The following is a 144,179-nucleotide window of genomic DNA, read 5'->3' as shown; positions in this document are numbered from 1 at the left end:
TCTCCTCATAAAGGCGAGGTCCAGAGAGTAGTTGCTGATCAGTGTAGCACGCTCTCGGGAAATGTTACAACAGCACGGCTGGATTCTGAATATTCCAAAGTCGCAGCTGATTCCTACGACGCGTCTGCCCTTCCTGGGCATGATTCTGGACACAGACCAGAAGAAGGTTTTTCTCCCGACGGAGAAGGCGCAGGAACTCATGACACTGGTCAGAGACCTCTTAAAACCAAAACAGGTGTCGGTGCATCACTGCACGAGAGTCCTGGGAAAGATGGTGGCATCATACGAGTCCATTCTCTTTGGCAGGTTCCATGCGAGGACCTTTCAATGGGGTCTGTTGGACAAGTGGTCCGGATCGCATCTACAGATGCATCGGCTGATCACCCTATCCCCCAGGGCCAGGGTGTCTCTTCTGTGGTGGCTGCAGAGTGCTCACCTTCTCGAGGGCCGCAGATTCGGCATTCAGGACTGGGTCCTGGTGACCACGGATGCAAGCCTCCGAGGGTGGGGGGCAGTCACACAGGGAAGAAATTTCCAGGGTCTGTGGTCAAGTCAGGAGACTTGCCTTCACATCAACATCCTGGAACTAAGGGCCATATACAACGCCCTAAGTCAAGCGGAGACCTTGCTTCGCGACCAATCGGGGCTGATTCAATCAGACAACATCACCGCAGTGGCTCATGTAAACCGCCAAGGCGGCACAAGGAGCAGGGTGGCGATGGCGGAAGCCACCAGAATTCTTCGATGGGCGGAGAATCACGTACGAGCACTGTCGGCAGTGTTCATTCCGGGAGTGGACAACTGGGAAGCAGACTTCCTCAGCAGGCACGACCTCCACCCGGGAGAGTGGGGACTTCATCAGGAAGTCTTCACGCAGATTGCAAGGCGATGGGAACTGCCACAGGTGGACATGATGGCGCCCCGCCTCAACAAAAAGCTATAGAGGTATTGTGCCAGGTCAAGAGACCCTCAGGCGATAGCTGTAGACGCACTGGTGACACCGTGGGTGTTCCAGTCGGTTTATGTGTTTCCTCCTCTTCCTCTCATACCCAAGGTGCTGAGAATCATAAGAAAAAGAGGAGTGAGAACAATACTTATTGTTCCGGATTGGCCAAGAAGGACTTGGTATCCAGAGCTACAAGAAATGCTCACAGAGGACCCATGGCCTCTGCCTCTAAGACAGGATCTGTTGCAGCAGGGGCCCTGTCTGTTCCAAGACTTACCGCGGCTGCGTTTGACGGCATGGCGGTTGAATGCCGGATCCTAGCAGAAAAAGGCATTCCGGATGAGGTTATTCCTACGCTAATAAAGGCTAGGAAGGACGTGACGGCTAAACATTATCACCGTATATGGCGAAAATATGTTGCTTGGTGCGAGGCCAGGAATGCCCCTACAGAGGAATTCCAGCTGGGCCGTTTCCTTCACTTCCTACACTCGGGAGTGACTTTGGGCCTTAAATTGGGGTCCATTAAGGTCCAGATTTCGGCCCTATTCATTTTCTTTCAAAAAGAACTGGCTTCTCTTCCTGAAGTTCAGACGTTTGTAAAGGGAGTGCTGCATATTCAGCCCCCGTTTGTGCCTCCAGTGGCACCTTGGGATCTTAACGTGGCGTTGAGTTTCCTGAAATCACACTGGTTTGAGCCACTTAAAACCGTGGAGTTAAAATATCTCATGTGGAAGGTGGTCATGCTATTAGCCTTGGCTTCGGCTAGGCGTGTGTCAGAATTGGCGGCTTTGTCACATAAAAGCCCCTATCTGGTTTTCCATATGGACAGGGCAGAATTGCGGAATCGTTCACAATTTCTGCCAAAAGTGGTGTCATCTTTTCATATGAACCAACCTATTGTGGTGCCTGTGGCTACTCGTGACTTGGAGGATTCAGAGTTACTAGATGTAGTCAGGGCTTTGAAGGTTTATGTAGCCAGAACGGCTAGAGTCAGGAAAACTGAGTCGCTGTTTATCCTGTATGCATCCAACAAGCTGGGTGCTCCTGCTTCAAAGCAAACTATTGCTCGCTGGATCTGTAACACGATCCAGCAGACTCATTCTGCGGCTGGCTTGCCGCTTCCAAAATCAGTAAAAGCCCATTCCACTAGGAATGTGGGCTCTTCTTGGGCGGCTGCCCGAGGGGTCTCGGCATTACAGCTTTGCCGAGCGGCTACTTGGTCAGGTTCAAACACCTTTGCAAAGTTCTACAAGTTTGATACCCTGGCTGAGGAGGACCTTGTGTTTGCTCATTCGATGCTGCAGAGTCATCCGCACTCTCCCGCCCATTTGGGAGCTTTGGTTTAATCCCCATGGTCCTTACGGAGTCCCCAGCATCCACTAGGACGTTAGAGAAAATAAGATTTTACTTACCGGTAAATCTATTTCTCGTAGTCCGTAGTGGATGCTGGGCGCCCGTCTCAAGTGCGGACTTCTTCTGCAATACTTGTATATAGTTATTGCTTAAATAAGGGTTATGTTATGGTTGCATCAGGGTTATCTGATGCTCTGTTGTTGTTCATGCTGTTAACTGGGTATGTTTATCACGAGTTATACGGTGTGATTGGTGTGGATGGTATGAGTCTTACTCTGGATTCCAAAATCCTTTCCTTGTACTGTCAGCTCTTCCGGGCACAGTTTCCTTAACTGAGGTCTGGAGGAGGGGCATAGAGGGAGGAGCCAGTGCACATCAGTATCCTAATTCTTTCTTAAAGTGCCCTGTCTCCTGCGGAGCCCGTCTATTCCCCATGGTCCTTACGGAGTCCCCAGCATCCACTACGGACTACGAGAAATAGATTTACCGGTAAGTAAAATCTTATTTTTGTCAACATGCCCACGGAACACATCCTATGTGCAAATGCCATGTTACTGCCCAGTAACACCCACTCAGTCTCAAGTGAAGATCCCTCAGAAATTCATACAAGTCTCAATCGCTGTAGTTGTTCCACAGTATGTTGCGTTTGCAGGCCCAGGCTTATAAGCAGTCTGTTAAAACCTGGACTCATGCTCATAGCCTACATGCAAATGCTCAGTTCCCAGTTACCAGGGCCAAAACTAGGATTTTCATCACCCGAGGCAAGGCTGTAATTTGGCGCGCCCCCTCCTCCCCATTAAAAAACAAAAAACACAAACCCTGTCAGACTAAAATAATCAGATTATCAAAAATGTAAAAAAAGGGGATACTATTGGACAATATTCCCCTATGTGCCCCAAATGCCATAAGCATCACAAGCACCCCCCATCAGCGTGTTCCACTACATGCCCCCCTGTGTGTCCCCATACATTGCACTATATCACTGCACTATGGGGGTCATTCCGACCCGATCGCATGCTGCACTTTTTCGCAGGCGTGCGATCGGGTCGGAATTGCGCATGCACTGCGGCCGCAATGCGCTGGCGCGTCATTATCCAGCGACGGCTGTCGCTGGGCAATGACCAGAACTATGAAGAAAGACTTTGCAGCAGCGTACGCAAGAAGATTGACATGCAGAAGGCGGATCCGGCCGTCAACTGACCGTTTTCGGGGAGTGGTGAGTCCAACGAAGGGGCATGTCGAGGCATTTGGAGGGTGGATGTCTGACGTCAATTCCGGGACCTGACAGGCTGAAGTGATCAAAGTGGGTATGTAAGTCCAGACCTACTCCTAAACTGCACAAAATGTTTTTGCATAGCTCGGCTGCACAAGCGAACGCAGCCTTACTATGCAAAAATACACTCCCCCATAGGCGGTGACTGTCTGATCGCACGGCAATTAAAATCAGCTACCGTGCGATCAACTCGGAATGAGGGCCAATATCATAACACTTCATCACTCCACTACATTCCCCTATATACTGCACTACATTACTACACTACATCCCCCTACACGCTGAACTGCACCACTATACTACATGCCCCAATACACTGCACTACATACCCTATATGCTACACTACATCCCTACACTACATCCCCTTATATTCTACACCACATCAGTGCACTACATGCCAGTATATACTGCTATACATTACTACACTACATAACCTATATGGTACACTACATCACTACACCAAATCCCCCCATCTGGGAGGCAAAGCGGAGGTTGATACTGCTAACTGGGAGCACAGTGCCGATAATAAAGTCTGTCTTTAAACTATCAACAAAGCTGCTGTAGTGATACTCGGTGAGAGTTGGAGGTTGTCCAGGCTCTTAGTTTCCACTGTCAAGTGGATAGCTAGCAATGTGAGACTTTGATTTCTGTAACATCGGTGACTGCACCTGTTAACAAATAAAAGCCTGGGGAAGTGTGTCCTCACCAGAGCCGGCCCTAGCCAATTTGATGCTCTAGGCAAGATTTTGGCTGGTGCCCCCTAGCACCGCCTCTTGTTCTGCATCTGACCCAGCAGCACTCAGGCAATGGGGCCCATCGGGGGTTTAGTCTGTGCCCCTGTGGGCCAGTTCAACCCTGCATAATGCCACACAGTAATGCACCTTACACATATGCCCCACATTAGTAATGCTAGTAGCTTTTTTTATAAAACATACTTTTGCTTGCTGGCAGTCAGTGTGTGCGCGGCGCTCCCATGCAGCTCCCTGGATCCATGACTGCGCTATGTGAGATGGGGGTGGTAGGATGGCTGGGTGCATGCTTGTATTCGCACCCGTTTAAGGGGCACCGGTACAAGGGACGTAACCTCACAGGGTACGCCGTCCTTTGCAAGCCTCACTCTCCCGGCAACTGCATGCCCTTTATTTTATACTGCAGGAGCGATATTCTCTGCTCACCAGTCTAACATGTCCGAAAGTCACGCTGCACTGATGTTTCATATAGAAATAGCGCAACGCAACTTACTGACCACGTTACAGTGCTGGGTGACAGGGGAATTTTAAGGCATGAACTGACTGAGAAATAAAGTGTGGGAAGAACACTACCCATGTTACGTCCCTGCAGACACCTGGGGTTTGCACAGGTATAATGGACACACACAGGATGGAAGGGTCCCCCTCCCCCATGAGATGTCAGTATTAATGTATGTGGAGCAGTCAGGGGCGGATTGGTATGGCGGGAGACCGGGCAAGGTCCCGGGCGGCCGGCACATTTGGGCCAGAACAAGGCCGCTCACAGTGCTCCTGGGGCCGCCGCCCGCCGCTACCGCGAACGCGCCTTCAGCGGCAGCAGCGGCTTGTGCGCATGCGCAAACGGGTGTTATGCCCTTCGTCAAAATGGCCGCGGGAGTGCTGCTGCGCATGCGCGCCCGCAGCAGCTCCTCCCAAGGGCCTTTGCGGAGCTCGTCGTGAGTGACGTCTCACGGCTCCGCCTCCGCCTCTGCCTCTAATCTCTCCTGTGCTGTTTAGCCGGGAAAACTGGATGGGCGGCGCGGCGGTGTCAGGCGGGTGCTTTACATTACAAAGTAAGCTATTATTAGCTACAGGCAGTAGCAGAGCAGTACACAGTGACAGCACTGAAATATAGTCAGCTCCTAGAGAGTGACCCCAATGTCATAGACTGTATGTGTACGCTGACTGCATTTAGGGATTGTGTGTAAATTAATCCTCCTCATTATAATTATGTATATGTAGTATGTGCCAGTGTGCCTTACAGCTGGGGTGGAGGGTGCTATGTGTGTATATTGTATCGGATTTGCACATGTAGGGTACCCTGATGGGGTCATCCTGCTGCCAGGTGTAGCATGCAGCACTTGCTGGTACTGGTGAGAGAGATCTATGCCCCCTGTAGTTGTGCCCCCAGACACTGTGCCCCTTGTAGCTCTGCCCCCAGTCACTGTGCCCCTTGTAGTTATCCCCCAGTCGCTGTGCCCCTTGTAGTTGTGCCCCAAGTCGATGTGCCCCCTGTAGTTGTGCCCCAAGTCACTGTGCCCCCTGTAGTTGTGCCCCAAGTCACTGTGCCCCTTGTAGTTATCCCCCAGTCGCTGTGCCCCTTGTAGTTGTGCCCCAAGTCGCTGTGCCCCCTGTAGTTGTGCCCCAAGTCACTGTGCCCCTTGTAGTTATCCCCCAGTCGCTGTGCCCCCTGTAGTTATCCCCCAGTCGCTGTGCCCCCTGTAGTTGTGCCCCAAGTCACTGTGCCCCTTGTAGCAGTACCCCTTGTGGCTGTGCCCCAAAGCCCAAACACATTAAAAAAAACAAAAACACACACACATACTTACCGCTCCTGCAGCGCTGTCCTCCATCTCCGTCCGCCGGCTCCTCTCTACTATGGGTGAGACGTCATGACTCATGATGTCTCTCCCACTGTAGCGCCGCTCAGACACCAGGGGTCAATTATGACCTCTAGTGTCAGTCAGCGGCGTTGGCTGCAGTGGGCGCCCACACAGCCCACGGCGCCTGCTACAGCCAGGAAGGGGGATCGCTAGTGATTGGACAGCGGATCCAGCACTGGATCCGCTGGTCCAATCACATCTGGGGGACTGACAGGGGCGTGCATTCATCGGGGCTGAATGCACACCCCTGTCATTGCGGCACCAGTAAAGGTGCCGCTTCCCCATACATCTTCAATGGGCTTTCACAGCCCATTGCTGCGCCCTGCCCGCCCCCCGCTGCCCGGACTGTAATGGTATCAGCGGGAGGCACCTCTCCCGCTGCCTCAACCCAAGGATGCAGCACAGTGACAGTGGACAATGGTTAAAATAATAGAAGATATTTATAACAGACGCTGTGTCATAAATATCTTCTTTTTATTATTTTAAACATTATGACAGGGGAGGCACTGCCTCCCCTGACTGCACGTCCCTGGTTTTGAGCTGCCCGCTAATTGCAGTAAACTCCAGCACTATAGGAAATTCATATTGCTTACATGACTACACAATTTTATATATATATATATTTCTCTGACGTCCTAGTGGATGCTGGGGACTCCGTAAGGACCATGGGGAATAGACGGGCTCCGCAGGAGACTGGGCACTCTTAAAGAAAGATTAGGTACTATATCTGGTGTGCACTGGCTCCTCCCTCTATGCCCCTCCTCCAGATCTCAGTTAGAATCTGTGCCCGGCCAGAGCTGGAGGCACCTAGTGGGCTCTCCTGAGCCTGCTAGAAAAGAAAGTATTTGTTAGGTTTTTTATTTTCAGTGAGATCTGCTGGCAACAGACTCACTGCTACGAGGGACTGAGGGGAGAGAAGCCAACGTACCTGCTTGCAGCTAGGTTGCGCTTCTTAGGCTACTGGACACCATTAGCTCCAGAGGGATCGAACACAGGCACCTGTCCTCGGTCGTCCGTTCCCGGAGCCACGCCGCCGTCCCCCTCGCAGAGCCAGAAGCATTGAAGTCCAGGATAGAAGATCAAAATCGACGGCAAGAAGACCCTGTCTTCATTTTAAGGTAGCGCACAGCACCGCAGCTGTGCGCCATTGCTCCCACCACACACCACACACTCCGGTCACTGTAGGGTGCAGGGCGCTGGGGGGGGGAGCGCCCTGGGCAGCAATTACATTACCTTTGGGCAAAAATATAACATATATACAGTCCTAGACTGTATATATGTAAAACCCCCGCCATTTTCAATATCTGAGAGCGGGACAGAAGCCCGCCGCTGAGTGGGCGGAGCTTCTTCCTCAGCACTAACCAGCGCCATTTTTTCTTCACAGCTCTGCTGGAAGAGGCTCCACAGGCTCTCCCCTGCAGTATACAAGGTACAACAAGGGAAAAAAGAGAGGGGGGGGGGCACTTAAATTTAGGCGCATATTTACAGTATCAGCAGCTAAGGGGAAAAACACAGTTATCGTGTAAATCCCTGGGTTAATTAGTGCTGTGGTGTGTGCTGGCATACTCTCTCTCTCTCTGTCTCCCCAAAAGCCCTTGTGGGGTCCTGTCCTCAATTAGAGCATTCCCTGTGTGTTTGCGGTGTGTCGGTACGTCAGTCAACATGTTTGATGAGGAGGGATACGTGGAGGCGGAGCAAGTGCAGATGGATGTGGTGTCGCTGACAACGGTGTCGACACCGGACTGGATGGATATGTGGAAGGTGTTAAGTGAGAATGTTAACTCTTTGCATAAGACAGGGCTGGCCAAACCGGTCCTCGAGATCTACCAACGGTTCACATTTTCCAGACCACCTAGCTGGTGCACAGGTGTAGTCATTACTAATTAAGATGTGCTGCATTCATTCCTAACTGACAATTCTACAGATCTCCAGGAGGCCTGGAAAACATGAACTGTCGGTAGATCTCGAGGACCGGTTTGCCCTGGCATAAGAGGTTAGACAAAGCTGAATCCTTGGGACAGTCAGGGTCTCAAACGGTGCCTGATCCCACAGCTCAGGGACCTTCAGGCGCTCACAAGCGGCCGCTATCCCAGTTAGTCGACACAGATGCCGACACGGAGTCTGACTCCAGTGTCGACGAGGAGGAGGCGAGATTACAGCCTAAAATGGTTAAGGCCATACGTTACATGATAATTGCAATGAAGGATGTTTTGCACATTTCAGAGGAAACTAGAGATGTGCACCGGAAATTTTTCGGGTTTTGTGTTTTGGTTTTGGGTTCGGTTCCGCGGCCGTGTTTTGGGTTCGAACGCGTTTTGGCAAAACCTCACCGAATTTTTTTTGTCGGATTCGGGTGTGTTTTGGATTCGGGTGTTTTTTTCAAAAAACCCTAAAAAACAGCTTAAATCATAGAATTTGGGGGTCATTTTGATCCCAAAGTATTATTAACCTCAATAACCATAATTTCCACTCACACCTCACAATATTATTTTTAGTCATATAATTTGCACCAAGGTCGCTGGATGACTAAGCTCAGCGACCCAAGTGGCCGACACAAACACCTGGCCCATCTAGGAGTGGCACTGCAGTGTCACGCAGGATGGCCCTTCCAAAAAATACTCCCCAAACAGCACATGACGCAAAGAAGAAAAAAAAGAGGCGCAATGAGGTAGCTGTGTGAGTAAGCTAAGCGACCCTAGTGGCCAACACAAACACCTGGCCCATCTAGGAGTGGCACTGCAGTGTCACGCAGGATGGCCCTTCCAAAAAATACTCCCCAAACAGCGACAAACAGTGAGTATATTGATCTTTTCTTTTCAGGTATCCGTGGATTCTACATGGAGAAGAGGACCGATGTCGGCGTGTGAACATAGGTAAGTATGTGTGTGTCGACGTATGAATTAAAGTTTTACTGTCACGGTGTGTGTGTCCTGTTTTTATTTGGGTATTTTTTTTCCAGTAGTACTACAGGTACCAGCGGGCCCGTTTTTCTCCCGCATGCTGGTACTTGTTGTTCTCCAAGTACCAGCTTGCGGGGGAGGCTTGCTGGGACTTGTAGTACTACTGTAAAAAACAATATTCAGACATTTTACTCCAGGCTATCAGCCTCCCATCCGCAGCCCATTGGATGGGGGGGACAGCCTCGGGCTTCACCCCTGGCCCTTGGGTGGCTGGGGGGGGGGGGACCCCTTGATTGAAGGGGTCCCCACTTCCCCAGGGTACCCCGGCCAGGGGTGACTAGTTGGATATTTAATGCCACGGCCGCAGGGCACTGTATAAAAGTGACCCCCGGCTGTGGCATTATCTGTCCAGCTAGTGGAGCCCGATGCTGGTGTGAAAAATACGGGGGACCCCTACTCGTTTTGTCCCCCGTATTTTTTGCACCAGCACCAGGCGCAGAGCCCGGTGCTGGTTTTAAAAATACGGGGGATCCCCTCTCAATTTTTCCCCCGCATTTTTAGAACCAGGACCAGCTCGAAGAGCCCGAGGCTGGTTATGCTTTGGAGGGGGGACACCACGCCGTTTTTTCCCGTTTTTTAAAATCGCGGCAAAATCCGGCAAATCGCCCGTTTTTCGCCCGCGGGAATGTCGAATCCGTTTTTCATTGAGCCGGAATTCACCTGTCGAATTGTGTCGAATTAAAAAACGGCGATAATTTGCCGCGATTCGCCGTGAATTGCATATACCCCTAAGTATTTTCATTTTTCTAGCGAGAGGCTGAGTGCTTCCATCCTCATATGAAGCTGAACCACTAGCCATGAACATAGGCCAGGGCCTCAGCCGTTCCTTGCCACTCCGTGTGAACTACTAGTATGAAGAAGATAGAAAAAAAAACCCCACCACTGGTAGGTATACAATTATGGACGAGCACTGACGACACAGAGGTAGCTACAGCCGTGGACTACCGTACTGCGTCTGCTAGTATAGAGATGACAATGATATAAAAAAGATATATATATCACTACTGCAGGTATATATATAATATAATGAGGGACCTGCTGGACACTGTCAGCAGACTGCTGAACTACTAGTATGAAGAAGATAGAAAAAAAAACCCCACCACAGGTAGGTATACAATTATGGACGAGCACTGACGTGACGACACAGAGGTAGCCACAGCCGTGGACTACCGTACTGCGTCTGCTAATATAGAGATGATAGAGATGAACAAAAAAATATAACACTACTGCAGGTAAATATTTATATAATATAATGAATGACGGAACTGGTTTTCCATATGGACAGGGCAGAGTTGCGGACCCGTCCACATTTTCTGCCAAAGGTGGTGTCATCTTTTCATCTGAACCAACCTATTGTGGTGCCTGCGGCTACTCGTGATTTGGAGGACTCCAAGTTACTGGACGTAGTCCGGGCTTTGAAGATTTATGTTTCCAGAACGGCTGCAGTCAGGAAGACTGAATCGCTGTTTATACTGTATGCACCCAACAAGTTGGGAGCACCTGCTTCAAAGCAGACAATTGCTCGCTGGATATGTAACACAATTCAGCAGGCTCATTCTGCGGCGGGATTGCTGCATCCTAAATCAGTAAAGGCCCATTCCACAAGGAAGGTGGGCTCTTCTTGGGCGGCTGCCCGAGGGGTCTCGGCACTGCAACTTTGCCGAGCAGCTACTTGGTCGGGGTCAAACACGTTTGCAAAATTCTACAAGTTTGATACCCTGGCTAAGGAGGACCTTGAGTTTGCCCATTCGGTGCTGCAGAGTCATCCCCACTCTCCCGCCCGTTTGGGAGCTTTGATATAATCCCCATGGTCCTTACGGAGTCCCCAGCATCCACTAGGACGTCAGAGAAAATAAGATTTTACTCACCGGTAAATCTATTTCTCGTAGTCCGTAGTGGATGCTGGGCGCCCGTCCCAAGTGCGGACTGTTTCTGCAATGCTTGTATATAGTTATTGCTAATTACAGGTTTTTTTGTTATGAGCCATCCGTTGTGTGAGGCTCCATTATATTCATACTGTTAACTGGGTAAGGTTATCACAAGTTGTACGGTGTGATTGGTGTGGCTGGTTTGAGTCTTACCCTGGGGTTCAAATCCTTTCCTTGTAATGTTAGCTCTTCCGGGCACAGTTTCCTTAACTGAGGTGTGGAGGAGGGGCATAGAGGGAGGAGCCAGTGCACACCAGATATAGTACCTAATCTTTCTTTAAGAGTGCCCAGTCTCCTGCGGAGCCCGTCTATTCCCCATGGTCCTTACGGAGTCCCCAGCATCCACTACGGACTACGAGAAATAGATTTACCGGTGAGTAAAATCTTATTTATTTATTTTTACATTTAATCTGTGACCTATACATTTAGATGTCTGTCTGTGATTGCTTAAAGTTTTAATGAATTTACAGATATGTTTTCATACTGCTTTTATACTTACTGGTTATTCAGCTACAGAATTGCCATGAAGGAAAGCTGGTATGAGACGGCATAGAGTAAATAACTGTTATCAAACCCTCTTCTTGGCTACAAAGTACTATCATAAATTGTTGTGCAGTCTGTGTCAGATATACATTGTAGTAATGACTGTATTAGGCTACATTTTGCTAGTGGGTCTCTGACCTCACCTGTTGTGCAGGAACTCTGTTTTTTCAGCCTGATGATCCTGACTGTGTGGGGTTGCTTCTATTTAGTCAGTCCATTGGCATACAAATATTTTCAGTCCAAAGGACACATTGCATTTTCATTTTGTCCATTGTTTGGGTGCATTGTTTAGGCCTCTGTTAAACTCTAAAGAATGTTAATAGCACACTTTTTTTTATAATATACATGCATTGACATATTCTAGTTAATATGGACCATGAATCATCCAATATCTTCAAAAACAGATAGTAGAACCTAACTTTATCTAAATCTGTCTCTGTTAAGGGCCCATGAAGCTCTGATGTAGAGAAACTTTATTTCAGACTGTAGTTTGAAAGCTTTTTTTAAGCAACCCCACTGATGTCTGTGTGCTGACATGTTACAGTAATATAGTACATCTTAATGGAAGTCTGACTCTGGGGGTTTATGATTTGTTTAGGGGTTGGGTTTCAGTACTGTTTCAGCTGTTGAGTTTTACGGCTTGTTAGCCGGGGTTTGCCTTGTATGTGTGATCTGGTATGAATCTCGCCACTATCTGTGTATTTCCTTCTCTCGAAGTATGTTGACTCCTCAGGCACAGTTTCTAGACTGAGTCTGGTAGGAGGGTCATAGAGGGAGGAGCCAGCCCACACTAAACTCATTAAAGTGCCAATTGCTTTTGGTGGACCCGTCTATACCCCATGGTACTAATATGGACCCCAGCATCCTCTACGGACTACGAGAAAAGGATTTACCGGTTGGTAACCAAAATCCTATTTTCTGCAAAGCAATATCAGATTTGCTGGAAGAATAAATGTTTTATGAAATGCTCTTTTTAAGTTGGTTTAAAGTCTAAATTCCCACGTACTGTAACACATGTACAAAAGTAAAATGTAGTCAACCTCAAATTAACATACTAAACTGTTTTTTGGAGTGCAGGAGGACGCTACTCCAAATTGTGTAGACTCCAAGTGAGTAGCTAAGCGATTACCGGCAGGCACAGAGCAAAGTCAGCAGGCCAGGAGTAGAACAAACAAATCTCTTGCTGGAGAACAAGGCCTATTATAAATTATTTCCTTCCTTCTCAGCCAGTAAAGGTATTTTCATATAAATAATTAATTGGCTATTAATTACTTGGGCTTGTTTTAGAATTCAGTGTTGCCTTTTTTCCTTTATACAGTTGCCAACTAAACTGACCGTGAAGTGTCAGCGATTCAGTGGCAATGGTGAGTCTGCTGAATATTTACTTTTTTCAGAAAAAATTGCTGTGCACATGGTTCTGCACACAGTTTTGTACTGTACATGTAACACGAACATAGATGTCTCAAAACTACATCTCTTTAACATCTATGTTCATCCTGTCCGTAAGATATGTGAAGGCAGCCATATGCACAAACATAGCCAGATTAAGGAGGGATGCGGGGCATACTGTACCCTGGGACCCCCTTTGTTATATTTATATAATAGTTGTCTTTCAATTAGGTGGAGCTATAAAAAGTACCCAGCCATTATTAAACTATTAGTTTAAAACAATGTATCACAGGGAAGTGTGACCGGCATTCTCAGGACACTCCCAGCCCCCGTAGCCCTCTATCCAGCCCATTAGATATATCTCATGTTACAATTGTATGCCGTATGATATATTGCATGCAGTATATAGCGGCTTCATCAATCGCATGCGATATTCTTATGCAAAAATAGTGCAAAAGTACCAAATTGTATGGAATCACTCCGGGGAAGGTCCCGGGGGAGTTCAAAGGAAATGACATCAGACTTCAGCCTCAGACATATCGTTGTAGTGTATGGGGCCCTTTACAATGACAGCATTTTAGATGGCCTATTGTAGCTACCTTGACCTTTTGCCAAAATTAATCTGCTGTTTTATTTACACACACTTATAGGACAGTATACACCTTATAGTAAATTATTGTATATTGAATGTTCATTGTATAAAAAAAATATTTAAAACATTTCTTCAAAGGAATCAAAGAAAGTTAAAGGGGGTGCAGAAAAAGAACGAGAAAAAAAAAGAAGGAAGTTGCTAGAAGCTGCTAGTCAGTGTGTTAAGTTGGATCGTTTTACTGTAAAACAACCTAGCGCTACTCAGTCTGTTCCGTCAGTAGAAGTGGAATGTGTACAGCCAGGCGAGCTACAGCCGTCAACTGGCCCTGTTGCTGCTTCATTGCTTGAACATTCTGAATCTGAAACACCAAGTAGCTCCGCATCTCTGTTAGATATCTATGTGCATCCTGATAAACCTGGCCACTCAACAGTTCATAGTGATATTATGTTATCTGTAGGCTCTGCTGAGCCTGTAATGGGGAGCGGGGAGAAAGTTAAAAGTTCTGCCATGGCAGTAGAATGTGTAGGTAGTGTGGAAGATGTTGAGGCTGTCTGTAATCTTTTTGCAAGACCACGGGTAGGTGAGAGGCCATTCTTTTTTGAAAAACATCCTATTCAACCATTTGACAGCTCTGATTTGCCATTTGCAGCTAAAAAAGTGTTTAAAAGAAAAGATGGCTCACAACGTTTTTGGGTTACCTATGACAAAACTTCAAATGCTCTGTATTGTTCTGTATGTTTAGCATATAGCAAAGATACAGAAAGCAATGCGTTCATTCTAGGTATGAAGTCTTGGACACATGTTTATCAAAGAATTGATGAACATGAAAACTCTAAGCATCACAATAAATGTGCTGAGGCCCATATGTATACTGTAATGCACAAAGATGTTGGAGAGCTGGTATTCTCTGTACAGAAAAAGAAACATAGAGAAGAGGTCATAGGTAACAGGCAAGTTGTGGAACGAGTGATTGATGTCATTAAGCTTATAGGTAAACGAGGTTTGAGCTACCGTGGTAAGACTGCAGAAGCCGCGTATACCTTAGATGATCCTGTTTTAGATCATGGTAACTTTCTAGAGCTAATTATTCTGCTTAGCAAGTGTGACCCACTGCTGAAAACCCATCTAGATAAGGTTATTAAAAGCAGTCAAAAGGCACGTGCTGCAGGCAGCAAAGGCAGAGGAAATCTTGTGACATTTCTATCAAAGACCACAGTGAACCAGATCATAGTTACTGTTTCAACTTTAATCAAACAGTTTATCTCTAATGAAGTTCAAGAAGCTGGAATGTATTCTGTACAGTTAGACACTACCCAGGACATTTCTGTGAAGGACCAGTGCTCTGTGATTATTCGTTACGTCACTGATCAAGTACATGAGCGACTTCTGTCTTTAGTCAGCTGCACAGATTCTTCTGGGAAGGGATTTTTGGAATTGTTTAAAAAAGTCCTTGGAGAAAATGGATTAGATATTACGAAGTGTGTGGCAAATGCGACAGATGGTGCAGCAAATATGCAGGGCACATACAAGGGGTTTTCAGCTTGGCTAGGCAAAGAGTCACCAAATCAAGTTCACATTTGGTGTTACAGTCATGTTTTAAACCTAGTTATTGGTGATGCAACTCGTTCCCCCTTAGCTGCTGCATCATTCTTCTCCTTGCTTAATGCAGTTGGTGCCTTTTTTAGGGAATCCTATCTCCGTATGGACATACTAGAAAGCTTCATGACTGATAAAAGTGGAAACCAAATGCGATTACAGACCATAGGCCAGACACGATGGTGGGCTAAAGATGCAGCTTTATCCAAAATTTTTGGTTCCTATAAAAACATAGAAAAAGCACTCTTTGTGGATGTCATACTAGCTTTGACCAATGTTGAGGAGTCAGAGAAATTTTCACCTGAGCTACGTGCCAAAGCCAAAGCACAAAAAGAAGCCCTATTAAAATATGAAACCATCATGACTGCATTTATGTATTTACGAATATTTCAAATTACAACACCCTTATCTAAGTATTTGCAAACAAGTGGCCTTGATTTGTTGAAGGCTCAACAAATGGTTACCTCTTCTCTAGAGCAACTGGTAGTGATTCAGCGAGACCTTGCTAATATCAAACTTGTTGTTGACAACTTTATCACACACGTAAAAGAAGAACTAGTTAGACGATTACCTGAAAACATAATAGAAGTCCAGGAGGATTTCCCTGAGAAGAGAATCCGAAAGAAAAAAATGATGCCTGGAGAACAGATTCCAGATGATGTCATTACTGATCCTCTGAAGGATTTTGAGGTTTGCATTTACAACAGGGTCTTAGATGCAGCAATTGAAAGCCTGAAAAGCAGGTTTGCGAAGAATAGTGCAATTTACAGAGATCTAGCTTGTTTATCTCCTACACAGTTTGATGAGGTGAAAGTGCATTTGCCAGCCGATGCCTTGGAGAAACTGGGAGATATTCTGACACAATATGATGAGGAAGCAACCAAAGCCAATCTGCAGTTAGAATTAGTTAGTTTAGCTAAAAACTGGGATCGGTTAAAACTTACGCTACCAGAAGAGTATCGTCTTACCAGGCTTGATGAGGAGGTAGATGAAATTGAAGAACTGTCATCCACACATAGATCTGAAGTGACTTCTGATCAGCAACAGGTAAATTGCAGGAGATGCCTAAACTGTGCTATATGTGTATATGACACTCTGAAACGCTACAGTTTATATTCACTGGCCTACAAGAATATAGGCCTAGCTTATAAGTACTTGCTAACACTCTCGGCAACACAGGTAGCTTGTGAGAGATCTTTTTCAACATTAAAAGTAGTTAAAAACAGGCTACGGTCCACTCTTGGAGCAACAAATTTGGAAGCTTTTATGCTGATGGCTGTTGAGAGAGATGTTTTGATGAACAATGTGGACAGTGAAACTGTCATTGACAAATTGGCTTCCCAGAGTTCATTATTACGAAAAGAATTGTTTTTGGATTGAGCTAATGGAGACCAGGAGGTATATATTTTTGTTGGCTGTTCTTCATTGGTTTCTAAATCTGCTGCTTAGTAAATACAGGGTTACAATTCTGAAACATTGCTGGTTAGCCGATGTTCAATTGTATTCTAATGCCGGGATACGCCACATTTTTCAGTCATTTTGGGTTTCATTAAATCTATGGCATGCAATCACACAAATAAATTGCCTAAAGCCAAAAGCGACGCATAGTAAATATACCCCTAGGTAAGACTTGTTTCTTTAATTTGCTACTAAAAGGATGAAAATGGGTTGGGTTTTCATTTTTCTGCACTTTTTTTTATTAAAAATATTGCTGTTTTGAGGTTTAAAACAGTAATTTTTTGTTGATTTTAGTTACTATGCACAGTGTTTACATTTTTCAGCACTTTATTGGTATTTTAATATTGCTGTTTTGAAGTTTGAAATGTTTGTTTTTTATTACTATGCACAGCGCGTTTTCAGTAATTACCAACTGTTATTTATATATTGTTATGTGTTATGTTTAACCTACATGCAAATAAATTATTTTATCTGATATCCATGTCTGGGCAATAATTATAAGAAATATAGTGTTGATGTAGATCAGAATAGCTATTGATAAAGATTATTGTGTACAGTTTGTACCACTGATGCACCCTACATGGGGGAACACATGTATACCATCAGATTCCAGGAAAACAAACAATGGAAGTTTCACTTTTGACAAAGCTTTTGCTTCTGAGAAGAGATCATCCTGCCTTGTCACCAGGCCCCGCCCCTCAACAGACTCCTCCCCTCAGCAGACTCCACCCGCATTAGGGCTGCTTTGAGAAATTTCCCGGGCTGGTTTTCCAACCCAATCCGCCCCTGGGAGCAGTCTTCCAAAATAGTTACACATGTGGTATCATAAGGAGCTGTCCACTAATAACCTTATATAGTAATTGAAAATGTCACAGGTCCAGGAATTGCTGTTACCGGGCTTCTGCTGTCTGAGGTCTCACAAGTCAGGGGCATTCAAGCATGTTAGAGAGAGTTTAAGGGACTGTCTGCATTCTACTTGACAAATGAAACCAGCAGTGTATACAAGTACTGACTGAATACATTTGGAAAGTAACAGTTTGCAGACTGTCCCAGCATGAGATCCTGCAGAGACATGCTTGGATGCCCTAGGCAAATGCCTAGCCTGCCTATAGCTAAGGCCGGCTCTGGTCCTCTGAATGGTGTGTAGCCGGCAGCTTGTTATCGGTTGGTGCTGGGCAGGCAGTCGCGATCATAGCCTGCTGAAAAACACAGCACCAACAGTTCGCCTCTATAGCTTTTACGGTGCCCTGCACGCTAGTCGCAGCACTGCATGGCAAAGAAGAGAGTTTAAATCAGTAGCCGGCATAGGAGAGATCCCCGGTACTGGAGCTCACCCACACAGCATCGGAGCCAGCTGCGGGCAGACAGGTGGGTCAGAGACACTGCACTGGGAGCCGTCTGCTGTCTCACTGGAGCAGCACAGGACTGCCGGTTAGAAAACAAAACAAAAACCCTGCTCCTCTGTAACACATGCCCCTCACCCCCCCTAGCTGCAGCCCTGCAGTTACAATCATTGAGGTGGAAGTGGAGAAGTGACTGAAATGTTTGCATCTCTGAATCGCTCATTTGCAATACCAAAAATCCCTCCGCAAAACATACAGACATGCAAGTCTAACTCTGGCCCTTTGTATATTATTTACTTATAAACGGTTATAACGCAGCAAATTACGTTGCACTTTACATGAAAATTTGTGTGTAAGTAAGAATACAACATTATTGTTATTCCTTTAATTTATTCCTTGAATTTAATATGAAACTCACAACAAAACAAGGTTTGTCCATCATGTTAAATGATAATTGCCATATTATATTGTGATAACTAGTGTGCATCTGTGTAATAAAGGCAGATAGAAATGACCAGTGCCCACATCAATACATTTGGGACATCAGCAGAAAAAAGGACTGCCCAACATTTAGTAAGCTTATAATATCTTATCTTCGCTGGTGGCTGCCAATCAGAAATGGCGTGGACAAACTGAAGCGCACCCATGTTCTGCATCACATAATTTATCTTAAGGATGGCAGGTTAGCACAATTTTGCTTTGATACAATAACAAAGATATAGAGGGCCATTCCGACCCATTCGCTCGCTGCGTTTTAACGCAGCAGAGCGAACGGGTCCCGGCTGCGCATGCGCAGGCGCCATAGTGCGCCTGCGCATGCGGGACAGCAAAGGGCCGTAGCAGGATAGCGTTCGCCTCTGCCTGATTGACAGGCAGAGGCTATCAATGGGCAGAAGGGGTCGAAACGGCGGCGTTAGGCCGCCGTTTCGTATGCGCGGTCCGGCCAACGCAGGCATGGCCGGACCAAACGGGGGGAGGGCCGCAGTAGCTGCGTGACGTCACACGCAGCCACTGCGGGCCGGTGAGCGATGAGTAGCTCCCGGCCAGCACGCTAAAGGTGCGCTGGCCGGGAGTTACTCATGCAGTGCAAAGGTATCGCCGTTGTGCGATGCCTTTGCACTTCTGCAAGGGGGGCCAGACTGACATGCGGGGCGGACAAGCCCCGTGCTGGGCGTCCCACCGCATGTCAGGAAAGATAATCGTAGCTGTGCAAAATTTTGCACAGCTACGATCAACTCGGAATGAGTTGATCGCAGCAGCAAATTTGTTAGCAGTTGGGCAAAACCATGGGGGTAATTCCAAGTTGATCGCAGCAGGAATTTAGTTAGCAATTGGGCAAAACCATGTGCACTGCAGGGGAGGCAGATTTAACATGTGAAGAGAGAGTTAGATTTGGGTGGGGTGTGTTCAATCTGCAATCTAATTTGCAGTGTAAAAATAAAGCAGCCAGTATTTACCCTGCACAGAAATAAAATAACCCACCCAAATCTAACTCACTCTGCACATGTTAAATCTGCCTCCCTGCAGTGCACATGGTTTTGCCCAATTGCTAACTAAATTCCTGCTGCGATCAACTTGGAATTACCCCCATGTGCATTGCAGGAGGAGCAGATATAACGTGCAGAGAGAGTTAGATTTGGGTGGGGTGTATTCAAACTGAAATCTAAATTGCAGTGTAAAAATAAAGCAGCCAGTATTTATCCTGCACAGAAACAAAATAACTCACCCAAATCTAAGTCTCTCTGCAAATGTTATATCTGCCCCCCCCCCCCTTCTGCAGTGCCCCCGGCAGATATAACATGTGCAGAAAGAGTTTGGGTGGGTTATTTTATTTCTGTGCAGGGTAAATACTGGCTGCTTTATTTTTACATTGCAAATTAGATTGCAGATTGAACACACCACACCCAAATCTAACTCTCTCTGCACATGTTAAATCTGCCTTCCCTGCAGTGCACACGGTTTTGCCCAACTGCTAACAAAGGGGCAGATGTATTAACCTGAAAAAGGCATAAGGAAGTGATAAACCAGTGATATGTGCAAGGTGATAAAGGCACCAGCCAATCAGATCCTAACCTTTAATTTACATATTGGAGCTAATTGGCTGGTGCCTTTATCACCTTGCAAATTTCACTGGTTTATCACTTCCTTACGCCTTCTTCAGGTTAATACATCTGCCCCAAAATTCCTGCTGCGATCAACTTGGAATGACCCCCTAGGTTTTGCCCAATTGCTAACAAACTTGCTGCTGCGATCAACTCAGAATTACCGCCATAGTACAGCGCTTCCACAATTAGGATTTGGTGCAGTCTTCTGTCATTCCAATTAAGATTCACATATTTCTTTTCACCAGCAACTCACATAGGCATTTCTTGAATGGATGCCTGCAGCAACTGCTCCTCCTCACTCTTTGCAACATATACAAAACATTACAAAAGGCTTAGAGGATCATCCACTTTCCGCACATTTTAAGACGATTCATGCAAGTGGCCCCTCGAAACTCACATTCGTGGGAATCAGGAAAGTTAAACAAAATTGGAGAGGAGGAGACTACACACAACAAATAAATAAAGAAGAACTAAGGCTCATTATAAACATGGACACCCTGACACCTAGAGGTCTGAATATCGACAATGAAGTTAGGTCCATCATATGTAAATGACAGCTCAGATGCACTCTCAACCATCCACTGTGTGGGACAGAAATTAGCCACCAAACAGAACAGTACACAAATTGATACAGTATACATATTGGTTTTAGTACACATATTGGAATATTCACAGAGGAGACTAGTAAAGTAATATCCACCTTAAATTAAAGATATCTTATACAATTAATGAAACTAGTCCCAATAAATTAATATATGTTTCCATCTCTTTGATTGAACTTATTCTAAATAGAGTGCCTTTAGAGATACAAATATGCACTTCCACCAATGGATCTAATTACAGCCGGCCTGAGATTTATCTAACGTATACAGTATATATATTTTTAGTGTATCACTGATAGCAGTGCATTTTTATACTTTATGTGAATGTCCTATTTGTTGAATTTTGAAACTGTATATTAAATCTAGATATATATTTTTTATCTTCAGCTCTTTGGATATGTTCTTTATGAGAAATTTTGATCCCATGAGCACCGCTATTTATCCTCCACTCTTGTTAGCTCTAAGCTAGCCAGTGCTTGAGTCCTTAAGGCAATTGATGACTGGTTAGCACAGGTGGTGTCCGGTATGCAGCCTGATGACCCATCCGAAGCAATACAACTAGCAGAACAGATCTCAGAGGCGCTCTCATATGTCGAGGAGGCCTTACTGGATTCTGCCTCCTTGCAATCATGTGTCTCTGCACTAGCAGTTACAGCAAGGAAATCTCTTTGGCTTTGCGTTTGTAATGCTGACGCTGACTTCAAACATACCTTGACATCAGTTCCCTTGGAGGGGGAATTTTTATTTGGTCTGGAAGTAACCAAGATTATTTCAAGTACAACAGGAGGGCAAGAGTCCAGAGACTTCCAGTGGCCACTCAAAAACCGAACCCAACTCGGTTTCGATCTATTCGTACCTAAGGCAGAGTCCTTTTGGAGCTTCTCACAATTCCCACATAGAAAAACCTTCCGGGGTAGAGGAATTTTGGGAATCTGTAGACATGCCGTCAAAACTACCAATAAGCCTACCGCATGATAGTTCGGGGCTCACGGAGGGATCACTGGTGGTTGGGGCCTGGTTACTTAAATTCAAGAACATTTGGCTTCAGTCGATTCCAGATCGCTGGGTGACTGGGATTCTTATGAGAGGTTATATTCAGGATATGGAGGAACATCCTCCCAACCGGTTCTTTGTAACCCTCTTTCTTCCAATCCTTCTAGGTGACAGGCCCTACTGCAGTACATTTCCTCGCTTTTGGGAAACTGAGTGGTTATCCCAGTTCCCAGACACAAAGAGGGACAGGGGTTTTACTCCAGTCTTTTTCTCGTAACCAAACCGGACAGCTCGTTTCGTCCAATCCTCAATCTCAAGTGTTTAAATCTGTACCTTTCGTGGAGAAGTTCAAAATGGAATACATTCACTCAATCATAGCCTCCATGGAACAGGGGGAATTCTTAACATCTATTGACATAAAGGATGCATACCTCCATGTTCCCATTTGGAAAGGTCACCAACACCTGCTGCGCTTTGCAGTAGGTCCTTGGAATTTCCAATTTCGGGCTCTACCATTCGGACTCTCCATGGTGTCCTGAGTGTTCAGAAAGATCATGGCTCACATGGTTGCGAATCTGAGATGTCAAGGAGTAAATATCACTCCATACTTGGATGACCTATTACTGAAGGCTCCGTCTCAGTTGCTTCTTCAAAAGCACTTACAACTCATGGTGGACACTCTTCATTCCTTTGGATGGATCGTGAATCTTCCCAAATTGTCTCTTCTCCCCTCTCAGAGAATGATTTTCCTGGGTCTCCTGTTCAACACCGAAACACAAAGGGTTTACTTACCGTGAGACAAGGTTCAGGATCTCCAATGCAGGATACGACCCCTGCTACAGTCACCTCTGGTATCAGTCCACAGATGCATGCAGGTATTAGGCAAGATGGTGGAGGCATTCGAGGCAGTACCATACACAAGATTCCACTCTCCCCTCTTCAGGCTCAGATTCTCAGATGTTGGTCAAGAGCGGAATCGAATTTGGAAGTACAACTCCTTCGTCTGTCAATTCAGACCCAACAGTCCCTTCTATGGTGGCTTCACATCCCCAATCTGTACAGGGGTGCTCCCTTCATCATTTGGTCCTGGATGGTGGTTACCACGGATGCCAGTCTCACGGGTTGGGGAGCGGTGTTCCAATCTCATAATTTCCAGGGTCTCTGGAGCAGTCGAGAGTCGTCTCTTCAGATCAATATCCGAGAATTACAAGCAATCCGATATGCACTGGTTCAGATGCAGCTCCTTGTTCACGTCCATCCTGTTTGCATTTAATCGGACAACGCCATTGCAGTGGCATATTGTATATCAACAAACAGGGTGGAACAGGGAGTTGGAGAGCCATGAAGGAAGTGTCTCATATCCTTCATTGGGCAGAGACTTGCATTCCGGCCATCTCAGCAGTTCACATCCCAGGGGTGGACAACTGGGAAGTGGATTTCCTGAGCTGACACACAATTCATCCGGGAGTGTGGGAACTTCATCAAGAAGTGTTTCTCACACTAGTGTCTCAGTGGTGGAATCCAGACATCGACCTCATGGCGTCTCATCTAAACAGAAAACTGCTTCGGTACGGGTCAAGATACCAGGATCCTAAAGTAGTTCTGGTAGATGCCATGACAGCACCTTGGAGGTTTTTTTCTAGGATATGTGTTTCCACCATTTCCTCTCATTCCTCATATACTCCAAAGGATTCATCGAGAAGGCCTTTCAGTAATTCTAACAGCGCTGGATTGGCCTTGCCGACAGTGGTACACTCTTCTTCGCAGCATGGTGAATGAGGAGCCCTACCGGCTACCACTGCACCCAGACCTTCTTCTTCAAGGACCCTGTCGTCAGCATGATTTACCTCGTCTGGCTTTGACAGCTTGGTTCTTGAAACTCGCATTTTAAGAGCTAAGGGTTTGTCTCGTTCGGTTGTGGCAACTATGCTTCAGGCTCGGTAGCCAGTCACTTCCTGAATTTACCATAGGGTCTGGCATATTTACATTGCTTTGTGTGAACAACGTAAAGTTCTGCCACAGGTCTTTCGCTTGTCATGCCTTTTGTCTTTTCTCCAGGATGGTCTCACAAAGGGCCTTCGCCTTTCTTCACTTAAAGGACAAGTTTCGTCTTTCTCTATTCTTTTTCAAAAAAGGTTGTCTGTTATTCCGGAGGTCCAAACATTTCTTCAAGGAGTGCTGAGGATTCAGCCTCCATATATTCCTCCGGTCCCTCCTTGGGATTTGAATTTAGTCCTTACGGCTCTTCAGAAACATCCTTTTGAGCCTCTGGAGTCTGTTGAGTTGCGATTTCTTACGCTCAAAGTGGATTTTCTTTTGGCCATTGCATCTGCCCGCCCTGTGTCTGAATTTGCGGCCCTTTCTTGTAACCCTCCATTGTTGATTTTTGATGATGATAGAGTGGTTTTGTGTACGAAGCCATCTTTTCTTCCTAAAGTTGTCTCGGCCTTTCATCTTAATCAAGATATTGTTCTTCCTGCTTTTAATCCACGCTTATCTTGGATGTTGTTTGGAGACCTTGTTTGTTCTCATTGATGCACCCAAACGTGGTTGGCCAGCATCTAAGAATATGATTTCTCATCGGGTCACATCATCCATCCATCAGGCCTATGTTTCGTCTGCTGCACCTGTTCCTGACCCCCTCCGGGCTCATTCAACTAGGGCTGTTCATGCCTCTTGGGTTGTTCTTGGGGGTGCTCCTGTAGAGCGGCTCTGCAGAGTGGCGACCTGGTTGTCCGTGCATACCTTCACCAAATTTGACCATTTCCATACCATTGGTTTTGAGACTGCCTCTGTTGGATGGCAAATTTTGCAGACTGCGTTACTGTCTGCTTCTCCCTCCTCTTGTTTCCTTGCTTTGGGATATCCCACAAGTAAGCGCGCAGCGTCCCCCAGATTGATGATGGAGAAATAAGGATTTTTTGCTCACCGTAAAATTTCTTCCTCCGAGTCCATCTGGGGGACGCTGCTGTCCCTCCCTTTTTCTTGTTTGGTTTATTTGTTCTAGTTTTTGTTCTGTTCTCTCTCGGCTCTGCTAAGCGTTAACTGAGGTAATGTCTGTGGAGAGACAGTGTATGGGAGGGGTTACAGGGGGGAGGAGTTAGTTTTTAGTAGATTCGGTGCCAAATTCCACGCCCACACACTCTAACCCACAAGCAGCGTCCCTCAGATGGACTCGGAGAAAGAGATTTTACGGTGAGTAAAAAATCCTTATTTTTTTTAAATCAATTTATTGACAGGACAAGAAAACAGAACAGTACCGATATTTTCACAGCTTTGGAGTACAGAAGACAATACATACAAAGTGGAAAGACACGACATGTAATAATGTAATCACAACAACATAGAACAATGGTGTAGATGGTTGTCTCCTCATGGCCCATAAGGCCGGGTTAATTAGAAGTCTGAGATAATTTCTGGACTGATCAAATAACACATTATAGTTTTCCACTCAAGAGCAAAAGAACCCCAGAGACATATAAACAAGGTGACTGTAGCAAATATGCACACCAAGTAAGAAGAACTGAAAAATAACATAAATCCGATACCAATCAAAAAGGCGTTCCATTACCAATCACTTCCAAGTGGTACTAGTAAGTGTCTTGAAAGCTATTCCTCACAGCGTCTTTCAGAACTGTAGACAGAGTTTGAACACAGGGGAGCCAAACATGAAAAAAATGTCTCCGTTCTTTTCTCTTTACAAAAAGAGGTTTCAGCCCAGTCCATAGAAAACGAAAAGGCAATTCTAGTATGTACTAGGATGATTGGGACTGGGACTGGAGATATCCACTGCGACAGGATGGCCTTTTTAGTGGCCGCAGCTATTTTTATAAGCAGCATGCAGTCACTTTTAGATAATATGCCCATATCTTCTTTAGAGTAAACCCCCCAGAAGGCCCATGTTTTAGCAAACGTAAAGCTCAACCGTAAGTCAGTGGAGACATAGCTCTGGAGATCCAGCCACAGGGCTTGTACCTGAGGGCAACCCAAAGGCAATGAACTATGGGGGTAATTTAGAGTTGATCGCAGCAGCAAATTTGTTAGCAGTTGGGCAAAACCATGTGCACTGCAGGTGTGGGAGATATAACATTTGCAGAGAGAGTTAGATTTGGGTGGGTTATTTTGTTTCTGTGCAGGGTAAATACTGGCTGCTTTATTACTCTGCAATTTAGATTTCAGTTTGAACACACCCCACCCAAATCTAACTCTCTCTGCACATGTTATATCTGCCCCCCCTGCAGTGCACATGGTTTTGCCCAACTGGTAACAAATTTGCTGCTGCGATCAACTCTGAATTAGGCCCAATAGCCGAACCTGCACTGCTGCATTTATAGCAGTCAGAAGATGGGGCTCCACCAATGAGAAATTTCAATTTTGGCGTACCTTTTAATATTCTAACTACAGCAACCCTAATAATCTCATTCATATCTCTCCCACTAACTGACACCCCCTATACTGTGCCCTCTGGAATGCAAGATCTGTGTGTAACAAACTGGTCCCCACACATGACCTTTTCATCTCCAACTCTGTACACCTCCTAGCTGAAACCGAAACCTTTATTACCCCCTCTGACACTATTTCTCCCGCTGCTTTCTCTGCTAGGGGCCTCACATTCTCACACAAACCCGACCCGGGGGTCGCCATAGTGGTGGTGTTGGGGTCCTTTTACCAGAACTGTCTCTTATAGTCTCTACATTTGAGGTCCTATACGCCTCTTCCAACCTGTTCATTTTCAAGTAGCTGTCATTCACCGTCCTCCTGGCATTCCCACCAAATTCCTTGACAACTTTGCTTCCTGTCTTCCTCACTTCCTCTCTTCTGACATTCCCTCCATTATCTTAGGCAATTTCTACATTCCAATTGACATCTACACTTGGTCTTTCTAAGTGGACCTCCTCACCCTCCCATGTGAATGAGAGATCCCTGTATCTGGTCTTCAATCACCATTGTGATATTTCTGATTTCACCAACTCCCCATTTTCCCTCTCTGACCACCACCTGCTCTCTTTTAACCTATCTCTCTCTGCTTCAACTTCTCTATCTCCTAAGGTTACCATTGCTAAGTACCATTGGGCCTAATTCAGATCTGATTGCAGCAGCAAATTTATTAACTAATGGGCAAAACCATGGGGGTCATTCCGAGTTGATCGCTCGCTAGCTACTTTTTGCAGCCATGCAAACGCATAGTCACCGCCCACTGGGGAGTGTATATTAGCTGTGCAAGGGTGCGATCGCATGTGCAGTCGAGCGGTACAAAAATAGTTTGTGCAGTTTCTGAGTAGCTCTAAACTTACTCAGCCCTTGCGATCACTTCAGCCTGTCTGGGACCGGAATTGACGTCAGACACCCGCCCCGCAAACGCTTTGACACGCCTGCGTTTTTCCAACCACTCCCTGAAAACGGCCCACAAGCGCCTTCTTCCTGTCAATCTCCTTGCGATCAGCTGTGCGAATGGATTCTTAATTAAATCCATCACACAGCAACGATCCGCTTTGTACCCGTACAACGCAACCTGCGCATTGCAGTGCGTTCGCATGCATATTCGCATTCGCATGCGCAATAGTGACCTGATCGCTGCACTGCGAAAAACAGCAGCGTGCGATCAGATCGGAATGACCACCCATGTGCACTGCAGGGGGAGGGGGGCAGATATAACATGTGCAGAGAGAGTTAGATTTGGGTGTGGTGTGTTCAAACTGAATTCTAAATTGCAGTGTAAACATAAAGCAGCCAGTATTTACCCTGCACAGGAACAAAATAACCCACCCAGATCTAACTCTGCACGTTATATCGCCCTCCCCCCTGCAGTGCACATGATTTTGCCCATTAGCTACCAGATTTGCTGCTGCGATCAGATCTGAAATAGGCCCATTGAGGCTTGTTCCTTCAAAAACGGTGTGCAAGTTTACCTAGAAGAATTTATGCTGTTTTGAAGGTAAAGGGGTATATTCAATAGGAGTCGGATCCATTCTGACATGCAGTTGTCGGAATGGATCCGACAACCCCTATTCAATGGACGGCCAAATCCGACTGTCGGATTTGGCCGTCCTGTCAGGACGCTGCTGTCATCGGCTGCGGATGCGCTGACAGCAGCGGCCGGGGGAGCAGAGAGCGGCGGTCGTGAGTGGGAGGGGCTGGCTGTGGGGGACCTGTGTGGAGCCGCAGGCAGCAGGAAGAGAGGTGCTGCGGGTGGCGGGGGGGAGCAGAGATCGGCGGGAGGTGCTGGCAGCGGGGTAATATGTCTGCGGCGGCGGGGGGATGCGCTGCAGGGAGAGAGGTGCCTGGCCGGGGGACGGCCAGGCACCTCTCTCCCTGCAACGCCTCCCCCCGCCGCCGCAGACATGTCCCCCTGCAGCCTGCTCCTCCCGCCGGCCGCCGATCTCTGCTCCCCCCACCGCCGCAGCACCACAAGTCTACTCATCTCAATCCGACTTTTTTTTAAAGTCGGATTGAGATTGTTGGAAACGGGGCTAAAACCTGTCAGGTTTGGCCCCGCTTCCGACAATGCACGCTGGTCGACAGCATTCCGACAAGTCGGGTTTCCCGACTTGTCGGAATAAATGGGGCACTAATGAATAGGTCGGAACCCCTTCCGACCTAAAACTGTCGGAAGCTGCCATCTTTCCGACAAGACGGCAGCTTCCGACAGTTATCGAATATACCCCAAAGGGTGATTTTAGGCAGGTTTGGAAAAAAATGCTGCAAAGTAAGAATGCTTTAAAAAATAGAAGTGTTTATAGTACAGATAAGCAGGTTCGAATTTACTCAGGTAAAGTTCGGTTTTCTGGATTTTTCTTATTGGCTATCCAAAACACGTGACATCCGTGAGCCAATAAGATGCCGTTTTGAGAACCGAGTACATCTGAGTAAAACCGAACCCACTCATCTCTAGTTTATAGTTTATTTTTAGAAATTAACAAAATTCAAGGTGAATGAATAGAAGATAAATCTATTACTTCCCATGAACAGGAAATATCAACAGCATTGCGCCTGAAACGTGAGCAAAGTAGACTACAGAAAAATTGTTAGGGGGAACCAGCTGATTGAAAGAATAGATCATCAGAGCTAATTAAAGCTCCTTCTGGCAAGTTTGGTCTTCAGTTCGCAAATGCAGTGTGGATGGTGTAATGGTTAGCATTACTGCCTCACAGTACTGAGGTCATGGATTTGATTTCCACCATGGCTTTAACTGTGTCTGCATGGGTTTCCTCTGGGTAATCCAGTTTCCTCCCACAATCCAAAAATATAATGGTAGGTTATTTGTCTTCCAAAAAAAATAAAAATAACCCTATTGTGAATGTGTACATGTGGTAGGGAATATGGGCCTCATTCAGCATGGGTTGTAGATGTGCGAAAAAACGCGCATCTATGATCCATTACCCTGACATGCGGTGGCACAAGGCAAGTCCACCCCGAATGCCGGATCCAGTACCCCCCCCCACACACACATCCTCGCAACATGCAAAAGCATCGCACGGTGATGATTATTTTGCATGTTTAGGGTATCCTGCTGTCTACGCAGCCTAGCTGCGAAGGTAGATGGGTACATGCCATGTTTCGGGTCGTACCGACTGCATGTGACGTCATGCAGCCACCGCAGCCCACCCTGCAAACGGTCCGGACATGCCTGTGTTGTCCGGACCGCGCCACCAGCGCCGAGTCGATGCCCCTTTAACACCGCCGCGACGACCCTCCCGCAAATGCCTCTGTCTGTCAATCAGGCAGAGGCATTCGCACAAGTGAGATGCTTTCACATCTCACTATGTGCACACGCGCAGTGTGGCTGCTGTGTGTGCACACACTTAACAGGGCTTCAGCATGCTAACGCTGCCGCAACAACATTCCATACTGAATTAGGTGCATGGATTATCAGGTCCACTGGGGCAGGGACTGATGTGAATGACCAAATATTCTCTGTAAAGCGCTGCGGAATATGTGTGCGCTATATAAATAACTGGTAATAAATAATAATAAATGCAATGGTTGGCAATTTGGAGGTTGAGAAGTAAGGCTGCTGGTTGTGTGCGTAAGGTTTATAAACCCACACATCACTTGTCTGGATTTGTAACAAAATGTATTTTTTGTGAAAAAATGAAAATAAATAATGCACTGATAGCAGTGATGGCTGGGTGGGGATGGGGGGTTAGGAGAACCATGGTTAGGATAAGGAGCTGTGGGGGTTATTCTGAGTTGATTGCTCAGTGGCTACTTTTAGCAGCCGTGCAAACGCATTGTTGCCGCCCACTGGGGAGTGTATTTTCACTTTGCAAAAGTGCGAACGCTTGTGCAGCAGAGCGCCTGCAAAATCATTTTGTGCAAAACAAGACTAGCCCTGTAGTTACTCTTCGTGTACGTTGATTCTAACGACGGAGGGCGTTCACCCAGCCACGCCTGCGTTTTTCCCGACACGCCTGCGTTTTTCTAAGCACTCCATGAAAACGGTCGGTTGACACCGAGAAATGCCCACTTCATGTCAATCTTCCTGCGTTCGGCCATGCGACTTAAAGCTTCGCTAGAACCTGTACAAAACCACGATGCTCTTTTGTACCTGTACGTTGCGCGTGTGCATTGTGGTGCATATGCATGCGCAGATTAGCCATTTTTTTCACTGATCGCTGCGCAGCGAACAACGGCAGATAGCGATCAACTCGGAATGACCCCTTTAGTGTCAACCTGCAAAAGCTGCTACCAGCACTAGGCTCTCACAGGCTGAGCATTAAACAAAATATACAGCTGGAAATAAAACCACTGTTAAATGGAGCCCTTTGTCTGATACTTTAACCACCTATTTGCCAATTGATGCCTGGATTTATATTCCAGTAAGGAAGATCATATGCTTGTGTAATCTGCTTGGTTTGACATCCACTACTCATGGAAGCTAAGTACAGTATATTTATTTTAAGCATTGTTTTGATGTCATGTGTTAGAATGTACATATGGATAGAACTCTCAACAGCTTTGAACATTTGTACTAAACAGATGTTATGGTGCTAATTGAATTCCTTACTACATTGGAAAATGTCTTAACTAAGACAGTTGACCAGTCCTAGATTTCATAGTTGTACACACCCATTATCCATTCCTACCACTTAATCATCCTGCAAGGCTTGATTCACCATATTCCAGAAGGCAGTTAAATCATTTCCATCCTTTGGCCATATGAGGTATGTCTTCTCTTTTAACAATCTTCTCATCTGGTGATAAGGGGAGAGCCGGTGATTGGGGATTTTCTCTAAAAACAACAAAATGAGTACATCAGCATGCTCATCAAAAAGGCGATAGCTGGCCACCTGCATTTCCTTTGAACACCATTCACTGGCTAAGTAGTGTCTACTGATGACACAAATTGTTTTTCGGCTGCTGTAGATGCTATCAACGATATTGTCCACAATAGCCTTTCCTGGTTCAAAGTCCCGGTGATGAAGACAGAGCTTCCAGTTATTGGTTTCTTCTAGGTTTGGTACGAGTTGACTAAAAACCCACTCTTCATCACTACAGTTATAGGAGATGAAAGCATCAAACTGATGCTCTTGTTTCTTCCCTTTGTATTTCCTGTCGTACAAATAACCTTGGAGCATGTAATAGTAGTGCACAATTTGCCGACTCAAAAACTTCCACACTGTCAAAGACACCAATAGAATGCTGATACACACAGATGTGGACACAAAGAGTATAAAGTCATAATTAGGCCTACAGGAATCCGTGTTAAAAGTGGAAAATTTCTGTTCCCTTTTGGATGGAGGATAAGCACACTGAAAATCATAAAAATAGAGTACTTGGGTTTTTACATCAGATTGTACCCAATTTAGAAACCATTGGTTGTCACAGCTGCAGTACAGTGGGTTACTGCGTAGGTCTAGGAACTTGAGAGATGGTAGTGCCTGATGTTGCTTGTCAGTGAACGTGCTTAGCTCATTACCTGCGGCTCGAAGGACCACTAGTTTGGAAAAATTCAATGAATTGATAAAGTCAAGTGTTTCAAGCTTCATTCGATTGAGGTGGAGTTCAGTCAAATTGCATACAGGCTCTAACAGACTCTTATGCAGGGTCTGGATAGGATTATTGCTCAGGTCCAGTTCTTTGAGCTGTGGAATATATAAAAGCACATTTTTGTCAATTTCGGACAGGGCTAAATTTCCAATTAGGACTTTATTTAAAGCCACCAAGCCTTCAAAAATATTAACTGGCAAATTCCTCATGCCATTGTGACCCTGACTATTAAGAGTAAGAAGCTTTAAAGATTTCAATATTTGGAAAGGTGGGACATCAAGTTTTTTGGAAGATTCATATTCTATATAATTTCTAAAGAGTTGCAGTTCAACAAGTGACTTCAGTCCCCGGAAAGTATTACTTTGCAAATCATTTCTTGTTATCTTATTGCTGCCGAGTAGTAACGTTTGCAAGTTTTCAACCCCTTCGAAGGCTCCCGGGTATATGATTTCTATCTGATTATCTATCAAATTTAAGGCTTTCAAGAATGTTAAGTTTTTAAAAGTATTTGCAGTGATAGAACTTAATTTGTTTGTCCTCAATATCAGGTCCTGCAGATTTCTGAGATTAGCTGCAAATGACTCTGAAATATCAAAAAGGTAATTTTGTCCCAGGTTCAAATATTGCAGACTCCAAGTTATAGGTGATGAGGAGTGAAAAAAGAAAATCTTGTTTTCAGATAAATCTAAATATTTTAGTTGACTATATGACTTAGTGTCATTAAGATAGACTGTTGTAAGCTGATTGGAGCTGAGGTTTAATCTTTCCAAAATGGTCATCTGTGATAAGTCATCTGGAAGTGCTGTTAATTTGTTATTGGCCAATGTCAGCTGCTTAAGTGAAGATAAATGGGAAAAAGTTTCTCTAGGAACATGGACAAATGTATTGTGAGATAAATCCAAATTTTTTAAGGAAGTACAATTTTGAAATGTATTAGATGTAAACCTAGTGTAATCATTACCCTGGAGATGAAGAGTTTGAATGTTGGGGTGTTTAAGGCATATTTCTTGGATAATGTGGTCAGAGTCTGCTAGGTTTAAATGACCAAGACTAATTTCCTCCAAGGAGCTGCAACTCAGGCTATGGATAACTTGTGATACAGCAGGTGGTTTCAGTTTTATACCTTCCATGAATAATCTCTTTAGCCCCTTCAGGAAGCAGGGGTCCTGTATTGTCCACACAACAGGTGGTCCACAAAATGATATATCCAGGGAAGTTAGGTTCTCTAGGATCTGGGTTGTAAAGTTGATTGCAGAAAATGCATTTTTTGAAGCATCAATAATATGAAGTGAAGTAGATATATTTTCAATGTCTGAAGATGAAAATAATACAAGGCTACAGTTTCCAATATAAATCTCTTCCAAGCTGTGTAGCTGAAAAATAGTACCTAGAATTTTAAGTGTGCGGAGAGGGTTAGATGAGAGACCAAGAACTCTTAGATTTCCTAAAGCAGAAAAAGCCATAGGCTGTATAATCACAATGCCATTATTGTCCAATAACAGAGTACTAAGGTTTTGTAGTCCTTCAAATATGCCAGCACTTAGAGATTCTAATTTATTATTACTGAGGTTCAGTAGCTCCAGTCGAGATAGTTTCTGGAAACTTCCCATCTCAATAACCTGGATTATATTGGTTGAAATATTTAATTCCACCATGTAACAAACATTGCTAAAATCTGCAGCCTTTATAACTTCAATTCTATTAAAAGAAATGTCTAGAATGACTGTCTTTGGTGGTAGTTGCTCAGGAACATGATCTAAGTCCATCTTGTAGCAAAGAACTTTAGGTTGATCTAGATTGTGAACTTCACAGCCCCGTATTGCATAGCCGTCTCCTTGTTTGATTGAAGATAGCAATATTAACAATGTTAGTTGAATGAATATCATCTTTGTGAGTAGGACCATATGATGTATAATAAAAACAACTAGATAAAGAAACTAATCCTTGCTGGATTTCAGTCTAAACATAAATTAATTTCCAAGATTGTTTGGAACCATGCTAACTAAGTATTCTTGGTGATATCTTCAGCACTATCCATTCCAACTGTGATCATGTAGTGTTCCTCCTGGAAGATGAAATAAAAAGACAATTCTAAGGATTCCATTTTAGTAGAATGTAATGCATGTTAGTATCTCTTTTTCTCTTCTTCTCAAAAATATCCTATCAATCTTATTCATACATGCTAATCCACTCATAATATAGTGGCATGAAGAAACCTCCAAGGGTGAGATGTAATAGGGTCCGAGATCGCCGGAGGTGCGGGATGCCGGCTGATCTCAGACTTTTTTTTAAAGAGGCACTCACTACAAGGCAAGGTTTTCTTTTGTAAGTGATTGCCTCTTTAAAAAAAGTTTGAAATCGGCCAGCATCCCTCACCTCCGGTGATCTCGGACCCTACTACTCCTCACCCCATGTGTCAGGTGTCATGTAGCTGGGTATGAAAGCAATTTGTAACCTCTATGTACCTCAACCTGTACAAAGACACAAAGACTTGTTATAGCTTGTGACCATATAAAAAGCATGCTGATACGTTGTTATTATTACAGATACATGTCTTTCTTTGATTAAGTTTCTTTGTTTTAAGTTATTACTCTTAAGGGCAATAGTGGTCATTCCGAGTTGTTCGCTTGCTAGCAGTTTTTAGCAGCTGTGCAAACGCATTGTCGCTGCCCACCGGGGAGTGTATTTTCACTTTGCAGAAGTGCAAACGCCTGTGCAGCAGGACACTTGCAAAAACATTTTGTGCAAAACAAGACCAGCCCTGGACTTACTCTTCGTGTGCGTTGATTCTAACGTTGGTGGGTTGGCTTTTGACGTCACACACCCGCCCAGCGTTCGCCCAGCCACGCCAGGTTCCATTTTAAATGGAGAAAACCACCAGCAGCTGCATGTTCCACATCAGCTACACAGGCCCTATGCTTTTGTCATGGCCCTTCAACCTAAATGTCCTGTATGATGGTGATGTCGTACATATTTTTCTTCTGAACCAAAAAAACCTGATGACAATGTGTCATACTTGACAACTATACACATCATTGCAGCCCTGCCCCCCGCTATGCAACATCTACATTACCGGCATTGCAAAGCTGGGGTTGGGGGTACAATGACACGATTCACCAATCTCACTTTTCCTCTCGCTGCAGATGGGTGCGGGCTGGTGCAGTCAGTTGTGGGAGTAATCAGGGGTTTCCACTAAGCTCCGTGAGACTTGCCTCCTTTTCCGGGTGGCCGGGAGTGCCACGCGATTTACGGGAGCCTCCCGGCGATTCCGGGAGAGTAGGCAAGTATGCAATGTATAACCATGTTAAACATTATTTACAAGCAGACACAACAGTCTCCCATTCTGTATCAACCCCAGTGTCATAACAAGGGTGGGGCAAATGGTGCATGTGCCCTGAGCACCAGAACAGAAGGGGCATCAGAACAGATCTTGCATTGGAATTATAGCAGACCTGACCTTGCTCTCTTAAGCTGGCTATATACCTAAAGATTGATTGTCAAATCTGGCTGGTTGTAATGAAAGCCTGGTAATGTCTGGGACCAAATGACAAAGGGGGTCATTTTGAGTTGATCGCTCGCTAGAAGTTTTTAGCACCCGGGCACACGCTAGGCCGCCACCCACTGGGAGTGTATTTTAGCTTAGCAGAAGTGCAAACGTTTTTATCGCAGAGCGCCTGCAAAAAAATGTTGTGTAGTATAAGAGTAGCTCAAAACCTACTCAGCGCTTGCGATCACTTCAAACTATTCAGCTCCGGATTTGACGTCACAAACCCGCCTAGCCACACCTGCGTTTTCTCTGGCACGCCTTTGTTTTTCTTAGCAGTCCCTGAAAATGGTCAGTTGACACCCAGAAACGCCCCTCTCCTGCCAATCTTCTTGCGGTCGCCAGTGCGAATGAAAATGTCGCTAGAACCTGTGTAAAACCACAAAGTCCTTTGTACCCGCACTTCGCGCGTGCGCATTGCGGTCCATACGCATGCGCAGAAATGCCGATTTTTAGCCTGATCGCTGCGTTGCGAACAACGGCAGCTAGCGATCAACTCGGAATGACCCCCAATATGCAGCCTTTATGAAGGTTATTGAGCATCCAATGAAGCCACTGAAGTGTATCAAGTTGCCTATCAATGGTTTAGGTAATGTTTCTGTATGGGTTGCAGTTAATATACCGGCTTTCGGGATCCCTGCATTTAGGAGACCAACGCTGGAATTGCGACAGACGGTGAAATGCCGCCGGTCAGAATCCCGACATACGCATGTTATTCTCACTCGGTTGGTGAGTCCACGCTACCAACCGAGTGGGAATATAACCTGTTGGGAGCATAGCAAGCCACTGGTCCTGAAGCGTAGCGAGGGGACTTGCTACCTCGATGCTGGAATTCTGACAGATGGGATGCCGCTGTCGGTATAGTCACAACCAGCATCCAGTCTGCCGGGATATCATATGTAGTCCCACTGACCAGTAACATCAGGAAGAGCCCAATGCTATTCGCTAGGTGTTGGGGGATCCCTGAAATAAACACCACCCTTAGACTGACTTGGCTCAATGATGAGTAGCACAGACCTTTACACAAGGGGACGGAGGTTTTTCTCTTGACATATCTTTATTTTATTGAACACATGCTGACAGACAAGATATTTATATTTCTAACTTGGGATGGTGATGTCTAAAGTAGCCTTTAATTAAAAAAAATAAAAAAAAATAAACATTTGATGAGACTACGCTTGGATAAATTTTGTCCCTGTCTGTGCTTATGAAGGATCAGAGAAAATAGATCATTCATAAAGCACTACAAGTAGAGTTGCCATCCGTCCTGGATTTTACATGATCAACCTGTAATTGTCAGAGACATCCAGCATCACGTATTGAGTCAATGCTGGATGCAGTTTGTCCCATTTTGTGGGTCTGTGGCAGCTCATTTTGCATATCCAGATAGGGGTGTAGGAGTCCAATAATGGGGGGTCATTTCGAGTTGATCGCTAGCTGCCGTTGTTCGCAGCGCAGCGATCAGGCTAAAAATGGGCATTTCTGCGCATGCGTATAGGCCGCAATGCGCACGCGCATCGTACGGGTACAAAGCCCGTTGTGGTTGTGCGCAGGTTGTAGCGAAGTTTACAGTCGCACTGACGGCCGCAAGAAGATTGACAGGAAGGGGGCGTTTCTGGGTGTCAACTGACCGTTTTCAGGGAGTGTTTGTAAAAAAATCAGGCGTGTCTGAAAAAATGCAGGTGTGGCTGGGCATTCGCTGGGCGGGTCTATGACATCAAATCCGGACACAAATAGGCTGAAGTGATCGCAAGCGCTGAGTAGGTTCAGAGCTACTCTGGAACGGCACAAACTTTTTTTGCAGAGCTCGGCTGCAAAAGCGTTCGCACTTCTGCTAAGCTAAAATACACTCTTCAGTGGGCGGCGGCATAGCGTTTGCACGGCTGCTAAAACTAGCTAGCGAGCTATCAACTCGGTATGACCTCCAATGGGTCCAAGATTAATCAAGAACAGATTTACGTCTACTGGTGTATCCCAAAAGTCATGCAGGAATTGGCACCAGGGAGCCATAGCAGGGTATATCCGGAAGTACTCTGCTAACACCGCCTGCGGCTCCTTCACCAGATTTGGGTATGATCCATCTCATTGTTGGACCAATTTATTATTGGTTTATTTTACCTGTTTGCCATCATCATATGTATATTCATTGCTTCTGAGTTTTACTACTGCAGCTTATCTTTATTAATTTAATGTTTTACTGCACATCAATTTGACAATTTTTTATACGTATAGTCTCGTTATTATCTATTTCAAGAGGGTTCAGTATGACCTGACAGCAGCATCCTGACACTGAAGATCCTGACATTGGAGGGGGGTAAGTATTTTAACCCTCCTCTACCCTAACCGTCTGGGGATGGCGACTAGGACTAGCCCTCTGGGTTTGGTGGCTTGGCTAACGATCCCCCTAGTGTCTAACCCTAACCTCTCCTAGTGTCTAACCCCAACACCACCACTCCCATCTCTAAGCCTGATACTTACCTTTGGGTTTTTGGCTGTCAGTGCTCAGGGGCCGGCCTCCTGAGTGGTGTCGGAATTCCGGGGTGGGTCACATGACCACCGGCATCCTGATTGCATTCCATTTCAATACACACTGCCATTGGACTTCTATATGTGTTAGTTTAACATTGTCGAGTTTCGAATAAATTCGTGTATATTCACCTTTGAATTGTATCCTGATAAAACAAATACCCATATGTGTATACATTGTGTTTAGGGTTAAAATTGTGCACTTTCACAAAGAAGTAACTCAGTATAACCACTTCCACCACGTATGAGCTTACACTGGTTCTAGCGCCCATCCTGGCACACAACTCCTCCCTTTCTGCAGTGTGTGTATGTTTGCAGTGTTTGTGTGTGCAGTGTGAGCAGTAGGGGGACAGTGTGCAGGTGGGGTGGGGATGGGGGGTGGTGAGCTGTGATGGGAGCAATGTGAATAGTATGGGGATGTGAGGGGTGGGAGAGTAGTTATGTGGGCAGTGTGGTATAATAAGGTAATCAGCTGGGGTGGGGGACCAATAATGTGTGGGGGCAAGTGTGAGCTGTGGAAGAAAGAGGTCAGTGAGATATGAAAGGAAATTGAGAGTTATATAAAAGGGTAATGAGAAGGCTATGGGAAGATATGGAGGGAGGTAACAATAAGATATATATATATATATATATATATATTTATTTATTTATTTATTTTGAGATGGGGGTGGCCAATAATGTGCCTAGGTGCAGCCTGACCACTAAATCTTCCTCTGTCTGGACCCAGCCAGCCAGCCAAGCCATGCTGATCTGGACCTGGCCAGCCAGCCAGCCAAGCCATGCTGATCTGGACCTGGCCAGCCAGCCAAGCCATGCTGATCTGGACCTGGCCAGCCAGCCAAGCCATGCTGATCTGGACTTGGCCCCAGAAGTAAGTAAATTTATGAATGTCTCTGGATGCAACCATCCCACAGTGGACACTGACTGCCACCCCAATTACCCACTATCTCCCTGTTACCCCTGCCTTCTTGTCATCCACTATCTCCTTGTCACCCCTGCCTTCCTAGTCACCCACTACCTGTCACCCACTATCTCCCCGTCACCCCTGCCTCCCTGTCACCCACTATCTCAGAGTCACCCCTGTCTCGCAAGTCACACACGATCTCCCTGTCACCCCTGGCTCCCCAGTCACCCACTATCTCCCTGTCAACCCTGCCTTCCCTGTCACCCACTATCTCCCTGTCAACCCAGCCTCCCCATCACTCACTATCTCCCTGTCACCCCTTCCTTCCCTATTTATTTACATCTCCCTGTTACCCTCCACCTCTCCCCGTCATCCTCATCTACACTTGGGGGGTCATTATGAGTTGTTCGCACGTTATTTTTTTGTCGCAACGGAGCGAATAGTCGCTAATGCGCATGCGCAATGTCGGCAGTGCGACTGCGCCAAGTAAATGTGCTATGCAGTTAGGTATTTTACTCACGGCATTACAAAGTTTTTTCTTCGTTCTGGTGATCGTAATGTGATTGACAGGAAGTGGGTGTTTCTGGGCGGAAACCGGCCGTTTTATGGGAGTGTGTGAAAAAACGCTACCGTTTCTGGGAAAACGCGGGAGTGGCTGGAGAAACGGAGGAGTGTCTGGGCGAACGTTGGGTGTGTTTGTGATGTCAAACCAGGAACGACAAGCACTGAACTGATCGCAGATGCCGAGTAAGTGTGGAGCTACTCAGAAACTGCTAAGAAGTGTCTATTCGCAATTCTGCTAATCTTTCGTTCGCAATTTTAATATGCTAAGATTCACTCCCAGTAGGCGGCGGCTTAGCGTGTGCAAACCTGCTAAAAGCAGTTTGCGAGCGAACAACTCGGAATGACCCCCTTGGTCTCCTCTATTGTATACCACACCATTTCCCTTCCCCAGCAAGTCCTGCTGCCTGTATGTTGACAAATGTGTGTCCAGACTGATGCCTGAGGTGAGGGGCACGAAGGGGAAGCAGTGAGGCACCTGTAAAAGCACCACCATTTGCTGACCGGCTGGAGACTGAACACATGCATTCTGCACGAAACCATCACAGGAGCAGGTAAGCAGAACACGTCTCCCTCTCCACCATTTGTCCCTCTCTCCCCATGTCTCCTCTCTCTCTCTTCCCCTGGTCTCACTGTCTCTCCCCCATGTCTCCCTCTCTCTCTGCCCCATGCTCTCTGTCTCTCTCCCATGTCTCCCTCACTCTCTGCCTCTGGTCTTTCTTCACCATGTCTCCATACCTCTCTCTTAGATGTCTCCCTCACGCTCTTCTCCTTGTCTCCTGTTTGTCTCCCCTATGCCTCCCTCTCTCTCTGCCCTGGCCTCTCGGTCTTTCTCTTCAATGTCTCCTCTCTCTCTGCCCCTGGTCTCTCTCTCCCATGTCTCCCGCTCTCTCTGTCCCTCTCCCTCACTCTCTGCCCATGTTCTCTCTGTCTTTCTCCCCATGTATCCTTCCCTTTCTCTCATGTCTCCCTCTATCTCTGCCCCTGATCTCTCTCTCCCATGTCTCCTTCTCTCTATCCCATGTCTCCTCTCTCTCCCATGTTTTCGTCCCTCTCTGCCCACGGTCTCTCTCCCATGTCTCCCCCTCTCTCTGACCCTGGTCTCTCTATCTCTCTCTGTCCATGTCTCCCTCTCTCTCTGCCCTGATCTCTCTGTCTTCCTCTCCCATGTATCCTCTCTCTCTGTCCCTGGTCTCCAGCCCCCCCATATCTCCCTTTCTCTCTGCCCTGATCTTTCTGTCTCTGTTCATCTCTTTCTCTCCCAAGTCTCCCTTTCTCTCTGCCTTTGGTCTGTCTCTCTACCCCATGTCTCTCTCTCTATCTCCCCTATATCTTCCTCTCTCTCTGCCCCTGGTCTCTCTGTCTCTCTCTTTCTCTGCCCCTTGTCTCACTGTCTTTCTCTAATGTCCTAGTGGATGCTGGGGACTCCGTAAGGACCATGGGGAATAGACGGGCTCCGCAGGAGACAGGGCACTTTAAGAAAGAATTAGGAATACTGGTGTGCACTGGCTCCTCCCTCTATGTCCCTCCGCCAGACCTCAGTTAGAATCTGTGCCCGGACAGAGCTGGGTGCACTTTAGTGAGCTCTCCTGAGCTTGCTAATAAGAAAGTATATTGTTAGGATTTTTTATTTTCAGAGAGATCTGCTGGCAACAGACTCTCTGCTAGGTGGGACTGAGGGGAGAGAAGCAGACCTACTCACTGTGGATAGGTCATGCTTCTTAGGCTACTGGACACCATTAGCTCCAGAGGAATCGAACACAGGAACGCACCCTTGGTCGTCCGATCCCGGAGCCGCGCCGCCGTCCCCCTCGCAGAGCCAGAAGCCAGAAGCTGGCGTGTGAAGCAAGAAGACTTTGAAAGCGGCGGCAGAAGACTCCAGTCTTCATATGAGGTAGCGCACAGCACTGCAGCTGTGCGCCATTGCTCCCACATTAAACCCGCACACTCCGGTCACTGTAGGGTGCAGGGCGCGGGGGGGGGGGGCGCCCTGGGCAGCAATTAAGTACCTCTTGGCATAAAAGAGCATATATACAGTTGGGCACTGTATATATGCATGAGCCCCCACCATTATTTACACAAAATCGCGGGACAGAAGCCCGCCGCTGAGGGGGCGGGGCTTCTTCCTCAGCACTCACCAGCGCCATTTTCTCTCCACAGCTCCGCTGAGAGGAAGCTCCCCAGGCTCTCCCCTGCAGAATCACGGTAGAAAGAGGGTAAAAAGAGGGGGGGGGGGGCACATAAATTTAGCGCAAAATCAGTATACAGCAGCTACTGGGTAAACACTAAGTTACTGTGTAATTCCTGGGTCATAAAGCGCTGGGGTGTGTGCTGGCATACTCTCTCTCTGTCTCTCCAAAGGGCCTTGTGTGTGTGGTGTGTCGGTATGCTTGTGTCGACATGTTTGAAGAAGAAGGCTATGTGGAAGCAGAGCAGGTGCAGATGAATGTGGTGTCTCCGCCGACGGCGCCGACACCTGATTGGATGGATATGTGGAAGGTGTTAAATGATAATGTAAACTCCTTGCATAAAAGGTTGGATAAAGCTGAAGCCTTGGGACAGTCAGGGTCTCAACCCATGCCTGATCCTACAGCGCAGAGGCCGTCAGGGTCTCAGAAGCTCCCACTATCCCAAATTGTTGACACAGATATCGACACGGATTCTGACTCCAGTGTCGATGGCGATGATGCAAAGTTGCAGCCTAAAATGGCTAAAGCCATCCGCTACATGATTATAGCAATGAAGGATGTATTGCACATCTCAGAGGAAAACCCTGTCCCTGACAAGAGGGTTTATATGTTTGGTGAAAAAAGGCAAGAGGTGACTTTTCCCCCTTCACATGAGTTACATGAGTTATGTGAAAAAGCTTGGGATTCTCCTGATAGGAAAATGCAGATTTCCAAACGGTTACTTATGGCGTATCCTTTCCCACCAACGGACAGGTTACGCTGGGAGTCATCCCCTAGGGTAGACAAAGCTTTGACACGCTTATCTAAGAAGGTAGCCCTGCCGTCACAGGATACGGCCACCCTAAAAGATCCTGCGGATAGAAAGCAGGAAGGTATCCTGAAGTCCGTTTATACACATTCAGGTACCCTACTAAGGCCGGCAATTGCGTCGGCCTGGATGTGTAGTGCTGTAGCAGCATGGACAGATACTCTGTCTGAGGAACTTGATACCTTGGACAAGGATACTATATTACTGACCCTGGGGTATATAAAAGACGCTGTCCTATATATGAGGGATGCCCAGAGAGACATTTGCCTACTGGGCTGTAGAATAAATGCCATGTCAATTTCTGCCAGAAGGGTCCTGTGGACTCGGCAATGGACAGGTGATGCCGACTCAAAAAAGCACATGGAGGTTTTACCTTATAAGGGTGAGGAATTGTTTGGGGACGGTCTCTCGGACCTAGTTTCCACAGCTACGGCTGGGAAGTCAACTTTTTTGCCATATATTCCCTCACAACCTAAGAAAGCACCGTATTACCAAATGCAGTCCTTTCGATCACAAAGAGGCAAGAAAGTCCGAGGTGCGTCTTTTCTTGCCAGAGGCAGGGGTAGAGAAAAGAAGCTGCACAATACAACTAGTTCCCAGGAACAGAAGTCCTCCCCGGCTTCCACTAAATCCACCGCATGACGCTGGGGCTCCACAGGTGGAGCCAGGAGCGGTGGGGGCGCGTCTCCGAAATTTCAGCCACCAGTGGGTTCGCTCACGGGTGGATCCCTGGGCTATACAGATTGTGTCTCAGGGATACAAGCTGGAATTCGAAGTGATGCCCCCTCACCGTTACCTCAAATCGGCCCTGCCAGCTTCCCCCATAGAAAGGGAAGTAGTGTTAGCGGCAATTCACAAATTATATCTCCAGCAGGTGGTGGTAAAGGTTCCCCTCCCTCAACAGGGAAGGGGTTACTATTCCACATTGTTTGTGGTACCGAAACCGGACGGTTCGGTCAGACCCATATTGAATATAAAATCCCTGAACATTTACCTGAAAAGGTTCGAGTTCAAGATGGAATCGCTCAGGGCAGTAATTGCAAGCCTGGAAGAGGGGGATTTTATGGTGTCTCTGGACATAAAGGATGCTTACCTGCATGTCCCCATTTATCCACCTCATCAGGAGTACCTCAGATTTGTGGTACAGGACTGTCATTACCAATTCCAGACGTTGCCGTTTGGTCTGTCCACGGCACCGAGAATATTTACCAAGGTAATGGCAGAAATTATGGTGCTTCTGCGAAAGCAAGGAGTTACAATTATCCCATACTTGGACGATCTCCTCATAAAGGCGAGGTCCAGAGAGCAGTTGCTGATCAGCGTAGCACACTCTCGGGAGGTGTTGCAACAGCACGGCTGGATTCTGAATTTTCCAAAGTCGCAGCTGATTCCTACGACGCGTCTGCCCTTCCTGGGCATGATTCTGGACACAGACCAGAAGAAGGTGTTTCTCCCGGCGGAGAAGGCCCAGGAGCTCGTGACTCTGGTCAGAGACCTCTTAAAACCAAAACAGGTGTCGGTGCATCAATGCACGCGAGTCCTGGGAAAGATGGTGGCGTCATACGAAGCCATTCCCTTCGGCAGGTTCCATGCGAGGACCTTTCAGTGGGATCTGTTGGACAAGTGGTCCGGATCGCATCTTCAGATGCATCGACTGATCACCCTATCCCCCAGGGCCAGGGTGTCTCTTCTGTGGTGGCTGCAGAGTGCTCACCTTCTTGTGGGCCGCAGGTTCGGCATACAGGACTGGATCCTGGTGACCACGGATGCAAGCCTCCGAGGGTGGGGGGCAGTCACTCAGGGAAGAAATTTCCAGGGGCTGTGGTCAAGTCAGGAGACTTGTCTGCACATCAATATCCTGGAACTAAGGGCCATATACAACGCCCTGAGTCAAGCGGAGCCTCTGCTTCGCGACCAACCGGTGCTGATTCAGTCAGACAACATCACCGCAGTGGCTCATGTAAACCGCCAGGGCGGCACAAGAAGCAGGGTGGCGATGGCAGAAGCCACCAGAATTCTTCGCTGGGCGGAGAATCATGTGCAAGCACTGTCAGCAGTGTTCATTCCGGGAGTGGACAACTGAGAAGCAGACTTCCTCAGCAGGCACGACCTCCACCCGGGAGAGTGGGGACTTCATCAAGAAGTCTTCACACAGATTACAAATCGATGGGAACTGCCACAGGTGGACATGATGGCATCCCGCCTCAACAAAAAGCTACAAAGGTATTGCGCCAGGTCAAGAGACCCTCAGGCGATAGCTGTGGACGCACTAGTGACACCGTGGGTTTTCCAGTCGGTTTATGTGTTTCCTCCTCTTCCTCTCATTCCCAAGGTGCTGAGAATCTTAAGAAAAAGAGGAGTGAGAACAATACTCATTGTTCCGGATTGGCCAAGAAGGACTTGGTATCCGGAACTGCAAGAAAGGCTCACAGAGGACCCATGGCCTCTGCCTCTCAGACAGGATCTGTTGCAACAGGGGCCCTGTCTGTTCCAAGACTTACTGCGGCTGCGTTTGACGGCATGGCGGTTGAACGCCGGATCCTAGCGGAGAAAGGCATTCCGGATGAGGTTATTCCTACGCTGATAAAGGCTAGGAAGGACGTGACAGCAAAACATTATCACCGTATATGGCGAAAATATGTTGCTTGGTGTGAGGCCAGGAAGGCCCCTACAGAGGAATTCCAGCTGGGCCGTTTCCTTCACTTCCTACAGTCGGGAGTGACTATGGGCTTAAAATTAGGGTCCATTAAGGTCCAGATTTCGGCCCTATCCATTTTCTTTCAAAAGGAACTGGCTTCTCTTCCTGAAGTTCAGACGTTTGTAAAGGGAGTGCTGCATATTCAGCCCCCTTTTGTGCCACCAGTGGCACCTTGGGATCTTAACGTGGTGTTGAGTTTCCTGAAATCTCACTGGTTTGAGCCACTTAAGACCGTGGAGTTAAAATATCTCACGTGGAAGGTGGTCATGCTATTGGCCTTAGCTTCGGCTAGGCGTGTGTCAGAATTGGCGGCTTTGTCATGTAAAAGCCCCTATCTGGTTTTCCATATGGACAGGGCAGAATTATGGACTCGTTCGCAATTTCTGCCGAAGGTGGTGTCATCTTTTCATTTGAACCAACCTATTGTGGTGCCTGCGGCTACTCGTGACTTGGAGGATTCCAAGTTACTAGATGTAGTCAGGGCTTTGAAGATTTATGTAGCCAGAACGGCTGGAGTCAGGAAAACTGACTCGCTGTTTATCCTGTATGCATCCAACAAGCTGGGTGCTCCTGCTTCAAAGCAGACTATTGCTCGCTGGATCTGTAACACGATTCAGCAGGCTCATTCTGCGGCTGGATTGCCGCCTCCAAAATCAGTAAAAGCCCATTCCACAAGGAAGGTGGGCTCTTCTTGGGCGGCTGCCTGAGGGGTCTCGGCATTACAGCTCTGCCGAGCAGCTACTTGGTCGGGTTCAAACACTTTTGCAAAATTCTACAAGTTTGATACCCTGGCTGAGGAGGACCTTGTGTTTGCTCATTCGGTGCTGCAGAGTCATCCGCACTCTCCCGCCCGTTTGGGAGCTTTGGTATAATCCCCATGGTCCTTACGGAGTCCCCAGCATCCACTAGGACGTTAGAGAAAATAAGATTTTACTTACCGGTAAATCTATTTCTCGTAGTCCGTAGTGGATGCTGGGCGCCCGTCCCAAGTGCGGACTTCTTCTGCAATACTTGTATATAGTTATTGCTTACATAAGGGTTATGTTATGGTTGCATCAGGTTGGGCTAATGCTCTGTTGTTGTTCATACTGTTAACTGGGTAAGTTTATCACGAGTTGTACGGTGTGATTGGTGTGGCTGGTATGAGTCTTACCCTGGATTCCAAAATCCTTTCCTTGTACTGTCAGCTCTTCCGGGCACAGTTTCCTTAACTGAGGTCTGGAGGAGAGACATAGAGGGAGGAGCCAGTGCACACCAGTATTCCTAATTCTTTCTTAAAGTGCCCTGTCTCCTGCGGAGCCCGTCTATTCCCCATGGTCCTTACGGAGTCCCCAGCATCCACTACGGACTACGAGAAATAGATTTACTGGTAAGTAAAATCTTATTTTCTCTCCCATGTCTCCTCTCTTTCTCCCCATGTCTTCTTCTTTCTGTCTCTCCCATGTCTCCCTCTCTCTCTACCCCATGTCTCTGTTTCTCTCCCGCTCTGTCTCTCCCCTCATGTCTCGATTTCTCTCTAACCCTGGTCTCTCTGTCTCTCTATTGCTCTGCCCCTTGACTCTCGGTCTTTCTCTACCATGTCTCTTCTCTGTCTGTCCCTGGTTTCTCTCCCCCATGTCTCCCTCACTCTCTGCCCTGATTTTTCTGTCTCTCTCTTGCTCTGCCCCTGGTCTCGCCCTCTTCCATGTCTCCTTCTCTCTCTGCCCCTGGTCTCTCTGTCTCTCTTTCTCTGCCCCTGGTCTCTTTCTCTCATGTCTCCTCTCTTTCTGTCCCTGGTCTCTCTGCCTCTCTCTTCCCTGTCTTTTTCTCTCCCCCATGTCTCTCTCTCTTCCATGTCTTCCTCTCCCATGTCTTCTCTCTGTCCCTGGTCTCTATGTCTCCCTCTCTCTCTGCCCCTGGTCTCTATCTCTCTCTCTGCCCGTGGTCTCTCTCACACATGTCTGCCTCACTCTCTGTTCCTGGTCTCTGTGTCTCCCTCTGTCTCTGCCCCTGGTCTCCCTATCTCTCTCTCTGCCCCTGGTCTCTCACACGTCTTCCTCACTCTCTGTTCCTGGTCTCGCTCTCTCTTCCATGTTTCCCTCTCTCTCTCTTTGCCCCTGGTCTCTCTCTCTGCCCCTGGTCTCTCTCAGACATGTTTCCCTCTCTCTCTGTCCTTGGTCTCTCTCTTTTCCATGTCTCCCCCTCTCTCTCTGCCCCTGGTCTCTCGATCTTTCTCTACCATGTCTCCTCTCTTTTTGTCCCTGGTCTCTATGTCTCTCTCTTTCTTCCATGTCTTTCTCTCTCACCCATGTCTCTCTCTCCTTCTCTCGGCCCCTGGTCTCTCTCTCTCTCTCTCTCTCTATCTATCTCTATCTGCCCCTGGTCTTTCTCACACATCACCTTCTCTTTCTGCCCCTGGTCTCTCTGTCTCTACCATGTTTCCCTTTCTCTCTGCCCCTGATCTATGTGTCTCTGTCTCTCTCTCATGTCCCTTTCTCTCTCTGCCCCAGGTCTTCCTTTTTCTCTACCCCTGGTCTCCCTCTTTCTCCCCACTCCCCACTTCTTCCTTTCTCTCTCCCCCATATCTACCTCTTGCACTGTCCCTGGTCTCTCTCTCTCTGTCCCTGGTCTCGCTTTCCCCAGTTGACCACATCCCTTTCTCAGAAGAGCAGGTATCTTCAGCACACGCAGAGATACTTTTTTTAGGGATGAGGATGGCCTGGGTCACTGCACTATATAATATGGGCTTGGAAAAATGAAGGCCCACATTGATGTGGATTAAATTAAGAGTTCATATTTACTTCAGTAGACTTTTAAGAATATTTACCTTCCTTCTACCACCCTGGAAGGTTCACCAATTTGTGTTGGTTTGTGTTGGTCATTAACATTCTACATGAAACAGATGGACCATTATTGGAAAAAACATGGACATAGACTTTTTAAGGCCAGGGTCGGCACACCCCATAAAGGATATTGACATACTGCAGTAAACATTGCATCACCATCAAGGATATATATTTCCAGCTCCCTTGAGTTCCAGAGGATAACCTTAGCAATGGTACAACTGATGTACCTATATATTGCGCCGACCAAACTCATTGCACGATATATATCAGTACATCACAGTTACCTGCATGCTGTGGTCCTCGGGGTTGGCCCATCTGATGTGCAGTGCATCAAATGGGATAACCCCACTGACAGTGGCCGGAAACGCGTAACCACAGGTACATACTATGCAATGTGGCCTATACATCGTTTCAATCCATGTCGGAACAATATACAGTATATCATCCGATATGTTGCATAGTGTGGACTCAACTTTACTCAAACACAATCAGTTTCTGTCCCAACATATCACATATTTTCAAGGACAGATGATGACTTTGGGTGTACAGACTTTGCACAGACTTGAACCCTTACAGTATCCACACTTGTATCGTATTCATCCTATACTGCTTTAGGAGGTGATGGGGCTCTTGAGACAAACACTGTAAGCTCACGTGGTTAGAGTGAACAAAAGTCCCTTGGCAGCAGCTACTGTGCTGTCATGACAAAAAAGGCAGTTGGTTGCAGTTGTGTGTGTATTACTGCAAATAAGGAGCCACTGAATGCACTTGGTGAGGCGAAATCTTTGTCTACTTTGTACTTTGTAAGTGTATATTGGCAAGTACAGATGGCAGAGCATAATAGAGAGAAAACTATGATTGCTGTCCAATATGTGCGACTTTTACATTGGTATCTACAGTAGATGAGCTAAAACTTAATAAGTAAATAAAAGTAGCATTGCAAAGTGGTTTGACCTTACTATTAGGAGCAAGCCCATTTGGCTAAAGCTGCGTACACACTAGACGATACGCTACATGAGCAATACTGTCAGTGTTTCCCCTTTAACTCCTAGCTGAAGAAGGTAGTGCATACACACTGAACAATATCGCTAACGATATCGTTCAGTGATGTCATTCTACTTCGTCGTCAACGACATAGGGGGTATTCTATTGAAGTTGGAAACTGCCGTCTTGTCCGAAAGACAGCAGTTTCCGACTGTTTTAGGTTGAAAGGGGTTCCGACGTATTTTATGCGACCCCATTTTGTCCAACAAGTCAGGATATCCGACTTGTCGAAACATGTCGGAAAGCATTCGGATAGCGGCTTCAGCAACTGATTCACATGCATTGTCGGAAACGCAGACAAACACGACAGGTTTTAGCTCCGTTTCCAACAATGTCAATCTGGCTTTAAAAAAAGTCAGATTGGCAATGTTGGGAACGGGCCAAACCTGTCGGCTTTGGCTGGGCATTGAATACTCCATGTCTGATCTTTTCCGTCGTAAAAGGATCCAACATGAATTGAATACACCCCATAGTCAAAATTGACCTGTCTGTACAAACACTGCAGTGTGACTTTAGCACATGCGCAATGGATAACAATCTCTCCACTTGCGTCAATATCAGCAATTGCTTCTGCATTTGAATCAGCACCACTGTTACTTTAGACCCTAAACCGATGCCAGTCAGTTTTGAATTGAAGCCAAAACTATCACTTAGTAAATTTACCCCTAAATCATATTGTAATCCATTAAACTATGTCCATACAGTTTATTTTATACCAGTGTCAAATACTTAAAAAATTGTTTTGATCCACGATTTTATTAAACTTGATATACATTTGAAAAAAAGTGCTTCTAAATATGAGTGGATCTTTGTGTGAGTTTTTCTTTTAAAACTGTTACATTCCTTTGTGAAAATTATCTAATTTATCAAGTATATTTAGCACAGTAGCACAGTGTGAGCCTCTCACACACAGTGACTGTGCGGCACAAGTGTATGCCTGCTCTTCTGGGTTCTGCTCTGTTGCAGGCAGTTATGGAACATAGCAGCAGATCTGCTGGCCAGGATTCCCGTGCCCTGCACCGGCCTCATCTAGTGGGGTCTGCTGTGTGGTGTTCTGGTCTGGGTACTGGGTAGTGCAGTCCAGGTGAGTCTCTCCCCAGGGTAAGAGTGGATTGGTGAGGGGATACAGGGCTTTGGGATGGGGTGGTGGAGCTGGGAATGTAGCATTGAGTAATTGGATAAAGAAATAATGTGGGATGTGTGGGAGGAAGGAGATAGGGAGAGACAGATTGTGCTTGGTGTGTGTGTGGGGGAGGAAGGATAGAAATACTTATATATATATATATATATATATATATATATAAACATAGAAACATAGAATTTGACGGCAGAGAAGAACCACTTGGCCCATCTAGTCTGACCCTTTTTTTTTTTTTTTTAGGTAATCTCAAGCCTTTTTGAACCTTAATTCTTTGTAAGGATATTCATATGCCTATCCCAAGCATGTTTAAATTGCTCTACAGTCTTAGCCTCTACCACCTCTGATGGGAGGCTTTCCACTTATCCACTACCCTTTCTGTGAAGTAATTTTTCCTTACATTTCCCCTGAACCTGCCTCCCTCCAGTTTCAGTGTATGTCCTCGAGTTCTAATACTTCTCTTCCTTTGAAGAATGTTTTCCTCCTGAACTTTGTTAAAACCTTTGGTATATTTGAAAGTTTCTATCATGTCTCCCCTTTCCCTTCTCTCCTCCATACTATACATGTTAAGATCTTTTAGCCTTTCCGGGTAAGTTTTGTGATGTAGGCCATGCACCATTTTAGTTGCCCTTCTTTGTACACTCTCTAATGTATTTATATCCTTCTGGAGATATGGTCTCCAGAACTGGACACAGTATTCCAGATGAGGCCGCACCAATGACCTATACAGTGGCATTATTACTTCTCTTTTCCTGCTACTGATTCCTCTCCCAATGCAACCAAGCATCTGACTTACCTTTCTCATTGCTTTGTTGCTTTGCTTTCCTGCCTTTAAGTCACCTGAAATAGTGACTCCTAAATCCCTTTCCTCCTCAGTAGTTTCCATTATAGTACTCTTGATACTATATTTAGCCTTTGGGTTTTTGAGACCCAAGTGCATGATTTTGCATTTTTTAGCATTAAACTGTAGTTGCCATGTTCTTGACCATTTTTCAAGCCTAGCTAGGTCATCAATCATTTGTTTTACCCCTCCTGGTGTGTCTACCCTGTTGCATATCTTTGTATCATCTGCAAAAAGGCATACTTTCCCTTCAATACCATTTGCAATGTCACCAACAAAAATAATAAAGAGAACTGGTCCGAGTACAGATCCCTGGGGTACTCCACTGGTAACATTTCCCTCCATAGATTGCACTCCATTTACTACAACTGTCTGTTTCCTATCCTGCAACCAGGTTCTTATCCATTTAACTATTTTATAATCCACCCCCACACTTTCAGGTTTATTTAGCAGTCTGCGATGTGGGACAGTGTCAGATGCCTTACTAAAGTCTAGATATGCTACATCTACAGCTCCCCCTTGAGCTATTATTTTCATCACAAAGTCAAAAAAGTCAATAAGATTTGTTTGGCATGATCTCCCACCAGTAAATCCATGCTGTTTTGGATCCTGTAAGTTGTTTGATTTAAGATATTCCACAACTCTTTATTTTAGTAGTTTTTCCATTACTTTCCCTACTACTGATGTAAGGCTTACTGGTCTGTAGTTACTTGCTTCCACTGTTGTACAGTGGAACTACATTTGCTCTTTTCCAGTCCTCTGGAATGGCACCTGTATTTAGTGACTGCTTAAATAATTCTGTTAATGGTGCCACCAGCACATCTTTTAGCTCTTTTAGTATCCTTGGGTGTATCCCATCTGGCCCTATTGATTTATCGACAGTTTTGAAAGTTCAGTTAGGACCTTCTCCTCTGTAAATGTACTTTCATCTACCTTATTTTTATGAATGTCCTTGCAACTTAACTGTGGCCCCTTCCCTTCTCCTTCTGTAGTAAATACTGAGCAAAAATAATTATTTAGGTATATATATATATATATATATATATATATATATATACACAATGCAGTCCCTTGGTAAGGATCAACCAGTTATCTCCCCCAATCAGGGATCAGGCGGCACTCCACGGATTTTTGAAAAAGCAGCTTTTATAAATCAAAGTGCAATCAGTGCATCAAAATGAGCATAGTACCGACGTTTCAACGTCTTACAGGCGTTTTTTTTAAGGTGCTCAAAAACTGTGAAAAGAACAAAACAAAACAAACTGACAACCACCAGTGTACTTACCTAAATAGACTCCACGTGTAAGGTCTCCCTCCATCTGCTTCCGGACGCCGGCGGCATGCGGTGCGCGCGCTCCGGGGCTCCGTCAACGGCTTCCACTGATGACGTTGCATCGTTGCTAAGCAACCGTACGCGGCCGTCGCTCCAACCGCGGCTCCCGGAAGCTATTATGAAGGAGACAGAAGGGAATAAATATATAGTGAATCAGGCTCCAAAAGAAGCGTGCAGATAGTCAATAATAGACATTAAAAAGATTAAAAACAAGTACACCCAGGAGAATTCATGTAAATACAACGCAGCAGTGCAGGCCAACACCATCAAGCCTGTCACAATCACTATAGCAATATATAAGAGACCATCACCTCCCCTCACCTCTACTCGTGATACAAAAGGGGACAGGATCAATACACCCATCACCCCACAGGAGTGAGGTGCTATAGGGTTAGCACAATAACAGCACATAGATATTAATAGCAAATATATGAAATGCATAGATAAAGCAAATAAATAGCAGTAGTCAAAATCTACTCAATAAACATAACCGGATTCAGGTGGCCCGTTCAAACGTATAATTAATCAATAATCCTCAGAAAGCATAGTCATAGGAAGACATTCCATGGCATTTGTTCATTCAAGCCACTCGGCGTAAGAGAGTTCAATCTATAGATCCATCTGACTTCTTTTTGTGCCAGGACCTTTGCTCTGTCACCCCCTCGTGGTAAGACCGGGACGTGATCCAAAATTTTATATTTCAAATCAGGTAGATTATGTTGGGCCGTTTTAAAGTGGCGTGCCACTGGTTGGTCGCTCTTTTTTCCTCCCTCAATAGCCCCCCTTATTGCAGAGCGATGTAATGCCATACGTTCTCTGAATGTCCTGAATGTCTGTCCAACATAGATCAATCCGCATGGGCAGAAGATTGCGTAGATGACAAATTGAGTTGTACATGTCACATAGTGTTGTATCCGATGTGAAATATGGGTACTTGGATGCACAAATACAGGACCCGTTTCCATATAGCAACATGTCTCACAAGATAGACATTTGAAGCATCCCTTTGTGTTAATGGTTGTCCGTTTAGGAGTCACGTCAGTTTTTACCAACAGGTCACGAAGATTTTTGCCCCTCTTGTAACTCGGCATAATGGTTTTATTTTTAAAGCATGCAAGATTCCTATCAGAGGTGACAATGGGCCATAGGGCCTTTGTTGCTCTAGGTAGTACACCACTGGCCATGGAGAATTCTGTAACCAGTGGGATTTTATTAGCCGTCTGTTTTAGACAGGGTCTTAAAAGTTGTTCCCTAGGAATCTTCATCACTTCATCCTTTAGCCCCAGCAACGTCTTTCTGTCATAGCCCCGTACGAGAAATTTCTGCACAACTTTATCAAGTGCCGGTTCCAATCTGGATCTGTCATTCGTGATACGCGCTGCTCTCATAAATTGGGATTTTGGGAGGCCCCTCTTTAATGAGGGTGGATGAAAACTATTATGGAGTAACAGAGTATTCCGATCTGTTGATTTGTAGAATACCTCAGTAGTAATCTTGTTGTTCTTGATTTTAATCGCCACATCCAGATAATTAATATTACTAGTACTAAAACATGCCGTTAATTTAACTGGTGAATCACTATTGTTAATTGCTTCAATGAGGGACTCTAATGTCATCTGTGTCCCACCCCAGAACAGAATCAAGTCGTCAATATAGCGCCTATATAGTATAATTCTAGAGGATATCAGAGGAGACGAAAAGAAAAACAGCTGTTCTTGAGAAAACATATAAATGTTGGCGTACATGGGGGCTACTGGAGACCCCATGGCACACCCAGCTAACTGTAAATAATAATCCCCGTTGTGAATAAAGTAATTATGTGTCAAAATAAATTCTAATAATTGTATAAACAAAGGGATGTCCAGTTGATCAAAGTGATTGATGTGTAAAAAGGTCTCTACAGCCCTCAACCCTGCCTCATGTGGAATGATAGTGTATAGACTTTTCACGTCCATAGTGCACATGATTGTATCTGGTGGTAAAACTGTGATTTCATTCAATAGATTAAGCAAATGTGTAGTGTCCTTTAAAACTGTGCCTTGAACCATCACCAAAGGTTGCAACAATTTATCAAGATACTGTGATATGGGATGTGACAATGAACCTCTGGCAGAAATGATCGGCCTGCCTGGGGGGTACACAGGGTCCTTATGCACCTTTGGTAATGTATACAACACAGGGGTAACTGATGCCTCCTGTGTCAGAGCCAACTTAACCTCAATGTCCAACAACCCATTCTTCACCGCTGTTGCCAAGATGGAATCCAATTGTTTCTGGTACCGGTCGGTGGGGTTATAATGTAATTTCTTATACGTTGCAGTGTCAGATAATTGTTTATCAATTTCATTAATGTAATCAGACTTTTTCTGGATCACAATCGCCCCGCCCTTATCCGCGGGGTGAATAGTAATGTCCGAATAGGATTGTAGATCCTTAATGGCTTGAACTTCCAATTCCGTGATATTCTTGTACATTTTAGGTTGAGCCACAGAGAATTTGGACACAGAGTCATCTAAAAGTCTGGAAAAGGTTTTCAGTGCAGGATTGTTAGAGGCAGGGTCGAACTTAGATTTTTTCTTCATTGAACCTGGTGCATTCATTTGTGTATTGGACTTGTGTTGGAAAAATTCTTTCAATCTAAGATTCCTTGCGAATCTGTATTCCTCCACCTTCCAACGAAATGGATCGTGTTTATTAGTGGGAATAAATGAAAGACCTTTGTTCAGTATTTGTATCTCTGTCTCAGATAATGTCCTGTCCGAAAGATTGAAAATTAGTTCTTTTTCTTCTCCTTTTGGTTTATTGGAGGCCTTCCAGAGCCTTTGGTTTTGCCCCCCGCGTCTTGTTTGTTGGATCCTGGGCTTTCCACGCGGCCGCGGGTCGTTACCCCTAAAGGGGCTGCACCCGGGGTATGTGGCTCATCAGAGTCATTAACCAGAAAGTCACTGTCACTGTTAGATGAATTAGGATTCTTTTGGAACCTACCCCGTCTATCCCTCCAAGCTGGTAGTTTCCTGGTATATCTTGGAGGGTCCACCTCCATGCCCTGGAGCCACCGGTAAACCCTGTGATACTCATAGTCCATATTAACCGTGTGGAGTTTAGCTTTCTTAACATTAATAAGTTCTGTTATTATGCTAACCCTATAGCACCTCACTCCTGTGGGGTGATGGGTGTATTGATCCTGTCCCCTTTTGTATCACGAGTAGAGGTGAGGGGAGGTGATGGTCTCTTATATATTGCTATAGTGATTGTGACAGGCTTGATGGTGTTGGCCTGCACTGCTGCGTTGTATTTACATGAATTCTCCTGGGTATACTTGTTTTTAATCTTTTTAATGTCTATTATTGACTATCTGCACGCTTCTTTTGGAGCCTGATTCACTATATATTTATTCCCTTCTGTCTCCTTCATAATAGCTTCCGGGAGCCGCGGTTGGAGCGACGGCCGCGTCCGGTTGCTTAGCAATGACGCAACGTCATCAGTGGAAGCCGTTGACGGAGCCCCGGAGCGCGCGCACCGCACGCCGCCGGCGTCCGGAAGCAGATGGAGGGAGACCTTACACGTGGAGTCTATTTAGGTAAGTACACTGGTGGTTGTCAGTTTGTTTTGTTTTGTTCTTTTCACAGTTTTTGAGCACCTTGAAAAAAAACGCCTGTAAGGCGTTGAAACGTCGGTACTATGCTCATTTTGATGCACTGATTGCACTTTGATTTATAGAAGCTGCTTTTTCAAAAATCCGTGGAGTGCCGCCTGGTCCCTGATTGGGGGAGATAACTGGTTGATTCTTACCAAGGGACTGCATTGTGTGTATTCTAATAGGATGGCACCCCGGTGGCTGCTGTAATAGTGAGTGCCTATTACCCTCTTCTTGTTATATATATATATATATATATAAAGTTTCTTATATAGCGCAGCAAATCCTGTTGCGCTATTATATTTATAGCTATATATATATCTATATCTATATCTCTCTCTCTCTCTCTATATATATATATATATATATATATATATATAAACAATCAAAGAAAGATGGCGTCACTCCAGGTCTTAAGGTGGTAAAATCTTCAATTAGTGTTATTTTGACAACACTAATTGAAGATTTTACCACCTTAAGACCTGGAGTGACACCATCTTTCTTTGATTGTTTATCTACACCACTTTGGAGGGCACCCAGGCAACTCTGTAATATAAGGACCAGGAGTGCCGGGCACCACCATTGCTATATATATATATATATATATATATATATATATATATAATCTGAGGGGGACGTTTTGTCTGACCCTGTCAACCTTTTGACTGTTGACCTTTTGACCCTGTTGACCTTTTGACTTTCGACCTTTTACTGTCGACCTAATGACTGTCTATCTTTTTAATGTCTATCTTCTGTATCACAAGCAAGAGTCACATTATTATGAGTACTTCCTATATTTGACATCGGCAGCGTGTAGCCCATGAAGTACGTCATGTGTCATGCGCTGGCTTGGTGGGTATATAAGGTGTGTGATAGGCCGGCTGCACACATCACTCAATGCTGTCATGGGTAAAAGGGGCGATTTCTCCAAGTTGCAAAAAGGGATGATTATTGTCTTTCGGGCCAAGGGTGGCAGTATTTCTGAAACAGCGCAGTTTGTGAAATGTTCGCGTGCTGCTGTGGTGAAGGTGTATAGTGACTGGACAAATGGCACCATTGCAAATAACTGGCATGGAAACTGCAGAGCTCCATGTGCCATTGATATGAGAGGTGAACGGCGTCTATGAAGGTGCATGAGGGCCAACCTACACGCTACAGTGGAGCAGCTCACCGTCAAAACGAACCTGGGGGCTGCCAGACGTGTGTCTAGAATGACAGTTCAGCCTATCTAGCTGCTGTCCGTGCTGCACATGGCGGTTACTCTGGATATTAGCTGGGGTTCATAATAATGTGACTCGCCCGTGTAATTAATATTTCTCAAAAGTGATTTCATTGTCAATGTGCAAACATTGTAGAAGAAGCAAAAAGAAGATTTTATACAAACTGTCAGTGTTTCAGGGAATGCCTAATAAAACTGATCATAAAATACTGAGGAACCAATATCTACCTCCTCTATAGTCATTTCACTGACCCATATGGGCAATTCATTTAGAATCACTGTTTAAGAGATACTGGTGATGTTGTACTGTGACAATGTTTTAGCACTAGCACAGCACTCTACAACTCCCCATATCATGGATTTAGAGTCTGATTTGCTGGTAGAAAAACAGGCCACTTTCTTGTGTTTGCCTCCCAGGCGGAAAGTTCCAAACCAGCCAAACCCAATTTGCATATTGCACTGTTTAAAAGCTCTATAAGGCTCATAGAACTGGTAAACCTTCTTGTTTGCGCTAAATCATTTCAATACCTTGTTGACCAAGGAAATCTTGTTTTAGCGACCTAGATGTGCAAATGGTTACAAACCTGCAAATACATTTAAATCTACTTTAATCAATATATCATACACAGCAAAAATGTCTGGTACACACTGTAAATACTAAATACAGCTGTTTGTTAATATACAGATTCCTCATTTTGCATTTGTACCCAAATGTTGATTTTGTCAGACTGGATGGATGAACAGTTAATGTTATATAAGTTGTTATTTGTCAAATGTTTAATTTAAATATATCTTAAACTATACTGCCAAATTACTTTTAGTTTTAGCATTCATTAAAGGGTAGGCAATATAAGTAAAGATATGTTTAAAATATATTGCTTTCATATCTTAGACAGCGGTCAACTATGTCTTGTGCAACAAAATTAAGTTCGAAATAAAATAAGTATCTGAAATAAAACCCTTCATTCTTAACCATGAACGAAAAATGACACATTGGGTAGCCCTGATTTCTTAATTGGAGTGAACTAAATGGGACCTTTGGCGACTTACATAATTCAGTTATGGCTGCCTCTTGGTACTGCGTCAAATAGCTGTGACAGGTTTTCAAGTTCTCTTCTAACGGAACCATTGCCTGATAATCAGATAAGGCATCACGCCTTCAAAAAAAAATATAAAAATCAAACAAATCAAAATTGTACATACTCTTTCTTCCACACTATAGCAGTGCTTAAACAGGAATAAAACCAAAACTCTAGATTGTGACATGTTAAAGGCGTTTATCATGTGATACTGATATAAATTGAACTCGTTAAAGTACTTACCTTAGTGTATGAACGTTAAAGCTGCCAGGTTTTGCTGTTGTAGTGCAATGAAGTAGTGATCAATGTTCGGTGACAAAGGCGGAGACAGCAGGTACAATACAGTAACATGAAACTGCAGATGCATACTAGCACACTGACTGCATACACACTGTTTCTTCACCTTCCACTGGTTGCAAAATATGCCAGCAATGTCCTGTTTTCCTGTCTTCTATTAATCACACTTGGGCTGTGTGCGAAGGCAACGTGTAAACTGCTACATTCGAGGGGATTTTGTATGATTTTTTTTTTGTGTCGAATTTTAAAAGGGGCTTATTTTCAATAACAGAACATATGTTTTCCAGCAAAAGCAGAGACACAATTCTCCTCCCTTGAGGTTGATCTGACATGAAACAGGTGGTGTGGCTTTAAAAATTCCCTTTACTCTGACTCATACTAGCCTTTAACCACTTAACTGACTCATGTATTTTTTTTAAACTGCTCAGATATTGTTGTTTTTTTAATGATTGAATTAGGGCCCTCATTCCGAGTTGTTCGCTCGTTCTTTTTCATCGCATCGCAGTGAAAATCCGCTTAGTACGCATGCGCAATGTTCGCACTGCGACTGCGCCAAGTAACTTTACTATGAAGAAAGTATTTTTACTCACGGCTTTTTCTTCGCTCCGGCGATCGTAATGTGATTGACAGGAAATGGGTGTTACTGGGCGGATACACGGCGTTTCAGGGGCGTGTGGCTGAAAACGCTACCGTTTCCGGAAAAAACGCAGGAGTGGCCGGGGAAACGGTGGGAGTGCCTGGGCGAACGCTGGGTGTGTTTGTGACGTCAACCAGGAACGACAAGCACTGAAATGATCGCACAGGCAGAGTAAGTCTGGAGCTACTCTGAAACTGCTAACTCGTTTGTAATCGCAATATTGCGCGTACGTCGGTCGCAATTTTAAGAAGCTAAGATTCACTCCCAGTAGGCGGCGGCTTAGCGTGTGTAACTCTGCTACATTCGCCTTGCGAGCGAACAACTCGGAATGAGGGCCTAGGTTAATAAACATTTACTTAAAGTATATCCAACACAATTCTTATAAAAAAACAACACAAAAACATTGGTACAAACATCGATGATCAGAACATCCTGACCATCACTACTTCAGTTTCCCAGCACCTGATCCTCTCTGCAGCCTTCGGGGGCTCCTCAGGGCTTTTTTTTTTTTTTTACATTTCCCCAGCGGCTGCCGGTCAACAGTGATCGGCAGCACAGCAGGCACTGGGGGCAAGGGAACCAGGAAGCAGAGAGTGGTCTCTGAGAGTTGCAACTGCAGGAATCTTCTCTTCCTGCAGCCACAACCAGAGCTTTCTGACAGGTCGCATCAGATCCGACCATGTCAGGGAAAGCACAGCCTGGTATGGTTGCATTGATACAACCATGCCAGGCAAGTGGTTAAGGAGGGTTCTGAAAGCAACACATATGTGATGTAGAAGAAGGTGTGTACTGCTCCATTCATACAGTAGAGGCATACCATAAAATTGAATACCTAGGTTTAACTGTAAATAAACACCCAAGAAGGAGCATCACTAGCACTGGTAACACCCGGGGCAGGTGAAAGTCTCAATGTGCATGGAGGCGTGGCTTCATGGGAAGGGCGTGGCTTTGCTGCCTGACCACCGCTTTCATCACTCCGGAAGTCCCAGAGATGCTGGGCTGCCTCCTGAGAATGTATATCTGCAGTGCTGGCTCCTACACGGTGACAGGAGCTGAGGACTGCACGTAATGTTTCAGTGCAGCAACTGGTTCCTGTCACTGAAGAAGAGGCGGCATTTTGGTGTCACCCCTCTTCAGGTGACGCCCGGGAGCGGTCTGCACCCCCGGGATGACGCCACTGCACCAAAGCAGTATAAATAGAGCCACTCATTTATCATCAGTGTTCTGGAGAGCAGTGGCCCTATTCACATAGCCAAACCTCCCAACTGTCCCGAATACAGCAGGACAGTCCCGCTAATTAGACACTGTCCCGCTGTCCCTCTCGCGGGTCGCAGTGTCCCGCGGGCAGGGGGGCAGATTGGGAGAGTCAGCGGTCACCGCTGCTTGGCTCTGCATACCAGCTGGTGATCACTGTGTGGGGAGGGTTAGCCGGGCATGCCAAGGGTTAGCAGCATTAGGCCACCCCCACCCGATGCCATACCTACTCCTTCTGATGCCACGCCCCTTTTTCTGCCACAGCAAGTCCCGCCTCATCTTTAACAAAACTTGGGAGGTATGCATAGCACACATCCTCCTATTTCTTCTCCCTATTAATTCCTCTATGTTGGGGAATAGTGATGGCAGCCACATCATCAGTGTACTGCGCACACCTAGCCTGGTCTCAGTGAGATTGCTAGATTCTTCAGATGGTTAGGGGGATTACCGTTCTTTCAGGGAGTCTGCCTGACATTCAGGGAGATGTGGTAAGGGTATATCCGGTCTCTAGGTCGACAAGACTTAGGTCGACAGTGTCTAGGTCGACCACTATTGGTCGACAATAAGTAAGTCGACATGGTTTCTAGGTCGACATGTTCTAGGTCGACATGCGTTTTTCACTTTTAAAATTAAAAAAAAAACTTTTTCATGCTTTATGATCCACGTGGACTACAATTGGGAATGGTAACCTGTGCCGAGCATAGCAGTAGCAGAGCGAGGCATCTTGCCCGCAAGCATGGCGAGCGAAGTGAGCCATGCGAGGGGACATGGTGCACTAATTGGGGTTCCCGGTCACTTTACGAAGAAAATGACACCAAAAAAGTGAAAAAACTCATATTGACCTTATGCCATGTCGACCAAGTACATCTCGACCTAGAGTTCCTGTCGACCTAGAAACCATGTCGACCTACTTACTGTTGACCAATAGTGGTCTACCTAGACACTGTCAACCTAACTCTTGTCGACCCTCCATACCACACCCGTGGTAAGAATGCCCTCACTCTGTTTTATTTTTATGCAGCACCTGTGCAGTCAAATCTGCAGGACTGCACAAAGTCACCAGTGAAAGATTAAAGAAACTTGTGCCTCCATCACAATGTTATTATGTGATCTTCTATAGTATACAGTATGTGAACCAATTATTCAAATTAAGAAATAGTTCTCATAATTATAAATTGTTAAACCGCTAAATACAGAAACTAACTTGAATAGTTTAGGTTGTAAAACTGTTAATGCCAATATAGTAATAACTCCAATTTATAGACCAGGATTTCAAAACTATAGCCATTTCCTCATGTAATGTATATATTTACTTTGTCCAACTGTGCTGTAATTCACTTCTAACTGGCAGCTGCAAGGACAGCCTGGGAAAATCCCTTCACTACCTTATATTGCTCGGCCTGTTCCTCTTACTGTCCTGTGAGCTGGCCCAGATTTATGTGCTGCCTGGCAGTCAGGAGATAATGAGATGCATTCACTAGCATAGAGCCCCACCAACACCGAGCCGATTTGCCTCAACCTACGCAAGCATGCAGAAGAAAACGGAGAGCCCGTAATCTGACCATGAGGGTTCGGAGTTTCTGGACTTGGTCTTATTATAACTAAACTAAATTTACTGAAAACACTGTGCAACAGTGTAGGAAAACTGTGCTAAGCATGGCCTTTCGGATACAACCTGTGCAGGTATTGTCCTGCCCATAAACCTGCAGAAGCTTCCTCTTTGAAATATAAATGGTCGTAAATCTGAGATTATAACTAAGAAATAAAACAATAATGATGCTCAATAAACAAATGAATGGTCACCCCTGCAATAAAAAAATAATCTAATTTATTACTAACAAAAGCCAACAACCAGATAAGAAAGAATACGGAGATATATGGGCCCTCATTCCGAGTTGATCGCTCACTAGCTACTTTTTGCAGCCGTGCAAACGCATAGTCGCCGCCCACAGGGGAGTGTATTTTCACTTTGCAAGTGTGCAAATGCGTGTGTAGCAGACGAAAAAGTTTTTTGCAGTTTCTGAGTAGCTCTGGACTTACTCAGCCCTTGCGATCACTTCAGACTTTTTGGTCGCGGAATTGAAGTCAGAAACTCGCCCTGCAAACGCTTGGACACGCCTGCGTTTTTCCAACCACTCCCTGAAAACGGTCAGTTGACACCCACAAACGACCTCTTCCTGTCAATCTCCTTGCGATCGGCTGTGCGAATGGATTCTTCATTAAATCCATCTCCCATTAACGATTTGCTTTGTACCCGTACGACGCACGTGCGCATTGCGGTGCATACGCATGCGCAGTAGTAACCTGTTCACTGCGCTGCAAAAAACAGTATCGAGCGATTAACTCGGAATGAGCCCCATAGTCTGATGAGTCTCATTCTGGACAAACAAACTGTTGCATACTAAATTTAAATAGAATCAAAAACTTTTTGTCAGATTGGGTGTACAGAGAAATTGTTCCAAAGAAGAATGACTCAAGCTCATACAAAACTTGTACCTAAAGCTAAAAATCCCCTGGACTTGGTGTTTTCCCACTGTCCATTAACATTGCTTGAGCAGGATTTTAAAGTTTTGGTTAAAGATATTGCCAATAGATTGCAACACATCTTGCCTGCTCTTCTAATCCATTATCAATTACATTTTACACATAATAACTGCTTGATGAAGGTGGTGCGGATGACGATAGCAGCAACAACTCCACACAAAACAAAACTGTGACTGCTGATCCCATTACGCTATTCAAGAGGACAATGCCTTTCATAAGAGCTCTTGGACACATTTACAGTAAGTATTTGAACAGAACCTTTGGCCAAACTTTCTTCCACTTTCAACGTTAGCTATAAATACTAGAGATGAGCGGGTTCGGTTCCTCTGAATCCGAACCCGCCCGAACTTCATGTTTTTTCTCACGGGTCCGAGCGACTCGGATCTTCCCGCCTTGCTCGGTTAACCCGAGCGCGCCCGAACGTCATCATGACGCTGTCAGATTCTCGCGAGGCTCGGATTCTATCGCGAGACTCGGATTCTATATAAGGAGCCGCGCGTCGCCGCCATTTTCACACGTGCATTGAGATTGATAGGGAGAGGACGTGGCTGGCGTCCTCTCCATTTAGATTAGAAGAGAGAGAGTGAGATTGATTTGAGACAGAGACACTTGATTTACTGGAGCTTAGGAGTACTGTAGAGAGTGCAGAGTTTACTAGTGACTAACCACAGTGACCACCAGACAGTGCAGTTTTATTTAATATAATCCGTTCTCTGCCTGAAAAAAACGATACACAGTGACTCAGTCACATACCATATCTGTGTGCACTGCTCAGCCCAGTGTGCTGCATCATCTATGTATATATCTGACTGTGCTCACACAGCTTATAATTGTGGGGGAGACTGGGGAGCAGTGCCAGTTATAGGTTATAGCAGGAGCCAGGAGTACATATTATTAAAATTAAACAGTGCACACTTTTGCTGCAGGAGTGCCACTGCCAGTGTGACTGACCAGTGACCTGACCACACTGACCACCAGTATAGTTAGTAGTATACTATATTGTGATTGCCTGAAAAAGTTAAACACTCGTCGTGTGACTTGTGTGGTGTTTTTTTTTTATTCTATAAAAAACTCATTCTGCTGACAGACAGTGTCCAGCAGGTCCGTCATTATATAATATATACCTGTCCGTCTGCAGTAGTGATATATATATATTTTTTATATCATTATTTATCATCCAGTCGCAGCAGACACAGTACGGTAGTTCACGGCTGTAGCTACCTCTGTGTCGGCACTCGGCAGTCCATCCATAATTGTATACCACCTACCCGTGGTTTTTTTTTCTTTCTTCTTTATACATACTACATCTCATTATCATCCAGTCTATATTAGCAGCAGACACAGTACAGTACGGTAGTCCACGGCTATAGCTACCTCTGTGTCGGCACTCGGCAGTCCGTCCATAATTGTATACCACCTACCCGTGGTTTTTTTTTCTTTCTTCTTTATACATACATACTACATCTCATTATCAACCAGTCTATATTAGCAGCAGACACAGTACAGTACGGTAGTCCACGGCTGTAGCTACCTCTGTGTCGGCACTCGGCAGTCCGTCCATAATTGTATACCACCTACCCGTGGTTTTTTTTTCTTTCTTCTTTATACATACATACTACATCTCATTATCAACCAGTCTATATTAGCAGCAGACACAGTACAGTACGGTAGTCCACGGCTGTAGCTACCTCTGTGTCGGCACTCGGCAGTCCATCCATAATTGTATACCACCTACCCGTGTTTTTTTTTTCTTTCTTCTTTATACATACTACATCTCATTATCATCCAGTCTATATTAGCAGCAGACACAGTACAGTACGGTAGTCCACGGCTGTAGCTACCTCTGTGTCGGCACTCGGCAGTCCGTCCATAATTGTATACCACCTACCCGTGGTTTTTTTTTCTTTCTTCTTTATACATACATACTACATCTCTTTATCAACCAGTCTATATTAGCAGCAGACACAGTACAGTACGGTAGTCCACGGCTGTAGCTACCTCTGTGTCGGCACTCGGCAGTCCATCCATAATTGTATACCACCTATCCGTGGTTTTTTTTCTTTCTTCTTTATACATACATACTACATCTCTTTATCAACCAGTCTATATTAGCAGCAGACACAGTACAGTAGTCCACGGCTGTAGCTACCTCTGTGTCGGCACTCGGCAGTCCATCCATAATTGTATACCACCTACCCGTGGTTTTTTTTTCTTTCTTCTTTATACATACATACTACATCTCTTTATCAACCAGTCTATATTAGCAGCAGACACAGTACGGTAGTCCACGGCTGTAGCTACCTCTGTGTCGGCACTCGGCAGTCCATCCATAATTGTATACCACCTACCCGTGGTTTTTTTTTCTTTCTTCTTTATACATACTACATCTCATTATCATCCAGTCTATATTAGCAGCAGACACAGTACAGTACGGTAGTCCACGGCTGTAGCTACCTCTGTGTCGGCACTCGGCAGTCCGTCCATAATTGTATACCACCTACCCGTGGTTTTTTTTTCTTTCTTCTTTATACATACATAATACATCTCTTTATCAACCAGTCTATATTAGCAGCAGACACAGTACAGTACGGTAGTCCACGGCTGTAGCTACCTCTGTGTCGGCACTCGGCAGTCCGTCCATAATTGTATACCACCTACCCGTGGTTTTTTTTTCTTTCTTCTTTATACATACATACTACATCTCTTTATCAACCAGTCTATATTAGCAGCAGACACAGTACGGTAGTCCACGGCTGTAGCTACCTCTGTGTCGGCACTCGGCAGTCCATCCATAATTGTATACTAGTATCCATCCATCTCCATTGTTTACCTGAGGTGCCTTTTAGTTGTGCCTATTAAAATATGGAGAACAAAAATGTTGAGGTTCCAAAATTAGGGAAAGATCAAGATCCACTTCCACCTCGTGCTGAAGCTGCTGCCACTAGTCATGGCCGAGACGATGAAATGCCAGCAACGTCGTCTGCCAAGGCCGATGCCCAATGTCATAGTACAGAGCATGTCAAATCCAAAACACCAAATATCAGTAAAAAAAGGACTCCAAAACCTAAAATAAAATTGTCGGAGGAGAAGCGTAAACTTGCCAATATGCCATTTACCACACGGAGTGGCAAGGAACGGCTGAGGCCCTGGCCTATGTTCATGGCTAGTGGTTCAGCTTCACATGAGGATGGAGGCACTCAGCCTCTCGCTAGAAAAATGAAAAGACTCAAGCTGGCAAAAGCAGTAGCACCGCAAAGAACTGTGCGTTCTTCGAAATCCCAAATCCACAAGGAGAGTCCAATTGTGTCGGTTGCGATGCCTGACCTTCCCAACACTGGACGTGAAGAGCATGCGCCTTCCACCATTTGCACGCCCCCTGCAAGTGCTGGAAGGAGCACCCGCAGTCCAGTTCCTGATAGTCAGATTGAAGATGTCAGTGTTGAAGTACACCAGGATGAGGAGGATATGGGTGTTGCTGGCGCTGGGGAGGAAATTGACCAGGAGGATTCTGATGGTGAGGTGGTTTGTTTAAGTCATGCACCCGGGGAGACACCTGTTGTCCGTGGGAGGAATATGGCCGTTGACATGCCTGGTGAAAATACCAAAAAAATCAGCTCTTCGGTGTGGAACTATTTCAACAGAAATGCGGACAACAGGTGTCAAGCCGTGTGTTCCCTTTGTCAAGCTGTAATAAGTAGGGGTAAGGACGTTAACCACCTCGGAACATCCTCCCTTATACGTCACCTGCAGCGCATTCATAATAAGTCAGTGAAAAGTTCAAAAACTTTGGGTGACAGCGGAAGCAGTCCACTGACCAGTAAATCCCTTCCTCTTGTAACCAAGCTCACGCAAACCACCCCACCAACTCCCTCAGTGTCAATTTCCTCCTTCCCCAGGAATGCCAATAGTCCTGCAGGCCATGTCACTGGCAATTCTGACGATTCCTCTCCTGCCTGGGATTCCTCCGATGCATCCTTGCGTGTAACGCCTACTGCTGCTGGCGCTGCTGTTGTTGCTGCTGGGAGTCGATGGTCATCCCAGAGGGGAAGTCGTAAGACCACTTTTACTACTTCCACCAAGCAATTGACTGTCCAACAGTCCTTTGCGAGGAAGATGAAATATCACAGCAGTCATCCTACTGCAAAGCGGATAACTGAGGCCTTGGCATCCTGGGTGGTGAGAAACGTGGTTCCGGTATCCATCATTACTGCAGAGCCAACTAGAGACTTGTTGGAGGTACTGTGTCCCCGGTACCAAATACCATCTAGGTTCCATTTCTCTAGGCAGGCGATACCGAAAATGTACACAGACCTCAGAAAAAGAGTCACCAGTGTCCTAAAAAATGCAGCTGTACCCAATGTCCACCCAACCACGGACATGTGGACAAGTGGAGCAGGGCAGGGTCAGGACTATATGACTGTGACAGCCCACTGGGTAGATGTATGGACTCCCGCCGCAAGAACAGCAGCGGCGGCACCAGTAGCAGCATCTCGCAAACGCCAACTCTTTCCTAGGCAGGCTACGCTTTGTATCACCGGTTTCCAGAATACGCACACAGCTGAAAACCTCTTACGGCAACTGAGGAAGATCATCGCGGAATGGCTTACCCCAATTGGACTCTCCTGTGGATTTGTGGCATCGGACAACGCCAGCAATATTGTGTGTGCATTAAATATGGGCAAATTCCAGCACGTCCCATGTTTTGCACATACCTTGAATTTGGTGGTGCAGAATTATTTAAAAAACGACAGGGGCGTGCAAGAGATGCTGTCGGTGGCCAGAAGAATTGCGGGACACTTTCGGCGTACAGGCACCACGTACAGAAGACTGGAGCACCACCAAAAACTACTGATCCTGCCCTGCCATCATCTGAAGCAAGAAGTGGTAACGAGGTGGAATTCAACCCTCTATATGCTTCAGAGGTTGGAGGAGCAGCAAAAGGCCATTCAAGCCTATACAATTGAGCACGATATAGGAGGTGGAATGCACCTGTCTCAAGCGCAGTGGAGAATGATTTCAACGTTGTGCAAGGTTCTGATGCCCTTTGAACTTGCCACACGTGAAGTCAGTTCAGACACTGCCAGCCTGAGTCAGGTCATTCCCCTCATCAGGCTTTTGCAGAAGAAGCTGGAGACATTGAAGGAGGAGCTAACACGGAGCGATTCCGCTAGGCATGTGGGACTTGTGGATGGAGCCCTTAATTCGCTTAACAAGGATTCACGGGTGGTCAATCTGTTGAAATCAGAGCACTACATTTTGGCCACCATGCTCGATCCTAGATTTAAAGCCTACCTTGGATCTCTCTTTCCGGCAGACACAAGTCTGCTGGGGTTGAAAGACCTGCTGGTGAGAAAATTGTCAAGTCAAGCGGAACGCGACCTGTCAACATCTCCTCCTTCACATTCTCCCGCAACTGGGGGTGCGAGGAAAAGGCTCAGAATTCCGAGCCCACCCGCTGGCGGTGATGCAGGGCAGTCTGGAGCGACTGCTGATGCTGACATCTGGCCCGGACTGAAGGACCTGACAACGATTACGGACATGTCGTCTACTGTCACTGCATATGATTCTCTCCCCATTGAAAGAATGGTGGAGGATTATATGAGTGACCGCATCCAAGTAGGCACGTCACACAGTCCGTACTTATACTGGCAGGAAAAAGAGGCAATTTGGAGGCCCTTGCACAAACTGGCTTTATTCTACCTAAGTTGCCCTCCCACAAGTGTGTACTCCGAAAGAGTGTTTAGTGCCGCCGCTCACCTTGTCAGCAATCGGCGTACGAGGTTACATCCAGAAAATGTGGAGAAGATGATGTTCATTAAAATGAATTATAATCAATTCCTCCGCGGAGACATTGACCAGCAGCAATTGCCTCCACAAAGTACACAGGGAGCTGAGATGGTGGATTCCAGTGGGGACGAATTGATAATCTGTGAGGAGGGGGATGTACACGGTGATATATCGGAGGATGATGATGAGGTGGACATCTTGCCTCTGTAGAGCCAGTTTGTGCAAGGAGAGATTAATTGCTTCTTTTTTGGGGGGGGTCCAAACCAACCCGTCATATCAGTCACAGTCGTGTGGCAGACCCTGTCACTGAAATGATGGGTTGGTTAAAGTGTGCATGTCCTGTTTTGTTTATACAACATAAGGGTGGGTGGGAGGGCCCAAGGACAATTCCATCTTGCACCTCTTTTTTCTTTTTTTTTTCTTTGCGTCATGTGCTGTTTGGGGAGGGTTTTTTGGAACCACTCCTAGATGGGCCCGGTGTTTGTGTCGGCCACTAGGGTCGCTTATCTTACTCACACAGTCAGCTACCTCATTGCGCCTCTTTTTTTCTTTGCGTCATGTGCTGTTTGGGGAGGGTTTTTTGGAAGGGACATCCTGCGTGACACTGCAGTGCCACTCCTAGATGGGCCCGGTGTTTGTGTCGGCCACTAGGGTCGCTTATCTTACTCACACAGTCAGCTACCTCATTGCGCCTCTTTTTTTCTTTGCGTCATGTGCTGTTTGGGGAGGGTTTTTTGGAAGGGACATCCTGCGTGACACTGCAGTGCCACTCCTAGATGGGCCCGGTGTTTGTGTCGGCCACTAGGGTCGCTAATCTTACTCACACAGCTACCTCATTGCGCCTCTTTTTTTCTTTGCGTCATGTGCTGTTTGGGGAGGGTTTTTTGGAAGGGACATCCTGCGTGACACTGCAGTGCCACTCCTAGATGGGCCCGGTGTTTGTGTCGGCCACTAGGGTCGCTTATCTTACTCACACAGTCAGCTACCTCATTGCGCCTCTTTTTTTCTTTGCGTCATGTGCTGTTTGGGGAGGGTTTTTTGGAAGGGACATCCTGCGTGACACTGCAGTGCCACTCCTAGATGGGCCCGGTGTTTGTGTCGGCCACTAGGGTCGCTTATCTTACTCACACAGTCAGCTACCTCATTGCGCCTCTTTTTTTCTTTGCGTCATGTGCTGTTTGGGGAGGGTTTTTTGGAAGGGACATCCTGCGTGACACTGCAGTGCCACTCCTAGATGGGCCCGGTGTTTGTGTCGGCCACTAGGGTCGCTTATCTTACTCACACAGTCAGCTACCTCATTGCGCCTCTTTTTTTCTTTGCGTCATGTGCTGTTTGGGGAGGGTTTTTTGGAAGGGACATCCTGCGTGACACTGCAGTGCCACTCCTAGATGGGCCCGGTGTTTGTGTCGGCCACTAGGGTCGCTTATCTTACTCACACAGTCAGCTACCTCATTGCGCCTCTTTTTTTCTTTGCGTCATGTGCTGTTTGGGGAGGGTTTTTTGGAAGGGCCATCCTGCGTGACACTGCAGTGCCACTCCTAGATGGGCCCGGTGTTTGTGTCGGCCACTAGGGTCGCTTATCTTACTCACACAGTCAGCTACCTCATTGCGCCTCTTTTTTTCTTTGCGTCATGTGCTGTTTGGGGAGGGTTTTTTGGAAGGGACATCCTGCGTGACACTGCAGTGCCACTCCTAGATGGGCCCGGTGTTTGTGTCGGCCACTAGGGTCGCTAATCTTACTCACACAGCTACCTCATTGCGCCTCTTTTTTTCTTTGCGTCATGTGCTGTTTGGGGAGGGTTTTTTGGAAGGGACATCCTGCGTGACACTGCAGTGCCACTCCTAGATGGGCCCGGTGTTTGTGTCGGCCACTAGGGTCGCTTATTTTACTCACACAGTCAGCTACCTCATTGCGCCTCTTTTTTTCTTTGCGTCATGTGCTGTTTGGGGAGGGTTTTTTGGAAGGGACATCCTGCGTGACACTGCAGTGCCACTCCTAGATGGGCCCGGTGTTTATGTCGGCCACTAGGGTCGCTAATCTTACTCACACAGCTACCTCATTGCGCCTCTTTTTTTCTTTGCGTCATGTGCTGTTTGGGGAGTGTTTTTTGGAAGGGCCATCCTGCGTGACACTGCAGTGCCACTCCTAGATGGGCCAGGTGTTTGTGTCGGCCACTAGGGTCGCTTATCTTACTCACACAGCGACCTCGGTGCAAATTTTAGGACTAAAAATAATATTGTGAGGTGTGAGGTATTCAGAATAGACTGAAAATGAGTGGAAATTATGGTTTTTGAGGTTAATAATACTTTGGGATCAAAATGACCCCCAAATTCTATGATTTAAGCTGTTTTTTAGGGTTTTTTGAAAAAAACACCCGAATCCAAAACACACCCGAATCCGACAAAAAAAATTCGGTGAGGTTTTGCCAAAACGCGTTCGAACCCAAAACACGGCCGCGGAACCGAACCCAAAACCAAAACACAAAACCCGAAAAATTTCAGGCGCTCATCACTAATAAATACACGTACATCACCAGTCACATCATTGCTTATTAATACCTGTAGTAACCCAGGGACATGACTAGAGGGATACAGCAGTCTTTCTTGTCCTTGTCAGTATTCTTTAACTTGGATCCTTTAATAAGAGTGTCAATCGTGGTCTCCCTTTTCAGGCATCAGTATTGGCTGCCCCAAACTAAAACGCACCATTTTCGTGACCAGCTGGCCTGGTGTATGGCTTTATAGTAACCAGCAAATGGGCTATTGACATCATTGCTGTTTCAACTTCAGGGCTTAAACACACTGACAAGCTGTGGCTTTTCAAATGCAAGTATTTGATGCTTCTTATTTCTTGGTATTGTAGTGTTGCAGTACAGTCTATAGCACAATATGTAACCCATCCTTTGATTTCCTTATTTATCTGCAGCATACTTTAACACCCTTTACACACACAAGTCTGTAGCTACATATAATACTTCTGGTTTATAGGGATTCATACCCCCGCAGTTTCCCTTCAGTTTCACTTAAGTGTCGAAACATGCCAGAAGAGTGACCAGTGGATGTTTACCATCCACTACCCGAGGGTCCAGAACTGTTCCAGTGATAGAAATACGTAGGTTCCATCTCTGTGCTGATTATTGTTTATGCTGATCCAATCTTACATCATTGTGGTATGGATGCCACTCCTGTTTTATGATTATATGTTTACTAAAATGTTTTTTTACTTACTGAGATATATTTTTTTTCTTATCCATGTGAGCTCTCTACTACACTTATCATCCACATTGATTAAAGAAACCTTTATATGCTTGTACCAGTTGGCTTTATATGAGTTACAGCATGAGCATCATCTACTATCTTATATTTCCATGGTGTGTTTGTGCAATATATCAGTAATGTGGGTGAAGTGTATTGGTACCTGGAGCTCAGTCGTGCTCTCGGTAAGCTGAATCCACTTCTCAACTATGTCGAGGTCAGTAACTCCTCTTCACTTCACCTGTATGGCTGAGGCAGAAGGATGAGGAGACCACCCGGGGAGACAAAACCCAAACACTGTATACTCAAGGATCACCACGCATAAGAACGGTGACAACCATTTACTAAATGGGAAGTGACTGAGATACTCATTATTGCAATACTCCAGTTCAATTAGTGTCTATAACAGTAATCACATGTTACAACTTTTAAAGGCACAGAAATGGCTTAATCAAATAATTACAGAAATAACAGGTAACATCAAACATCAAAATATAATTACCCGCTTGAAGTATTTTAAGGCAAGAAATGTTCCGGCACTAAATCTGGCACAGTGTTTAGGCTGTCCACAGGGTGGCGCTGTGCACCAAGTAATAACATTCAGTTCCTGCAATGTGGTCTCCATTTAGTATCTGTGATTCAGATTAGTAAAGCCTGCACGGCAATTGTGAACTCCTCAGGTAGTGTCAACGGACAACAGGTAAGTATTTGTAGGAAGACAGGCAGGATGGGTAACTTTTAAATATAACACAGCAACAACGAATAACGGTGTTAAAGGTATTTATATCCACGGAAAGGTAAGTCAATTAGCAGAGTTATGTGCTTTAGTATTCCTAAGGGTATTTGTATCCACAGAAAGGTAAGGCAATTAGCATACAGTCTCATAGTGCAAACTAGTACAGTCATCATAACACAGTTCTGGCTGGCAGAGTGAATAGAGCCTTACACAACTCAGTCTCTTAAACTGGAGGGGGGTATCAGGGTCTCTCTCTTTACTCTGGGTGGTAAAGTAGCATGTAATTAGGGTCCCAGTAATATGTCTCAGCTTGGGACATAAGGCACTGGTTATTAAGGACAGGCCCCACAACTTATGAGCTGGTGGAAGGAGGGTGTAATAGAGTACCTGTGTTGGTTTTTTCAGCTCCTGCTGGCTGCCTCAATGCTCCTGGCCACCGAAGCTCCTCTCGTATGCTGGCTGCTGGGATCCCACTTTTTGACGCCCTGTTCCCTTCCCTGCTGGTCATTTAGTGCAGCAGCACCTCTCCATGTTAGGTGGCTGGTGGGGAGTTCCGGTCCTCTTTCCCCCGGGGCACTGCAGTAGTCAGTCTCCTCCCACTCCTGTCAGCCGCGCGTTCCCCTTCACCACCCACGTGGTGCGGTTCGTGGTGCAGCGCTCCCCGCAGCGGTCGCTCTAGCTCTGGCAGTGGCTTCCTCTCCTGCATGTGGTGGTCACCCGGCTTCACCCACGCCGTGCTCCGCCTCCATTCACAGGTCCCGTCTCCCGGTGGCCGCTTAACACAGCCGCGTCTCCCTCTGCATGCAGTGGCTCTCTCCTCTTCCACCCACACTGCTCCAGACCCGGGGTCCCGTCACTCTCCTCCCCCTTGCCTGTTCTTTTTTCCACCAAACCCTGTCCCCAGGGCTTCCCGCTCTCCAGGATCCGGGCCATGGCTAAGCAACCGGACAAGGGACTTAACACTTGCAGGGTCCCTTTTCAAAAGCATCTCTCCGGCAGCATTAGCTGCAATTACGGGGGGGGGGGGGGGAACTAGTGTGAGCCGGGTACCCCAGACGTGGGTACCACATTACCACATTTGCACCTACTTATGGGAATATATCTGTGTCTGTGTACTTTTAAAGAAACTGTTATATGAATGTCATATACCTACCTCAAGTAAGCTTGAATGTAGCATTATTTCTATCTTATGCATGTATGGTGGTGACTACTACCATACTATTACACCGTCGCTGAATAAGTTAGGCATTGTTTCTTTCCGACAGACACAAATCTGAAGAGATGCAAAAAACAATTGGTGAAAAACAATTGGTGACCAAATTGTTAGCTCAAGTGGCATGTGACCCACTGGTGGTGATGCAAATCAGTGAACATCTGGTTGGTTCTATAAGCTCTCCTTACAATTAGTGATTTGTTCACCGTGACTCCATGTGATTCGTACACCATTCAAAAAATGGTTGATGATTTTTTTATGGATAGCATCCAAATAGGAAAGTCAGACAGTCCATGTCACTACTGACAGGAAAAAAACGAAATTTGGAGGCCTTTACACAAACTGGCTTTCCTTTACTTAAGTTGCCCACCCTCCAGTGTGTACTCAGAAAGAGTATTCAACACAGCCGGGAACCTTGCCAACGATTAGCTTAGGAGGTTCCTACCTCAAAATGTGGAAAAGATGATGTTCATCAAGATGAATTACCAATTCCACGAGGAAGACCTTTACTGGCAATTACGTCCAAAAAAATACAGAGGCACCTGTAAAATGGTGGATTCCAGCAGGGACAAATTAATATTGTGTGAAGAAGATGATGTACACACTGGCTCTACATAAGCAAGATGACGTCATCGTCATCATCACACCGTACAGGCACCACGTACAGAAGACTGGAGCACCACCAAAAACTACTGATCCTGCCCTGCCATCATCTGAAGCAAGAAGTGGTAACGAGGTGGAATTCAACCCTCTATATGCTTCAGAGGTTGGAGGAGCAGCAAAAGGCCATTCAAGCCTATACAATTGAGCACGATATAGGAGGTGGAATGCACCTGTCTCAAGCGCAGTGGAGAATGATTTCAACGTTGTGCAAGGTTCTGATGCCCTTTGAACTTGCCACACGTGAAGTCAGTTCAGACACTGCCAGCCTGAGTCAGGTCATTCCCCTCATCAGGCTTTTGCAGAAGAAGCTGGAGACATTGAAGGAGGAGCTAACACGGAGCGATTCCGCTAGGCATGTGGGACTTGTGGATGGAGCCCTTAATTCGCTTAACAAGGATTCACGGGTGGTCAATCTGTTGAAATCAGAGCACTACATTTTGGCCACCATGCTCGATCCTAGATTTAAAGCCTACCTTGGATCTCTCTTTCCGGCAGACACAAGTCTGCTGGGGTTGAAAGACCTGCTGGTGAGAAAATTGTCAAGTCAAGCGGAACGCGACCTGTCAACATCTCCTCCTTCACATTCTCCCGCAACTGGGGGTGCGAGGAAAAGGCTCAGAATTCCGAGCCCACCCGCTGGCGGTGATGCAGGGCAGTCTGGAGCGACTGCTGATGCTGACATCTGGCCCGGACTGAAGGACCTGACAACGATTACGGACATGTCGTCTACTGTCACTGCATATGATTCTCTCCCCATTGAAAGAATGGTGGAGGATTATATGAGTGACCGCATCCAAGTAGGCACGTCACACAGTCCGTACTTATACTGGCAGGAAAAAGAGGCAATTTGGAGGCCCTTGCACAAACTGGCTTTATTCTACCTAAGTTGCCCTCCCACAAGTGTGTACTCCGAAAGAGTGTTTAGTGCCGCCGCTCACCTTGTCAGCAATCGGCGTACGAGGTTACATCCAGAAAATGTGGAGAAGATGATGTTCATTAAAATGAATTATAATCAATTCCTCCGCGGAGACATTGACCAGCAGCAATTGCCTCCACAAAGTACACAGGGAGCTGAGATGGTGGATTCCAGTGGGGACGAATTGATAATCTGTGAGGAGGGGGATGTACACGGTGATATATCGGAGGATGATGATGAGGTGGACATCTTGCCTCTGTAGAGCCAGTTTGTGCAAGGAGAGATTAATTGCTTCTTTTTTGGGGGGGGTCCAAACCAACCCGTCATATCAGTCACAGTCGTGTGGCAGACCCTGTCACTGAAATGATGGGTTGGTTAAAGTGTGCATGTCCTGTTTTGTTTATACAACATAAGGGTGGGTGGGAGGGCCCAAGGACAATTCCATCTTGCACCTCTTTTTTCTTTTTTTTTTCTTTGCGTCATGTGCTGTTTGGGGAGGGTTTTTTGGAACCACTCCTAGATGGGCCCGGTGTTTGTGTCGGCCACTAGGGTCGCTTATCTTACTCACACAGTCAGCTACCTCATTGCGCCTCTTTTTTTCTTTGCGTCATGTGCTGTCTGGGGAGGGTTTTTTGGAAGGGACATCCTGCGTGACACTGCAGTGCCACTCCTAGATGGGCCTGGTGTTTGTGTCGGCCACTAGGGTCGCTTATCTTACTCACACAGTCAGCTACCTCATTGCGCCTCTTTTTTTCTTTGCGTCATGTGCTGTTTGGGGAGGGTTTTTTGGAAGGGACATCCTGCGTGACACTGCAGTGCCACTCCTAGATGGGCCCGGTGTTTGTGTCGGCCACTAGGGTCGCTAATCTTACTCACACAGCTACCTCATTGCGCCTCTTTTTTTTTTTGCGTCATGTGCTGTTTGGGGAGGGTTTTTTGGAAGGGACATCCTGCGTGACACTGCAGTGCCACTCCTAGATGGGCCCGGTGTTTGTGTCGGCCACTAGGGTCGCTTATCTTACTCACACAGTCAGCTACCTCATTGCGCCTCTTTTTTTCTTTGCGTCATGTGCTGTTTGGGGAGGGTTTTTTGGAAGGGACATCCTGCGTGACACTGCAGTGCCACTCCTAGATGGGCCCGGTGTTTGTGTCGGCCACTAGGGTCGCTTATCTTACTCACACAGTCAGCTACCTCATTGCGCCTCTTTTTTTCTTTGCGTCATGTGCTGTTTGGGGAGGGTTTTTTGGAAGGGACATCCTGCGTGACACTGCAGTGCCACTCCTAGATGGGCCCGGTGTTTGTGTCGGCCACTAGGGTCGCTTATCTTACTCACACAGTCAGCTACCTCATTGCGCCTCTTTTTTTCTTTGCGTCATGTGCTGTTTGGGGAGGGTTTTTTGGAAGGGACATCCTGCGTGACACTGCAGTGCCACTCCTAGATGGGCCCGGTGTTTGTGTCGGCCACTAGGGTCGCTTATCTTACTCACACAGTCAGCTACCTCATTGCGCCTCTTTTTTTCTTTGCGTCATGTGCTGTTTGGGGAGGGTTTTTTGGAAGGGCCATCCTGCGTGACACTGCAGTGCCACTCCTAGATGGGCCCGGTGTTTGTGTCGGCCACTAGGGTCGCTTATCTTACTCACACAGTCAGCTACCTCATTGCGCCTCTTTTTTTCTTTGCGTCATGTGCTGTTTGGGGAGGGTTTTTTGGAAGGGACATCCTGCGTGACACTGCAGTGCCACTCCTAGATGGGCCCGGTGTTTGTGTCGGCCACTAGGGTCGCTAATCTTACTCACACAGCTACCTCATTGCGCCTCTTTTTTTCTTTGCGTCATGTGCTGTTTGGGGAGGGTTTTTTGGAAGGGACATCCTGCGTGACACTGCAGTGCCACTCCTAGATGGGCCCGGTGTTTGTGTCGGCCACTAGGGTCGCTTATTTTACTCACACAGTCAGCTACCTCATTGCGCCTCTTTTTTTCTTTGCGTCATGTGCTGTTTGGGGAGGGTTTTTTGGAAGGGACATCCTGCGTGACACTGCAGTGCCACTCCTAGATGGGCCCGGTGTTTGTGTCGGCCACTAGGGTCGCTAATCTTACTCACACAGCTACCTCATTGCGCCTCTTTTTTTCTTTGCGTCATGTGCTGTTTGGGGAGGGTTTTTTGGAAGGGACATCCTGCGTGACACTGCAGTGCCACTCCTAGATGGGCCCGGTGTTTGTGTCGGCCACTAGGGTCGCTTATCTTACTCACACAGCGACCTCGGTGCAAATTTTAGGACTAAAAATAATATTGTGAGGTGTGAGGTATTCAGAATAGACTGAAAATGAGTGGAAATTATGGTTTTTGAGGTTAATAATACTTTGGGATCAAAATGACCCCCAAATTCTATGATTTAAGCTGTTTTTTAGGGTTTTTTGAAAAAAACACCCGAATCCAAAACACACCCGAATCCGACAAAAAAAATTCGGTGAGGTTTTGCCAAAACGCGTTCGAACCCAAAACACGGCCGCGGAACCGAACCCAAAACCAAAACACAAAACCCGAAAAATTTCAGGCGCTCATCACTAATAAATACACGTACATCACCAGTCACATCATTGCTTATTAATACCTGTAGTAACCCAGGGACATGACTAGAGGGATACAGCAGTCTTTCTTGTCCTTGTCAGTATTCTTTAACTTGGATCCTTTAATAAGAGTGTCAATCGTGGTCTCCCTTTTCAGGCATCAGTATTGGCTGCCCCAAACTAAAACGCACCATTTTCGTGACCAGCTGGCCTGGTGTATGGCTTTATAGTAACCAGCAAATGGGCTATTGACATCATTGCTGTTTCAACTTCAGGGCTTAAACACACTGACAAGCTGTGGCTTTTCAAATGCAAGTATTTGATGCTTCTTATTTCTTGGTATTGTAGTGTTGCAGTACAGTCTATAGCACAATATGTAACCCATCCTTTGATTTCCTTATTTATCTGCAGCAAATACTTTAACACCCTTTACACACACAAGTCTGTAGCTACATATAATACTTCTGGTTTATAGGGATTCATACCCCCGCAGTTTCCCTTCAGTTTCACTTAAGTGTCGAAACATGCCAGAAGAGTGACCAGTGGATGTTTACCATCCACTACCCGAGGGTCCAGAACTGTTCCAGTGATAGAAATACGTAGGTTCCATCTCTGTGCTGATTATTGTTTATGCTGATCCAATCTTACATCATTGTGGTATGGATGCCACTCCTGTTTTATGATTATATGTTTACTAAAATGTTTTTTTACTTACTGAGATATATTTTTTTTCTTATCCATGTGAGCTCTCTACTACACTTATCATCCACATTGATTAAAGAAACCTTTATATGCTTGTACCAGTTGGCTTTATATGAGTTACAGCATGAGCATCATCTACTATCTTATATTTCCATGGTGTGTTTGTGCAATATATCAGTAATGTGGGTGAAGTGTATTGGTACCTGGAGCTCAGTCGTGCTCTCGGTAAGCTGAATCCACTTCTCAACTATGTCGAGGTCAGTAACTCCTCTTCACTTCACCTGTATGGCTGAGGCAGAAGGATGAGGAGACCACCCGGGGAGACAAAACCCAAACACTGTATACTCAAGGATCACCACGCATAAGAACGGTGACAACCATTTACTAAATGGGAAGTGACTGAGATACTCATTATTGCAATACTCCAGTTCAATTAGTGTCTATAACAGTAATCACATGTTACAACTTTTAAAGGCACAGAAATGGCTTAATCAAATAATTACAGAAATAACAGGTAACATCAAACATCAAAATATAATTACCCGCTTGAAGTATTTTAAGGCAAGAAATGTTCCGGCACTAAATCTGGCACAGTGTTTAGGCTGTCCACAGGGTGGCGCTGTGCACCAAGTAATAACATTCAGTTCCTGCAATGTGGTCTCCATTTAGTATCTGTGATTCAGATTAGTAAAGCCTGCACGGCAATTGTGAACTCCTCAGGTAGTGTCAACGGACAACAGGTAAGTATTTGTAGGAAGACAGGCAGGATGGGTAACTTTTAAATATAACACAGCAACAACGAATAACGGTGTTAAAGGTATTTATATCCACGGAAAGGTAAGTCAATTAGCAGAGTTATGTGCTTTAGTATTCCTAAGGGTATTTGTATCCACAGAAAGGTAAGGCAATTAGCATACAGTCTCATAGTGCAAACTAGTACAGTCATCATAACACAGTTCTGGCTGGCAGAGTGAATAGAGCCTTACACAACTCAGTCTCTTAAACTGGAGGGGGGTATCAGGGTCTCTCTCTTTACTCTGGGTGGTAAAGTAGCATGTAATTAGGGTCCCAGTAATATGTCTCAGCTTGGGACATAAGGCACTGGTTATTAAGGACAGGCCCCACAACTTATGAGCTGGTGGAAGGAGGGTGTAATAGAGTACCTGTGTTGGTTTTTTCAGCTCCTGCTGGCTGCCTCAATGCTCCTGGCCACCGAAGCTCCTCTCGTATGCTGGCTGCTGGGATCCCACTTTTTGACGCCCTGTTCCCTTCCCTGCTGGTCATTTAGTGCAGCAGCACCTCTCCATGTTAGGTGGCTGGTGGGGAGTTCCGGTCCTCTTTCCCCCGGGGCACTGCAGTAGTCAGTCTCCTCCCACTCCTGTCAGCCGCGCGTTCCCCTTCACCACCCACGTGGTGCGGTTCGTGGTGTAGCGCTCCCCGCAGCGGTCGCTCTAGCTCTGGCAGTGGCTTCCTCTCCTGCATGTGGTGGTCACCCGGCTTCACCCACGCCGTGCTCCGCCTCCATTCACAGGTCCCGTCTCCCGGTGGCCGCTTAACACAGCCGCGTCTCCCTCTGCATGCAGTGGCTCTCTCCTCTTCCACCCACACTGCTCCAGACCCGGGGTCCCGTCACTCTCCTCCCCCTTGCCTGTTCTTTTTTCCACCAAACCCTGTCCCCAGGGCTTCCCGCTCTCCAGGATCCGGGCCATGGCTAAGCAACCGGACAAGGGACTTAACACTTGCAGGGTCCCTTTTCAAAAGCATCTCTCCGGCAGCATTAGCTGCAATTACGGGGGGGGGGGGGGAACTAGTGTGAGCCGGGTACCCCAGACGTGGGTACCATATTACCACATTTGCACCTACTTATGGGAATATATCTGTGTCTGTGTACTTTTAAAGAAACTGTTATATGAATGTCATATACCTACCTCAAGTAAGCTTGAATGTTGCATTATTTCTATCTTATGCATGTATGGTGGTGACTACTACCATACTATTACACCGTGGCTGAATAAGTTAGGCATTGTTTCTTTCCGACAGACACAAATCTGAAGAGATGCAAAAAACAATTGGTGAAAAACAATTGGTGACCAAATTGTTAGCTCAAGTGGCATGTGACCCACTGGTGGTGATGCAAATCAGTGAACATCTGGTTGGTTCTATAAGCTCTCCTTACAATTAGTGATTTGTTCACCGTGACTCCATGTGATTCGTACACCATTCAAAAAATGGTTGATGATTTTTTTATGGATAGCATCCAAATAGGAAAGTCAGACAGTCCATGTCACTACTGACAGGAAAAAAACGAAATTTGGAGGCCTTTACACAAACTGGCTTTCCTTTACTTAAGTTGCCCACCCTCCAGTGTGTACTCAGAAAGAGTATTCAACACAGCCGGGAACCTTGCCAACGATTAGCTTAGGAGGTTCCTACCTCAAAATGTGGAAAAGATGATGTTCATCAAGATGAATTACCAATTCCACGAGGAAGACCTTTACTGGCAATTACGTCCAAAAAAATACAGAGGCACCTGTAAAATGGTGGATTCCAGCAGGGACAAATTAATATTGTGTGAAGAAGATGATGTACACACTGGCTCTACATAAGCAAGATGACGTCATCGTCATCATCACACCGATGATGATGATGACGTCATCTTGCTTATGTAAAGCCAATGTGCGTACGTAGAGATTATTGCTAGCAATGTTCACTGCCCATTGGCTGCTTGTTTTGTGGGTAGAGATGTGCACCGGAAATTTTTCGGGTTTTGTGTTTTGGTTTTGGGTTCGGTTCCGCGGCCGTGTTTTGGGTTCGAACGCGTTTTGGCAAAACCTCACCGAATTTTTTTTGTCGGATTCGGGTGTGTTTTGGATTCGGGTGTTTTTTTAAAAAAACCCTAAAAAACAGCTTAAATCATAGAATTTGGGGGTCATTTTGATCCCAAAGTATTATTAACTTCAATAACCATAATTTCCACTCATTTTCAGTCTATTCTGAACACCTCACACCTCACAATATTATTTTTAGTCCTAAAATTTGCACCGAGGTCGCTGGATGACTAAGCTCAGCGACCCAAGTGGCCGACACAAACACCTGGCCCATCTAGGAGTGGCACTGCAGTGTCACGCAGGATGGCCCTTCCAAAAAACACTCCCCAAACAGCACATGACGCAAAGAAAAAAAGAGGCGCAATGAGGTAGCTGTGTGACTAAGCTCAGCGACCCAAGTGGCCGACACAAACACCTGGCCCATCTAGGAGTGGCACTGCAGTGTCACGCAGGATGGCCCTTCCAAAAAACACTCCCCAAACAGCACATGACGCAAAGAAAAAAATAGGCGCAATGAGGTAGCTGTGTGACTAAGCTCAGCGACCCAAGTGGCCGACACAAACACCTGGCCCATCTAGGAGTGGCACTGCAGTGTCAGGCAGGATGGCCCTTCCAAAAAATACTCCCCAAACAGCACATGACGCAAAGAAGAAAAAAAAGAGGCGCAATGAGGTAGCTGTGTGACTAAGCTCAGCGACCCTAGTAGCCGACACAAACACCTGGCCCATCTAGGAGTGGCACTGCAGTGTCAGGCAGGATGGCCCTTCCAAAACACACTCCCCAAACAGCACATGACGCAAAGAAAAAAAGAGGCGCAATGAGGTAGCTGTGTGAGTAAGCTCAGCGACCCTAGTGGCCGACACAAACACCTGGCCCATCTAGGAGTGTCACTGCAGTGTCACGCAGGATGGCCCTTCCAAAAAACACTCCCCAAACAGCACATGACGCAAAGAAAAAATAAGATTTTACTTACCGATAAATCTATTTCTCGGAGTCCGTAGTGGATGCTGGGGTTCCTGAAAGGACCATGGGGAATAGCGGCTCCGCAGGAGACAGGGCACAAAAAGTAAAGCTTTTTCCGATCAGGTGGTGTGCACTGGCTCCTCCCCCTATGACCCTCCTCCAGACTCCAGTTAGGTACTGTGCCCGGACGAGCGTACACAATAAGGGAGGATTTTGAATCCCGGGTAAGACTCATACCAGCCACACCAATCACACCGTACAACTTGTGATCTAAACCCAGTTAACAGTATGATAACAGCGGAGCCTCTGAAAGATGGCTTCCTTCAACAATAACCCGAATTAGTTAACAATAACTATGTACAATTAATGCAGATAATCCGCACTTGGGATGGGCGCCCAGCATCCACTACGGACTCCGAGAAATAGATTTATCGGTAAGTAAAATCTTATTTTCTCTATCGTCCTAGTGGATGCTGGGGTTCCTGAAAGGACCATGGGGATTATACCAAAGCTCCCAAACGGGCGGGAGAGTGCGGATGACTCTGCAGCACCGAATGAGAGAACTCCAGGTCCTCCTTAGCCAGAGTATCAAATTTGTAAAATTTTACAAACGTGTTCTCCCCTGACCACGTAGCTGCTCGGCAAAGTTGTAATGCCGAGACCCCTCGGGCAGCCGCCCAAGATGAGCCCACCTTCCTTGTGGAGTGGGCCTTTACAGATTTAGGCTGTGGCAGGCCTGCCACAGAATGTGCAAGTTGGATTGTGCTACAGATCCAACGAGCAATCGTCTGCTTAGACGCCGGAGCACCCATCTTGTTGGGTGCATACAATATAAACAACGAGTCAGATTTTCTGACTCCAGCTGTCCTTGCAATATATATTTTTAATGCTCTGACAACGTCCAGTAACTTGGAGTCCTCCAAGTCACTTGTAGCCGCAGGCACTACAATAGGCTGGTTCAGATGAAATGCTGACACCACCTTAGGGAGAAAATGCGGACGAGTCCGCAGTTCTGCCCTGTCCGAATGGAAAATCAGATATGGGCTTTTGTAAGATAAAGCTGCCAATTCTGACACTCTCCTGGCAGAAGCCAGGGCTAGAAGCATGGTCACTTTCCATGTGAGATATTTCAAATCCACCTTTTTTAGTGGTTCAAACCAATGAGATTTTAGGAAATCCAAAACCACATTGAGATCCCACGGTGCCACTGGAGGCACCACAGGAGGCTGTATATGCAGCACTCCCTTAACAAAGGTCTGGACTTCAGGGACTGAAGCCAATTCTTTTTGAAAGAAAATCGACAGGGCCGAAATTTGAACCTTAATAGATCCCAATTTGAGACCCATTGACAATCCTGATTGCAGGAAATGTAGGAATCGACCCAGTTGAAATTCCTCCGTCGGAGCACTCCGATCTTCGCACCACGCAACATATTTTCGCCAAATTCGGTGATAATGTTGCACGGTTACTTCCTTCCTTGCTTTAATCAAAGTAGGAATGACTTCTTCCGGCATGCCTTTTTCCTTTAGGATCCGGCGTTCAACCGCCATGCCGTCAAACGCAGCCGCGGTAAGTCTTGAAACAGACAGGGACCCTGCTGAAGCAAGTCCCTCCTTAGAGGTAGAGGCCACGGATCTTCCGTGATCATCTCTTGAAGTTCCGGGTACCAAGTCCTTCTTGGCCAATCCGGAACCACTAGTATCGTTCTTACGCCTCTTTGCCGTATAATTCTCAATACTTTTGGTATGAGAGGCAGAGGAGGAAACACATACACCGACTGGTACACCCAAGGCGTTACCAGCGCGTCCACAGCTATTGCCTGCGGATCTCTTGACCTGGCGCAATACCTGTCCAGTTTTTTGTTGAGGCGAGACGCCATCATGTCCACCATTGGTCTTTCCCAACGGGTTACCAGCATGTGGAAGACTTCTGGATGAAGTCCCCACTCTCCCGGGTGAAGATCGTGTCTGCTGAGGAAGTCTGCTTCCCAGTTGTCCACTCCCGGGATGAACACTGCTGACAGTGCTATCACATGATTCTCTGCCCAGCGAAGAATCCTTGCAGCTTCTGCCATTGCACTCCTGCTTCTTGTGCCGCCCTGTCTGTTCACATGGGCGACTGCCGTGATGTTGTCCGACTGGATCAACACCGGTTTTCCCTGAAGCAGAGGTTCTGCCTGGCTTAGAGCATTGTATATTGCTCTTAGTTCCAGAATGTTTATGTGAAGAGACGTTTCCAGGCTCGTCCATACTCCCTGGAAGTTTCTTCCTTGTGTGACTGCTCCCCAGCCTCTCAGGCTGGCGTCCGTGGTCACCAGGATCCAATCCTGTATGCCGAATCTGCGGCCCTCCAATAGATGAGCACTCTGCAACCACCACAGAAGAGACACCCTTGTCCTTGGAGACAGGGTTATCCGCAGGTGCATCTGAAGATGCGACCCTGACCATTTGTTCAACAGATCCCTTTGGAAAATTCTCGCGTGGAATCTGCCGAATGGAATTGCTTCGTAAGAAGCCACCATTTTTCCCAGGACTCTTGTGCATTGATGTACAGACACCTTTCCTGGTTTTAGGAGGTTCCTGACAATCTCGGATAACTCCTTGGCTTTTTCCTCCGGGAGAAAAACCTTTTTCTGAACCGTGTCCAGAATCATCCCTAGGAACAGCAGACGAGTTGTCGGCATTAACTGGGATTTTGGAATATTCAGAATCCACCCGTGCTGTTTTAGCACTTCTTGAGACAGTGCTAATCCCATCTCTAGCTGTTCTCTGGACCTCGCCCTTATTAGGAGATCGTCCAAGTATGGGATAATTAATACGCCTTTTCTTCGAAGAAGAATCATCATCTCGGCCATTACCTTTGTAAAGATCCGAGGTGCCGTGGACAATCCGAACGGCAGCGTCTGAAACTGATAGTGACAGTTTTGTACAACGAACCTGAGGTACCCCTGGTGTGAGGGGTAAATTGGAACGTGGAGATACGCATCCTTGATGTCCAAGGATACCATAAAGTCCCCCTCTTCCAGGTTCGCTATCACTGCTCTGAGTGACTCCATTTTGAACTTGAACTTCTTTATGTACAGGTTCAAGGACTTCAGATTTAGAATAGGCCTTACCGAGCCATCCGGCTTCGGTACCACAAAAAGAGTGGAATAATACCCCTTCCCTTGTTGCAGAAGAGGTACCTTGACTATCACCTGCTGAGAGTACAGCTTGTGAATGGCTTCCAAAACCGTCTCCCTTTCGGAGGGGGACGTTGGTAAAGCAGACTTCAGGAAACGGCGAGGTGGATCTGTCTCTAATTCCAACCTGTATCCCTGAGATATTATCTGCAGGATCCAGGGATCTACTTGCGAGTGAGCCCACTGCGCGCTGTAATTTTTGAGACGACCCCCCACCGTCCCCGAGTCCGCTTGAGAAGCCCCAGCGTCATGCTGAGGCTTTTGTAGAAGCCGGGGAGGGCTTCTGATCCTGGGAAGGAGCTGCGTGTTGCTGTCTCTTCCCTCGACCTTTGCCTCGTGGCAGATATGAATAGCCCTTTGCTCTCTTATTTTTAAAGGAACGAAAGGGCTGCGGTTGAAAAGTCGGTGCCTTTTTCTGTTGGGGAGTGACTTGAGGTAGAAAGGTGGATTTCCCGGCTGTAGCCGTGGCCACCAAATCTGATAGACCGACTCCAAATAACTCCTCCCCTTTATACGGCAAAACTTCCATATGCCGTTTTGAATCCGCATCGCCTGTCCACTGTCGCGTCCATAAAGCTCTTCTGGCCGAAATGGACATAGCACTTACCCGTGATGCCAGTGTGCATATATCCCTCTGTGCATCACGCATATAAAGAAATGCATCCTTTATTTGTTCTAACGACAGTAAAATATTGTCCCTGTCCAGGGTATCAATATTTTCAATCAGGGATTCTGACCAAACTACCCCCGCACTGCCCATCCAGGCAGTCGCTACAGCTGGTCGAAGTATAACACCTGCATGTGTGTATATACTTTTTTGGATATTTTCCATCCTCCTATCTGATGGATCTTTAAGTGCGGCCGTCTCAGGAGAGGGTAACGCCACTTGTTTAGATAAGCGTGTTAGCGCCTTGTCCACCCTAGGAGGTGTTTCCCAGCGCTCCCTAACCTCTGGCGGGAAAGGGTATAATGCCAATAATTTCTTTGAAATTATCAGCTTTTTATCAGGGGCAACCCACGCTTCATTACACACGTCATTTAGTTCTTCTGATTCAGGAAAAACTATAGGTAGTTTTTTCATACCCCACATAATACCCTGTTTAGTGGTACCTGTAGTATCAGCTAAATGTAACGCCTCCTTCATTGCCAAAATCATATAACGTGTGGCCCTACTGGAAAATACGGTTGATTCGTCACCGTCACCACTGGAGTCATCGCCTGTGTCTGGGTCTGTGTCGACCGACTGAGGCAAAGGGCGTTTCACAGCCCCTGACGGTGTTTGAGTCGCCTGGACAGGCACTAATTGATTGTCCGGCCGTCTCATGTCGTCAAACGACTGCTTTAGCGTGTTGACACTATCCCGTAGTTCCATAAATAAAGGCATCCATTCTGGTGTCGACTCCCTAGGGGGTGACATCCTCATATTTGGCAATTGCTCCGCCTCCACACCAATATCGTCCTCATACATGTCGACACACACGTACCGACACACAGCAGACACACAGGGAATGCTCCTAACGAAGACAGGACCCACTAGCCCTTTGGGGAGACAGAGGGAGAGTTTGCCAGCACACACCAAAAGCGCTATATATATATATCAGGGATAGCCTTATAATAAGTGCTCCCTTATAGCTGCTTTGTTATATCAAAATATCGCCATAAATGTGCCCCCCCCTCTCTGTTTTACCCTGTTTCTGTAGTGCAGTGCAGGGGAGAGACTTGGGAGCCGTCCTGACCAGCGGAGCTGTGAGAGGAAATGGCGCCGTGTGCTGAGGAGATAGGCCCCGCCCCTTTTCCGGCGGGCTCGTCTCCCGCTATTTAGAAAATTTAGGCAGGGGTTAAATATCTCCATATAGCCTCTAGGGCTATATGTGAGGTATTTTTAGCCTTTATAGGTACTCATTTGCCTCCCAGGGCGCCCCCCTCCCAGCGCCCTGCACCCTCAGTGACTGCCGTGTGAAGTGTGCTGAGAGGAAAATGGCGCACAGCTGCAGTGCTGTGCGCTACCTTTAGAAGACTGCAGGAGTCTTCAGCCGCCGATTCTGGACCTCTTCTGATTTCAGCATCTGCAAGGGGGCCGGCGGCGTGGCTCCGGTGACCATCCAGGCTGTACCTGTGATCGTCCCTCTGGAGCTTGATGTCCAGTAGCCAAGAAACCAATCCATCCTGCACGCAGGTGAGTTGACTCCTTCTCCCCTCAGTCCCTCGCTGCAGTGATCCTGTTGCCAGCAGGAATCACTGTAAAATAAAAAACCTAGCTAAACTTTCTCTAAGCAGCTCTTTAGGAGAGCCACCTAGATTGCACCCTTCTCGGCCGGGCACAAAAATCTAACTGGAGTCTGGAGGAGGGTCATAGGGGGAGGAGCCAGTGCACACCACCTGATCGGAAAAAGCTTTACTTTTTGTGCCCTGTCTCCTGCGGAGCCGCTATTCCCCATGGTCCTTTCAGGAACCCCAGCATCCACTAGGACGATAGAGAAAAAGAGGCGCAATGAGGTAGCTGTGTGACTAAGCTCAGCGACCCAAGTGGCCGACACAAACACCTGGCCCATCTAGGAGTGGCACTGCAGTGTCAGGCAGGATGGCCCTTCCAAAAAACACTCCCCAAACAGCACATGACGCAAAGAAAAAAAGAGGCGCAATGAGGTAGCTGTGTGAGTAAGCTCAGCGACCCTAGTGGCCGACACAAACACCTGGCCCATCTAGGAGTGGCACTGCAGTGTCACGCAGGCTGGCCCTTCCAAAAAACACTCCCCAAACAGCACATGACGCAAAGAAAAATGAAAGAAAAAAGAGGTGCAAGATGGAATTGTCCTTTGGCCCTCCCACCCACCCTTATGTTGTATAAACAGGACATGCACACTTTAACCAACCCATCATTTCAGTGACAGGGTCTGCCACACGACTGTGACTGAAATGACGGGTTGGTTTGGACCCCCACCAAAAAAGAAGCAATTAATCTCTCCTTGCACAAACTGGCTCTACAGAGGCAAGATGTCCACCTCATCATCATCCTCCGATTCATCACCGTGTACATCCCCCTCCTCACAGATTATCAATTCGTCCCCACTGGAATCCACCATCACAGCTCCCTGTGTACTTTGTGGAGGCAATTGCTGCTGGTGAATGTCTCCATGGAGGAATTGATTATAATTCATTTTAATGAACATCATCTTCTCCACATTTTCTGGAAGTAACCTCGTACGCCGATTGCTGACAAGGTGAGCTGCAGCACTAAACACTCTTTCGGAGTACACACTTGTGGGAGGGCAACTTAGGTAGAATAAAGCCAGTTTGTGCAAGGGCCTCCAAATTGCCTCTTTTTCCTGCCAGTATACGTACGGACTGTCTGACGTGCCTACTTGGATGCGGTCACTCATATAATCCTCCACCATTCTTTCAATGGGGAGAGAATCATATGCAGTGACAGTAGACGACATGTCCGTAATCGTTGGCAGGTCCTTCAGTCCGGACCAGATGTCAGCATCAGCAGTCGCTCCAGACTGCCCTGCATCACCGCCAGCGGGTGGGCTCGGAATTCTGAGCCTTTTCCTCGCACCCCCAGTTGCGGGAGAATGTGAAGGAGGAGATGTTGACAGGTCGCGTTCCGCTTAACTTGACAATTTTCTCACCAGCAGTTCTTTGAACCCCTGCAGACTTGTGTCTGCCGGAAAGAGAGATCCAAGGTAGGTTTTAAATCTAGGATCGAGCACGGTGGCCAAAATGTAGTGCTCTGATTTCAACAGATTGACCACCCGTGAATCCTTGTTAAGCGAATTAAGGGCTCCATCCACAAGTCCCACATGCCTAGCGGAATCGCTCAGTGTTAGCTCCTCCTTCAATGTCTCCAGCTTCTTCTGCAAAAGCCTGATGAGGGGAATGACCTGACTCAGGCTGGCAGTGTCTGAACTGACTTCACGTGTGGCAAGTTCAAAAGGTTGCAGAACCTTGCACAACGTTGAAATCATTTTCCACTGCGCTTGAGACAGGTGCATTCCACCTCCTATATCGTGCTCAGTTGTCTAGGCTTGAATGGCCTTTTGCTGCTCCTCCAACCTCTGAAGCATATAGAGGGTTGAATTCCACCTCGTTACCACTTCTTGCTTCAGATGATGGCAGGGTAGGTTCAGGCGTTTTTGGTGTTGCTCCAGTCTTCTGTACGTGGTGCCTGTACGCCGAAAGTGTCCCGCAATTCTTCTGGCCACCGACAGCATCTCTTGCACGCCCCTCTCGATTTTTAAATAATTCTGCACCACCAAATTCAAGGTATGTGCAAAACATGGGACGTGCTGGAATTTGCCCATATTTAATGCACACACAATATTGCTGGTGTTGTCCGATGCCACAAATCCACAGGAGAGTCCAATTGGGGTAAGCCATTCTGCGATGATCTTCCTCAGTTGCCGTAAGAGGTTTTTAGCTGTGTGCGTATTCTGGAAAGCGGTGATACAAAGCGTAGCCTGCCTAGGAAAGAGTTGGCGTTTGCGAGATGCTGCTACTGGTGCCGCCGCTGCTGTTCTTGCGGCGGGAGTCCATACATCTACCCAGTGGGCTGTCACAGTCATATAGTCCTGAGTCTGCCCTGCTCCACCTGTCCACATGTCCGTGGTTAAGTGGACATTGGGTACAACTGCATTTTTTAGGACACTGGTGAGTCTTTTTCTGAGGTCTGTGTACATTTTCGGTATCGCCTGCCTAGAGAAATGGAACCTAGATGGTATTTGGTACCGGGGACACAGTACCTCCAACAAGTCTCTAGTTGGCTCTGCAGTAATGATGGATACCGGAACCACGTTTCTCACCGCCCAGGATGCCAAGGCCTCAGTTATCCGCTTTGCAGCAGGATGACTGCTGTGATATTTCATCTTCCTCGCAAAGGACTGTTGGACAGTCAATTGCTTGGTGGAAGTAGTAAAAGTGGTCTTACGACTTCCCCTCTGGGATGACCATCGACTCCCAGCAGCAACAACAGCAGCGCCAGCAGCAGTAGGCGTTACACGCAAGGATGCATCGGAGGAATCCCAGGCAGGAGAAAACTCGTCAGAATTGCCAGTGACATGGCCTGCAGGACTATTGGCATTCCTGGGGAAGGAAGAAATTGACACTGAGGGAGTTGGTGGGGTGGTTTGCGTGAGCTTGGTTACAAGAGGAAGGGATTTACTGGTCAGTGGACTGCTTCCGCTGTCGCCCAAAGTTTTTGAACTTGTCACTGACTTATGATGAATGCGCTGCAGGTGACGTATAAGGGAGGATGTTCCGAGGTGGTTAACGTCCTTACCCCTACTTATTACAGCTTGACAAAGGCAACACACGGCTTGACAAATGTTGTCCGCATTTCTGTTGAAATACTTCCACACTGAAGAGCTGATTTTTTTGGTATTTTCACCAGGCATGTCAATGGCCATATTCCTCCCACGGACAACAGGTGTCTCCCCGGGTGCCTGACTTAAACAAACCACCTCACCATCAGAATCCTCCTGGTCAATTTCCTCCCCAGCGCCAGCAACACCCATATCCTCCTCATCCTGGTGTACTTCAACACTGTCATCTTCAATCTGACTATCAGGAACTGGACTGCGGGTGCTCCTTCCAGCACTTGCAGGGGGCGTGCAAATGGTGGAAGGCGCATGCTCTTCACGTCCAGTGTTGGGAAGGTCAGGCATCGCAACCGACACAATTGGACTCTCCTTGTGGATTTGTGATTTCGAAGAATGCACAGTTCTTTGCTGTGCTTTTGCCAGCTTAAGTCTTTTCATTTTTCTAGCGAGAGGCTGAGTGCTTCCATCCTCATGTGAAGCTGAACCACTAGCCATGAACATAGGCCAGGGCCTCAGCCGTTCCTTGCCACTCCGTGTGGTAAATGGCATATTGGCAAGTTTACGCTTCTCCTCCGACGATTTTATTTTAGATTTTTGAGTCCTTTTTTTACTGATATTTGGTGTTTTGGATTTTACATGCTCTGTACTATGACATTGGGCATCGGCCTTGGCAGACGACGTTGATGGCATTTCATCGTCTCGGCCATGACTAGTGGCAGCAGCTTCAGCACGAGGTGGAAGTGGATCTTGATCTTTCCCTATTTTTGGAACCTCAACATTTTTGTTCTCCATATTTTAATAGGCACAACTAAAAGGCACCTCAGGTAAACAATGGAGATGGATGGATACTAGTATACTTATGGATGACGAGCGACTGCCGACACAGAGGTAGCTACAGCCGTGGACTACCGTACTGCGTCTGCTAGTATAGACTGGATGATAATGATATAAAAAATATATATATATCACTACTGCAGGACAGGTATATATTGTATAATGACGGACCTGCTGGACACTGTCAGCACTGCAGACTCCTAAACTACTAGTATGAAGAAGATAGAAAAAAAAAAACCACCACAGGTAGGTATACAATTATGGACGAGCGACTGCCGACACAGAGGTAGCTACAGCCGTGGACTACCGTACTGCGTCTGCTAGTATAGACTGGATGATAATGATATAAAAAATATATATATATCACTACTGCAGGACAGGTATATATTGTATAATGACGGACCTGCTGGACACTGTCAGCACTGCAGACTCCTAAACTACTAGTATGAAGAAGATAGAAAAAAAAAAAACCACCACAGGTAGGTATACAATTATGGACGAGCGACTGCCGACACAGAGGTAGCTACAGCCGTGGACTACCGTACTGCGTCTGCTAGTATAGACTGGATGATAATGATATAAAAAAATATATATATATCACTACTGCAGGACAGGTATATATTGTATAATGACGGACCTGCTGGACACTGTCAGCACTGCAGACTCCTAAACTACTAGTATGAAGAAGATAGAAAAAAAAAAAACCACCACAGGTAGGTATACAATTATGGACGAGCGACTGCCGACACAGAGGTAGCTACAGCCATGGACTACCGTACTGCGTCTGCTAGTATAGACTGGATGATAATGATATAAAAAATATATATATATCACTACTGCAGGACAGGTATATATTGTATAATGACGGACCTGCTGGACACTGTCAGCACTGCAGACTCCTAAACTACTAGTATGAAGAAGATAGAAAAAAAAAAAACCACCACAGGTAGGTATACAATTATGGACGAGCGACTGCCGACACAGAGGTAGCTACAGCCGTGGACTACCGTACTGCGTCTGCTAGTATAGACTGGATGATAATGATATAAAATATATATATATCACTACTGCAGGACAGGTATATATTGTATAATGACGGACCTGCTGGACACTGTCAGCACTGCAGACTCCTAAACTACTAGTATGAAGAAGATAGAAAAAAAAAAACCACCACAGGTAGGTATACAATTATGGACGAGCGACTGCCGACACAGAGGTAGCTACAGCCGTGGACTACCGTACTGCGTCTGCTAGTATAGACTGGATGATAATGATATAAAAAATATATATATATCACTACTGCAGGACAGGTATATATTGTATAATGACGGACCTGCTGGACACTGTCAGCACTGCAGACTCCTAAACTACTAGTATGAAGAAGATAGAAAAAAAAAACCCACCACATGTAGGTATACAATTATGGACGAGCGACTGCCGACACAGAGGTAGCTACAGCCGTGGACTACCGTACTGCGTCTGCTAGTATAGACTGGATGATAATGATATAAAAAATATATATATATCACTACTGCAGGACAGGTATATATTGTATAATGACGGACCTGCTGAACACTGTCAGAACTGCAGACTCCTAAACTACTAGTATGAAGAAGATAGAAAAAAAAAACCACCACAGGTAGGTATACAATTATGGACGAGCGACTGCCGACACAGAGGTAGCTACAGCCGTGGACTACCGTACTGCGTCTGCTAGTATAGACTGGATGATAATGATATAAAAAAAATATATATATCACTACTGCAGGACAGGTATATATTGTATAATGACGGACCTGCTGGACACTGTCAGCACTGCAGACTCCTAAACTACTAGTATGAAGAAGATAGAAAAAAAAAACCCACCACAGGTAGGTATACAATTATGGACGAGCGACTGCCGACACAGAGGTAGCTACAGCCGTGGACTACCGTACTGCGTCTGCTAGTATAGACTGGATGATAATGATATAAAAAATATATATATATCACTACTGCAGGACAGGTATATATTGTATAATGACGGACCTGCTGGACACTGTCAGCACTGCAGACTCCTAAACTACTAGTATGAAGAAGATAGAAAAAAAAACCCACCACAGGTAGGTATACAATTATGGACGAGCGACTGCCGACACAGAGGTAGCTACAGCCGTGGACTACCGTACTGCGTCTGCTAGTATAGACTGGATGATAATGATATAAAAAATATATATATATCACTACTGCAGGACAGGTATATATTGCATAATGACGGACCTGCTGGACACTGTCAGCACTGCAGACTCCTAAACTACTAGTATGAAGAAGATAGAAAAAAAAACCCACCACAGGTAGGTATACAATTATGGACGAGCGACTGCCGACACAGAGGTAGCTACAGCCGTGGACTACCGTACTGCGTCTGCTAGTATAGACTGGATGATAATGATATAAAAAAATATATATATATCACTACTGAAGGACAGGTATATATTGTATAATGACGGACCTGCTGGACACTGTCAGCACTGCAGACTCCTAAACTACTAGTATGAAGAAGATAGAAAAAAAAAAACCCACCACAGGTAGGTATACAATTATGGATGAGCGACTGCCGACACAGAGGTAGCTACAGCCATGGACTACCGTACTGCGTCTGCTAGTATAGACTGGATGATAATGATATAAAAAATATATATATATCACTACTGCAGGACAGGTATATATTGTATAATGATGGACCTGCTGGACACTGTCAGCACTGCAGACTCCTAAACTACTAGTATGAAGAAGATAGAAAAAAAAAATCCACCACAGGTAGGTATACAATTATGGACGAGCGACTGCCGACACAGAGGTAGCTACAGCCGTGGACTACCGTACTGCGTCTGCTAGTATAGACTGGATGATAATTATATAAAAAATATATATATATCACTACTGCAGGACAGGTATATATTGTATAATGACGGACCTGCTGGACACTGTCAGCACTGCAGACTCCTAAACTACTAGTATGAAGAAGATAGAAAAAAAAAACCCACCACAGGTAGGTATACAATTATGGACGAGCGACTGCCGACACAGAGGTAGCTACAGCCGTGGACTACCGTACTGCGTCTGCTAGTATAGACTGGATGATAATGATATAAAATATATATATATCACTACTGCAGGACAGGTATATATTGTATAATGACGGACCTGCTGGACACTGTCAGCACTGCAGACTCCTAAACTACTAGTATGAAGAAGATAGAAAAAAAAAAACCACCACAGGTAGGTATACAATTATGGACGAGCGACTGCCGACACAGAGGTAGCTACAGCCGTGGACTACCGTACTGCGTCTGCTAGTATAGACTGGATGATAATGATATAAAAAATATATATATATCACTACTGCAGGACAGGTATATATTGTATAATGACGGACCTGCTGGACACTGTCAGCACTGCAGACTCCTAAACTACTAGTATGAAGAAGATAGAAAAAAAAACCCCACCACATGTAGGTATACAATTATGGACGAGCGACTGCCGACACAGAGGTAGCTACAGCCGTGGACTACCGTACTGCGTCTGCTAGTATAGACTGGATGATAATGATATAAAAAATATATATATATCACTACTGCAGGACAGGTATATATTGTATAATGACGGACCTGCTGAACATTGTCAGAACTGCAGACTCCTAAACTACTAGTATGAAGAAGATAGAAAAAAAAACCCACCACAGGTAGGTATACAATTATGGACGAGCGACTGCCGACACAGAGGTAGCTACAGCCGTGGACTACCGTACTGCGTCTGCTAGTATAGACTGGATGATAATGATATAAAAAATATATATATATCACTACTGCAGGACAGGTATATATTGTATAATGACGGACCTGCTGGACACTGTCAGCACTGCAGACTCCTAAACTACTAGTATGAAGAAGATAGAAATATAATGAATGACGGACCTGCTGGACACTGTCAGCAGAATGCGTTTATAGAATAAAAAAAAAAAAACACCACACGAGTGTTTAACTTTTTCAGGCAGACAATATACTGGTGGTCACTGCTGGTCAGTCACACTGGCACTCTGGCAGCAAAAGTGTGCACTGTTAAATATGTACTCCTGCTATAACTGCTCCCCAGTCTCCCCCACAATTAAGCTGTGTGAGCAGTGAGCACTACTCAGCACAGTCAGATATACATAGATGATATTATCATGCAGCACACTGAGGCTGAGCACAGATATGGTATGTGACTGTGTATCGTTTTTTTTCAGGCAGAGAATGGATTATATTAAATAATAAATAAAACTGGTGGTCACCACTAGTATAACTATCAGCAAAACTCTGCACTCTCTGAGTACTCCTAATGCTCCAGTAAATCAAGTGTCTCACTCTCTATCTAAACGGAGAGGACGCCAGCCACGTCCTCTCCCTATCAATCTCAATGCACGTGTGAAAATGGCGGCGACGCGCGGCTCCTTATATAGAATCCGAGTCTCGCGATAGAATACGAGCCTCGCGAGAATCCAACAGCGGGATGATGACGTTCGGGCGCGCTCGGGTTAGCCGAGCAAGGCGGGAAGATCCGAGTCTGCCTCGGACCCGTGTAAAAAGCGTGAAGTTCGGGGGGGTTCGGATTCCGAGGAACCGAACCCGCTCATCTCTATTTGTGGGGGCCCAAACAAACCAGTCATTTCAGCCACAAGTGGCAGTACCTGTTGCTGAAGTGATTAGTTTGATAAACTGTGCATGCCCTGTTTAATATATACAACATAAGGGTGGTTGGGAGGGCCTGAGGATTGCACCTCTTTTCTTTGCAGTCTGCGCTGCTTCGAGCATTGCTGACTGTCTTCTTGTGTAGATGACAAACATTTTCATAGTTTATTAAATTACCACCCTGTCTGCAACTGCAGTGCCACTGTTTCCTAGATGTGCCATGTTGGAAGTTTAAGTGCTACATATTTGTGCCGCCCACTGCTCTTGCTTAGCTTAGTCATCCTGCTACTTTTGAGCATCCTTTTGGCCTAAACTGGATGAAAACAGTATTGTGAGCTGTGAGGTGGTCAAACTTGACTGGAAATGAATGTTATTGAGGTTAATAATACTGTAGGAACAAAAAACAGGCCAAAGTTTTTTGATTTTAGCTGTCATTTTTGGTGTATCCAAACCAAAACACTGGGGTCGGAGCACATCTCTAGTGATTATCCAACCTTTGCCGTACAACTAATTACCATCTTTAATCCAGAAGTCTTTGTGCCCTAATAAATAAACTTCCTGCTGGAGATTGCTATCATTGAATCACTGTTGTGTATCTATCCTACCTCATTTAGTGAAAGGGTCTATCACCTAGCCACCGAACATCTGTGATACCTCTTCCAACCATTCAGACACCTGCCAACCCAGGGGTTTACATTTTTACAAACTGTTGCCTTGCGGACTACAAATATAGGCTTACCATACTAGCCCTTTAAACTGGGGCACTCATGAATTACACAGCTGATCACTGTGAAAAAAATAGATAAAAAATCATACTTACTTACACCAAGGGACTAGTGATTGACGTGCCGGGGAGGGTTGTTGATCTTCGGATCCTCCTGCTGCCGCTGTGACCCCCAGTGCAGTAAAGGTCCCTGGGTCGTATGAGTAGCAGTGGGTGGGATGCAGTGCGGAGAGGGCTAGTTGCGACTGGGAGGGGGGGGCGGAGAGCCAGCGCTAGTGGGATTGTGGTGCATGCATTTGTGAAAAATACCCCAAAAAAGCTGTGGAGCGGCATCGAAGGGACAGAGCTTTCTTGCAAGCTCTGTCCCTGGATGCGATAATTCATGCATGCATGCAATGTATTCAATTATTGCATTGTGGATTGGGGTAATTTTATAATTTCATTTGTGAATTGTGAACTGCATTTCAGTTGTGAATTGTTATAAATCTGTCCCTAATTACTTCTATAAAAGGTCAAGACAATTAGACTTAAGGTGGAATTCAATATAAGCAAAAATTTACCATGTGTGAAACAGACTGGTAGTCTTCGGCTTTAACACCCAAAGCTATTCAATTAGAGGCCCTTTTTATCTCCTGGTAGTTTACACTATTAATGGGCATTAACCCATAGAATCCGGGATAAATTGCACTATGTTTTATTATGGTTGCGGCACCTGAAAACAGGCTATTTATCAGGGATTTCTTTTCAAACCTGCTCAGACTCAAAAATAAATCCCTATTAACTGCAACATACAGGTTGCCGGGTCTAACTAAATAGCCCTGCTGCTTCTATTCGTCCACGGTAAATAGCCGCGGCTAATTGAATTACACCCTTAGTGGCCTTATTTGCAGTATTAGACAAAAATAAAGAATACTTGATGATGCAACACAGTTATATGACATTTATATCAATCAATGCTACTTTTAAAAAAATTATAAAGCAGAGCTAAATAAATAATGCACTCACTCCTATCAGGTACTGCAGGAGCAACATCTGGATTAGAATTTTCTCTGTTGTTGCTTTAAAGAGTTGTATTTCATGTCTCTGGGGGTCATTCTGAGTTGATCGCTCGCTAGCCGTTTTTAGCAGCCATGCAAACGCTATGCCGCCTCTCACTGGGAGTGTATGTTAGCTTAGCAGAAGTGCGAAAGAAAGGATTGCAGAGCGGCTACAAAGTTCTTTTGTGCAATTTTAGAGTAGCTCAAAACCTACTCAGCGCTTGCGATCACTTCAGACCATTCAGTTCCTGTTTTGACATCACAAACACGCCCTGCGTTCGCCCAGCCATGCCTGCATTTTTTCAGCCTGCGTTTTTCCGAACACTCCCTGAAAATGGTCAATTGACACCCAGAAACGCCCACTTCATGTCAATCACTCTGCGGCCAGCAGTGCGACTGAAATGCTTCGCTAGACCTTGTGTGAAACTACTGTACATCGGTCGTTGTAATAACACATCGCGCGTGCGCATTGCGCCGCATACGCATGCACAGAAGTTACTTTTTTGCCTCATCGCTGCACAGCGACCGAAAGCAGCTAGCGATCAACTCGGAATGACCACCCCTGTTCATCATCCCTCACTATTCCATCTTTTCCATCCCATCAGACACCTCTGATGAAGATTTTATGAGGCAATTGGCATCAGCACATTGCTTGGCTTTAATCTTGGATTGACCAACTGCATATGTGCATGAAGTCAAAAATGTTCTGCACAGAAAATGTAAGTTCCCTAATGGTAATCAGTGGCAGATTTTATCTAGGGGATGCAGAGCTACAGTCCCCACAGTAAAATTGGACACCCCAGTGACAGGCTGCCTGGCAGTTGCGTCACATTGGAAGAACTCCTTACTGATCACAGCTGGACAGGCAGTCCCAGGAGAAGGTGCAAGTCCAGACTGTGATATTAGAAAACGCTTCCAATGAGAAGTCACTCCCATGGCAGCCCAAGCTTGCTTCAATAGGCTGCAGCCGATGCAGTCCCTAGAAGCCTTGGCTGCTTGCTAATTTGTGGGCATGTGAGGGGTTCAAGCACATGCCGTACATTTCAGACCAGCAGAGCAGACGCCATGGGAATGAAAGGTAGGAGCCATGGCTGATGGCCATACATATACAGTAAGCGTACAGCATCTTCAATTTATTTCTACTTGAGGTTGGGATGTACTAACCTTGCAGTGTACATCCTGCCACACATCGCCAAGCATCGCACCATTACCAATTGCATACTTGATATTGCAAAGGATAGCTCTTCAGATAAGAGCTGTCCTTCGGGATGTTCTCCCTTCCCTGGACTTCCCCGGCTTTATGACCCGGGAGTCCACCTGCGCATGACATGCTGGGAAGGATCCAATAAGATCCCTCTGACAGCATCCAATGCGGAGAGAAGCCCACAGGCTTCTATAGCTGGCGTTACCCTCTGCATTGAAAACACGGCGGCTGGGGGTTAGTATATACCGGGAAATGCAGTTAAACCCCCGGAAACTGGGTTTTTACTGCATTTTCCCATTGGTACATCGCATCCTGAGTCATATTTTTTTTTTTTTTTGTCTGGTACGTTATATCTTACCTAACTTACACTTTTTAAAAAATCAATTATTAATTTGCACTATGGAGCACCCTCTTTCAAGGGCGTAGCTACCATAGGTGCAGGCAGTGCACTACTGCGATTCATAAAAGAAACTAGGGCACTACTATGGGGAGTAACATTAAATAAGGCTCTACTATGGTTCAGAAAATGAACTAGGGCACTATTATAGGGCATAAAATTAACAACTACTGCAGAGAAGTGTCTCTCTAGAAGCATTGGGATGGGGGCCCCTTCAAAATGTTGCTATGGGGTCCACAAAGTTCTGGCTACGCCCCTGCCCTCTTTCTTCCTTTTTTTTGTAGACTTCTATGCCCTTTGAAAAAGAGAGCAATTGCAAAAGGAGTAGCAAATCCTAAAGGATTCTATGGTGTTTTTGGACTTCTATCTGCACGACTTATTGTTCCTTAGATCACTCTTCTAATATCTGTAATAATTTAATTCATTTGTTCTTATCCACAACCTTCAAGTCTTCAGGTGATGTTTTGAGGATTTCTTTCTGTGGAAGCAGGTGGGATATTTACTGACCCAGCAAAATAGATTAACTCACCTGTGTGTGATTACAGCAATCCAGAAAAGATGACCTGCTAGTGGCAAGATAAAGGTAAAGTGTGATATAAATTATGTTATCATATTGTTAATGAGAGTTGGTCTGAAACTCTGGGGCAGATGTATTATCATTTACTTTACGTTCCTTATTGACGCTGTCTCTCTTCTCCTGTTTTTCGCCGGGATCTGCCTGCACGTATCACCGGAATGTATGATCCCCCAGCCTGCCCTCTTAGCGATGCGCTATCTAGGTCCCTCGGTGATGTGCTGTTTTGGCTTTCAGCACCGATCGTAGTCTGTGTGCGCATACGCCTACGCCATCACCCCAGTGAGCCCTGTGCGGTGTTCCGGTGCATGTGCGGATAAGCTGTGAGGACGCCGTGCGGCGCCGGGCATTGAGGAGATGCCGGGAGCCATGTGGGGGTGATGTCAGACGCCGCTGTGGAGGTGTGTGGCGGCGAGCTATAAAGTTAGTTTGATTAACAAAAACACATAACGAACACACTGCAGAACGGCATCGCCAGCCCTGACCAGCAGAAAGGACCGAGGGGGCTTACCGAATGGTAAGCCACTGCCCCAGCCGTAATACATCTGGGAGCCTTCACCTTCAGATAGCCACAGCGCACACAACAAAGCAGCCCCATGCATATAGCGATTGCCTTAAACTCCCGCTTTGAGCCGCATCATACATAGCGGTGATTCGGTAACAGCGGGAGTTAGCGTGCGCTATGTGCAAAAAGCACATAGTGCACGTTCTTACATCTGCCCCTCTGTTTGCTCCCACCAGTGTACAGTGATAGCATGTCCAGAGAGTTCCAGCATAACACACATCTACACTTATGGTATTTTCCATACTTATCATCACATACCACCTCATGATGAAAACAAATACACTTTCGAAATTCAACCAATAAGAACAGCACAATATTATCCACAACAAAAAAATGGATAACAATAAGGAGATGAAAGGCAAACACATAGGGATATACAGGCTGCATACAGAAAATGAAAACACCTTCAGAGGAGAAAATGTGAGAAGAACAGTAAAGATGACAATAAAAAAGTAATGCTATGGATAAGCTATATAGTAAAATAAAGGGTTTATGACAGATAAGGTGGGCAAAAAAAAACATGGATTGATGGGGACAGGGAGGAGGAGAAAACCATCTACAGACCACACTATCAGTGAATTGGGCATTTCTGGATGATACCCAGGCTGTGACCATGCAATTGCACTGAACTATTCAGTCTCATGGAAGTGCTATGCTAATGTTTTGTGCATGTTGGTTGACTTACAGTTTGTGCGCATTTGCTCCATACAGTTATGTTCCATGGCAGTGGCTCATTCTTGTTTTGCATTTTGGTTATGTATTTTATGTTATACTTCTGTTTCTGTTCCCCTTAGCTTTTATGGGGTATCCGGAGTCCACCCTTAAGGAGGGGGTACTGTTATGAACCACAAGCAGTGGTTCATTCCTGTTTGCTTTCTGTTTATTAATTTTATGTTATAGTTCTGTTTGCATGCTAGGTTTTCTCTTGTACTGGTTTAGAAGACTCTTGTTGGCCGCCGGTGGTCAGTCTATGTAACTGCAGCCTGTTTCTATGTGTTAAGCCTCACCTGTCAGATATTTGGTCATTATGTGGTGATTCTCTGTACTGCAGTCTGGCTCTTGTCTGTGTACCTCACCTGCCAGTATTTTGGCCATTACCTTGTGCCTGGCTTCCAGCCATCCTGATTGGGCATGCTTCCCTTATCACCCAGCCAGCTCTGCAGTCCACTGCTGGTGATAGAAGTTTGTCATGATACCTGTATGTTCCTGTGAGAACCTGTCAGCTTCCTGTGGAGTTTGTATCCTGCGTTTGTACTCTGGAGTGTTCCTGCTTGCAGCCAGTCCATTCCTGTGTCCTGGTTTCTGGAGCCTGGTCCTGGGAATCTGTTCCAGCCTTCCGGTCCAGTGATCCTGAACCTTCAGCCTTGGGGTCCTGTTCCTTCTGCATACACCCTTCGTGGTGTCGAGAGTAGCGTCTTTGCCACACTGTTTGATTGAAGCCTTATTTTCTTTATTTGTGTTTGGTTGTGTTATTTTTGTGGAGGATTCCGCATCGCTGCCTTAACCTTATTACTATGGTTTTGTATTTGGCGGTTAGGCTGTGTTACTTTGGTTACGGTTTTCTTGGCGGCCGCGTCGCACATTAATTAGTTGTAGTTTTCAGTAGTTCCCCTTTCTCTTTTGTATCTGTCTTAGTTAGTTTTCCCCTTGTTCTCTCTCTGTCTCGGTTAATGCCTTGTCACCTACTAAGACCGGGGGGCATCAGAGTCGGGCAGACATAATCCGCCCGTCAAACGTGGCGTCCGTGGGCCCAAGAAACCATAGTCTCGCAGGCATTGACCGACCACTTGGGAGAGACAACGGAGTTAGGTTTTCCGTTAGGTATTGCTGCGTACCCCAGTTCTGTCACAGCTTCACGCATCTGTACTTGGAACACTTCTGCTGCCACCCTATCTCCTGGGTTCCAAGTACAGAGAACAGAACAGTATCACCAGTCATACAACAAAAAAGAAACAAAGCTAAATGGAGTAGTTTTTGATTTTTTGGTTCAGTCCAGTGTTCAGTCCAGTGTTCAGTGCAGAATCCAGTCCAGAATCCAGTCCAGAATCCAGTCCAAAATCCAGTGCAGAATCCAGTCCAGCCTTGTCTTGTCCAGTGCAGAATCCAGTCCAGCCTTGTCTTGTCCAGTGCAGAATCCAGTCCAGCCTTGTCTTGTCCAGTGCAGAATCCAGTCCAGCCTTGTCTTGTCCAGTGCAGAATCCAGTCCAGCCTTGTCTTGTCCAGTGCAGAATCCAGTCCAGCCTTGTCTAGTCCAGTCTTGTCTGTCTAGCCTGAAATCCTCCTGTGCCTACTATGCAAGCCCTGCAGGCATCTCTCTCAGCCCTGAAGTCTGCTTTCAGTGCCTTGAAACCTGAGCGGCTGGAAGTTTTGCAGCAATCCTTAAAGCAACTGCAAAACCTTCTGACCAACATTTTGCTTATCCTGCCTGAATTTGTTGAGAGTTCTTCTATCTCTAAAGAGACTCTTGCTCACAATATTGTGACAAGAGAATCCTCAGATTTGGTTGGAGAGAAAAGGTTTAAAAGTTTCCTGCGGCCCAGGCTCTCAGAAGAGGAGCATCAGCGTCGTAAAGAAACTTGAATTTGTGCCTATATTGTGGGGGTTTAGGCCACTATCTGCAGACCTGTGAGTTATGTAAGCCAAAATGTGGTGACAAGTCCTGCCCTCTGGCCAAGTTGAATCAGGATTCAAGACCTACTCCTGTCTCTACTGTGGCAGAGGTACTTGTCACGAAACCCACACTAAAAAGCACTCAGTCCTATAATTGGGGTCCTTGGGCTAGGGAGTCCCATAATAGATTCAGGAATCAAAGGAGAATGTTTCTCTCATCTCTTGACTTTCCTGTAGAATCAGAGTTGCAAACCCCAGTAGTGGAATCTCGGAGTCCTGAAGCGGTGCCTGATGCCCAGGGTCTAGGAGTGGTGCCCGATGCCCAGGGTCCTGGAGTGGTGCCTGATGCCCAGGGTCCTGGAGTAGTGCCCGATGTCCAGGGTCCTGGAGTAGTGCCCGACGATGCCCAGGGTCCTGGAGTAGTGCCTGATGCCCAGGGTCCTGGAGTGTTGCACCATGCCCAGGTTCCGGGAGTTGTGCCCCGTGCCCAGGGTCTTGGAGCAGTGCCTGGTGCTCAGGGTCTTGGAGCGGTGCCCAGTGCTCAGGGTCTTGGAGTGGTGCCCGATGCTCAGGGTCTAAGAGGGGCATCGAATATAATGGTTCAGGCGTCTATCCCAGAAGGGGTCTCTGAAGCTGTTACCCCAGGTAGGGACTTGAAAGGCGCAACCCCAGAAAGGATATCTAAAGCCATAGCTCCAGACGGGAACTCGAGAAGCATAACCCCTGAAGGGATCTTTGAAGCAATGTCCCCAGGTGGGGTCTCGAGAGGCACAACCCCAGGAGGGGTTCTAGAGGTTGCTTCCCCAGGAAAGGACTCAAGACGTATAGCTTAGCGGAGGTTCTGAAGGTCATAGCTTCAGCAAAAGTCCCGGAGGCCATAACCCCGGGAGAAGTCTCGATAATATTTGACCCAGAGAGGGAGTCTGATGGTCCGTTCCCAGAGAGGGAGTCCGATGGTCCGTTCCCAGAGAGGGAGTCCAATGGTCCATTCCCAGAGAGGGAGTCCAATGGTCCGTTCCCAGAGAGGGAGTCCGATGGTCCGTTCCCAGAGAGGGAGTCCGATGGTCCGTTCCCAGAGAGGGAGTCCGAGGTGCTGACCCCAGAGGGGGTCCCGAAGGCCACTGCCCCAAAGAGGGTCCCGAAGGCCACTGCCCCAGAGGGGGTCCCGAAGGCCACTGCCCCAAAGGGGGTCCCAAAGGCCACTGCCCCAGAGGGGGTCCCGAAGGCCACTGCCCCAGAGGGGGTCCCAAAGGCCACTGCCCCAGAGGGGGTCCCAAAGGCCACTGCCCCAAAGAGGGTCCCAAAGGCCACTGCCCCAAAGAGGGTTTCAAAGGCCACTGCCCCAAAGAGGGTCCCGAAGGCTACAGCCTCGAGTAAGGTCAGTAGTGACCTGGTCCCAGCAATGCACTCCAGTCAGTCAGATGGGAAGGAAGCGGATCCTGACTCTTTTGATATCTCAACATCTATAGTCTTTGATGGGGACTTAGTCCAATTTCTTGCGCTTACCAAACACTACTTCACGATTATGCTGTCTAGACCATCTTTGGGCATCACTTCAGAGAACTTTGTGCTCTATCTGATATATTCCTTTAGAGGGGAGCCTTTTGAATGGGCGTCCAACTTAATTAAAAATGAAGATCCCATTCTTCAGGATCCCCTGGCATTCAGTGATGCAGTTATTAAGAAATATGATTCAAAATAATTTGGTTCAGGTTACTCTATGTCTCCCGTCTTATCTGCTGAGAGTCCACCGAATACTATAAACTCGGCACAAAAATCTCAGCCTATTGTTTTGACTGCGGGATGTGCTTTTCTATCTTCTAGCAGTACTTATTCTGAAAATTCAGCCCCAAAGGTTAAAAGACCAATCTCTGGATTGAACCCAGCCTTGCTGGAAGGTACCATCAGTTCAGACAATGTTTGGGGAATTACCTTGGTCAGACCTCAAGAACCATGTAAAAATAATAATAAGAAAAATAAATAATTGCTGACTCTTGCCTTGTTTAGAAAGAAAAATTGTCTTGTGCCCAGTGGCCACCGTCAAAGGGATGGGGGGGGGGGGTCGCTGTTACAAGCTGTTGCCACAGCTTGTTTCTGTTTTATTGCCATTGTCTGTTTATACCAGTGTGTCAGGTTTTTTAATGTATCCCTTGTTCTGAAAAACCTGAATTTTGGGGTCCTTTGATCCCTCCTCAAGGGGGGGGGGGGTTGGGGGTACTGTTATGAACCACAAGCAGTGGTTCATTCCTGTTTGCTTTCTGTTTATGAATTTTATGTTATAGTTCTGTTTGCATGCCTGGATTTCTCTTGTACTGGTTTAGAAGACTCTTGTTGGCCGCCGGTGGTGAGTCTGTGTAACTGCAGCCTGTTTCTATGTGTTAAGCCTCACCTGTCAGATATTTGGTCATTATGTGGTGAGTCTCTGTACTGCAGTCTGGCTCTTGTCTGTGTACCTCACCTGCCAGTATTTTGGCCATTACCTTGTGCCTGGCTTCCAGCCATCCTGATTGGGCATGCTTCCCTTATCACCCAGCCAGCTCTGCAGTCCACTGCTGGTGATAGAAGTTTGTCATGATACCTGTATGTTCCTGTGAGAACCTGTCAGCTTCCTGTGGAGTTTGTATCCTGCGTCTGGAGTGTTCCTGCTTGCAGCCAGTCCGTTCCTGTGTCCTGTGTCATGGTTTCTGGAGTGTGGTCCTGGGAATCTGTTCCAGCCTTCCGGTCCAGTGATCCTGAACCTTCAGCCTTGGGGTCCTGTTACTTCTGCATACACCCTTCGTGGTGTCATGAGTAGCATCTTTGCCGCACTGTTTGGCTGAAGCCTTATTTTCTTTTGTGTTTGGTTGTGTCATTTTTGTGGAGGGTTCCGCATTGCTGCCTTCGCCTTATTACTACAGTTTTGTATTTGGCGGTTAGGCTATGTTACTTCAGTTACGGTTCTCTTGGCGGCCGCGCCACACATAAATTAGTTGTAGTTTTCAGTAGTTCCCCTTTCTCTTTTGTATCTGTCTTAGTTAGTTTTCCCTTTATTCTCTCTATGTCTCAGTTAACGCCTTGTCACCGGCGGGCATCGGAGTTGGGCAGACATAATCCGCCTGTCAAACCAAACGCGGCTGCCGTGGGCCCAAGAAACCATAGTCTCGCAGGCGTTGACCGACCACTTGGGAGAGACAACAGAGTTAGGTTATCCATTAGGTATTGCTGCGTACCCCAGTTCTGTCGCAGCTTCACGCATCTGTACTTGGAACTCTTCTGCTGCCACCCTATCTTCTGGGTTACAAGTACAGAGAACATAACACATACAGACAGAGATGGGATGTCTGCTTCAGCTGGATATTTTGCACAAAGCATAGTGCTGGTCTAGCAATCACCTAGTAACTTGCACTAAAACCACCAGCAGCTGCAGGTTCCACATCAGCTACACAGGCCTACGCTTTTGTTCAACCTAAATGTCCTGTATGATGGTGATGTCATACATATTTTTCTTCTGAACCAAAAAAACCTGATGACAATGTGTCATACTTGACAACTATCGGGCGGGAGCAGCCAGGTCAGCTAACCAGGAGGTCATTGCATACACATCATTGCAGCCCCCCCCCCCCCCCCCCCCGCTATGCAACGTCTACATTACCGGCATTGCAAAGCCGGGGGTGGGGGTACAATGACACGATTCACCCATCTAACTTTTCCTGGTGCAGTCAGTTGTGGGAGTAATCAGGGGTTTCCACTAAGCTCCGTGAGACTTGCCTCCTTTTCCGGGTGGCCGGGAGTGCCACACGATTAACGGGAGCCTCCCGGCGATTCCGGGAGAGTAGGCAAGTATGCAATGTATAACCATGTTAAACATCATTTACAAGCAGACACAACAGTCTCCCATTCTGTATCAACCCCAGTGTCATAACAAGGGTGGGGCAAATGGTGCATGTGCCCTGAGCACCAGCACAGAGGGGGCATCAGAACAGTTGCTTGCGTTGGAATTATAGCAGACCTGACCTTGCTCTCTTAAGCTGGCTATATACCTAAAGATTGATTGTCAAATCTGGCTGGTTGGAATGAAAGCCTGGTAATGTCTGGGACCAAATGACAATTGTCCATTGTTTTTCAGTGTTTTGGTGCAAATGGTCAATTGCCATTTGCTCCCAAACATTACCAGATTTTTGTTCCAACCAGCCAGATTTGACAATCAATCTTTAAGTGTTTGGCCAGGTTTACTCTTGCACAGTGCTGGAAAACGCAGATGATAAGAAGCACTATAAGAGAGTCCCAAATAGGGGAGCGGCAGTCACACAGGGCTGTACTAAGGAACTGTAACCCTCTCTTGCTTTAAAAGATTTATAGTAACAGGGTTCCGATACCGTTAAGTGCCTCCACCCAACCTGTTTTATTGGTGATAGGCTAGCCTGGGTAAGCCTATTAATTTTAGTGTTGATACACTTCTACCAAACAATGACAAAGGTAAGTATAGCGCTCAATCGCACAAGAGTATGGGCACCATTAGAACAAAGATTAGAGTTCACACTAACATTCCCCCTTACTTTTTCCTATACATGAAAATATTTGCATGCAATACAAAAAATAGTAATATAATTCAGAAATCCCCCATTTGTACATATCTTTTTACTATGGAATACCCGTGTATTCATTAAATTAGACAGTCACTTGATACGTTGGGGCCCTTCCTGAAAATAATGAATATAAGCTAGCCAAGGCTTCTGGTAAGGTGAAGTCTTTCTAATTGATGTATTTGAGTCTCCTGGTACAGAGTCAGTCCTAATCAATATGATGCCCTAAGCAAGATTTTGGCTGGTGCCACCTAGCACCGCTGCTAGTTCGGCCTCTGACTCTACACCCCTTTCCCATCACCATCAACCCTCAGTCATAACAGTCCTCATTTTGGGGCTCCTACCTCTTATATTTTAAATAGGAACAGTGCGCTCATTCTGCGCACAGGCCAAACAGGGGTGTGTTCTTGCCGGGAAGTGGCATGGCCACACAATAATACCCCCAATTCAAATTACGCCACACAGTAGTGCAACTTTATTCACATTATATCATGCAATAGTGTTCCTTCTTCACGTTACATCACATAGTAGTACCACTTTACCTTATATACATTACTCCTTACAGTAGTGCCCCTTATTCAGATTACATCACACTAAATTGCCCATTATTCACATTACACCACACCATATTGCTCTTTATTCAGACAGTAGTGCCCTTTCTATATGTTACGCCACACAGCAGAGCACCTTATACACATAATGCCACACATTAGTAATGCCTTTCTACACATAATACCACACAGTAATGCCCCTTACACATATGGCACACATTATTAATGTCCTTATAAACATAATGCACCTTACACATTATGTCAACCTTTATTAATACCCTTATACACATAATACCACACAGTAATGCCCCTTACACATATGGCACACATTATTAATGTCCTTATAATCATAATGCACCTTACACATTATGCCAATCTTTATTAATGCCCTTATACACAGAATGACACACATAATGCCCCTTCCACATATGTCGCACATTATTAATGCATTTTTGCACATGACAGACATAATGCCCCTTACACATATGCCGAACACTATTGCACAATGAATCCAAACACACACAGTACTCACACGGCCACTAACACTGTGACCTCTGCCTCTGCTTGGATACAGATGTGTCCTCCTACATCTTGCCTCAATATGCCACACAGCTGCCGTCCAGCTCTGCTAATGTTGGGCGCCTTTTTTTTGCAGAAAATGTGTCCTTTTTTCATTGCTATGTGCCTAGGACCCACAAGCAGATGAGATATGTCTCTGTTACAATGACTCTGTTGTGATGTATCCAGTAACACTTAGCTTTAGTTATCTCAAAGTATGGCTGCTGCAATAAGACACATGCACTATGTAAAAGTAGATATCCACAGTTTGTGAATGGCTCTAATCAACTTGACTATTGTTGCTGCCACCTCCAATCTGGCTAAATAATTCTAACTGTATCACTCTAATAATGCGATAATGCAGTCTCTATTCCTGAGAAGGGATACATACGTATATTTCTTAGTCACCGCATAGTATAGTTAGTGGCTTGTCGGTGAAGGTACCACAACCACTAGATTTAGAGTCCATTACATACTATTATAGTGTCCAACTTTTGGAGTGACAGTGAATATAGGGGCAGATGTATTAATCCTGGAGACTGCATAAGGAAGTGATAAACCAGTGATAAGTGCAAGGTGATAAACGCACCAGCCAATCAGCTCCTAACTGTTAATTTACATATTGGAGCTGATTGGCTGGTGCGTTTATCACCTTGCACTTATCACTGGTTTATCACTTTCTTATGCCTTCTCCAGGTTAATACATCTGCCTCATTATTAGTTATGATGAATCCTTGGTCATTTAGAGCAGAGTTAATGCCCACTCTACGGTTGCTCATATATACTGGGGTCACCCAGCACGCTTAGGTGAGGGTTTGGGTACATAAAACGAGCGCTAATGATTTATGTGGCACCTGTAAATAAAAGTTGGTTAGTAAATTCAATGTTTACAGCCCCTTTTGGAGATCTGTTGTGGTAACCAGTTGAGTCCAAAAGTAAACCTAACTTTCCCTACCTTCCTCCGATCCACGGAATTCCTCAGCCTGATGGAAACTGGCTGTCTGTGGTTTGTTGTTCAGTTGGCGTCTCTCTGCCGCTGCGTCCAGCGGGAGAGACATGACGCTGGGAGGTGACAGCGGGAATGAGCGAGTGACGTCACTCGGCTCTCGGCAGTCGTCAGGTTCACTGTTCTGTAGATGGTAAAGGTCCTTCTAGGCTACCACTTGTCCACCAACGCATTTCATGCTTTTTCCAGCACTTTTTCAAGGATGGCTTTAGTTTAAAATCTCTGTTTATACTTAAAACTTTATTGAAAAAATGGAACTTCAGGTCCGGAAGTGATGTCAAATTTGCGGGAATCTCATGGATAAAAACAGTATTGAAAAGACTGATATTATATAACAATAAAATACAGGTGCCACAACTATGAAAATGTATAGTTTGATTTATAAAAAGACGTTTAATTCTATATCAATATTATGACCTCGTGGTTGTAATGTTTGCAGCTCAAACATCCATTTACTTTCATTCTTCTTAAGTTCTGTAACCAGATCTCCTCTCCAGTTCTTCTTCACTTTTTGGATGGGGAAAAAAATTAACCCTGATGGATCTTTAGTATGTTTCACTAGGAAATGATTAGATAGACTGTGAGTTGTTAATCCTCAATTTACAATGTAAATATGTTCAGTGAATCTGATTTTTGCCTTCCTTTTAGTTTGCCCTACATATTGATAGCCACACGGGCAAGTAGCTACATATATAATGCCTTCTGTATCACAGGTAAGATGATCAAAAATTGTGTAGTTTTTTCCGGTGGTGTAAGATGTAAATGTTGTTACGGGTTTAGTAGATTATTCTTTATTGTTCTTGCATGCTTTGCAGGTGAAACATCGAAAATAGCCTTTTGTGTTCGTTGGAATTTGCTGTTTGATGTTTCTCAGAAAACTGGAGACTACTGTCTGTTTTATGTTCTTCGCCTTCTGATATATGATCTGTGGTTTATCCGGAAGTATTGGTCGTAATATGCCATCTAGTAAAAGGATATGCCAGTGAGTCCTTATCATATTTTCAACCACCTTTGTATTTTTGGTATATTGTGTAATGAAAGGGATGGAGGAAACCAGATTTTTGTTCTTTTCTTTGTATTTCAATAAATCTCTTCTCTCCATTTGCTTTACCTTGGTGATTTCTTGCTCCAATCTTTCACTTTGGTATCCCTTTTCAATGAATTTTGTCATAATTTCTTCACTTTGTTTTTCAAACATATTCAGGACAGTGCAATTTCTTCTGAGTCTTTGAAATTGTCCTCTTGAAATATTTGAGATCCAATTTTTGTGATGGTTGCTTGTAACTGGAAGCATATTGTTCCCATTCACTGTTTTGAAATGAGTCTTTGTATGGTTCTGTTGTGAATATATATTTCTAAATCTAAATAGATGATTTTTTTCTTTGCTTGATGTTGTGTCAAATTCTAGATTAATTGTATTGCTGTTAATGTAGGTTTTGAACTCTTCCAACTTTTCTTCCGTCCCGCTCCATACGAAAAATATGTCGTCTATGTAGCGGTACCAACATCTGAGAAATTTAATGTATGGGTTGTTTGTCCAGATGTAGTCGTCCTCCCATTTGGCAAGAAATAGGTTGGCATAACTAGGTGCCAAAGATGTGCCCATGGCCGTGCCATACTTTTGTAAATAGAACTTGTCATCGTTCCAAAAATAGTTGTGTGTTAATACGAACTCAATATTCGCCAAAATGAAATTGATTTGTTGATTGGATAAGTTTGTATTATTAGATAGAAAAAATCTGGTGTAAGAGCATCCTATCTCATGTGAGATGCAGGTGTACAGAGACTTTACATCAGTAGTGCAAAGTACAAAGTTGTCTTCCCACTGTATATGTTTTTGTAGTATACTTGTAGTATCTCGAAGGTAGCTTTTCTGTTCAGTAACCAATGTCTGAAGAAAAAAATCTGTATATTTTGACAATTGAATTTATTCCAGATACAATTGGTCGGCCAGGAGGGTTTTGGCAATCCTTATGGATTTTCGGTAAACAGTAGAATGTGGGTATTATGGGAGAGACTCCAACTGAACAACAAACCACAGACAGCCAGTTTCCATCAGGCTGAGGAATCCCATGGATCGGAGGAAGGTAGGGAAATTTAGGTTTACTTCTGGACTCAACTGGTTACCACAACAGAGCTCCAAAAGGTGCTGTAAACATTGAATTTACTAACCAACTTTTATTTACAGGTGCCACATAAATCATTAGCGCTCGTTTTATGTACCCAAATCTTTCTATTTATAATGAGCAGCTTATATTTATAGTGCAGGAAACATTTATTTTTCATACCCTTAGGTGAGGGGATGAGTACCAGCATCTGCTACATCGATGAGTACAAGGGTGAGGGTGCAGGTATTTGCGGTGCGGTCTAGCTGGGTATTTACAGTTTTAATAGTAATATGGCTGTCTAGAACTAGGGCTTCTCCGACTCCTCCCTTAATAATGACAGGGGTGTTCTCTGCTTCATCTCCCCTTGAATGTGCTTCAGCTCAGGCTCTGGTTACTATGTGGAGACTGTTATCCGCGTGATCTGTAGTGGCCAATGTCTCCCCTTATCACCGGAGTCCTCAACTCACTCAGGTGACTGCCTATCCTCTCTCTCACTCAGGTAAGACTCAGCGCTGTCAGCCTCTTGCTTGCGCTCCGCAGATCACACTCCTAAATCCCCAGCGACACCTGGTAATCTGTTCCTGCAGCAGCAGCAGCAGTCTCCCTCTGATGCCGCAGCTTCCCCTCCAGCTCCAACTGCCATGTCTCCCTCACACTGTGGCCGTTGACCCTCGTCCCAGGATCAACCGTTTTTCATCCAGCTCACCTGCGCATAGCGCATGGGACTTCTAGAAGCTCCCCCAGTCCCCTTTTTACTCCTCAATTGCCATGCCCATGTAATAGGGGGTCTCTTTTTACCTGTACTCCATCAAACATGGGTCACTTATACCGGCCTAATACATAGGTTTATTGCCTTGCATTACTGGTAAAAAAAATACAGTTACACATACTTATGCATTCTATTCCATCTATTTTAATGTGGGTCCATAATTTCATAGAGCTTATTGTATTTAACTAACCAAGGCGTTACAGAATGCAGTTAGCAGGTAATGGGGTTTTGAAGACAGCAACTTGCACTGCAAGACCAACAAGTGACAGCACAAGAGGTACAAGTAGAAGCTTTGGTAGGTGTTGTTGCCCGAGAAAAATGTCCTTTGCACAGGAATCCCAAAATATAATTTTGCGAAGAACATTGTCTGCTTCAAAAAACATAAGTGAGCAATAGTGCAACCAAAATCTATCCATGGTAATGCGTGCACCCTGCATGGGTGAGCCTGACCCACACGAGCCAACTGCTCCTTAATCTCCTGCTCCCAAGGGCCAACTAAAAGAATTGTTGTCAAACATTTCTAAAAAGTAAATAACCATGTAAATATTGCAATTATAATAACATATTTCAGTGTACACATGTGTTCAAATTATTTAAACATCCATACATATTGTGCCTTACAAAGTCATGTGTATTATGTAGATGTAGGTCATTTAACATGTATTTGAGGTATGATGGTAAACAATTATGCTATGCCGCATGGCACAATGTTATATGGTGTTCTTACAGAATGGATGGTGTTGTCTAAGTCTATAAAACTATTAATGCTTGTAGGCTTTGTAGGAAGCATACATTTCCTGGCCTGCATCCTGTATATGTTGCTTAGTGACACTGGCACTGTATGTTCTATAAAACTATTAGGTATCAAATAACAGGTGTTTAGAACTGTAGGCAGCATTCATTCCCTGGCCTTTATGTAGTCATACTGATATTTTTTAAGTCTATGAAACTATTAGCTATCAAATAACATGTAAACATGAATGGTAAGGCAGCATTAATTACCAGGCCTGTACATTATGTATCACTTATTGCCATCAGTAACCTCTGCATTTAATAAATCATGGTCTCTCAGCAATAAGATGTCTGTTGTATAAATTTCTAAGAACATATATATTGAATACACATTTCCTGCAGGGTAATTTTATGGTGTAGTTACAACTGAAGTATTGCTACAGTATTAATAGTTATGGTATAAAATGAGCCCTCATCCTTGGTCCATCTTCCATGGTCACATGATCAGACTCATTCTACAAGGGAGGGCTCCCACAGACTGAAAAATCGCTCAACTCAATAAACATCGGTATTGAATCAGGCCGGATGTGCTTACATCCTACCCTATCCGTTGTAAACTGTCTATCTATTTAAAGTGCGTGTTGTTTGTAAAGCATCACACAAATTGATTACACGCTGACGATTTTTGCTGCGCTGCGATCATGTCTCTACTGTGCATGCGTATGCACCACAATGCGCACGCGCATCTTACGAGTACAATGCGTATCATTGCTTAGCTATGGATTTAACGAATAATCCATACGCACAGCCGATCGCAAGAAGATTGACAGAAAGAGGGCGTTTATGGGTGGCAACTGACCGTTTTCTGGGAGTGGTAGGGAAAATGCAGGCGTGTCTGGGCGTTTGGAGGGCGGGTGTGTGTCGTCAATTCCGGCACCAAAAAGACTGAAGTGATCGCAAGGACTGAGCAAGTTCAGAGCTATTCAGAAACTGCACAAAATGTTTTTGCACAGCTCGGCTGCACAGGCGTTCGTTCGCACACTTGCAAAGCGAAAATACACTCCCCTGTGGGCGGCGACTATGCGTTTGCACGGCTGCTAAAACCAGCTAGCGAGCGATCAACTCGGAATGAGGGCCAATATACTGGTAAGGTTCAATATTTGAGCACAACATTTTCAAACCAATAGAGTAAGTGTTTGTTTACACTTAGACAAGATTTGAAAGGAAATATTTGGTGTCGTAAGTGACAATATAAATGAACATTATTTAAAATCCAAATATTGACATCATGGTATTATATGTAGCATACAATGCATACAGTAAGGTTCTCTGAAGGTTAGCACAGCTGGCATATAGAATTTTAAAGGACACATTACATATATTTTGCCGCTCTCTACGCTTTCACGTGCTACTTCTAAAAGACGTTATTGTATTTTCTTTGCGAACATTATAAGCATTCCTAATGCCTCCTAATTGGCATCAGATAAAACTATACACAAATTAATGTTGTAGCAATGGTACAATGGTGCCAATTAGAGCCAAAGACATTATATGGACAACAAGGACTGCGTGAATGAATATATTATACACTTGCATAATACTCATGCTTATCTTGACATCAACTCTGCTGCGATCAACTCTGAATTACCCCCATTTCCTGATGAAGAAGGCATGGGTGCTCCCAGGAAAATTGCCAACCAGGTCACGAATGAGGAGCAAAACATCCTATATAGGGGCAGATATACTAAGCCTTGGGGAGTGATAAAGTGGAGAGAGATAAAGTACCAGCCAATCATCTCCCAACTGCCATGTTACAGGCTGGCTTTGAAAAAAAGGCTTTAGCACATCTGCCCTATAGTCTGCACATTTATGGACTAGTAACAGTTCTGGTTCCAAAAGATTGACTAATTTTGCATGGCGATACAAGCACTATATACAGTATGTAGCATCCACCGCTCCTTTCATGTGGAAATTAGTAATGTTTTAACATTGCTGAAGGATTTATGGGCCTAATTCAGAGTTGATCACAGCAGCAAATTTGTTAGCAGTTGGGCAAAACAAGGGGGCTCATTCCGAGTTGATCGCTAGCTGCCGTTGTTCGCTGTGTAGCGATAAGTGAAAAAAATGGCTAATCTGCGCATGCGTATGCACCGCAATGCACACGCGCGTAGTACGGGTACAAAGTCCTTTCTGGTTTTGCACAGGTTCTAGCGACGATTCCAATCGCACAACCGATCGCAAGGAGATTGACAGGAAGAGGGCGTTTCTGGGTGTCAACTGACCGTTTTCTGGGAGTGTTTGGAAAAACGCATGCGTGGCCGGGTGTCTGCTGGGCGGGTATCTGACGTCATTACCGTGTCATTCGTCGCAGCAATCATCGCACAGGATAAGTAACTACAGGGCTGGTCTTGTTTTGCACAAAATGTGTTTGCAGGCGCTCTGCTGCACAGGCGTTCGCACTTCTGCAAAGCAAAAATACACTCCCCCGTGGGTGGTGACTATGCGTTTGCACGGCTGCTAAAAACTGCTAGCGAGTGAACAACTCGGAATGACCCCCCATGTGCACTGCAGGGGGAAGGGGGCAGATGTAACATGTGCAGAGAGAGTTGGATTTGGGTGGGTTATATTGTTTCTGTGTAGGGGAAATACTGGCTGCTTTATTTTTACATTGCAATTTAGATTTCAGTTTGAACACACTCCACCCAAATCTAACTCTCTCTGCACATGTTATATCTGCCCCACCTACAGTGCACATGGTTTTGCACAACTGCTGACAAATTTGCTGCTGCAATCAACTCTGAATTAGGCCCCATGTGCACTGCAGGGGGGGCAGATATAACATGTGCAGAGAGAGTTAGATGTGGGTGTGGTGTGTTCAAACTGAAATCTAAATTGCAATGTAAAAATAAAGCAGCCAGTATTTACCCTGCACTGAAACAAAATAACCATAGCCAGATTAAGGGGGGGATGCAGGGCATACTGTACCCTGGACCCCCCTTTGTCAGGGGGACCTCGGCCAGAGCACACTGACATCACTAGCTTTTCCTCTTTTGCAACAGCAGAACCAGGCAGCCGGAATGAGAGCAGGATAGTATGCAGTGCAGGCAGGGTTGGTTCTAAATCGGAGTGGGAGAAGGGACCATCTGACGTCACTAAGGGAGGAGACACGTCACTAGGGGGAGGAGCTACGGGCAAACAGGGTACCCGAAAAGTAGGCTCGCTTCGCTCGCCACTCTTCGGGCTCGGTGGCTCGCTTCGCTCGCCACCTGATTACTAAAGGAAATAGTTGGTGGCGTGGATAGTAGATGAACTATCCCGCTGGCCTAGCTCCTCCCCCTTGTGTTGTGGCTCCTCCCCCTGAGGTAAAAGGTCCCTTAGGCCACTTGAATCTAGCATCTACCGTGCAGGCAGAGACACAGGAGTATCAGATTTCATGAGATACCGACCAGAGTAGAGATAGGAGTATAGAGAGAGCTGTAAAGGTGCATACACACTGAGCGCTTTCCCTCCCTGCCCAGTGATGTCAGCGGGGGTGAGCGGCTTTCCATAGCAGGACGCTATGGAAAGCCGCTCACCCCGCCGTTCATCTACTGGTAATACCGCATTTCCATATGCACTAAGGCCCTCTATCCCCAGGCTTCGGTCCGGAGAGTAACGTTCTATAACCCTATAGAAGCTTATGGGATTCTTTCCACACTGTGCTGTGAGATGAATCCGATCGTATCCCTCCCAGAATCCCTTGTGTCTGCTGTGTCACTCTGCGCATATGCAGACAGACTCCTGGGGCCGATACCCGGAACTCCAGTGACCGACGCTTATCCCAAAGGGCAGCGCTTATCGGAAGAGCTTTAATTTGCAGTACTCATCGCATATGTTAGTACATAAGTGATTAGTACCACAGTGATGTGAATGCGGTGTGTGGTGTAATGTATTTCGCCTTCTGATTGCATCCCGCCCTCTTTCCCCAAGTCTCCTCTCACTCTTTCCCCATGTCTCTCTCACTCTTTCCCCATGTCTCTCTCACTCTCTTTCTCCATGTCTCTCTCACTCTCTTTCTCCATGTCTCTCTCACTCTCTTTCTCCATGTCTCTTGTGTCTCCTGTGAATGCCTGTCTCTCCTGTCTCTCTCCTGTGTGTATGTGTCTCTCCTATCTCTCTGATCCATTTACTAAGCCTGGATGGAGATAAAGTAGACGGAGATAAAGTCCCAACCAATCGGCTCCTAACTGTCCTTTTTCAAACCCAGCCTGTGGCATAGCAGTTAGTAGCTGATTGGCTGGTACTTTATCTCCAGCGACTTTATCTCTATCCAAGGCTTAGTAAATAGACCTCATCTCCATTGAAGGCTTAGTAAATAGACCCCTCTGTCTCATGTGTGTCTCTCTCTCTTTCCTCATGTGTCTGTCTCTCTTTCTTTCCCCATGTGTGTCTTTCCCCATTTCTCTTTTGCCTCTCACACCTACTTCCACCTGCCCGTTAGTGCAGAGGGCGTCTCACCAGAACCCTGCTCTACTGTGGCGTAAAAGTTATAAGGGGCTCTATTGTGGTGTAACGTATATAAGGGACTCTACTGTGATGTAATGTGTATAAGGGGTACTACTGTGTGGTGTACTGTGAGTAACGCCATACGGACGCTACTGTGTGGTGTAATGTTACTAACAGATGCTACTGTGCGGTGTAATGGGACTGATGGATGCTACTGTGCTGTGTAACAGGACTGACAGATACTACTGTGTGGTGTAACGTGACTAACGGACGCTACTATGCTATGTAATGGGACTAACAAATGCTACTATGCGACATAATGGGACTATCTGATGCTACTGTGCGGTGTAATGGGACTAATGGATGCTACTGTGTGGCATAATGGGACTAACGGATGCTACTGTGCTGTTACTAATGGACGCTACTGTGCAGTGTAATGGGACTAATGGACACTACTGTGCCATGTAATATGACTAACAGACACTACTGTGCGGTGTAATGTGACTAACGGATGCTACTGTGCATTGTAATGGGACTAACAGACACTATTGTGTGGTGTAATGTGACTAACGGACACTACTGTGCGGTGTAATGTGATAAACGGACGCTACTGTGCATTGTAATGGGACTAACAGACACTATTGTGTGGTGTAATGTGACTAACGGACACTACTGTGCAGTGTAATGTGACTAACGGGCGCTACTGTGCATTGTAATGGGACTAACAGACACTATTGTGTGGTGTAATGTGACTAACGGACACTACTGTGCATTGTAATGGGACTAACAGGCACTATTGTGTGGTGTAATGTGACTAACGGACACTACTGTGCGGTGTAATGTGAATTGGTACTATTCTGTTGCCCCTCTACTTCCCCATAAAGCCACACCCCTATATTTTGTGCAAGTGCCGTTCCTAATTTAAATATAGGGGAGAGGCGGCATCAATTCTCGATCTGGCATAGGGCACCAAAATGTCTAGTTACGGCACTGACACAACGAATATGCCTGTCGTATTGTGTAAAAGGTGGACTCTGCCTGTCGTAATGTGTAAAAAGAGGGCTTTGCCTGCTGTAATGTGTAAAAGGGGCTCTACCTGGTGTAGTGGCGCTACTGTGCAGCATAATTTGAATAATGGAGACTACTGTGCACCGTAATATGAATTGGTATTATTTTGTGGCCACGCCCCTATATTTTTGGCACGTGCCTACGCCGCGCAATGTCCCTATTTTGAATAAGGGAGGAGGGCGCCGATGCCGTTTCTTGCACACAGCACTAAAATGTCTAGTTACGGCACTGATCGAGGGCATAATGTGGGAGGAGCAGGAGCTCTTGGTTCCCAGATGTTAGTCAGTGCTTTACAAAATGCCGGATGCGTGCCGTTCAGTCACAAGGCAACGTGCACTCGTCCAGTTAAGTTACAGAGCAGCCACAACACATGGGATCAGTATGTAATCCCGCTGGACGGGATCCCGGCGGTCGAAATACCGACGCCAGAATCCCGACCACACAATCCAGACAGGGGTGGCGAGCGGAACGCAGGCCCTTGCGGGCTCGCTTCGCTCGCCACGCTGCGGGCACTATTATATTCTCCCTCTATGGGTGTCGTGGACACCCACGGAGGGAGAATATGTCGGGATTGTGGCGGTCGGGATTCCGGCGTCGGTATTTCGACCGCCGGGATCCCGTCCAGCGGGATGTTGACCGCATCCCCAACACATAGCTGTTGTTGTGCACAACTGTGCCTGACCAGCCCCTGCCTCTACACTTGCCACGCTCCTCCACTGGCCCCGTCTGCTCCAAGCCCTGCAGCACAGCTATGGACTCTGACTGTCCCACCATGGAGACGAGAGGTGTGAAAACTTGTGGACTTCACTGCACTAGGAACAGTCAGTGGCAGTAGACAGTGCCAGATTAAGGTCCTCATGGGCCTGGAGCTGAAATTCATGAAGGGCCTATTGTGTGCTGCCGCAAGGGGTGTGACCAGCATGGAGGGGGTGTGGCTACTGGTATGGGGGTGTGACCAGCGCGCTATACACATATAAATATATATATACACAGTCCATGGCAGCCGGCACTCCTCTACAAATAGCGCAGCTCCTCTCCGTGCCAGAGTATAATCAAACATAAAATTCCTTAAAGAACGGCACTGGAGACTTTCAGCAAATGACGAAATTTGTATTAAAGGTAGACGTTTCGGAGCTTACACTCCGTCCTCAGTACCAAACACAATCAAATGACATAACACACACAAACATTTAAATACCTGTACAAAGCCACGCCGTCCTCGCCGCCGCACACCGGGTCCTCTCTTCCGGCCATCGCCTCACACTTCCCCCTTTCCTCTGACGTCACCGTTGCCATAGTCACGCACAGCGTGCGTGTCACCGCCGCCGCCGCTCGGAACTACAGGGGATTGGATCTGGAGCCCTCTGCAGGGAACCCTCCATGCCAGCTGACCGAGACAGGCTGTAGCTGTGAAATAACAAAACATATATCAACATAAACATAACATGGACAATAATATAACCAAATAACACAGTACAAAAGCAGCACCAGGGAATATATACACTAACCGAAGGTGCCTATGTGGGGGATATCGACATAGCTCTGCAATGCATCAACCCATGATAGCACACTAATAGCCTAAATAATGACCCTAAAGTACAGTTACTATCAATACTAAAATGCCCTAAAGTGCTTAAACAAATTATTTATTAAATGAAACAGACTTTGAAAGCTATACTATAACACATTCCAGTTGATCTTATCATTTAGACCACGTGGAGCAAAAGTGTTTAGCCGCATTATCCGTCTGGACTCCCTTTCCAACAGCGCCTTTGCTCTATCTCCTCCTCTAAGTGTCAGGGGTACATGATCAATTCCGAAGTACTTCAAATCGTCAAGAGTATGTTTTGCCAACTTAAAGTGGCGTGCTACCGGTTGGTCGATGGTTTTGCCCTCCAGAGTTAACTTGATGGCAGATCTGTGAGCTGCCATCCTTTCACTCAGTTTACGTGTAGTCCGGCCAACGTAAAAAAGACCGCACGGACAGACCACAACGTAGACAACAAAAGAAGTGCTACACGTAATAACATGTCTAATGGTATACATTTTATCAATGTGTGGATGCTTAAACTCTTTGCATACCACCATGTATCGACATGTTGCACATTTAGGGCATCTATAACACCCCGGTGCTTTGTAATGTAAATTTGGAATAACAGTACCACCCATCCCCGTAATATCCGATTTCACTAAGCGGTCTCTTAAATTGCTACCACGCCTAAATGCTACTTTGGGCCTGGTATCCTTAAACACTGGTAAATCAGGGTTGGAGGCTACAATGGGCCAAAGGGCCTTAGAGGCTCTGCGGACTATAGGACTGGCCGTTGTATAATCACAGGCCCAAGGTAAGATATTCCTATTCTTCCTGGGTCCAGATTGTAATAAATCAGCTCTAGACATAAGCAGAATCCGCTGTTTCTGCTCTTCTAATAAGGTCCTATCGTAGTCACGACACACAAACTTAGCAATCATGTTGTCAAGTAATTCTGGTACTTTTGCGCTCTCACTAGTAATGCGCGCCACCTGCATCATTTGAGATGCTGGTAGCCCCCTCTTTAAGGGCTCTGGGTGGTGGCTAGAGGCTAAAAGGAGCGTGTTCCTGTATGTGGGTTTGGAGTAGATCTCAGTCTGGATGATACCATTGTTTAATCTGATTTTGACGTCCAAATAATCAATTTCACAGTTGCTACATGCATATGTAAATTTAATAGGGGACGCCAGATCATTGATCTCTGACATAAGGGACTCAAAAGACTCCTGTCCTCCAACCCACATCAGGAACACGTCGTCAATGTACCTTGTGTACATTAGAATGTTGGCATTGACTATTGGATTGCTAAAGAACATCCTGTTCTCTTGTTCAAACATGAACACATTTGCATACGAGGGTGCGACCGATGATCCCATCGCGCACCCCCGTAGCTGCAAGAAAAAATCACCGTCAAACAGGAAGTAATTTCTGCACAGTGTAAGTTCAAGCAATGTAAGAAATAACTCATGATCAAATAATTCTGGAGACAAATTAAAGTCCAGAAAGGCTTTCAAAGTCTGTTTCATTTAATAAATAATTTGTTTAAGCACTTTAGGGCATTTTAGTATTGATAGTAACTGTACTTTAGGGTCATTATTTAGGCTATTAGTGTGCTATCATGGGTTGATGCATTGGAGAGCTATGTCGATATCCCCCACATAGGCACCTTCGGTTAGTGTATATATTCCCTGGTGCTGCTTTTGTACTGTGTTATTTGGTTATATTATTGTCCATGTTATGTTTATGTTGATATATGTTTTGTTATTTCACAGCTATAGCCTGTCTCGGTCAGCTGGCACGGAGGATTCCCTGCAGACGGCATCAGATCCAATCCCCTGTAGTTCCGGGCGGCGGGGCCGGTGACACGCACGCTGTGCGTGACTATGGCAATGGTGACGTCAGAGGAAAGGGGGAAGTGTGAGGCAATGGCCGGAAGAGAGGACCCGGTGTGCGGCGGCGAGGACGGCATGGCTTTGTACAGGTATTTAAATGTTTGTGTGTGTTATGTCATTTGATTGTGTTTGGTACTGAGGACGGAGTGTAAGCTCCGAAACGTCTACCTTTAATACAAATTTCGTCATTTGCTGAAAGTCTCCAGTGCCGTTCTTTAAGGAATTTTATGTTTGATTATACTCTGGCACGGAGAGGAGCTGCGCTATTTGTAGAGGAGTGCCGGCTGCCATGGACTGTATGTACTAGTGTCTTGGGACACCGTTTGCCGGGCACCCATAATTATATGTATTGCAGGCCTTCAGATACCTGTTTATTTTATTGGAGCAGCACAGGGCTGGTGCTTGTGGAGGCTGTCCTGTGGTTAGGAATCAGCATACTCTGCGGTGTGCAGTGCTGCACTATATGAGATCTAACTAACAAACTGTATCCATCATCAGTGACATTATTGTGAATCGTCTGGTGGGGCTTTTGGCTAGGTGACCAGTATGGATAGCCAATCCACTGCAGCACTCGACCCCATGGGATGCAACATCATGCAAGCCATGATCCCTGGGGAAACCTTTGGTTTTACGCCAGCACAAATTGAAAACATTTTGTTTAAAGACATGACATCAACTATGGATCAAACTATGAAAGCGGATGATTATTTTTTTCAGCTTATGAAGCTTAAACGTCGCGAGATAGATTTTTCCTTGCACGGCATGTCTTTGTCGGAATATTACAGGGAACACAAGATACCACGCGGATTCAGGGTACGGAATGTTCCCACGATCCCACAATTGGGCGACATAACCCAGAGTTTGTTAGAAAATGGATCGGAATACTGAATCGATGCGGATTTGATCTCATGATTTTGGTCATTGAGGAATCACATCGAGAATTAGAGTTAACGAAGAATAAAATTGTAGCTCTAGAGAGAGATAAAACAATATTGGATAAAGATACCTCCCAAGATTGGGTACAAAAATTGGAGAAACAATATGACCAATATAGACGTGAATTGCTGAAGTTTAAACGTAACAAGAAATCACTGGTGGACCAAGACTACGAGGAAAATAAAGTCTACCGCTGGCTGATAGGTACAGAAACCCATTGGAAAAGCAAGATCCTCCAGCAGACGGAGGCCGTGGCAAAACCCTAGAAAGAAGGGTGACAAGGGTGGAGGCTCCAGTAGCGACAGCGAATTTATTTTCTCTGAATCAGAAGATAACATCCACCACAGAGTGGCCCCTTTAGATCAGAGTGGCCGAGATGGAGCCATAGGTACAACAAGCCTCCCACCCGTACGGGTCGCCAGAAGAAAAGCTGTAAGAAGCATGACGCTCAAGAAGAACTCTTAATCTTCAATCTATCTAAAAGACCGTTGTCAGCCATTGAGATGCAGGTCCTGAACAAGGGCCTTAGTTTTGTCCCAACCAATGGACACGACCCTTTCAATTGGTCCCGTGATTTACATAACTTCACACGTAAATTACGTTATTTCCAAAATTCCTTGTCAACTAACTGTTCTTCGATTTTTGACTAATTTCTTGGTAAGGTTTCCAGATCACACTTTGATCCTATTTCACAAAATGCATCAATAAAGACTTTTAGTCGATTAATGGATGATTCAGTCACGAGATTCCTGGCAGCGCCAGCTAAAATCAAGTTTAATCTATCTCAGTGTGAACAGGTGGCTTTGGACCAACTTTCCTCATACCAGGACATAGTGATCAGGCCCGCCGACAAAGGCGGTGCCATAGTGATCCTTGATCTTGAATACTACAGGAATGAAATCAGATCACAGTTGTCAGAGGTAGGGGTCTATAGGAAATTAAGGGCAAATCCTGTCCTTGAATACCAAAAGGAGCTCTTTGGGATCCTCAAACAGGCCACCGATAAGAACTTACTTCCTGAGAAAATATCGAAGATCTTGTGCGTGAATCATCCCAAAAATCCGATACTCTATACGCTACCCAAGCTTCATAAGCATGCAACACTTCCACCTGGGAGACCAATCATTTCCGCGAGAGACTCTCTCTACCAACCAGTGGCCCAGCTCCTCGATAGTATATTACAGCCCTTGTTGATTACCCAGAGGACCTTCCTTAAAGATACTAAATCCTTTCTTATAAAATTAACGGATTTTGGAGAAGTTCCAGCTCACACCCTTCTCTGTTGTTTGGACGTGTGCAGTCTGTACACGTCAATACCACATGAGGAAGGGCTGCGGGCGATGAAGGCCTTTCTGGACTTTAATTTGTATCCAGAATTATTTGATCATGAGTTGTTTCTTACATTGCTTGAACTTACACTGTGCAGAAATTACTTCCTGTTTGACGGTGATTTTTTCTTGCAGCTACGGGGGTGCGCGATGGGATCATCGGTCGCACCCTCGTATGCAAATGTGTTCATGTTTGAACAAGAGAACAGGATGTTCTTTAGCAATCCAAAAGTCAATGTCAACATTCTAATGTACACGAGGTACATTGACGACGTGTTCCTGATGTGGGTTGGAGGACAGGAGTCTTTTGAGTCCCTTATGTCAGAGATCAATGATCTGGCATCCCCTATTAAATTTACATATGCATGTAGCAACTGTGAAATTGATTATTTGGACGTCAAAATCAGATTAAACAATGGAATCATCCAGACTGAGATCTCCTCCAAACCCACAGACAGGAACACGCTCCTTTTAGCCTCTAGCCACCACCCAGAGCCCTTAAAGAGGGGGCTACCAGCATCTCAAATGATGCGGGTGGCGCGCATTACTAGTGAGAGCTCAAAAGTACCAGAATTACTTGACAACATGATTGCTAAGTTTGTGTGTGTCGTGGCTACGATAGGACCTTATTAGAATAGCAGAAACAGCGGATTCTGCTTATGTCTAGAGCTGATTTATTACAATCTGGACCCAGGAAGAATAGGAATATCTTACCTTGGACCTGTGATTATACAACGGCCAGTCCTATAGTCCGCAGAGCCTCTAAGGCCCTTTGGCCCATTGTAGCCTCCGATCCTGATTTACCAGTGTTTAAGGATACCAGGCCTATAGTAGCATTTAGGCGTGGTAGCAATTTAAGAGATCGCTTAGTGAAATCGGATATTACGGGGATGGGTGGTACTGTTATTCCAAATGTACATTACAAAGCATCGGGGTGTTATAGATGCCCTAAATGTGCAACATGTCGATACATGGTGGTATGCAAAGAGTTTAAGCATCCACACATTGATAAAATGTATACCATTAGACATGTTATTACGTGTAGCACTTATTTTGTTGTCTACGTTGTGGTCTGTCCGTGCGGTCTTTTTTACGTCGGCCAGACTACACGTAAACTGAGTGAAAGGATGGCAGCTCACAGATCTGCCATCAAGTTAACTCTGGAGGGCAAAACCATCGACCAACCGGTAGCACGCCACTTTAAGTTGGCAAAACATACTCTTGACGATTTGAAGTACTTCGGAATTGATCATGTACCCCTGACACTTAGAGGAGGAGATAGAGCAAAGGCGCTGTTGGAAAGGGAGTCCAGATGGATAATGTGGCTAAACACTTTTGCTCCACGTGGTCTAAATGATAAGATCAACTGGAATGTGTTATAGTATAGCTTTCAAAGTCTGTTTCATTTAATAAATAATTTGTTTAAGCACTTTAGGGCATTTTAGTATTGATAGTAACTGTACTTTAGGGTCATTATTTAGGCTATTAGTGTGCTATCATGGGTTGATGCATTGCAGAGCTATGTCGATATCCCCCACATAGGCACCTTCGGTTAGTGTATATATTCCCTGGTGCTGCTTTTGTACTGTGTTATTTGGTTATATTATTGTCCATGTTATGTTTATGTTGATATATGTTTTGTTATTTCACAGCTACAGCCTGTCTCGGTCAGCTGGCACGGAGGGTTCCCTGCAGACGGCTCCAGATCCAATCCCCTGTAGTTCCGGGCGGCGGGGCCGGTGACACGCACGCTGTGCGTAACTATGGCAACGGTGACGTCAGAGGAAAGAGGGAAGTGTGAGGCGATGGCCAGAAGAGAGGACCCGGTGTGCGGCGGCGAGGACGGCGTGGCTTTGTACAGGTATTTAAATGTTTGTGTGTGTTATGTCATTTGATTGTGTTTGGTACTGAGGACGGAGTGTAAGCTCCGAAACGTCTACCTTTAATACAAATTTCGTCATTTGCTGAAAGTCTCCAGTGCCGTTCTTTAAGGAATTTTATGTTTGATTATACTCTGGCACGGAGAGGAGCTGCGCTATTTGTAGAGGAGTGCCGGCTGCCATGGACTGTATGTACTAGTGTCTTGGGACACCGTTTGCCGGGCACCCATAATTATATGTATTGCAGGCCTTCAGATACCTGTTTATTTTATTGGAGCAGCACAGGGCTGGTGCTTGTGGAGGCTGTCCTGTGGTTGGGAATCAGCATACTCTGCGGTGTACAGTGCTGCACTATAGTAGAACTAACTAACAAACTGTATCCATCATCAGTGACATTAGTGTGAATCGTCTGGTGGGGCTTTTGGCTAGGTGACCAGTATGGATAGCCAATCCACTGCAGCACTTGACCCCATGGGATGCAACATCATGCAAGCCATGACCCCTTGGGAAACCTTTGGTTTTACGCCAGCACAAATTGAAAACATTTTGTTTAAAGACATGACATCAACTATGGATCAAACTATGAAAGCGGATGATTATTTTTTTCAGCTTATGAAGCTTAAACGTCGCGAGATAGATTTTTCCTTGCACGGCATGTCTTTGTCGGAATATTACAGGGAACACAAGATACCACGCGGATTCAGAGTACGGAATGTCCCCACGATTGGGCGACATAACCCAGAGTTTGTTAGAAAATGGATCAGAATACTGAATCGATGCGGATTTGATCTCATGATTTTGGTCATTGAGGAATCGCATCGAGAATTAGAGTTAACGAAGAATAAAATTGTAGCTCTGGAGAGAGATAAAACAATATTGGATAAAGATACCTCCCAAGATTGGGTACAAAAATTGGAGAAACAATATGACCAATATAGACGTGAATTGCTGAAGTTTAAACGTAACAAGAAATCACTGGTGGACCAAGACTACGAGGAAAATAAAGTCTACCGCTGGCTGATAGGTACAGAAACCCATTGGAAAAGCAAGATCCTCCAGCAGACGGAGGCCGTGGCAAAACCCTAGAAAGAAGGGTGACAAGGGTGGAGGCTCCAGTAGCGACAGCGAATTTATTTTCTCTGAATCAGAAGATAACATCCACCACAGAGTGGCCCCTTTAGATCAGAGTGGCCAAGATGGAGCCATAGGTACAACAAGCCTCCCACCCGCAGTGGTGGCCAGAAGAAAAGGTGTAAGAAGCGTGACGCTCAAGAAAAACTCTTAATCTTCAATCTATCTAAAAGACCGTTGTCAGCCATTGAGATGCAGGTCCTGAACAAGGGCCTTAGTTTTGTCCCAACCAATGGACACGACCCTTTCAATTGGTCCCGTGATTTACATAACTTCACACGTAAATTACGTCTTAAAGAATATTTCCAAAATTCCTTGTCAACTAACTGTTCTTCGATTTTTGACTAATTTCTTGGTAAGGTTTCCAGATCACACTTTGATCCTATTTCACAAAATGCATCAATAAAGACTTTTAGTCGATTAATGGGTGATTCAGTCACGAGATTCCTGGCAGCGCCAGCTAAAATCAAGTTTAATCTATCTCAGTGTGAACAGGTGGCTTTGGACCAACTTTTCTCATACCAGGACATAGTGATCAGGCCCGCCGACAAAGGCGGCGCCATAGTGATCCTTGATCTTGAATACTACAGGAATGAAATCAGATCACAGTTGTCAGAGGTAGGGGTCTATAGGAAATTAAGGGCAAATCCTGTCCTTGAATACCAAAAGGAGCTCTTTGGGATCCTCAAACAGGCCACCGATAAGAACTTACTTCCTGAGAAAATATCGAAGATCTTGTGCGTGAATCATCCCAAAAATCCGATACTCTATACGCTACCCAAGCTTCATAAGCATGCCACACTTCCACCTGGGAGACCAATCATTTCCGCGAGAGACTCTCTCTACCAACCAGTGGCCCAGCTCCTCGATAGTATATTACAGCCCTTGTTGATTACCCAGAGGACCTTCCTTAAAGATACTACTTCCTTTTTTATAAAATTACAGGAATTTGGAGAAGTTCCAGCTCACACCCTTCTCTGTTGTTTGGACGTGTGCAGTCTGTACACGTCAATACCACATGAGGAAGGGCTGTGGGCGATGAAGGCCTTTCTGGACTTTAATTTGTCTCCAGAATTATTTAATCATGAGTTGTTTCTTACATTGCTTGAACTTACACTGTGCAGAAATTACTTCCTGTTTGACGGTGATTTTTTCTTGCAGCTACGGGGGTGCGTGATGGGATCATCGGTCGCACCCTCGTATGCAAATGTGTTCATGTTTGAACAAGAGAACAGGATGTTCTTTAGCAATCCAATAGTCAATGCCAACATTCTAATGTACACGAGAGGTACATTGACGACGTGTTCCTGATGTGGGTTGGAGGACAGGAGTCTTTTGAGTCCCTTATGTCAGAGATCAATGATCTGGCGTCCCCTCTTAAATTTACATTTGCATGTAGCAACTGTGAAATTGATTATTTGGACGTCAGAATCAGATTAAACAATGGTATCATCCAGACTGAGATCTACTCCAAACCCACATACAGGAACACACTCCTTTTAGCCTCTAGCCACCACCCAGAGCCCTTAAAGAGGGGGCTACCAGCATCTCAAATGATGCGGGTGGCGCGCATTACTAGTGAGAGCGCAAAAGTACCAGAATTACTTGACAACATGATTGCTAAGTTTGTGTGTCGTGGCTACGATAGGACCTTATTAGAAGAGCAGAAACAGCGGATTCTGCTTATGTCTAGAGCTGATTTATTACAATCTGGACCCAGGAAGAATAGGAATATCTTACCTTGGACCTGTGATTATACAACGGCCAGTCCTATAGTCCGCAGAGCCTCTAAGGCCCTTTGGCCCATTGTAGCCTCCGACCCTGATTTACCAGTCTTTAAGGATACCAGGCCCAAAGTAGCATTTAGGCGTGGTAGCAATTTAAGAGACCGCTTAGTGAAATCGGATATTACGGGGATGGGTGGTACTGTTATTCCAAATTTACATTACAAAGCACCGGGGTGTTATAGATGCCCTAAATGTGCAACATGTCGATACATGGTGGTATGCAAAGAGTTTAAGCATCCACACATTGATAAAATGTATACCATTAGACATGTTATTACGTGTAGCACTTCTTTTGTTGTCTACGTTGTGGTCTGTCCGTGCGGTCTTTTTTACGTCGGCCGGACTACACGTAAACTGAGTGAAAGGATGGCAGCTCACAGATCTGCCATCAAGTTAACTCTGGAGGGCAAAACCATCGACCAACCGGTAGCACGCCACTTTAAGTTGGCAAAACATACTCTTGACGATTTGAAGTACTTCGGAATTGATCATGTACCCCTGACACTTAGAGGAGGAGATAGAGCAAAGGCGCTGTTGGAAAGGGAGTCCAGACGGATAATGCGGCTAAACACTTTTGCTCCACGTGGTCTAAATGATAAGATCAACTGGAATGTGTTATAGTATAGCTTTCAAAGTCTGTTTCATTTAATAAATAATTTGTTTAAGCACTTTAGGGCATTTTAGTATTGATAGTAACTGTACTTTAGGGTCATTATTTAGGCTATTAGTGTGCTATCATGGGTTGATGCATTGGAGAGCTATGTCGATATCCCCCACATAGGCACCTTCGGTTAGTGTATATATTCCCTGGTGCTGCTTTTGTACTGTGTTATTTGGTTATATTATTGTCCATGTTATGTTTATGTTGATATATGTTTTGTTATTTCACAGCTACAGCCTGTCTCGGTCAGCTGGCACGGAGGGTTCCCTGCAGACGGCATCAGATCCAATCCCCTGTAGTTCCGGGCGGCGGGGCCGGTGACACGAAAAAAAGGCGGAAAGGGGGAAGTGTAAGGCGATGGCCGGAAGAGAGGACCCGGTGTGCGGCGGCGAGGACGGCGTGGTTTTGTACAGGTATTTAACTGTTTGTGTGTGTTATGTCATTTGATTGTGTTTGGTACTGAGGACGGAGTGTAAGCTCCGAAACGTCTACCTTTAATACAAATTTCGTCATTTGCTGAAAGTCTCCAGTGCCGTTCTTTAAGGAATTTTATATATATATATATATATATACATATATATATATGTGTGTGTGCATGTATATATGTATGTATGTGTTTGTAACAGAAACTTTCAGTGCTTAAATTATTATATTACAATAATTATTTTATTAAGAGGGGAGGAAAAAAGGACGAAGACAGGAGAGAGAACAGAGTCTAGAGGGGAGGAAGACAGGAGAGAGCAGGGCCTGAGGCTGATCAGACTGCCGGCCTGGAGCGCTGGGTCCTGGGCGGGGGGGGAGGCGCAGCGGGTGCGGACGTCAGGTGCGTCATGATGTCACCTGCCAGCGCCAGCAGCCGTTGAGTACAGCAGCCCTGCCCAGGAGTGAATCGGCCACGGCGACTCCCCAACCAGCACCAGCGCTGTGGACCGGCTGTCACTGACTGAGGAGGGGGCGGAGACCATCTGAAGCATTCTGCAGGTCTGTGTGTCACAATTTGGAGGAGGAAGAAGGAACAATGGGGGTCATTCCGAGATGATCGTAGCTGTGCTAAATTTAGCACAGCTAGGATCATTCACACTGACATGCGGGCGGACGCCCAGAACAGGGCTATCTCGCCCCGCATGTCAGTGCCACCCCCCCCTGCAGAAGTACAAAGGCATCGCACAGCGGCGATGCCTTTGCACTTCAAGAGTAGCTCCCGACCAGCGCAGTAGCTCCCGACCAGCGCAGTTTTAGCGTGCTGGCCGGGAGCTACTCATCGCTCCCCGGCCTGCAGCGGCTGCATGTGACTTTATGCAGCCGCTGCGGCCCCCCCCCCCCCCGTTCGTTCCGCCTGCGTTGGCCAGACCGTGCCCACAAAACGGCCACCGTTCCACCCCCCCGTCCCCCCGCTGTCAATCAGGCAGAGGCAAACGGCCGTCTGGCATGCGCCAGCGCACAGCGACGCCAGTGCATGCGCAGTTCTGACACGATCGTACCGCTGCGGTAAACTGCAGCATGCGATAGGGTCAGAATGACCCCCCATATGACAGAGCGAGAGATTAAAGAGGTATACAAGGTGGGAGAAAGCATTGAGAGAGAGGGAGAGGAGATAGTAGGAGGGAATCTAGTAGAAGGGCCAGGTAGAGAGGGCCGAGGAGGGGATGAACTTCACTGCTGGTGGCAGAGAAGAAGTAGGTAAAAGTGGGTTGGCCAGTATTTCAAGGTGATCAGGATTTAGAGAGGAAATGTCCTGATTTTAGTAAATAGAGTGAGCAGGACTTTCTCCTGCCATTCAGCTGTGCTTAAACATTTTTAGAGGTAGCGTGTAAGTCTAGAGTGCCAGAGTTGGAGTGTGGATCATTGGAGATTGAGAGTGCCTGCGGCTACTCCACAACCAGTGCCGCGGACAGAGGTTCTCCCCAAATTAGACACATAATTACAGATTTTTATCTAAATATGAGCAACAAAAATCTAAGCGAAAAAATTGGTGGTGGGGGATGGAGAAGGGTGGGGTAGGGAGAAACTTCTGTATTAGCCTAGGGTGGAACCCTTAATCAGGCTCTGGGAGAGAGAGAGAGAGAGAGAGAGAGAGAGAGAAGAATAGGGTCTAGATAGGAGGAATACGGGAGAGAGAAAGGGGGAAGAATAGTAGGAGATGGGATGGAGACGGGAAGATGGCAGGAAGAAGGGAAGGAGAAAGGTGAAAGAATAGGGGAAAATGGGAGGCACACAGGGGATGGGAGGAAGAACAGAGGCTAGATGGGAGGAAGAAGGGAAGATATGGGAAAGAACAATGGAAGGCGGGACGAAGAAAGGGGGAAGAACAGTCTGGTGGGGGGGGGATAAAACAGGTGACGGGGAGGAGGGGGGATTAGCCTACTGGTGGTGGTGGTTGGGGGGGAGAAGAGGGGAGGGGGGATTAGCCTGGTTTCAGGGGGAGGTGGGGGGATTAGTCTGCTGGGGGGGGGGGTTAGCCTGGTGACTGGGGCAGAAGGGGGGATTAGTCTGGTGAGGTGGGGTGATTAGTCTGCTGAGGGGTGGTAAGCCTGGTGACAGGGGGAGGAGGGAGGATAGTCTGATGATGGGGGTTAGCCTGGTGACAGGAGGAACAGGGGGGATTAGTCTTGTGAGGGGGGATTAGATTGGTGATAGGGGGAGGAGGGGTATTAGTCTGGTGAGGGGGGATTAGATTGGTGACAGGGGGAGGAGAGGGGATTAGTCTGGTGAGGGGGGGTAGCCTGGTGACAAGGGGAAGAGAGGGGATTAGTCTGGTGAGGGGGGTTAGCCTGGTGACAAGGGGAAGAGGGGGGATTAGTCTGGTGAGGGGGGCGGGGGGGGGGGGTTAGCCTGGTGACAGGGGAAGGAGGGGGGATTAGTCTGATGAGGAGGTGGGTTAGCCTGGTGACAGGGGAAGGTGGGGGGATTAGTCTGGTGAGGGGGGGTTAGCCTGGTGACTGGGGATTAGTCTGGTGAGGTGGGGTGATTATTCTGCTGAGGGGTGGTAAATGTGATAGCCCCCCTGCGTGTGTGAGTGCAATCGTACCTGCTTTCTTCAATCGACGCCTGCGGTTCTGGGACTTCTCCCGTCTTCTTCTTTAGGAGCCTGTGGCAGAATAATGATCACCCCAAGGAGGACCCCACCGATGAAAGGAAAAGCAAATGGGCGGTTACAACACGTTTATTTAACCAAAAAGGACAACCACCTTTTAATGACCTCGCGTGTCGTTTAGCGAGTCAATCATGCTTCAGAAGGCACACTGCGGCGCATCACATAACATTTGCATCATAGCATACACGTGATCAGATATCATTTGCATAATCAAGATAACCTTTATCACATATCATTTGCTTTATCAGCATACCCTTTATCACATATTAGTTGCAGAATTAGCATAAACGCTCTATAAAGCTCAGAAGAAATCCCAAATGTCCTTTCAACTAGGAGGGTGCAGGAATGTCCAGACCGTATATTAACACACCACTAGATGGCGATTAGAGATGAGCGGGTTCGGTTTCTCTGAATCCGAACCCGCCAGAACTTCATGTTTTTTTTCACGGGTCCGAGCGACTCGGATCTTCCCGCCTTGCTCGGTTAACCCGAGCGCGCCCGAACGTCATCATGACGCTGTCGGATTCTCGCGAGGCTCGGATTCTATCGCGAGACTCGGATTCTATATAAGGAGCCGCGCGTCGCCGCCATTTTCACACGTGCATTGAGATTGATAGGGAGAGGACGTGGCTGGCGTCCTCTCCGTTTAGAATAGATTAGAGAGACACTTGATTTACTAATTTTGGGGAGCATTAGGAGTACTCAGTACAGTGCAGAGTTTTGCTGATAGTGACCAGTGACCACCAGTTTTATTTATAATCCGTTCTCTGCCTGAAAAAAGCGATACACAGCACACAGTGACTCAGTCACATACCATATCTGTGTGCACTGCTCAGGCTCAGGCCAGTGTGCTGCATCATCTATTATCTATATATAATATTATATATATCTGTCTGACTGCTCAGCTCACACAGCTTATAATTGTGGGGGAGACTGGGGAGCACTACTGCAGTGCCAGTTATAGGTTATAGCAGGAGCCAGGAGTACATAATATATTATATAGTGAGTGACCACCAGACACACAGTGCAGTTTATTTAATATATCCGTTCTCTGCCTGAAAAAAGCGATACACACAGTGACTCAGTCAGTCACATACCATATCTGTGTGCACTGCTCAGGCTCAGGCCAGTGTGCTGCATCATCTATATATATTATATATCTGTCTGACTGCTCAGCTCACACAGCTTATAATTGTGGGGGAGACTGGGGAGCACTACTGCAGTGCCAGTTACAGGTTATAGCAGGAGCCAGGAGTACATAATATTATATTAAAATTAAACAGTGCACACTTTTGCTGCAGGAGTGCCACTGCCAGTGTGACTAGTGACCAGTGACCTGACCACCAGTATATATAATATTAGTAGTATACTATCTCTTTATCAACCAGTCTATATTAGCAGCAGACACAGTACAGTGCGGTAGTTCACGGCTGTGGCTACCTCTGTGTCGGCACTCGGCAGCCCGTCCATAATTGCATATACCACCTAACCGTGGTTTTTTTTTCTTTCTTTATACATACATACTAGTTACGAGTATACTATCTCTTTATCAACCAGTCTATATATTAGCAGCAGACACAGTACAGTGCGGTAGTTCACGGCTGTGGCTACCTCTGTGTCGGCACTCGGCAGCCCGTCCATAATTGTATATACCACCTAACCGTGGTTTTTTTTTCTTTCTTTATACATACATACTAGTTACGAGTATACTATCTCTTTATCAACCAGTCTATATATTAGCAGCAGACACAGTACAGTGCGGTAGTTCACGGCTGTGGCTACCTCTGTGTCGGCACTCGGCAGCCCGTCCATAATTGTATATACCACCTAACCGTGGTTTTTTTTTCTTTCTTTATACATACATACTAGTTACGAGTATACTATCTCTTTATCAACCAGTCTATATATTAGCAGCAGACACAGTACAGTGCGGTAGTTCACGGCTGTGGCTACCTCTGTGTCGGCACTCGGCAGCCCGTCCATAATTGTATATACCACCTAACCGTGGTTTTTTTTTCTTTCTTTATACATACATACTAGTTACGAGTATACTATCTCTTTATCAACCAGTCTATATATTAGCAGCAGACACAGTACAGTGCGGTAGTTCACGGCTGTGGCTACCTCTGTGTCGGCACTCGGCAGCCCGTCCATAATTGTATATACCACCTAACCGTGGTTTTTTTTTCTTTCTTTATACATACATACTAGTTACGAGTATACTATCTCTTTATCAACCAGTCTATATATTAGCAGCAGACACAGTACAGTGCGGTAGTTCACGGCTGTGGCTACCTCTGTGTCGGCACTCGGCAGCCCGTCCATAATTGTATATACCACCTAACCGTGGTTTTTTTTTCTTTTTTTATACATACATACTAGTTACGAGTATACTATCTCTTTATCAACCAGTCTATATATTAGCAGCAGACACAGTACAGTGCGGTAGTTCACGGCTGTGGCTACCTCTGTGTCGGCACTCGGCAGCCCGTCCATAATTGTATATACCACCTAACCGTGGTTTTTTTTTCTTTCTTTATACATACATACTAGTTACGAGTATACTATCTCTTTATCAACCAGTCTATATATTAGCAGCAGACACAGTACAGTGCGGTAGTTCACGGCTGTGGCTACCTCTGTGTCGGCACTCGGCAGCCCGTCCATAATTGTATATACCACCTAACCGTGGTTTTTTTTTCTTTCTTTATACATACATACTAGTTACGAGTATACTATCTCTTTATCAACCAGTCTATATATTAGCAGCAGACACAGTACAGTGCGGTAGTTCACGGCTGTGGCTACCTCTGTGTCGGCACTCGGCAGCCCGTCCATAATTGTATATACCACCTAACCGTGGTTTTTTTTTCTTTCTTTATACATACATACTAGTTACGAGTATACTATCTCTTTATCAACCAGTCTATATTAGCAGCAGACACAGTACAGTGCGGTAGTTCACGGCTGTGGCTACCTCTGTGTCGGCACTCGGCAGCCCGTCCATAATTGTATATACCACCTAACCGTGGTTTTTTTTTCTTTCTTTATACATACATACTAGTTACGAGTATACTATCTCTTTATCAACCAGTCTATATATTAGCAGCAGACACAGTACAGTGCGGTAGTTCACGGCTGTGGCTACCTCTGTGTCGGCACTCGGCAGCCCGTCCATAATTGTATATACCACCTAACCGTGGTTTTTTTTTCTTTCTTTATACATACATACTAGTTACGAGTATACTATCTCTTTATCAACCAGTCTATATATTAGCAGCAGACACAGTACAGTGCGGTAGTTCACGGCTGTGGCTACCTCTGTGTCGGCACTCGGCAGCCCGTCCATAATTGTATATACCACCTAACCGTGGTTTTTTTTTCTTTCTTTATACATACATACTAGTTACGAGTATACTATCTCTTTATCAACCAGTCTATATATTAGCAGCAGACACAGTACAGTGCGGTAGTTCACGGCTGTGGCTACCTCTGTGTCGGCACTCGGCAGCCCGTCCATAATTGTATATACCACCTAACCGTGGTTTTTTTTTCTTTCTTTATACATACATACTAGTTACGAGTATACTATCTCTTTATCAACCAGTCTATATATTAGCAGCAGACACAGTACAGTGCGGTAGTTCACGGCTGTGGCTACCTCTGTGTCGGCACTCGGCAGCCCGTCCATAATTGTATATACCACCTAACCGTGGTTTTTTTTTCTTTCTTTATACATACATACTAGTTACGAGTATACTATCTCTTTATCAACCAGTCTATATATTAGCAGCAGACACAGTACAGTGCGGTAGTTCACGGCTGTGGCTACCTCTGTGTCGGCACTCGGCAGCCCGTCCATAATTGTATATACCACCTAACCGTGGTTTTTTTTTCTTTCTTTATACATACATACTAGTTACGAGTATACTATCTCTTTATCAACCAGTCTATATATTAGCAGCAGACACAGTACAGTGCGGTAGTTCACGGCTGTGGCTACCTCTGTGTCGGCACTCGGCAGCCCGTCCATAATTGTATATACCACCTAACCGTGTTTTTTTTTTCTTTCTTTATACATACATACTAGTTACGAGTATACTATCTCTTTATCAACCAGTCTATATATTAGCAGCAGACACAGTACAGTGCGGTAGTTCACGGCTGTGGCTACCTCTGTGTCGGCACTCGGCAGCCCGTCCATAATTGTATACTAGTATCCAATCCATCCATCTCCATTGTTTACCTGAGGTGCCTTTTAGTTGTGCCTATTAAAATATGGAGAACAAAAATGTTGAGGTTCCAAAATTAGGGAAAGATCAAGATCCACTTCCACCTCGTGCTGAAGCTGCTGCCACTAGTCATGGCCGAGACGATGAAATGCCAGCAACGTCGTCTGCCAAGGCCGATGCCCAATGTCATAGTACAGAGCATGTCAAATCCAAAACACCAAATATCAGTAAAAAAAGGACTCCAAAACCTAAAATAAAATTGTCGGAGGAGAAGCGTAAACTTGCCAATATGCCATTTACCACACGGAGTGGCAAGGAACGGCTGAGGCCCTGGCCTATGTTCATGGCTAGTGGTTCAGCTTCACATGAGGATGGAAGCACTCAGCCTCTCGCTAGAAAAATGAAAAGACTCAAGCTGGCAAAAGCAGCACAGCAAAGAACTGTGCATTCTTCGAAATCCCAAATCCACAAGGAGAGTCCAATTGTGTCGGTTGCGATGCCTGACCTTCCCAACACTGGACGTGAAGAGCATGCGCCTTCCACCATTTGCACGCCCCCTGCAAGTGCTGGAAGGAGCACCCGCAGTCCAGTTCCTGATAGTCAGATTGAAGATGTCAGTGTTGAAGTACACCAGGATGAGGAGGATATGGGTGTTGCTGGCGCTGGGGAGGAAATTGACAAGGAGGATTCTGATGGTGAGGTGGTTTGTTTAAGTCAGGCACCCGGGGAGACACCTGTTGTCCGTGGGAGGAATATGGCCGTTGACATGCCAGGTGAAAATACCAAAAAAATCAGCTCTTCGGTGTGGAGGTATTTCACCAGAAATGCGGACAACAGGTGTCAAGCCGTGTGTTCCCTTTGTCAAGCTGTAATATGTAGGGGTAAGGACGTTAACCACCTCGGAACATCCTCCCTTATATGTCACCTGCAGCGCATTCATAATAAGTCAGTGACAAGTTCAAAAACTTTGGGTGACAGCGGAAGCAGTCCACTGACCAGTAAATCCCTTCCTCTTGTAACCAAGCTCACGCAAACCACCCCACCAACTCCCTCAGTGTCAATTTCCTCCTTCCCCAGGAATGCCAATAGTCCTGCAGGCCATGTCACTGGCAATTCTGACGAGTCCTCTCCTGCCTGGGATTCCTCCGATGCATCCTTGCGTGTAACGCCTACTGCTGCTGGCGCTGCTGTTGTTGCCGCTGGGAGTCGATGGTCATCCCAGAGGGGAAGTCGTAAGCCCACTTGTACTACTTCCAGTAAGCAATTGACTGTTCAACAGTCCTTTGCGAGGAAGATGAAATATCACAGCAGTCATCCTACTGCAAAGCGGATAACTGAGGCCTTGGCATCCTGGGTGGTGAGAAACGTGGTTCCGGTATCCATCATTACTGCAGAGCCAACTAGAGACTTGTTGGAGGTACTGTGTCCCCGGTACCAAATACCATCTAGGTTCCATTTCTCTAGGCAGGCGATACCGAAAATGTACACAGACCTCAGAAAAAGAGTCACCAGTGTCCTAAAAAATGCAGCTGTACCCAATGTCCACTTAACCACGGACATGTGGACAAGTGGAGCAGGGCAGGGTCAGGACTATATGACTGTGACAGCCCACTGGGTAGATGTATGGACTCCCGCCGCAAGAACAGCAGCGGCGGCACCAGTAGCAGCATCTCGCAAACGCCAACTCTTTCCTAGGCAGGCTACGCTTTGTATCACCGGTTTCCAGAATACGCACACAGCTGAAAACCTCTTACGGCAACTGAGGAAGATCATCGCGGAATGGCTTACCCCAATTGGACTCTCCTGTGGATTTGTGGCATCGGACAACGCCAGCAATATTGTGTGTGCATTAAATATGGGCAAATTCCAGCACGTCCCATGTTTTGCACATACCTTGAATTTGGTGGTGCAGAATTTTTTAAAAAACGACAGGGGCGTGCAAGAGATGCTGTCGGTGGCCAGAAAAATTGCGGGACACTTTCGGCGTACAGGCACCACGTACAGAAGACTGGAGCACCACCAAAAACTACTGAACCTGCCCTGCCATCATCTGAAGCAAGAAGTGGTAACGAGGTGGAATTCAACCCTCTATATGCTTCAGAGGTTGGAGGAGCAGCAAAAGGCCATTCAAGCCTATACAATTGAGCACGATATAGGAGGTGGAATGCACCTGTCTCAAGTGCAGTGGAGAATGATTTCAACGTTGTGCAAGGTTCTGATGCCCTTTGAACTTGCCACACGTGAAGTCAGTTCAGACACTGCCAGCCTGAGTCAGGTCATTCCCCTCATCAGGCTTTTGCAGAAGAAGCTGGAGACATTGAAGGAGGAGCTAACACGGAGCGATTCCGCTAGGCATGTGGGACTTGTGGATGCAGCCCTTAATTCGCTTAACAAGGATTCACGGGTGGTCAATCTGTTGAAATCAGAGCACTACATTTTGGCCACCGTGCTCGATCCTAGATTTAAAGCCTACCTTGGATCTCTCTTTCCGGCAGACACAAGTCTGCTGGGGTTGAAAGACCTGCTGGTGACAAAATTGTCAAGTCAAGCGGAACGCGACCTGTCAACGTCTCCTCCTTCACATTCTCCCGCAACTGGGGGTGCGAGGAAAAGGCTCAGAATTCCGAGCCCACCCGCTGGCGGTGATGCAGGGCAGTCTGGAGCGACTGCTGATGCTGACATCTGGTCCGGACTGAAGGACCTGACAACGATTACGGACATGTCGTCTACTGTCACAGCATATGATTCTCTCAACATTGATAGAATGGTGGAGGATTATATGAGTGACCGCATCCAAGTAGGCACGTCACACAGTCCGTACTTATACTGGCAGGAAAAAGAGGCAATTTGGAGGCCCTTGCACAAACTGGCTTTATTCTACCTAAGTTGCCCTCCCACAAGTGTGTACTCCGAAAGAGTGTTTAGTGCCGCCGCTCACCTTGTCAGCAATCGGCGTACGAGGTTACATCCAGAAAATGTGGAGAAGATGATGTTCATTAAAATGAATTATAATCAATTCCTCCGCGGAGACATTGACCAGCAGCAATTGCCTCCACAAAGTACACAGGGAGCTGAGATGGTGGATTCCAGTGGGGACGAATTGATAATCTGTGAGGAGGGGGATGTACACGGTGATATATCGGAGGGTGAAGATGAGGTGGACATCTTGCCTCTGTAGAGCCAGTTTGTGCAAGGAGAGATTAATTGCTTCTTTTTTGGGGGGGGTCCAAACCAACCCGTCATATCAGTCACAGTCGTGTGGCAGACCCTGTCACTGAAATGATGGGTTGGTTAAAGTGTGCATGTCCTGTTTTGTTTATACAACATAAGGGTGGGTGGGAGGGCCCAAGGACAATTCCATCTTGCACCTCTTTTTTCTTTTCTTTTTCTTTGCATCATGTGCTGATTGGGGAGGGTTTTTTGGAAGGGACATCCTGCGTGACACTGCAGTGCCACTCCTAGATGGGCCCGGTGTTTGTGTCGGCCACTAGGGTCGCTAATCTTACTCACACAGTCAGCTACCTCATTGCGCCTCTTTTTTTCTTTGCGTCATGTGCTGTTTGGGGAGGGTTTTTTGGAAGGGACATCCTGCGTGACACTGCAGTGCCACTCCTAGATGGGCCCGGTGTTTGTGTCGGCCACTAGGGTCGCTAATCTTACTCACACAGTCAGCTACCTCATTGCGCCTCTTTTTTTCTTTGCGTCATGTGCTGTTTGGGGAGGGTTTTTTGGAAGGGCCATCCTGCGTGACACTGCAGTGCCACTCCTAGATGGGCCCGGTGTTTGTGTCGGCCACTAGGGTCGCTAATCTTACTCACACAGCTACCTCATTGCGCCTCTTTTTTTCTTTGCGTCATGTGCTGTTTGGGGAGGGTTTTTTGGAAGGGACATCCTGCGTGACACTGCAGTGCCACTCCTAGATGGGCCCGGTGTTTGTGTCGGCCACTAGGGTCGCTTATCTTACTCACACAGCGACCTCGGTGCAAATTTTAGGACTAAAAATAATATTGTGAGGTGTGAGGTATTCAGAATAGACTGAAAATGAGTGTAAATTATGGTTTTTGAGGTTAATAATACTTTGGGATCAAAATGACCCCCAAATTCTATGATTTAAGCTGTTTTTTAGTGTTTTTTGAAAAAAACACCCGAATCCAAAACACACCCGAATCCGACAAAAAAAATTCGGTGAGGTTTTGCCAAAACGCGTTCGAACCCAAAACACTGCCGCGGAACCGAACCCAAAACCAAAACACAAAACCCGAAAAATTTCAGGCGCTCATCATATGAACTTTAATAAAAGAAAGTCTTTAACTTTAAACACAATCCGGAGAGATCTATTAAGTGTCTCTGTTTAGGCGGACTACAAGAGTCATGTGATGTGAATGACCCGACTGCAGGGGGACCAGCGTGGTGAGATTGTACCAGCCTCAATATAACTTTAGTGTAGGTTTTCTCACAGGGAGTGAGGCATGAGATATGAAGTGTCTCAGTAATAGTTAGGGCACTAATACTGGCTTTATCCTCGAGGGTAATACAAATAGGCCCTTCTGCATGGGCTACCATGGGGCAGGCCAGAAGTTTCCAGTCTTATCAGGGCCCATGGGTGAGGAGTGAGGGCTTAGCTAGCTTGAGTGTCAGTAGGTGGGGTACTCCCCTGGCTTACCCCAAGTCTCAGGCAGGCAGGTGGCTCCACACTTATGGCTGCAGCGTCCGACCGGGCAGGGCTCTCCCCTCAGTGTAGCTCTACCCCCTTGGCGGGTTCCGGCCCGCGGGTAATGTCTGCGGCTGGTGAGCGGTTGACGACTGACAAGCGGAGTTGATCCGCGGGTCTCAGCTGTGGCTGGCGGCTCTGCTTCCTCCTCCTCTCGGCTCCCGGCAGCATGACCTCCCCTGCTCCCGTGACGTCGGCGGCTCTCTCCAGCAGCAGAGAGGCTGGCGGCTGTAGTCGGGTCCCGGCTCTCTCTCTCCAGCCGCTGTCAGCGCGGCGGTGCGCAGCGTCAGGTCCTGCCTCCCCGCCAGCGGCTCTCCTCACTCACTGCTGCAGCGGTCAGCGGCGCTGGGCTCCTTCTCCTCCTGGCGGCTCCCTCTGATCTCCTCCGCACGCAGGTCAGTCCAGCTCTCTCGCAGCGCGGCAACGCTGCTCTTTTTAAATGGGTCCTCCCCTCTCTGCTTCCGCGCCAAAAGCAGCCAATCCAGGATTCCAGGGCTTCCCGCTTTCTGGCATCCGGCGGCTGGCCCTGGGTCCTAATGTCCCATCTATTACAGGCACCAGGGAAGGGGTTTTAACCCTAAAAGTGCCTGCCACGTAAAAGTCCCTCAGGCAGTCCTGGCTGCCATTAGGGCTGCATGACATGCTGCAGGGATACCCCCACAGGGTATCACATAAACCTGGTGACAGGGGGAGGAGGGAGGTTAGTCTGATGAGGGGGGTTAGCCTGGTGACAGGGGGAACAGGGTGGATTAGTCTCGTGAGGGGGGATTAGATTGGTGATAGGGGGAGGAGGGGTATTAGTCTGGTGAGGGGGGGTTAGATTGGTGACAGGGGGAGGAGAGGGGATTAGTCTGGTGAGGGGGGGTAGCCTGGTGACAAGGGGAGGAGGGGGGATTAGTCTGGTGAGGGGGGGTTAGCCTGGTGACAGGGGAAGGAGGGGGGGGGGGGTTAGTCTGATGAGGCGGTGGGTTAGCCTGGTGACAGGGGGAGGTGTGGGGATTAGTCTGGTGAGGGGGGGGGGGGGGTTAGCCTGGTGACTGGGGATTAGTCTGGTGAGGTGGGGTGATTATTCTGCTGAGGGGTGGTAAACCTGGTGACGGGAGGAGGGAGGTTAGTCTGATGAGGGGGGTTAGCCTGGTGACAGGGGGAACAGGGTGGATTAGTCTCGTGAGGGGGGATTAGATTGGTGATAGGGGGAGGAGGGGTATTAGTCTGGTGAGGGGGGGTTAGATTGGTGACAGGGGGAGGAGAGGGGATTAGTCTGGTGAGGGGGGGTAGCCTGGTGACAAGGGGAGGAGGGGGGATTAGTCTGGTGAGGGGGGGTTAGCCTGGTGACAGGGGAAGGAGGGGGGGGGGTTAGTCTAATGAGGCGGTGGGTTAGCCTGGTGACAGGGGGAGGTGTGGGGATTAGTCTGGTGAGGGGGGGGGGGGGGGGGTTAGCCTGGTGACTGGGGATTAGTCTGGTGAGGTGGGGTGATTATTCTGCTGAGGGGTGGTAAACCTGGTGACGGGAGGAGGGAGGTTAGTCTGATGAGGGGGGTTAGCCTGGTGACAGGGGGAACAGGGGGGATTAGTCTCGTGAGGGGGGATTAGATTGGTGATAGGGGGAGGAGGGGT

At 46.1% G+C, this 144,179-nt stretch overlaps 1 protein-coding gene across 5 annotated transcripts; it reads right to left on the bottom strand.

The window, feature by feature from the left end:
- Positions 1-30,567: 30,567 nt before the first annotated feature.
- On the bottom strand, positions 30,568-112,969 carry LOC134933080 (toll-like receptor 13). 5 transcript variants are annotated; one of them, XM_063928031.1, is made up of 5 exons: positions 112,506-112,969; positions 109,186-109,338; positions 57,997-58,103; positions 52,043-52,203; positions 30,568-33,744 (listed from the first exon to the last, which is right to left on the bottom strand). In XM_063928031.1, exon 5 carries the CDS (start codon positions 33,581-33,583, stop codon positions 30,779-30,781), a length of 2,805 nt encoding a protein of 934 aa, XP_063784101.1. In that variant the 5' UTR covers positions 33,584-33,744; positions 52,043-52,203; positions 57,997-58,103; positions 109,186-109,338; positions 112,506-112,969; the 3' UTR covers positions 30,568-30,778. The 5 variants fall into 5 exon arrangements, with proteins under 5 accessions (XP_063784101.1, XP_063784103.1, XP_063784102.1 ...); XM_063928033.1 differs by having other exon boundaries at positions 112,793-112,969; XM_063928032.1 differs by lacking the exon at positions 52,043-52,203.
- Between the last annotated feature and the right edge of the window lie 31,210 nt (positions 112,970-144,179).

This window comes from Pseudophryne corroboree, chromosome 6, assembly GCF_028390025.1.
Source record: "Pseudophryne corroboree isolate aPseCor3 chromosome 6, aPseCor3.hap2, whole genome shotgun sequence".
Lineage (NCBI taxonomy): Eukaryota > Metazoa > Chordata > Amphibia > Anura > Myobatrachidae > Pseudophryne > Pseudophryne corroboree.
This window is presented reverse-complemented; position numbering and strand designations above follow the sequence as displayed.

What these genes read in the sequence shown, in the direction of transcription:
- LOC134933080 (XM_063928031.1), bottom strand. Translation starts at nt 33,583, where the DNA reads ATGGTCCTACTCACAAAGATGATATTCATTCAACTAACATTGTTAATA.